This window comes from Nicotiana tomentosiformis, chromosome 2 (assembly GCF_000390325.3).
Source record: "Nicotiana tomentosiformis chromosome 2, ASM39032v3, whole genome shotgun sequence".
Taxonomy (NCBI): Eukaryota; Viridiplantae; Streptophyta; class Magnoliopsida; order Solanales; family Solanaceae; genus Nicotiana; species Nicotiana tomentosiformis.
Window position 1 is genome coordinate 157,744,978 of NC_090813.1, and position 144,179 is coordinate 157,889,156.

A 144,179-nucleotide genomic window follows, 5' to 3' on the forward strand; every position below is an offset into this window, starting at 1 on the left:
ACCACGCCGGGCGGATTGTTTTGCTATGTATGTGACCACACTGGGCAAATAGTATTGTTATACATATGACCTTGCCGGACGGATTATGTTGTTAGGCTTGTGACCACTCCGGGCGAATTGTATTGTTATGCATGTGACCATGTCGGGCTGATAGCACGTTGAATTGGCTTTGCATGCGTGTGGATATGGATCCATCCCCCTGGGGTCACCCTCTCATGTGCCTTCTTGATGGTGTATACGTGGATTGTGAGAAACCGACGCATTTCTGGTTAATGTGAGCTCTAGGAGAGTTGGTTACTAGTTTGGTTTGGTTACTGAGATTCTGATGTAGGCCTAAGAGCCATGATGTGATTTTTATTTGGATCGGGTTGCGTGCCACAACGGATTGATATTTGATTATTGTATTTCTTCTTTACTTGCAATATTCCTTGGTTGTTTACCTGATTTATTAGTATATCTTCCCTATATGCTGGATTGTTCATTAAGCTGAGTATGTGAAGGAAATTGTGTGCACCAAGGTGGTCTTATTTGTAACTTCTGAATTTGTTCAAATTATTGTTATGTACTTGTTGGGATTTATGAACTGTACAAGTGATTGACGAGTATCTTTTATAATTCTTGCTTCTAATACCTCACTGAGGTTAATTATTAAACTTATTGAGTACATTGGATTGGTTGTACTCATACTACACTTCTGCACCTTGCGTGCAAATCTTGGAGATGATGTTGTTGCGTATGGCGGGAGCTGGCATTGAAGATATACTTATTTTTCGGATGTAGCTACCACTTATCCTTGGTAGTTTTTTATTTGTGATCGGTTATGTACATTTCAAATAGATGTTCTATTTATTTCATACCAGCTTTGTAAATCTAAGTCTTAGTGGCTCATGACTTGTGCTACCAATCCTTGGGTTATTATATAGAGATTCAGTTATTTATCTTATTGATTCATATTATCCTCATTTGAATTGTGTTTACTGTTATTTGTCTTACCTAGTGGGGTGGGTTAGGTGCCATCACGATCAGTTGGTTTTTAGGTCGTGACAACTTGGTATCAGAGTCCTAGGTTCATAGGTTCTACGAGTCATGAGCAAGTGTCTAGTAGAGTCTTGCCGGTCGGTATGATGACGTCCATACCTATCTTTGAGAGGCTGCAGGGCATCTAGGAAACTTCCTATTTTTATTTCCTTATCGTTCAACATTGATTCAGCTTGGAGCGTATCTCTTTGGATTCCTTCGACTCACTTGTATGTTATGTGAGCGCTCGCTATCAGCTATGTATCGATGACTTGTGATTCTATGGATGAGGTGCGAGATGTATTTTCTGTATTTTGGTGATGGGCCAGTCTAGAAGACTTAAGGCTGGGTTCAGACCATAGTTTGGGCTCGGTGGTTTCAGTTGAGTGAGTATGTGCTTTTAGACTTATATGTCCGGTGGTGTCCCTGGGAGAGGGATTGATTACTCAGTAAGTGGTTGGATAGCTATATGATAAGTATTAATGACTGAGGTTTGTGCGTAGATGGTTTAGATGTGACGAGAAGGGTTTGCTTAGGGCGTAAAAGACTACGGATGCTTGATTTCTGTCTTGATGTGTGGTGCAGTCTCGAGTTATGAGTGTGTTCAGGGATCTTTCAGGTTGTTCATTGTGGAATGAAGTAGATTCTTGTGTCTTTTGACAAGTTCAGACTCGGGAGTATTGAGTGAATGCATAGTGGTTGTGACCACGATAGGGTCATCGAGAGATGCTAGTTTGAGGCTGCGGGATGCTCTGAAGTTGTGTGATCCCCGTGATATTTCTGTGGAGAGTTTTTCTTCTACCAGTGGGTTATATGTGTTGAAATTGTGTTTGGATAGCTTGAGAGGTTGGTGTGACTATCATAAGAATGAATGTGCATTTAGTAGAATATTTGAGGTATTTTATGATTTGTGCTACATTAGTTGTAAATTATTCGAATGAATTACAGTACGAGATCATGGCAGTTATCGAGTAAGGATATTGTGGGTTACCGGATGTTATGTTCTATGACTTTGAGCCAAGTGGGGGTGCCTGCTATCGACGATCAGATTGCATGGTTATGTGTTATATGGGTTTCGATCTGAGGCATATTTGAGGATAAGTTATGACCTGCAGAGGTTGGTTTTGAGGATGACTTAAGCAAGGAACATTCTAGAAGCATGATGTATTACACCTTATAGTTATATGGGAATCATGGAATGATTCGAGTTGTTATTCGTGGTGGATATAGTGTGCATAGAGTATGGATTCACTTAGTTGCTTAGAGATGTGGGTTGCTTCTTGAGGTGTTTGTGTGCTAATGGAGCACCGGTCATCTGGCTCGTATTGGCGGTACATTGAGATTAAAGCAGAGTGGGTGACTCTCGAGAGGGTTCTAATGAGTTCAAGATTCATAGGTTGTATTTTTGGATTTTCCAGATTTGTATATGGCTAAGATCTAATATTTGCATTGGATGGTTCCGAGACTTGCGGTATTTCTGTATCATTATAGATTCTACATTTTAGTATCACGGAGGTTAAGGAAATAACTTTAGATTTAAATAAGGTCTTTTCAGAGTGGGTATCTCGAATGCGGTATTTTTGAGTGCTTAAGAGGAAATACACTAGCTTATGGGCTTTAGAACGATGTGGTTTCATGCTAGGATCTCTTGTGGTGAGCTTTGGTCAAGGATCGTGGTGTATTGGCGAAGAGAAGTATTTACTCGAAGTCAATTTGGAAAAAGCTCGAAGAAATAGGGCAGCTTGGTAGTAGGTTAGATCAGCATAGTAATGGATATGATCGGTTCTTTTAGCTCTTTTGATATGGTGAGGCTTTACTGGTGTTTGGTGGAAATACTCTTGGGTTTGATGGCCTGCGTGACTTGTTTGAGTTAGAGAGATTCATCTCTCATGGCTTGGTCTTGTGCAAATGGGTTCCACAGAGTTCTCGATGGTGTCAACCATGACTTGAGATGGATGTTTTCGACAGGTATGAGGAGTATGCTGGGTATTGTAATTTTTCTTGGATGGAGGTCAAGTGAAAGGTTTTTGGCTGATGGAATATGTGTCCTACTTGTGCTTCGGTGTTGATAATGGGGTTCTCGTATTTTCGTATGATGGCATGAAAGATGCGGTGTGACGTGTGGGATTAAGGTTTGCATGTAAGAAGTTGTGGTTCCGTGGAAGGGGAGGTCATGATTTCTAAACATCATGGACGGTTTTAGATGTTTAGAAGAATGCTGGCACTATTTGGTATCACCTTAGAAGGGTGCGCATTTCAGAAGGCGCATTGTATTCTGACTTGCGGATACTTGACTGGTATTACGGTAATTGCCTAGTTGTTGACTGCTAATGTTTGAATTTTTCTATGTGGCGCTGAAGATTCATAGAAGTGTTTCTCGTAAGATGATTACGTATGAGAGATGTGTTAGTCATTTGAGTGGTGAAGTTGGGATCAGACATGGAGATTCTTGTATTCTAAGGTGTTGAAGACTTTGAGGGTTCTCAGAAGCATATGGTTCCTTGGTTGTGGAGGTGAAGGTATGTTAAGAGATTGATGTTTGATTGTATATGTTACAGATAGTTTACTGTGGACTTTTTGAAGGTTATCTACCGATTTCGGGAGGACCAGAGCTGGTTTGGGGGACCATCGGTAGGCCTAATGAGGGTGTGTATTCTATACTAGGTTGAATTTGTTTACTCAACATTGCTATTGTTGACGGGTGTGTTATTTGGTTAGAGTTGGGCTTTATTCATGTTCTAATATGTTCAATACGTTACTCTTCTAAGGTACGATGGGTTGTGATCTATTGGTTATTTGCACACATAATGCATTTCTGTTTGGGCCTTGTGGCAAAACTCGACCAAGATGATTCTTGGGTGTTGAATGGTTAATTGCGCCTTGGTGTATTGTGCTGGCCGTTTCTCCATGGTTGTTGTCATGCACTTCGTGTGTTTGTTGTTTATTTGTGCATGGTTGTTAATTTTGAGCATTATGGCTCGAGGTATTTCATGTAGACCGGTGTTTGGAAGGGGTCACGCATCGCAATGGAGTTATGTTGGGATATAATCCTTTGTGTTAATTTTGTGCATTTTGGTTCTCCTTTATGTGATGGATTTATAGCATTGCGCGTGTGGTGGTACTTGTTGAACTTGCGGGACGGTTCTATCTTTGATTCTCTTTCCATTTTTTGGATACATTTGAGTTGTTTCTTGTTGGTGCACGGATTGCACGGTTTGTGGCTTTAGGTAGTATTGGTGTGGCATGTCAGTAGAGCAACTTGTGTTTGACGAGGTGAGGTCATTAGACCAGGAATGAGTGCTATCGGATTTGATTACGGTATGTTTGAGAGAATAATATTGGAAGTCAGATTATAATGTGGCAATGGTTCTTATCGGGCGAGAAAGCCCCGCGATTGGTTGATATGATGAGTGATTAAGAGATTCTGCGTGTCTCTGTCATTATTTGGCAGTATACGAAGGTTTAGAATAAGGTTTTATTTGATATGAGGTTTGTTGCCGATACTAAATTTGTCACTGAGCAGCTATTGTGGCTGAAAATTATTGCTATGAGTATCTGAGTTATGTGGTATATCATGTGATTACATCTTGGGTTATGGTTATAGCTTGATATGGCTTCTTAAGTCTTATATAGTGTATAAACGCTAGAATCGGGTTTTATAATGTATTTCGGATGTTGGAGAGATTCTAAGGCTTATGGATTAAAGTTGAAGTAAGGGTCTTCAGTTATGTTGTGTTGTCAGGCTTATATGGTTTGGGGTGACATGGGATCACCCATGGGTATTTGCATGGTGAGTTGATTCAGTGCTATGATGGCCTTGTTACGACTCTTGGCACATTCGAGGACGAACATAAGTTTAAGTGGGGAAGAATGTAACGATCCGTTCGGTTGTTTTGAGCATTTGCACTTCGTTCGGTGGTTTGAAGTCTTGGATAGCTTCATATGATTTATTATGACTTGTGTGCATCGTCGGTTTTGGTTCTTGAGTGGTTCGGACTTGATTTGGAAGAATGATTCCCAATTTGAAAGTTTTAAGCCGAAAGCGTTGACCAAGGTTTGAATTTTGTATATTTAAACTCGGGTAGGAGTTTTGATGACTCCGATAGGTCCGGATGGTGATTTTCGACTTCGACGTATGCCCGGATTGGCATTTGGATGTTTCTAAAAGGGTTCGGCACTATTTAGCAAAAGTTGGCAATTTGAAAGTTTGGAATGTTCATAAATTTGACCGGGAGTTGACTTTGATGATATCGGATTCGGATTGTTGTTCCGGTAGTTGGAATAGGTTTGTTATGTCATTTGGAACTTGTGTGCAAAATTTGAGGTCATTCTAAGTTGATTTTATATGATTCGGCACGAGTTTTGGAAGTTAAAAGTTCAAAAGTTCATCAAGTTTTATTTGAGGTGCGATTCGTGAATTTCATGTTATTATCTTTGATTTGAGGCCTCGAGTAGGTCCGTGTTATATTTTGGGACTTGTTGAATGTTCGGACTAGGTCCCAAGGGGTTTCGGACCATTTTCCCTTCATAAGTGGTTGTTAGTTTCTACTGGAACTGGTGTTGCACACATGCGGTTGGTTTTCCGCAGGTGCAGTGGTCGCAGAAGCATAGTCATGGTCGCACCTGCAAAAAGGCTGGAGATGGGTTGTATCCGCAGATGTAGCGCAGGGGACGAATCTGCGAGGGCACAAATGCGATTGTGTTGGCGCAGAAGTGAACTTTGTTGGGGCTGAGTGTTGCGCATCTGCTATGTTGGTTCCGCAGATGCGGCCCCGCAAGTACGGGAGAATTTCTGCAGGTACGGAAGGTCGGGCTGTGAGGAAGGTTCGCAAATCCGAGATCTTGACCGCAGAAGCGGTTGTCGCAGATGCGACTTAGGGACCGCAAATGCAATAATGCTGGGGAGAACATGATATAGTTCGAGGGTTTGTTCATTTTATCACATTTTGAGTTTGAGAGCTCGATTTTGGGTGATTCTGAAGAGGATTTTCACCACATAAATTGGGGTAAGTATTTTCTACTCGAATATCATTATATTATATGATTTCATCTTCGATTTTAGCATTTGATTGATTTCAAAAGAGAAATTAAGGATTTTTATTTAAACTTTTCTAAAATGAATTATTGAGTTTGGAACACCGAGTCGGTATCGGATTTGAGTGAAATTAGTATTGGACTCGTATTCGAATGGGTTGTTGGAAGTTGTGAGTTTTGTCGGTTTACGACGTACGTGTCCGGGTTTACTTTTTGGTTGACTTTGAGTATTTGATTAGAGATTCGACCTTTATCGCTTGGGTTTGTTTTCTAAGGCATTATTTGATATTTTTGAGTGTTTTTAGCTAGTTTCGAGATGTTCGGAGGTTGATTCACACGGGATGGCATTTCTAGAGCTTTGTTTGGCTCGCTTGAGGCAAGTATCTTACCTAAACTTGGTTGAGGCACTAGTTGCCTGAGTTATTTGTGATAGCTATATGTTATGGGTGCGTATATGTGTGGGGTTTGAGTCCATGTGCGAACATCGGGATATTTACCATGCTCGGGATAGTGCTTAGGCTATGATATGCCTTGTATTGACCGTTAAGCTTTAAGTTATGATGTTTCTCGTATTTGTAACCTTGTTGTGAACTATTTGATCCATGTTTGGGATTACATAGAGGCTAATTCCCTGAATGAACTTGATAATTGCTATTTCCGTAATGAAATTGCCAATTTGAGCTATGATAGCACACTTTACACATGCTTACACTTTAGTATGTCATTTATACTAGTCCAGGAATATGAGATCTGATATTCATTCATCATATACATGTATTATTGTATATTTGCTTCTATGTGATATGATTTGGGTTGGATGTCTGTGACCACACGGGACAGATTGTGTTGTTATGCTTGTGACCACGTGGGGCGAATTGTGTTGTTATGCCTATGACCACACCGGACGGATTGTGTTGTTATGCTTGTGACCATGTCGGGCGGATTATGTTGCTATGCATGTGACCACGCCGGGCGGATTGTGTTATTATTATTCATGTGACCATACTGGGCGGATTGTGTTATTAGGCATGTGAGCACGCCGGACGGATTGTATTGTTATGCATGTGATCACGCCGGACGGATTATGATATTGAGCCTCTGACCATGTCAGGATGATAGCACGTTGAATTGGACGTGCATGCGTGCGGATATGGATCCATTCCCTTAGGGTCACCCTCTCATGTGCCTTCTTGATGGTGTACACGCGGATTGTGAGAAACCAACAGGTTTCTGGTTGATGTGAGCTCTGGGAGAGCTGGTTACTAGTTTGGTTTGGTTACTCAGATTCTGATGTGGGCCTTAGAGTCGTGATATGATTTCTATTTGGATTGGGTTATGCGTCGCAACAAATTGATATTTGATTATTGCATTTCTTCTTTTCTTGCAATATTCCTCGGCTATTTACCCGGTTTATTTGCATATCTTCCCTATAGGCTAGATTGTTAATTGGTATCAACCCTCCGGAGTCAGGTGATTACTCATGTTACTTTGGGCCCCGAAAGTGTATGTTACTTTGATTGGTATTGATTTGGACACTCTGTTAATATTGGGTATATCTAGATGTGCGGTGAGAATTGATATGAAATCGTGAGCGTGCATTGGTAGCTTAGACTCATGCAGTGACTCTTATTTCACCTGATTGTTATTTGACTCGTATCATGATTGTACAAGGTTTAAAGTATTTGATGTTGTGTGCTATCTTTTGTTTCAAAGCATGTTTACATACTAGCTTTACTGTACTTCTACCGGTAAACTTGATTGATAATCTCATGCTTTTTTTTGTTATGTTGATTATGCCTCTTATGATAATTAAGTTAATAGTAGATCCGACTTTTGACCTCTCGCCACTAGACTTGATACTTATTGAGTACCGTGCTTTATACTCATATTACACTTCTGCATATTTTGTGCAGATTTTGAAAATGCTTTTGGAGGTATTCATCCAGCAGAGTAGGAGTGCTTTTAGGAGACTTTGTGGTGAGCCCCTACTCCTTATATCTGTCTTTGTATTTTTGTTATTTCCGAACAACTTTGTATTAAGTGAGATCTTGTACTCTATTTAGATGCTTGTGACTAGTTATAACACTTAGATTTTGGGAGAGCTGTTGAGACAGTTTGGTCATGTGCAGACCCTGTCTGAGATTTATGCACATTTGATATTTGAGTTATGTCATATCTCGCATTGTCTTTATATTATAAATTAGTTAATGGCTTGATAACTTAATTTTGTTGTTAGGTGCCATCACGGACTTTGGTGAGATTTGGGTCGTGACAGAAATATTGGAGAAAGAAGTCATTGAGTCAAAGAGAAAGTATATAATTTGAAATATAAAGAGATTGGGGAAAAGGAAGACTGACTTGGACAAATCAAGAAAGAGAAGGTAATTTTTTTACACGTTATCTAATGAAGGAGTAAAAATTGTAATAATTCACTTTCAAATCAACTCTAATTAAGAGGTTGGGAAGTCTATTTATACTACCCATTTTCAAGTAAGTCAATTAGTTACATTATTTATAATTTAGAGAGTTTTCTTTTCTTTTATATGAAAAAGTCTATTTTTGTACTAAAAGTACTAAATATTTTTATAAAAAACACCGATAAATCTTTTATTTTTAAAAACTAAAGTCCCTCAAATTTAAGGTCTAAGGCACAAGCCTTATTATAACATTTGAGCCGAGTCCGGATCGTATAAAAGGACAATTTAATCAGTTTAAGAAATGACAGGAGTAATCTTTCTTAAAATTATTAGATTGTCTTCAAATGAGTGAGTGATATTAGTACATAAATAATTGAAGATATTGCTTCCTTTTTCAAAGAATAGATGTTGAAACTTGGGCAATAATTTCAACACGTATTAGAAAAAGATTTAGATAAATAAAAGAAAGTTGCCGTCCAGAATCTACGGTGTAGTTGACTTTTCGTTGACAATAATACAAATTAGTTCGGGTTGGGACAGGACGAGTTCAAGTTTTCTTTTTCCTTCTGGTCCCATAATCCAAATGCTTTTTTTATATTTAAATGTTGACTAGTGCAATTTTAGTTTACTCAGTCACTCTACAACGCATAAATGTGAAACTAAAATTTAAAGTTGATATGTGCTAGATTCCATTGTCATCGTACTCGAGAGTAAATTATAAATTAGTTAATGGCTTTAAATTGCCTAAAAAGTTCTTTATTACCGCAATTATTCAAATAAAGTATTTAAGTAATGAAATCATCATCAAAAAATTGCAATAAGATAATGTCTAATGGGTAGGATATTAGATTTATTACTATTTGCATATGGATAATAGATTAAATATAAAATATAAAAATTTAAATTTTCGGATATCCAAAAATTCGAAGTACCAAATCCAACATCCAATTCGAAATCCAAAAATTTTAAAAATTAAATTCGAAATTCAATCCTTAATCCGAAAAAAAAAAATCCACAAAATTTGAATTTCAGTTTGGATTTGGGGTTTGCCCAAACTATGTCCACACCTACCCGCTACTCATTTTTTATTTCTTTGCACTTTTGATATTTTAACATTTGCAATTAACGTAATTTCTTTGACCCTGTCAACATGAAAGGAAAAGAAAAATCTGAACTCTCTCTCACTCTCCGTTGTGTCTCTCTTCTTCTTTTTCCAAGCACACGTTTTACTAAAATTCAATTATCTTCTTTTACTCTAGATTTGCATAAAAGAGTTTCACTGTAAGGGTAAAGTCTTCCTTCCTTTCAAGTCTGTACTTTTGAGAGAGAAAAAGGGTGATGCAATAATACAAAAGAGAAGATATTTTGAGAAAAATAACAATTAGTTCCTTTTTTAGTTTTTAAATCAAATGGTCCCTTACGTTTGGCATAGGTCCATTTTCATCTGAAATATACTCCGGAGCATATTAATCCTTAGATTTTGCTAAACTTGAGAACTTTTGGTCTTTTGGGAGTTAAGGATACGTTAATTTAAGGCTAACTAAAGATAGAGAAGAAGGTAAAAAATTATCAAAGGTCTGAATTCTTTTTATCTAAACAAATGCCCTTTCAGTGGTTACCATTACTCGAGGAAAAGTATACGCCCAACGTTTGTACGAAACTTTATATTCCAAAATCTTGACACCATTTACGAATTTTAATTTATTTGGTTTCTGGCAGCTAACTAACATGAGAACATTTATTGTATTAACGAGAATTTGACAAAGTGCATTTATTTAATATGTACGAAATAGTTCTAGATGTTTACGAAAATGCAATAATCGTGATATTCTTACAAGCTTTTCTATAACTTTCTTTTTGAAAGAATGATATTAGATAACAATATTTACATTAAATTTTAATTTGCTAGTAAATGTTTTCTCATATATTTTATTATTCATTAATTCCTTCAAATCCGTAACTTAAGGATAGGATGGAGTCAGTTATTAGGGGAGGGGCATAAGCTAAGAAGAGATTTCAAGAGTTAGGTAGGAGAACTGAAAAAGATCTTTCCTGATTTCATTCCTTTTTATCGCAAGTATACCTTATTTGTATACAACTATTCATTGCATTTTTATAGAGCGAGTTTTACCTTTTAATATGAGATTTTTCCGGTTTCAAATAGTATTTCTCAAGTGAGAGAAAAAGGCTCCACAGAGCTGTGGGAAAGCAAGAGCGTAACAGGAAGCAAAAAATCTTTCCTTAACTAGCGCCAGTTCATATTTAGTCATACCACTATACAAATAGTAGAATACCGAGTGAGAAACAAACAAACAGTGAGAAATGGAAGAGCCGCGTACAATTTGAAAGATTTCAAAATCCAAACAAAATTACAATATATTGGAAATTAAATAATTTCCTCATGCAAAGAAGGGGCGCAATCCAATTGTGTGAATAAAAACTTCAAAAAATGATTCCCTTTTAGGAGTATTTATTTTCATCATCATTTCATCGCTATATAAACCCTATAAAACCAATGCTCTTTAGGCCTACAACCCAAAAACAACCAAAACCTAATGAAAAAATCTTCTCAATCATCAACCATGTCTTGTTCTTGTCTTCTTTTCCTTTTTCATTTTCTCCTCCTTTTAAAATTCAGTTCCTTATCCCTTGGAGCCTCAGATTCAGTCTATGACTCGTTTGTCAATTGCTTAACAACGAAATCAATTCCCCAATCAGAAATCTCCAAAATCGTCTACTCCCCAAGCAATGCCTCCTTTAACCCCATTTTACAAGCCTATGTCAGAAACCGCCGGTTTTTCAATTCCTCCACAACTTCCAAACCGGTTATCATCGTTACCCCTACAGAAGAATCCCATGTTTCCAGCGCTGTTCTTTGTACCAAAGAGACTAATTTACAGTTAAACATCCGTAGCGGTGGCCATGATTATGAGGGAATTTCGTATATTTCTGATGTCCCTTTTATTATGCTTGATATGTTCAATCTACGCTCAATTTCCATAAATGTTAATGATAATACTGCTTGGGTTCAAGCTGGTGCTACATTAGGGGAACTTTACTATAACATTTGGACAAAAAGTAACGTTCTTGGTTTTCCTGCAGGTGTTTGTCCTACTGTTGGTGTTGGTGGGCATGTTAGTGGTGGTGGTTATGGGAATATGCTGAGGAAATTTGGTCTAAGTGTAGATCATGTATTGGATGCTCGACTAGTGGATGTTAATGGTAGAATTTTGGACAGGAAAGCTATGGGTGAAGATCTTTTTTGGGCAATTAAAGGAGGTGGGGGTGCTAGTTTTGGTGTCATTTTAGCCTTTCAAATTCAACTCGTTCAAGTCCCACAAACTGTGACTTATTTCAGAGTTGAAAGGTTTTTAAACCAAAATGCTACCGACGCTGTTCTCCAATGGCAGAATGTTGTTAACAAAATTGACAATGATCTCTTCATCAGACTGCTTGTGCAACCCATCACTGTAAAAAACAAAGAGAAGAAAGTGAAGGGGAAGAAGAAGGCTCAACAAAAGTCGATACGAGTAACGTTCATAGCGTTATTCCTTGGTGATTCTAGTCGATTAATATCACTCGTAAGCAACGAACTCCCAGCTTTAGGATTAACAAAACAAGATTGTTTCGAAATGAACTGGATTGATTCGGTGCTTCAATGGGCAAATTTCGACAACACAACAAAACCAATTGCCTTGTTGAACAGAACAGGGGATCCATTGAATTTCTTGAAAAGAAAATCGGATTACGTGCAAGAGCCAATTCCCAGAGGTAGGTTGGAGTCAATTTTCCAGAAGATGATTTCTTTGGGCAAAGCGGGATTAGTGTTCAATCCTTACGGAGGGAGAATGGCTGAAATTCCCGAGGGCGAAACACCATTTCCACACAGAGCAGGGATTCTATTCAAGATGCAGTACTCAGTGAATTGGAACGAAGAAGGAGCAGCTGCAGAAAAAGAGTACCTTACACAGATAAGAGATTTATACAGTTTTATGACCCCATTTGTTTCAAAGAACCCAAGACAAGCCTATTTGAATTACAGGGATCTTGATATTGGTACAAATGATCAAGGACCACATAGCTTGGAAGAAGCAAGGGTATATGGGACCATGTATTTCAAGAACAATTTTGATAGATTGGTGAAAGTGAAATCAGCAGTGGATTCAACGAATTTCTTCAGAAATGAACAGAGTATTCCTACTCAAGGGACAACGAAACCGAGGAAAATGTTCTAGTCTAGCTTTGCCTTTATTCCTTGGTGAATGATTGATCTTGGTGAGCATTATTTTCTAGTTTCTCTCAAGGCTGTAGTGAGTTACTCCATACAACGAGGACTCAGATATTTATTTTATAATAATTCTTTTGGTCTTTTTATCTTTTTGCCTTTTGCATTTCTGTATTCTAGAATCTTTTTCTTCTCGCTTTTTATTTAATTTATCTTTTAGTTTCTTTTTTAATTTGAATGCATTGTATAATGTTACACGGACTTATCATTACTTGACACTATGGGTGTTTAACGGGCGGGCTGGGACGGGCTGGACACAAAAAAAATCAGCCCATCCGTTTAACGTTGCAGGCCGTTAGCGGGCTGAGTTAGCGGGCTGTACTTTTTTGAATTTTTTTTTGTCCGTCCGGGTTCGGGCTTAGCGGGCCGTGGATTTTTATTTTTTTTTAAAGTAAATTTTATTTTTCTTATTCAATGTTATTGATACTTAAGTGTTTGCAAACTTTTAAGGTTTAGAATTAAACTTTGAAGTTTAAAATTTTAAATTTTAAATTTGAATTTTATAATGTTAAAATTAAAATTTTAAAGTAAGTGGCTACAAAAAATTATTTAATAAGACCTATATGTAAGGATCAAGCTCCGAAGACTTTCATTTGATATTTTTATTGAATAATATATAATACTTCAAATTAAGTTGCAAGTTCTTTTTTGATTTTGTTATTTTTGAACTTGCAAATTACAAGTTTACAATAATTATAAAAAATAAATAGTACATCACATGTTTTGCATCATTTTTGTAAGTTCATCCATATCAACATGAGGTTCTTGGTTTCCGGCATTGGTTGAATCAGAACCATAAACCATTATATCTCCAATTTCTTGGTCCTCCGCTTCATCTACCTCGTCACGCCCTTGATTTTGTCATTCTGATCTTATCCAATCTCTGAAGTACACTAGAATTTTCAAAGCGTTGCTACCCAATGAATGACAGGTATCTCATAGTTGCTGCCTTACTTGGCTAAATGCGCTCTCTGATGCGACTGTTGAAATCGGCACATTTAGCACGTCTCGAGCCATGGCCGAAAGAATAGGAAATTGATTTGAGTTGCTCCTCCACCAACCCAGTGGTAGAAATTTCTTTGTGCGGGGCTCTGCTGACTTTTGCAAGTAGAATTGAAGTTCATCAATATTCCTGCTACTGGTTTGTTGATGCTCCCCTACTGTAGACCAAATCAAATAATCTTCAACACCATCATTATCATCCAACGCACTGGTCCCAGATGTTGAAACTGAACTTGAAGGAATATTTGCATCTACAGCAGAAGAAGCATCAACAATGTTAGCATAATAATTATATAATGTTTCTAAATGTTTGTGTAGATCAGAAATACAAGTGTCAATATCAGGAGTTTCAGTTGGTCCAATATCCATAAAAGAATATAAAGGAGTGATTAATTGGCGACAAGTGGTCATTTTGATAGAAGGGTTTAAAATAGCACCAATTAGGTAAATAGGAGGAATTGGGTAAAAATATTTTTTAAACTTATCTAGCATAGATTCAACAACAGAAGTATATCCTTCTGTCTTCTTCAAATTATGTAGTAAAAGAGAAATTTCAGCAATATGAACTAAACCATTTGCAATAGTAGGATAATAAGCTCCAGAAAACTCAAGTGTAGCCACATAAAATTTTTGTAAAAACTTTACAACATCTTCAATGACATCCCAAGTTCTAGATGTTAACAAACGGCTAGCATCGGTACAATGAGAATTAGCAACTTCAGTTATAGGCATTCTATATTTATAACAATATTTTAAGAATAAATAAGTATAATTCCACCTAGTAACTATTTCTTCAGGTATGAATCTTGATTTTAGTCCATAGTGTAGACATTTTTCTTTAAATGCATTTAATCTAGCACATCTATTATTTTCTTGATTTACACCAACAGCTCTTCTAACTAAAGTGATATCATCTCTAAATAATTCAAGGCCACTCTTCATAATCAAATTATAAATATGACATGCACATCTAACATGAAATATTTCAGGAAGTGGTGGGTGTAGATGCAATTTTAATATTGTAATAGCAGCATTGTTGTTAGAAGCATTATCAAATGACACACACAAAACTTTTTCTGCAAGATTATAAAATATAGCAACTTCATGGATAGTATTACTTATAAATGCACTAGTATGACTTTGATCTTCATCATATTTAAAAGCAATAATATATTTTTACATACAAAAATTACCATCTATCCAATGCATGTAACAGCCAAATAATCATTACCATTTATAGCACGACCAATATTAGAAGTAAGAGAAATTCTACAAGAAAGACTGGCGAACAAATAACGTATATATGTCTGATATTGTCCGAAAAGCTTAAAGATATCAGCTCTGCAAGTACTTCTAGGAATACCTTTAAACAAAGGGTTATAAATTCTTTGAATATAAGTAACAAGATATGGTGAAGCAGCAAAACTAAAAGGTAAACAACCTAAAACAATCATTTTAGCTAATTCTTCCCGATCTTTCTTAATATCGTATTTACCCATTAACCCTCCAGTACCCGGGTTAAGTTTTTGTTGCCCATCTTCCTCATCTACTCCCCAATCAAGAGGGTTGTTGTCTACCATGTGCCTACGAAGTTGACCCGTTCCCCCTCCCTTACCGGTCTCATGTTTATAAATATCCTTACAAATTCTACATCTTACATAATTTTTATCTTCTTCTAGTCTGTTAAAAAAATTCCAACACTTACTTCTTAATCTTCGATTCTTCTTAATAGGTAGGGGAAGCCTACTTGTATTACCACGACTTTCACCCCTAATATTTTAAGTTTGACTAGCATTACCAGGTGTAGCTGGTGGTGTTTCAAGATTATCAGGTGATGGAAATAGAATATCATCTAAATCATCATCTATACCATAATTTTCTTGAAGTCCCTCATAATCTACATTTAAATTTTCACGTGAACTTTCAGAAATATGTGTAAAGCTACTAGAAGAACAAGCACCACCTCTTGATCTTTTGGAAGTTTTCTTACTACCACCTCTACTAGTGCACGCTTTTTTGGCTGCTCTAAATATATCCATTATGTAAATTAAATTAATAATTGTAAATAATAAAATAAATGTACACCAAAGAAGAGAAAGATATAGAACGAGTGTACCGGGATTTCGGATGCCGCACTAAATTTGATATCAAAAACCAAACTTCAATTGATAGATCGATACTTGATAGTTGATACTTGATACCACACTTCACTTGAATACTTGATATTTGATAATAATAATTTTGTAATGGCTAAACTAAATATTTGATGAAACTTAAAATAATAAGTAATTGAGAATTTAAGAACAATAATCAATAATATCAAGAGAGAATTAGAGTAGTAAGAGAGTGAATTGTGAGGAAAAATGAAGAAGAAGTGGGGTTATTTATAGTTTTTAAAAGGTTAAAATTGTAATTTATCAAATACTAGGGGTGTGGGGGCTATTTTCTTAAGAGGGTAGGCCGAAATGGCCATTTCTGTAAAAAAAGGCTGTTGGCCAACGGTCATATTTGAATTTGACCGTTGGCAACGGTCAAAAAAAAAATTAAAAAAAAATTTATTTATAAAAAACGTTAAAAATCGGGCTGAACCGGGCTGTAGCCCGTTAACAACCCGTTAACGGGCTTAGCGGGTTCCGGTGCACCGGTATTAAAAAACTGTTCGTTTGAAATTCACTCCCCACCCCACACGCTACAGTACCGGGCTGAACCGGATTGTAAATGGGTCAGCCCGACCCGATTAACAGGTATACTTGAAACTATAGAATTAACGCGAAAATGAGAAGAAAGAAAGGTTCATGTCAAGCGCACACCTGCCGATCAATGATGTCAGATGTGAGTTAAATAATGGAAGATTATAATTCCCTTTAGAGACAAAAAACGTGAAGTACTTTTACTATTAAAAAAAGTGATTTCATGTCATATAAATTAACCCTCCTCGTCCCACAATTGGAGAAGTGTAGTAGGTGATACCTTGCACATTGATTTGAGCTTCAATTTACCCTTTATTGCATGTGAAAATCTTGTTAGGGACTCAAATTCCTTGTTTTCTCCAAAAATCAATTTAGGTATAAAGTCAAAGTCTATCGGCTCCTAAGATTTTGGCTTGTAACACACCATTCATGTGGTCTCCAAATAAGAAATTTTACATCCTATAGCTAGTTATCCTATAGCTAGTTGTTGCACTTTATTTATTATATAAATCAAAACACTTTCAAAATATTATTACTTATAACTATTTTTTATATTTTGTAGCAAAATGCACATTTATTATGTATACTACCGTTAAGACGTGAAATACGACAGTTACATTCTTTCTCTTCCTCATTCCGTTAGAACACAATTCTTCTTTCTCTCTCTAAGGAGATTCTCTAATCAAATTCAACCGCGAATTTCTCTCCATGAATCCAACACTATTTTGCGCCTAAAAATCGTGGTTCCTTACAAATTGATAAAGTTTTGGGTAGTTGTTTCTTACTTCACTGTCATTATTCTTTTTCTCTTTACTCTCCTTTTAATTTTCGCCATTGTTAGGGTTGTCACAAGAAACTTCAAGTTTGGACATTAATGGTTGATTTACACGAGGTATACCCACTAAAGTCCTCAATTTTGATGGGCCATATTTTGATTTGCGCATCACTCAAGAGGAGGTTGTATTTGCAGGTTTTGTAGCAACTATGAAAGCCGAGAGGCGAATCAAACTACGCAATGACGCTATGAAACAAGTTAAAAATGTGAAATCTTTGAAAATAGCCTCAGTTGTTGATGTTTCTAATATTTCGGTACACAATATAAATGTGAAAAAGAGAAGAAAAATTAGCGATATTGCATCTGGAAGCTAGAAAAAATAGGTTGCTAAAGGTAGTAGCTTGAAAACACGAAAGGAAAAGGTGATATATTTTTTTTTTTTTTCGCATACATGTATATTATGTATTTCATAATCTGTCTTTTTTAGATATATAGAAACTTAATTTTTTAATTTTTTTTTTATACATTATACATTTGGAGATATCTAGGTGTTTGTCCTCATACACTGAATTTAGTTCGTATATGATTTTATTTTTTGTGTATATAGTTGTCTTTTATCTGTATTTGTATTTGAAAAATAACTATTTTGAATACACTAACAGTACTGCTATTAATATTCTCATGATTCAAACTTGTATCTTATCTTTAATCTATTTTGAAAACTATGAAAATAATGTATTCAAATATACTTGTATTTATCTGTATGTGTAGTCAGAAATCACATATTTTGAATACACTGAAAGTACTATAATCACCTTGTTGTATTTATCTATATTTCAAGCATGTATTTACTTTTGTCGTATTATGCAGGAAATAAAATTCTTTGTTAAACACCCCCATACTTCATCACCGCATATATGTTCCCACACTTAACACTGACATAATTTCTGACCTCAAAGAAAAGCTTAGTGCACAATAGTACAAACTCTTTGGTCAAACATATTTTGGTATATTCCTCGGTATGAACTATTGTGAAGTCCAAGCACAATTGCTCAGGTGCTTCATGGTGCGAGAGTTGGAAAAAAGTTCTCTTGACGCATTTATCATACATGTAAATGGTACAATATTGTGCTTTTCACTTAGGGAGTTTGCGGTAGTTATCAGACTAAATTGTATTGGTGATGGAGAAGATTTTAAGTTTAATACAAAGAATCCTAACAGGATTGTTGAGACATACTTTGACAGAGTAAAGAATGTAAAGAATTTTGCTTTAATTGCTTTAATGACAAGAATTGGGGCTTTGATAACGATGATGATGCTATGAAAATAGAATTATTGTATTTCATACATACTTTCATATTCTACGGTGAGAAGAATTGCACAACCATTCCAAGACAAAGTTTTGACTTAGTCGAGAGCGGGAGATATTGTGATTACCTATAGGGCAAGGAGGCATTCACTGCCCTTGTCAGATCTATTAGCCGTAAGATGGATTCCCAAAAGAAGTATTACAGGATTGTTGGCATGCCTCTTGCTATGCAAGTATGGTTCTACTAGTGTTGTTCAAAAGTCAACCCCAAAATCGCAATCTGAGTTGATAACCATATTCCTAGAATACTCAATTGGAAGTCCACTAACAACCACCCTCTTTTTGCTTATTTGATGAACGGCATGTTCAACGATGAGGAAAACCTGGCAATTTGTTCTTATTGAATTGACTAATATTACATACAGCATATGTTAATTTAATTAAATACATTGTTATATATAATTACAAATACGTTTAAATACAGTATACAGTTATATAAATGACTGCGCATATACATAAATACAACAACATATATAATACAGTTTCATTTCTAGTTACATATAGTTTTACATTTTGACTCATACATACATGATTATTTTTTATTTTCCAGTTATGTAGACATGATTATATACATGACTGCATATATACATAAACACAACAACATACATAATATAGTTTCATATACACATATATAGTTTTACATTTGACTAATGCATTCATGATTGTTGTCTATTTTCCATACATCTTAACATTGAATGTATTAGTATTTTCAGATGAAATACAATAATATTCAATCGACCGCTAGGGAGCTTGCAGTTATTCAGTTGCAAACTCCTATTCATACAGACCACAATAAGGAGGATTCTGATGACTTTATTCCTACACCCCCTCTTCAGCCGAATAAGAAACATGATGCAAGCGTTGGTCCATCATCATCACCACCTCATAAGAAACGCAAATAGCAGCTAATTGATCCTCCACTTACAAAGAGTCCAATACCAAATGTTGTTGTAAATCCTCATGCCAAGAATTCTCCTCCTGCTAAGATTGGAATCAAGGAACATGTAGTTCATACTAAGAAGCCAGTTTCACCAATGACATCACAACAGGTGGAAAAAAAGACACCACTCTCCGCAATGACGTACCAATTAATACAAAACTTAATGATTTGTCTGTCTTGAGAGAGGATATAAACTCATTCAAGTAGTTTGTAAGTATTGTTATTACATATTCACCTTTACAATATGTGTCTGCAATTTCTTCTATATGCTAACCAATTTGTAATTGGTGGTTTAAATATTAGTTCGAGGGCGAGTTCACATCTCTACGAACAATGATCAATGACAAATTCGAAAATCTTTTTGAAGATATTAAAGCCAATCAAAATTTAAAAAAGGTATATAAAAGAACAGAAATATAGACATCAATAGAATTAAAATACAACTACATATAATTTTCATTTATTTTGTTTACTTAAAGGGTTCTGATAGTGAAGCACCTGCTGGAAGACTTGATGGTTGTATTCAAAGGTCACCCGAGGATAACATGTGTGACCATTCTGGTATTCAAATACAACCTGATACAACTGCCAGGCGAACTTCAGATGTTATATTATTTTTTAGTTGTATTCATATATGTAGTGTAATGAGCTATGATAATCATGCTTCTGCATGTCAGTGACTGAGAAAGTAAATATTGTATCAGTTGTATTCATAATGCCCCATTTGTATTCATGTATTCATAATGTCCTGATTTATGTACTGTATCAGTTGTATTCAAGTATTCATGTAATGTATTCATGTATTGTATTAGTTGTATTCATTTTTTCCTTCCATGAACTGTATATACGATATTCATTAATTCATATTAATAAAAATATCAATTTCGTATTAACATATATTTTTATTTATAGTAAAGTAGTAAGCATGTCCTACTATATTTATTTTCATTCAGCTATTGTATTTACTGAGCAAATATTGTGTATTTTATTTATCAGCTCATGATTTATCTTTTGTATGTATAAAGTTGCAACGACCCAACCGGTCGCTTTGAGCATTTGCATTATGTTCTACTGTTTGAAGTCTTGAATAGCTTCATATGATATATTATGACTTGTGTGAATTGTCAGTTTTAATTTTCAGGTGATTCAAAATTTATTTGAAAGAATGAATCTCATTAGAAGCTTTAAATTGGAAGAGTTGACCAAGTTTGTCTTTTGTATATTTGAGCCCGGATTGGAGTTTTGATAGTTCTGTTAGGTCCGGATGGTGATTTTGGACTTGGGCGTATGCCCGAATTTATATTTAGATGTTCCTAGAAGGTTTTGGCACTATTTGGTGAAAGTTGGTAATTTGAAGCTTTAAAAAGTTCATAGGTTTGACCGGGAGTTGACTTTGATGTTATCGGGTTTGGATTATTGTTTTGAGAGTTGGAAAAGGTTCGATATGTCATTTGAACTTGTATGCAAAATTTGGATTCATTCCGGATTAGTTAGGCTTGAATCGGATGCTTAATTCGAAGTTTGAAATTTATGAACTTAAGAAATTGGTCTTGATCGACGATTCGTGATTTTGATATTATTATGTGTGATTTGAGGCCTCGAGTAGGTTCGTAATATGTTTTGGAACTTGTTGGTATGTTCGGACGAGGTTCCGAGGGGTTCGGGTGAGTTTCGGGGTAGTTTTAGACCATTTCTAGTCCCTTTCTAGTTGCTGGTTTTTTGCTATAGGAGTGTACATCGCGGTCGCGAAGAATTAGTCGCAATCGCGAAGAGTAAAATAAAAAAATTGGACCTTTGAATCGCGTTCGCGAAAAAGAAATTCTATTGTCACTGAGCTGACTTTGGAAGCTTATATCTTCGAATCTATAAAGAATTTGGGGATAATCCAAAAATAAAATTTGTAGCACTTTATGTCTAGTATTCAAAAAGCTAAATTGTTTGTCATTTGGAGTTTTGCATAAAATATTATAGCCATTATACTAGAGGCTGTCTGGAAGAGTTGGGCAAGCTTGTTGAAATTTGTTCATCGCGGTCGCGGGGACATAGCCGCGATCGTGAAGGGTAAAAACTGAGCTGGAATTTTTTTGAATCGCGATCGCGAAGAAGGACCACTGGCAGTGCATTAAAACTTCCAATTTCGGGATTTTAAGTTCATTTTCTCCACCTTTTGAGTTCTTGGAGCACAAGTAAGGCGATTTTGGAGGAGTTAAACACCCAAATCTTGAGAGTAAGTAATTTTATCTTTATTTTAATTATATATTTTATTTTTTCATGGATTATTACACATAAATCAAGGATTATAAAAGGAGAAATTGGGAGTTTTTGTCTAAATCTTCCTAAAATGAATAATTAAATTTTAAACATCGATTCGGAGTTGGATTTTAGTGAAATTAGTATGGTTGAACTTGTAATTGAATGAGTTATCGGATTTTATGAGTTTTTTCTGATTTCGAGATACGGGCCGGGGGTTGACTATTTGGTTGACTTTTAGATTTTAATTAAATATTTGACCTTTATCGTTTGGGTTTGTGATGTGATTCTTCGAGTTAACAAAGAACCAACCGACCAGGATCAAGATCTTGAAACAAAAACGTGGTTTGTGGGTCAATTTCAAGAAACAACGTATCTCAAATTTTAAGACTCGGTATCTGATGATTCAAAAACGAGGTGAAAGATGACGATCTGAACTATAAGAAAGATTATTTACTTGTTCAAAAAAAGTAAATATTGATGTTGCACCAATTCAATGAAAGTTATGATTCTATGATATCAAAAGAATGAATTTAGATCAAGAAACGTGTTCTTGAAAGATCAAGAACTAAACAAGTTCCTAAAGTCACCGCTTGGAATCAATTAACATGATAAAGAAATACCATACGCAATTGAAAACAAGATAAAGACTATTATCACCTTGCTTGGAGCCAAAAACAAGGATAAAGAAGATAAAATAGAGAAAACACTCTATTGCAAATTAGGGTAAACCTCCAAAAATGTGAATTCTACTCTACAAGGCATGAGAACCCTTTATATAGGCCTAGGGTCTCTTCTTTGATGACTATAATTCCTATTCTAATGAGAAAATAAAATATCTAAAGACAAAAATAATAAAATCCTTATTCTACAAGAAGAAAAAAAAACAAGAAATACCACACGCAATTGAAAACAAGATAAAGACTATTATCACCTTGCTTGGAACCAAAAACAAGGATAAAGAAGATAAAATAAAGAAAACACTCTATTGCAAATTAGGGTAAACCTCCAAAAACGTGAATTCTACTCTACAAGACATGAGAACCCTTTATATAGGCCTAGGGTCTCTTCTTTGATGACTATAATTCCTATTCTAATGAGGAAATAAAATATCTAAAGACAAAAATAATAAAATCCTTATTCTACAAGAAAAAAAAAAAGAAATACCACACGCAATTGAAAACAAGATAAAGACTATTATCACCTTGCTTGGAACCAAAAACAAGGATAAAGAAGATAAAATAAAAAAAACACTCTATTGCAAATTAGGGTAAACCTCCAAAAATGTGAATTCTACTCTACAAGGCATGAGAACCCTTTATATAGGCCTAGGGTCTCTTCTTTGATGACTATAATTCCTATTCTAACGAGGAAATAAAATATCTAAAGACAAAAATAATAAAATCCTTATTCTACAAGAAAAAAAAAACTAGAATCCTACTAAAAGAAAAATCCTTATTCTAAAAGGAAGACAACAAATAAAGTCTACACCTGCCAAGAAAAGGAAACAAGAAATATTTACTTATAAAGAAATAATAAATTATATTTTAAGAAGAAAAGAATACTGGCTTCTTGAAATCAATCTTGAGCTTCTTGGGTTCTTGCGCTTTTTGAAAATAAGTCCATATGTTTGTACTTGAGCTCTAAAACATGATCTTGGCCAAAATTAATAAAATTTAACATAGATTCTTCTTTTACATCATTCTCCCCTGGTTGATAAAGACTCGTCCTCGAGTCTAAAGGCTCCACAAATGGCACAAGATTGGCAACTTCCATGATTTGGTTGAACTCATACTCACCTGGCTCTAAGTTGTATTTTTCTAACTTGTCAAAGAGCTTCATTGTATTGTAACAAAGTTTAGCATGTGGCCGAACTAAATCCCACTTTCTCAATAGTAACTTTGTACCAATACTTTTGCAATGAATCCTCTTAAATTAGTTCTTAAACATTAATCCATAATCATAAGTTATTTTCTTTTGATCTTCAAGAATCCTGAACTTCTCCGTGTCAATGTGGTACCTATGAGAGATGCCCAAAAAAGTTGATTTAGTACGACAAAAACCCTTAGAATAATTAAATTCAAGTACCTTTGGATCAAGCTTGGAGATCGAAGTATATATTCTTGAGAATTCTTTAGCAACAACGCTCTCATATTTAACTAGATCATAACCATTGATGGAATTTGTGTTAAGATTTCGTGTTCCTACATATGCTTGAAAATATTCATCCTTTGGAGGCGCTAAAAAAGCGGGAACAAAATCTAAACTCAAATCCTCCATTATAGAATCCTTTTTAAGCAACCTTTCCTCTTGTGTTTGCAAATTTTCATGGACTTTTGGATTAATACAATATGCTGCCGTGTTTGGAAGGATGGAATTAGCAATAAAATTAATATTATGTTGAGCATCTCTATTTATTGGAAAGTTAAGCTCACATATGGTATGCTCCAACGGATCATCATCAAACTTCGGAGGTAAATCCTCAACGTGTGGATCTAGTGCATGCTCCTCTTCCTTGTGCTCTTTCATAGTAATACCAACATTTAAAGACTTTTCTCCATTGATTGGACCAATTATTTTTAATTTAGTAAGAAAAGAATCATCACTGAGCGACAGATTTTTAGCAATCTCTTCTAAATTTAATGGTACTAAAATAATCTTACATCCATCCTCTGTAAAAAAAAAAAATAGATATTAAGGTCTTCATTATATTTAGCACACCTATCATACACCCATGGTCTTCCAAGTAATAATTGACAAGCATCCATCTTCACTACGTCACACCAAATCTGGTCTTTATAGATTTTTACAATAGAAAAAGCTATTAGGCATTGACGAGTTACCTCTAAACTATCACTATCTTGAACTTCGATGCTATAAAGATATGGATGAAGTTTGGTTGACAAGCCGAGTTTAGTAACCATCTCTTCAGAAACGATATTTATATGACTCCCACGATCAATAATCAACGAATATATTTTTCCATGGGAGGTACATCTAGTGCGGAAAAGTGATTTATGTTGTCTTGTTTCTTCATCTTCTTGAACCCAATGACCTTTTATTGCTTGCATATTAGGTTCACCTCCTGTTGCTCTGATACCAAATTGATGTGATTCTTCGAGTTAACAAAGAACCAACCGACCAGGATCATGATCTTGAAACGAAAATGTGGTTTATGGGTCGATTTCAAGAAACAATGTATCTCAAGTTTTAAGACTCGGAATCTGATGATTCAAAAATGAGATGAAAGATTACGATCAGAACTACAAGAAAGACTATTTACTCGTTCAAAACAAGTAAATATTGATGCTTCACCAGTTCAGTGAAAGTTATGATTCTATGACATTAAAAGAACGAATTTTGGTCAAGAAACGTGTTCTTGAAAGATCAAGAACTAAACAAGTTCCTAAAGTCACCACTTGGAATCAATTAATGTGATAAAGAAATACCACATGCAATTGAAAACAAGATAAAGACTATTAGCACCTTGCTTGGAACCAAAAATAAGGATAAAGACTACAAAATAGAGAAAACACTCTATTGCAAATTAGGGTAAACCTCCAAAAATGTGAATTCTACTCTACAAGGCATGAGAACCCTTTATATAGGACTAGGGTCTCTTCTTTGATGACTACAATTCTTATTCTAATAAGGAAATAAAATATCAAAAGACAAAAATAATAAAATCCTTATTCTATAAGGAAATAAAACTAGATTCCTACTAAAAGAAAAATCCTTATTCTAAAAGGAAGACAACAAATAAAGTCTACACCTGCCAAGAAAAGAAAAGAAGAAATCCTTTCTTGTAAAGAAATAATAAATTATATTTTAAGAAGGAAAGAATCTTGGCTTCTTGAAATCAATCTTGAGCTTCTTGGACTTCTTGCGCTTCTTGAAAATAAGTCCATATGTTTGTACTTGAGCTCTAAAACATGATCTTCACCAAAATTAATAAAATTTAACATAGATTCTGCTTTTACATCAGTTTGTTTCCTTTGGCATTATTTTATGATTTTGAGTTGATTTTGCTAGTTTCGAGTCGTTTGGAGGTTGATTTGTGCGGGATAGCATTTCTAGAGTGTTGTTTGGCTTGCTCGTTGTTTGTTTTGGCTTGTTTGAGGTAAGTATCTTATCTAAACTTGGTTGAGGTACTAGTTTCCTTAATTATTTGTGATAGCTACGTACTATGGGTGCGCATATGAGTGGGGTTGATCCCTTGTGCGAGCACCGGAGTATTTATCCATGCTCGGGGTAGTGCTTAGACTATGATATATCTATAGTTGACTGTTAAGCTTTAAGCTATAATATTTCTCATATTGTATCATTTTTGTAAACTATTTGAGCCATGTTTAGGATTACGAAGTGGCTAATTCCCTGAATAAACTTGGTAATTGCTATTTCTGTGATAAAATTGCCGATTTGAGCTATGATGGCATACTTTTCACATGCCTACACTTTAGCATGTTATTATACCAGTTTAGAAGCATGAAATCTGATAATTATCCATCATATACATGTGTTCTCGTATACCTGCTTTTGTGTGCTATGATTTGGACTGGATGCATATGACTGGATTGTGTTGTTATACCTATAACTACGTCGGGCAGATTGTATTGGTATGCATGTGACCATTCCTAGCAGATTGTGTTGATATGCTTGTGACCATACCGGGCGGATTATGTTGATATGTCTGTGACCACGCCGGGCGGATTGTATTGATATGTCTGTGACCATACCGGATGGGTTGTGATATAGCATGTGACCATGCCAGGCGGATCCATCATATTGAGCCTATGACCATGCCGAGCAAATTTTGATATTGAGCCTATGACCACGCCGGGATGGTAGCACGTTGAACTAGTCGTGCTTGCGTATGGATAAGGACCCATCCCCCTAGGGTCACCCTCTCATGTTTCTCTCTTAATTGTGTACACGCGGATTATGAAAAACTAACGGGTTTCTGGTTGATGTGATCTCTGGGAGAGCTGGTTACTGTTATTGGATCGGGTTGCACGCTGCAACAGGCCTTATTAGCTTATTGCTATTTGGATCTGGTTGCGCGCCGCAACGGACTAATATGTGGTTATTGTATTTCATCTTTACTTGCAATTTCCTTAGTTGTTTACCTGATTTACTTGCATATCTTCCTTATATGTTGAATTGTTGACTAAGCAGAATACTTTAAACAAAGAATTGTGAGCACCAAGGTAGTTTTACGTGAGATTTCCTGATTTGATCATATATTTGTTCTATACTTGTTGAAATTATTAACTGTACAGGTGATAACGAGTATCATTTATAGTTCTTTATTATTATACCTCGCCGAGGTTAGTTAGGATACTTATTAAGTACATGGGGTTGGTTCTACTCATACTACACTTCTGCACCTTGCGTGCATATTTTGGGGTTGATGTTATTATGTATGGCGGGAGTTGGCATTGAAGATGTACCTGCGTTCCAGCTATGGCTATCACTTGTCCTTGGTAGCTTTAGATTCGAATTATGTTCATGTACATTCCAAATTAGTGTTCTAAATATTTCATTTCATTTTTATAAATCTAAGTCTTAGTGGCCCATGACTTGTACTACCAGTCCTTGGGTTGTTATATGAAAGTTCAGTTATTTCATCATTTATTTCTCATTAATCTCATTTGTAATATGTTGACTATTAGTTGGCTTACCTAGCGGGTTGGGTTAGGTGTCATCACACCTAATGGATTTTGGATCGTGACAAGTTGGCATCATAGCCCTAGGTTCATAAGTTCTACAAGTGATGAGCAAGTGTTTAGTAGAGTCTTGCGGATAGGTATGATGACGTTCATACCTATCTTCTAGTGGCTACAGGTCATTTAGGATAAACTTCCCATCTTTCTTTCATTATCGTGAGGCATTGATTCAGCTTGAAGCGTATCTCCTTGAACTCATTCCACTCACTCATGTGTTGTGTTGAGCGCTCGGTATTAGTTGTGCATCTACGGCTTGCGATTCCATGGATGAGGTGTGAGATATGTATTCGGTGTTGTGTTTTTGGGCCATTCCAGAGGACTTGAGGTTGGGTTTTGACCGCAGCTTGGGCACGGTGATTTCAGTTGTGTGAGTGTGTGCTTTTGGACGTATATGTCCGATAGTGTCCCTAGGAGTGGGACTGGCGGTTCGGTGAGTGGTTGGATAGCTATATGATGTGTATCATGTGATTGTGGAGTGTGTTCATATGGCTTGTATAGGATGAGAATAGTTCTCTTGGGATATGAAAGAACTATCGGGTGCTTGATTTCTTTCTTGATGTGTGTACAGTACGGAGTTACAAGTGCGTTAGGGATATTTCAGTTGTCCAGTTGTGGAATGAAGCGTATTCTTATATCTTATTGATGAGTTCAGACTCTAGAAGATTTAGTGATTGCATAGTGGTCGTGGCCATAAAAGGATATAGAGATATGCCAGTTTGAGGCTAAGCAGGTGTGCTATCTCCTGCGGGATGTTCTGAGGTTGCGTGATTATTATGATGATTCTGTGGAGAGTTTCCTTCGACCGGTGGGTTATGTGTGTCGCGATTTGAGTTTGGGTCGGTTGAGAAAGTTGACTTGACTATCACAAGGATGAGTGTGAGCTTAGCAGATGAATTGAGGTATTTTATGGTTTGTGTTACATGAGCTTATGAAGGATTCAGTTGAATTTTAGTGCAGGATTATGGCAGTAATAGAGTATGGGTATTGTGAATTATCGGATGCTTTGTTCTATAGTTGTGAACCAAGTGGGCGAGCCTGCTATCGACGATCAGATTGCATAGTTATGTGTTGTATTGGTTTCTGTCTGAGGTATATTTGTGAATCAGTTATGACTTACAAAGGTTGATATCGAGGATGACTCGAGTAAGGACATTTCTGGATATAGGATATATTACACTTTATAGGTATATGGAAATCATGGAATGATTTGAGTTTGTTATTCGCGATAGATGTAGTGTGCATGGAGTAGGGATTTACTCAGTTGCATTAAGATGGGGTTACTTCTTTTGGTGTTAGTGTGATGATGGAGCAGAAGTTGTCCGCTTGTTTGGGCGGTTCATTGAGATTAGAATAGGGTGAATGACTCTTGAAAAGGTTCTAATGGGTTCAAGGTTCATATATGACTTTTGATGAATTTCAGAAATTTGTAAACAAAAGAGCTAAGATATGATATTTACATTGGGTAGTGTGGGGACTGGCGATACAACTATATCATTAGAGGTTCTACATTTCAGTACCAGAGAGGTAAAGGAAACAACGTTTGATTCACATAAGGTCTCTTCAGAGTGGGCATTTTGGTTACGGTACTATTGGATGCTGAAGAGGGAATATAATGGTTTATGGGCTTAGGACGACGTGGTTCCATGCTAGGATTTCGTGTGGCGAGTTTTGGTTGAGGATCGTGGTATTATGGCAAGGAGAAGTGTTAACTTGAAGGCAATTCAAAAGAAACTCAGAGGAAATAGGATAACTTGGTAGTAGTTTGGATCAGTATGGTAATGGTATGATCGGTTCTTTTGGTTCTTATGATGTGGTGAGGCTTTACCGGTGTTTTGTGGAAATACTCTTGGGTTTGGTGACCTGCATGATTTGGTTGAGTTAGAGAGATTCAGTTCTAATGGCTTGGTTATGTGCAAATGGGTTTTGAAGAATTCTCGATGATCTGTCATGGCTTGAGATGGATATTTTTTATAGGCATGGGGAGTTTGTTACGTGTTGTGATTTTCTCCTGGATGGGATCAAGTGGAAGGTTTTCGGCTGATTGGGTGTGTATTCTGCTTGTAACTCAAATTTGATAATAGGATTCTCGTTTTATCATATGATGGCATAATAGATGCAGTGAGACATGTGGAATTGAGAATATTATGTATAAGTTTGTGGTTTAGTTTCAAAGGGAAGGTCATGAGTCCTAGACAACATGGAAGGTTTCATATGATAGAAGAATGTTGGCACTATTTGGTATTACTTGGGAAGAGTGTTCATTTTAGAAAGGTGCATTGTGTTCGAACTTGCAGATATTTGAATGGTATTATTGTAATTGTCTGGTTGATCAACTGCTGATTTACATATTTTTCTATGTGGCACGAAAGAATTATGGAAGTATTTATCGTGGAATGATTGTGTATAAAGGATGTGTTAATCATTCGAGTGATGGAGTTGGGATCGGATATGGTGATTTTTGTATTCTTGTGATTTGGAGACCCGGGGTCTCAAAGGTGGACTATCCCTTGGTTGCGGATAGTAAAGGTATGCTAAGAGGTTGACGGCTAGCGGTATGCATTATGGTTAGGTTATTGTGGACTTTTGGAGGGTTATGTATCTATTTATGGATGACCGAAATTGATTTGGGGCACACTGGTAAGCCTAATGAGGGCGTGTATTATACATTGGGTCAGATTTGTTGATTTAGAACTACTATTATTGAGGAATGTATCAATCGGTTAGAGTTGAGCTTGTTCATGTTCTGATATGTTCTATGTGTTACTCTTTTATGCTACGATGGGTTGTGATCGGTTGGGTATTTGCACACATGGTGCATTCTGTCTGGGTCTTGTGGAAAAATTTGAGCGAGATGGTTATTGGGGTGTTGAATAGTTGATTGCGCCTTGGTTATAGTCTTTCTAGGTTGTGGTATATTGTGTTATTCGCTTCTCTATGGTTATGGTGATGCACTTCGCATATTTGGTGTTGATTTATGTATGGTTGTTGATTTTGAGCATTATGACTCAAGGTATTTCATGTGGACCGGTTGTTAGATTGGGTCATGCGTTGCAGGCGGAGTTATGTGGGGATATGATCCTTTGTGTTGATTTTGTGCATCTTGGTTCTACTATGTATGATGGGTTCATGGCATTGTGCTTGTGGTGGTACCCGTTGAGCTTGCGGAACGGTCCTCTCGTTTGATTCATTTTCCATTTTTGTGTACATTTGAGTCGTTGCTTATGGTTGCACGGATTGCACGGGTTGTGGCTTAGGTAATATTGATGTGGCATGTCAGTAGAGCAGCTTGTAGTGAGATGAGGTCATTGGACCTAGTATGGATCTATCAGATTTGATTACGGTAGGTTTGGAAGAATAATGCCACTAATTATCTTAGAATTTGGCTATGGTTCTAGTCGGACAAGAGAGCTCCATGACTTGTTGATATGATGAGAGATTATGAGATTCTGCGTGTTTCTTTCATCATTGGCAGTGTACGAAGGGTTAGAACAAGGCTTTATTTGATATGAGGTTTGTTACCGGTACCGGATTTGTTATTGAGCAACTATTATGGACGGAAGTTATTGCTATGAGTAACTAAGTTATGTCGTATATCATGTGATCTCATCTTGGGCTATGGTTATGGCTTGATATAGCTTGTTCAGACTTATACAATGTATAAATGTGTGAATCGGGTCTTGTAATGGATTACAGATGTTATAACTTAGATTCCAAGGTTTATGGATTAAGGTTGAAGGGAGAATCTTCGGTTATGTTGAGTTGACGGACTTATATGGATTGGGGTGATGTGGGATCACTCCCCAAGTATGTGCATGGTGAGTTTACATAGTGATTTTATGGCTTTGGAACGACTCTTGGCACGTTCGAGGATGAACGCATGTTTAAGTGGGGGAGAATATAACGACCCAACTGGTTGTTTTAAGCATTTGCATTCCGTTCTGCTGTTTGAAGTCTTGCATAGCTTATATGATGTATTATGACTTGTGTGAATCGTCACTTTTAGTTTTCAGGTGATTCAGAATTTATTTGGAAGAATGAATCTCATGTTAGAAGCTTTAAATTGGAAGAGTTGACCAAGTTTGACTTTTGTGTATTTGAGCCCAGATCGGAGTTTTGATAGTTCTGTTAGGTCCAGATGGTAATTTTGGACTTGGGCGTATGCCCGAATTTGCATTTGGATGTTCCTAAAAGGTTTCAGCGCTATTTGGCTAAAGTTGACAATTTGAAGCTTTAGAAAGTTCATAGGTTTGTCCGGGAGTTGACTTTGATGTTATCGGGTTCGGATTGTTGTTCCGGGAGGTTGAGTGGGTTCGATATGTCATTTGGAACTTGTATGCAAAATTTGGATTCATTCCAGATTGGTTAGGCTTGAATCGGATGCTTGGTTCGAAGTTTGAAGTTTATGAACTTAAGAGATTGATATTGGTCGACGATTCGTAGTTTTGATGTTATTATATGTTATTTTAAGGCCTCGAGTATGTCCGTAATATGTTTTTGGACTTTTTGGTATATTCGGACAGGGTCCCAAGGGGCTCGGGTGTATTTAGGGGTGGTTTCAGACAATGTTTAGGCCATTTTTAGTTGCTGGTTTTTGGCTACAGGGGTGTACATCGTGGTCGTGGAGCATTGGTCGCGATCGCGAAGAGTAAAATGGAAAACCTGGACCTGTGAATCGCGTTCGCGAAGAAGAAATTTTGTTGTCACTAAGCTGAATTTGGAAGCTTATATCTTACAATCTACAAGGAATTTGGAGATGATCCAAAAAATAATTTGTAGCACTTTATATCTAGTATTCAAAAAGTCAAACCGTTTGTCATTTGGAGTTTTGTATAAAACGTTATAGCTATTATACTAGAGGTTGTCTCGAAGAGTTGGGCAAGCTTGTTAGAATTTGTTCATCGCGGTCGTGGGGACATGCTTGCGATCGCAAAGGGTAAAAATTGAGATGGAATTTTTTTGAATCGCAAGGTTGGAGACCGCGATCGCGAAGAAGGACCACTGGCAGTGCATTAAAACTTCCAATTTCGGAATTTTGAGTTTATTTTCTCCTCTTTTTGAGTTCCTGGAGCACAATTAAGGCAATTTTGGAGGAGTTAAACATCCAAATCTTAAGGGTAAGTAATTTTATCTTTATTTTGATTATATATTTTGTTTTTCCATGGATTGTTACACCTAAATTAAGGATTTGAAGAGGAGAAATTGGGGGGTTTTGTTTAAATTTTCCTAGAGAGAATAATTGAGTTTTGAATATAGATTCAGAGTTGGATTTGAGTGAAATTAGTGTGGTTGGACTCGTAATTGAATGGGCTATCGGATTTTATGAGTTTTGTCGAGTTCTGAGGTGCGGGCCCGGGGTTAACGTTTTGGTTGACTTTGAGCTTTTGATTAAAGATTCGACCTTTATTATTTGGGTTTGTTTCCTTTACCATTATTTGATGATTTTGAGTTGATTTTTGCTAGTTTCGAGCCGTTTGGAGGTTGATTTACACGGGATGGCATTTGTAGAGTGTTGTTTGGCTTGCTCGGTATTTGTTTTGGCTTGAATGAGGTAAGTATCTTATCTTAACTTGGTAGTTGCCTGAATTATTTGTGATAGCTACGCACTATGGGTGTGCATATGTGTGGGGTTGAGCCCATGTACGAGCACCGGGGTATTTATCCATACTCGGGATAGTGTTTAGGCTATGATATTCCTAGAGTTGATAGTTAAGCTTTAAGATATTATATTTCTCATATTTGTATCATTGTTGTGAACTATTTGAGCCATGTTTGGTGTTTCGAAGAGGCTAATTTCCTGAATAAACTTGGTAATTGCTATTTCTGTGATAAAATTGCCGATTTGAACTATGATAGCACATTTTGCACATGCATACACTTTAGAATGTTATTATACCACTCCAGAAGCACGAAATCTGATAAATATTCATCATATACATGTGTTCTTGTATACATGCTTCTATGTGATATGATTTGAACTGGATGCATGTGAGCATGTCGGGCGGATTGTGTTGTTATGCTTGTGGCCACGCCGGCAGATAGTATTATTTTGCATGTGACCACGCCGGGAGGATTGTATTGTTATGCATGTGACCACACTGGGCGGATTGTGTTGATATGAATGTGATTATGTCGGGCGGATTGTGTTTATATGCATGTGACCACACCGGGTGGATTGTGTTGATATGCCTGTGACCACGCCGGGTGAATTTTGATATAGCCTGTGACCACGTCGGGTGGATCCATCATATTGAGCATGTGACCATGCCAGACTGGTAGCACGTTGAATTGGTCGTGCTTGCGTGCGGATAAGGATCCATCCCCACAGGGTCACCCTCTCATGTTTCTCTCTTGATGGTGTACATGCGGAGTATGAGAAACTGACAGGTTTCTGGTTGATGTGCGCTCTGGAGAGCTAGTTACTGTTATTAGATAGGGTTGCACGCCGCAACAGACCTTATTGGCTTGTTGTTATTTGGATCGGGTTGCGTGCCGTAACAGACTGATATGTGATTATTGCATTTCATCTTACTTGCAATTTTCTTGATTGTTTATCTGATTTACTTGTGTATCTTCCTTATATGTTGGATTTTTGACTGAGCGGAATACTTTAAAATAAAGATTTGTGAGCACCAAGGTGGTTTTAAGTGAGATTTCTTGATTTGATCATATATCTGTTCTATACTTGTTGAAATTATGAACTGTACAGGTGATAACGAGTATCATTTATAGTTCTTGCTTCTTTTACCTCGCTGAGGTTAGTTAGGATATTTATTGAGTACATGGGGTCGGTTATACTCATACTACACTTCTGCACCTTGCGTGCAGATTTTGGAGTTGATGTTATTGTGTATAGCGGGAGCTGGCATTGAAGATGTACCCGCGTTCCAGTTATGTCTATCACTTGTCCTTGGTAGCTTTAGATTCGAATTTTGTTCATGTACATTCCAAATAGATGTTGTAAATATTTTATTTCAATTTTATAAATCTAAGTCTTAGTGGCTCATGACTTGTACTACCACTCCTCAAGGGTGTTGAAAATAAGTTGCCTGCCGACATTCCTGCTGTTGGAGTTCCCTATAGTAATTTACGTAGAGATACATTAAAGGCCTCTACAGAGGAGATTCTTGATGGTGGTGATGTTAGAAATGGAGGGACTACGGAATCTAAGGTATATTATTTGTTATAAAATTGCAAGTTGTTATTTTTATTGAAGTATATAAGTAATATTTATGTATTAATATTTTTTATTCATTTTAGAATATTGGAGTATACTTCCCTGCTGTGATACCTAACATGGAATCAGATTTGAGATCTGATGATCCTTGTGGAAACATACTGATACAGAGGTACCAAGTGTGATACCACTAAAAACTGCCGAGGATTTATATGATGATCCAAATAGAATACAATCTGATATTTTACCTCTTGCGGCTCAAAAGCCTGTAGAAATACATGTATCTTAATTTGAGTTGGCCGACGAAGACCTTGCAAGTCAGATTCCTAAAACAAGAGTTATGATACATCCTGCATTTAAAGTTGCAGATGCAACATCGCTACCTTAGAATATTGGAGTACACTTCCCTGTTGTGATACCTAACATGGAATCAGATTTGAGATCTGATGATCCTTGTGGAATACATACTGATACAGAGGTACCAAGTGTGATACCACTAAAAATTGCTGAGGATTTATCTGATGATCCAAATAGAATACAATCTGATATTCTACCTCTTGCGGCTCAAAAGCCTGGAGAAATACATGTGTCTTAATTTGAGTTGGCCGACAAAGACCTTCCAAGTTAGATTCCCGAAACAAGAATTATGATACATCCTGCATTTAAAGTTGCGGATGCAAAGTCGTTACCTTTGCAGAGGAATTGGTGTCCTAGTCGATGGAATTTTTCGCCCTACGAGACAAACTTCGGCTCAGTTGGTTTGTACATTTGTATACAAATATATATTCTGATTTTTCTCTGTTATCCAATTAAGTTGTATCAAACTATATTTATATCACTGTAATCACTATATTTAGATGTCCTTATTTTTTACTCTGATGAACTGCAAGTAGTTCAGTGAAGTTGACTCCTATTTTTGACAAACAATATCCTTTTGAAGCTGATTTTATCACGGGGCCACATGATATTTTACTCATTCAAGAATTCTAAAAATGGGTTCGTGATGGTCTGCTTGCTAAACATGATCAAAGGTAAGTTTTATTCGTTTTATAATGTATGGTTTACCTTATATAATGTGATGACTAATGCTACTTTTTTGTAACTTCTTTTAGAAAGGATAAGGATGACTATTACAGGAAACATAGGTCTACACTGCGTAACTCTTTGGATTTTGGAGTTCAGCAAGTCACTGACAAAAATTAATTTTACCTTCTACCATTTGACGGGCAATTATAGAACAACGATGTAAGATATAATCCTTATGTATTCACATTTAGTAACTTGTATTTAACTGTATACATTTATTTGGCCACCATGCTAAATTATTTGTATTTATTTTTTCACAGCATATTGATATCATATTTTACTACTTGGGGAAGAAAGGAAAGTATGATCAAAGTAGCACATACAAATACACCACCATCGACTATATTCAAGACACGGATTGCTGAAATTTTCGACAAGTATGTTGATACAAGTAATGATGCAAGTGTGGCTAAGGAAGAAGATGTTGTATGCATTACATAAGGGGATACAGGTTGCTAGCTAATGTATCACGGCATACAGTCAACAATGTTCTGATACCAGTCAACCTGAAAGAGAGACTTCATTGGATCTTGACAGTTGTATCATTTAAGGACAGATGTATCAATGTATATGACTCCTACCGAGCAGCAGGCCATAATGCATATGTCAGTTCTGAGATAGATAAGCTGGCTAAGCTTATACCTATGTACCTATCCATCAGAGACAAGCAAGGCATAGATTGGTCTCGCGAACTATCATACAATGACAAGGCACAAACTGATGCTTTTAAGGTAGTGTTTGTTCCAAATCTGCCTCAACGGCTATCTGGGAGAATGTATGTATTCAATTCTTTTTTTTTTACTTTTGTAGCATGTATAATAATATCATTCATATTATTTACAATTATCAATCTATGTTTTTGCAGGGATTGTGGGTTGTATGTCGCGACACTTGTGGATAAGTTCCACAAATAGCCTTTAATCCAAATTTATTCCGAAAAAGATATGGTGCACTCCTTTGGGACTATGCTATGCGAAAGTCAAATGCCGAGGCGATAAGCGATAATGAAGCACCGAAAAATATTGTTAGGCAAATCACATAATCGGATACATCTATAAAAATAGTGATTGAATAGTTTTATATTTTGCATATTGTATTTCAACTTATGACTGAATTGTTCGTGGTTTTCCGCAACTTTTATTCTGAATATAGAATATACTTTCTTGGATACAATAAACTTTTATTCTGAATACAACAACTTTTGTCCATTTGTATTCATTTCACTTGCCTTATTTTATTTTATATATTGGTTATATTGAACTTTAAAATGTTTGACTACAGCCAGTGTGTCAGGCAGTATTTAACATATACATACACTGTTTGTACTGAATCAATCTTCTAATGATTCAAACATGTAATTTATCCTTACAGTACATTAAATATTCTAAAATTTTATATGTAGTTCAAGTCTAGTAACAACCTATTTCTGAATACATTGAATGTACAGTAACCAGTTAGTTATATTTAACAACATCCATATACATATAGCATGTATGGATGTATACATATACTTACTATATATATGTATGTCTTGTATCCACTTTATGATACAATAGTTAAGTGCAGGCAGTATGGTGCCAATAAAAATACATATATATACATACACATACAGTCAATGTATACAACCTGGTTTAATGAATTGTCACGATCCCAAATCACATGTGTTTTGATGGCGCCTATCGCGATACTAAGCAAGCCGATAACTCACAAAATACAGACATCTTTAATTCAAAACATACTGAAATAGGTTTAAGTAAATAAATCTCATAAAAATTGGATGAAAACACCGCAACTCGGTACAGAATTTTTCCAAAATTCGAATGTCACTGAGTACATTAGCATCTATACAATAACATGGTTTGACGACTGACACACTATCTAGGAAAGTAGAACAGTACAAATAAAGCTAAAAAATAAAAGCGGAGAGTCAAGGTCTGCGGACGCCCAAGCAGCTACCTCGATAATCTCCGAACTGATAAAGCTCCAAACTCAGCAACCAGCGTGCCCGAAAATACGTGGATCTGCACACGAAGTGCAGAGTATAGTATGAGTACAACCAACTCAATAAGTAACAAGACCAACCTTTGGGCTGAAAGCAGTGACAGGTTCAACCAATACAATACAAATACAGAGTTTAACAACACAGAAATGACAGAAAATATGACAATAATATCTCAGAAAACTCATAATCTATTGGTACACAGTACATAAATATAGACATGCTTCCAGGTTTAACAGTTAATCTCAATATAGATAAAATATGCCAAGTATGACTGATATGAAAAATATTACATCTCTATATCTATATGCCAATGTGCACATCACATGTGATGCAATACAATGAAAACCCCACGTACTCGAATTCTCAGAGTACTCAATCTGGCTGTCTCAATTCTCGCTTATCAGACTCAGTCACTCAGCACTATACGGTACCTGCGCTCACTGCTGGTATGTCAGACTCCGGAGGGGCAGATCCTGCCCAAGCGCTAATAATAAGTCAATCTGGCATGTTGTGGCATGCAGCCCGATCCATATATAAGCCATAAGGCATACTTCGGCGTGCAGACCGATCCACAAATCTCACTCACAACACGGCTCTCAGGCCCCAACTCAGTCATCAATCTCTCCAGTCTCTCGGGCTCAGAAATCGCATGCCAATTAGCCCAAATAATGTTATATAACACAATAATAAATAGTAATAAAGACTGAGATATAATATGCAAATGATGGATGTGATTGAGATCAAAATTCCCATCTAACCAAATAATTCAATAGCAGAAATGACCACAGTGGGTCTCAACAAGATAAGCATATAGCCTAACATGATTTCCAACATGAATCTACAGCTCAATTACTCTAACGCATACAGATCACATGAATGGCTACAAGTTTTGATGACTACACAGTACCATGGAATCGACCGGATCACAATTTCTACGGTGCACTCCCACACGCCTATCACCTCAATACCAACTACATAACACGTAATTCAGGGATTCATACCCTCAGAACCAAGTTTAGAAGTATTACTTATCTCAAATCGTGCAAATCTCTACTCCAATAAGCCCTTGCCTCGCGAATCGGCCTCTAAATATCTTAAATCTAGTCACAAACAACTCGATACAATCAGCACAAGCTATAGGAATCAATTTCATATGATAAAGCTAAGTTCATAATCAAAAGTCAAAAAGTCAACTCAAAAAGTCAACCCTGGGCTCACGTCTCGGAATTCGATAAAAATTATAAAATACGAATATTCATTCAACCATGAGTCCAACCATACCAAAATTACTCAAATCAGACACCAAATCACCACTCAAATCCTCAATTCTTACTCTCCAATCTCTAGTCCAAAACTCCCAAATATTCCACCTTAAAAACACATAAACTAGGTGGGAAATTCAATGGGTAATCAATATTATTGAATAGAAATTATCAAAAAAGGCTTACCTCAAGAATTCTCGTGAAACCCCTCTCAAACTTTGCCTCCAACCGAGCGTGCAAAGTCCAAAAACGGTAAAAATCTTGGAACCTTTCAATTTAAACACTGCCCAGGTATTTTCGCACATGCGAAGCCTGGGCTCGCACCTGCTCTCCCGCTTTTAGGGAGAAAACCTCGCTTCTGCAAATCCCACTAAACAGCCAACCTCGCGCACCTGCGGGATCGCATCTGCGAACCATCCCTCATTTCTGCCACTCCAAAGCCCCCTGCCCAATTCCGCTTCTGCGACCTCCTTTCCGCAGGTGCGGCTCCGCTTCTGTGGATTACCTCCTCGCACCTACGACCACTACCCAACTCTTCCCAGACCGCACCTGCAACCAATCCTTCGTAGGTGCAATGGCACCAGACATCAGTAACCCAGAAATTCTCCTAAGTCCAAATTTCAATTCGATTCCCATCTGAATCATCCTGTCCAAACATACCAACACATCCCAAAACACGATATGAACTTAGTCGAGGCCTCAAATCACATCAAACAATGTCAAAAATACGAATCGCACCCCATTTCAAGCCTAATGAAACTAATGAATTTCAACTTCTATAATCGATGCTGAAACCTATCAAATCAACTCTGATTGACCTCAATTTTTGTACACAAGTCATAAATGACAACTCCGATTGACCTCAAGTTTTTCCAACTTTTGTTATTTCAAGCCAAAATCATCTACGGACCTCCAAATCAATATCCGAACATACTCCTAAGTCAAAAATTACCATACAGAGCTATCAGAATTATCAAAACTTCATTCCGGAGCCATTTACACATAAGTCAATATTCGATCAACTCTTTCAACTTAGGCTTCCAACCTTGGGACTAAGTGTACCAATTCATTCCAAAATATACCGAGAACCAAACCAACCACCTCGGCGAGTCACATAATAACAATTAAGCATAGAATAAGTAGTAAATGGGAGAATGGGACTATAACACTCAAAACGACCGGTCGGGTCGTTACATGAGTACAACAATTGTTTAATGTATCATGAAAATTAACTATATTGTATGTATGCATATAGCTTTAATAAAATCTATGAGGAATAAACAAATACATCAAGAAACCAAGTAGCACAAAAATTACAATCCAAGTATAATTCATCAGTTCAAGTATTGAAATACAAAATCTTTAACACATCGACAACCAGAGATGGGAGGAATTAAATTAGAACATCAACTAATTCTTACGTGGGGCATTTCTACAAGTACACTAGTTATGTCCACCATGCCCACATAACTACACGAATTTTGACTCTTCTTTTGAAGCAATTCACTTAATAGCTTATCGCTCTTCTTCTTTGGCCTTCCAGGAGGTCTCTTCCATTTGGGTGGTAAGACTACTTCCTCTGATATATGTGATGGTATCTTCCATTCATTTCGGTCAGGGAAAGGATACACGGGCACCTAGTATGTCATTACAACAGTCTTTGGTTTGTAATAGTCCAAGTAATAATCGTCCGGCATTAGAAACTTGTTCTTCAAGACAGCCCAAGCATGTGGGCATGGTAGCTCATCCACCGGAACCTCCCACAACTACGAATTTTCTTTTGGATGCAAACGACGTAATACCTTCCTTCATCAAGCACTATGTTCAAGTGTTCAGTCGATGGTATAGCCTACATAACATGGAGTAAATTCACTTTTGGACATTGTATAAAGCATGTATATATCCATGAATACAGGCAGTATGTACGGTATGCATGAATACAGACATCATATATATATATATATATATATATATATATATATATATATATATATATATATATATATATATATATATATAGGCAATAATATTGGTTGTATTCATGTATGCATCCAGACTAATTACAGCATATATTCATATAACTAATGAAACTTACAGTCATATATGTAAACAGCTCCCCATTTAATGTTAGAATCTCATGATATTTGTTCCTAAGCGTTGTGAACGTATGTGAAGTATCTTTTCGATTGCTGCAATTCCAACATCCAAATATCTTCCTAACTTCTAGGAAATCATAGATTGGCAACTCTCTTGCTGATACAAGGGCCGAATTAATTGACTCATCAATATTTGATGCCATAGTCCATCTTCGGTTAACAGGTGCATACAACCTAGCCCACTTTTCGTATCCATCTAATTCCAAGTAATCTTTCACCCGAATATCCACCTTCTCCACCTTTTCAATTATCAAATTCATCATGGGTGTATGTTTTTGCCATTGAAAAGTATAGCTCACTCAACTTCTCATGACTCTTTTTGAATTTCTTGTATATGTTATTCCAGAGATGCAATATATAAGCAAAATGCGGTACGGTAGGATACACTCTAACAACTTTGATGATGCTTTCATTCCTATCAGAAACAATGCACATGTTTTCCCGTTCTCTATAAGCTTTATTGAACTGCTCAAAGAACCACAACCAAGCAGCAGCAATCTCTGAATCAACTATGCCATATGATAGTGGCAAGATATGTCCTGTAAATACAATTGCATACAAATACAAAATATCAGTACTGATGTAATGAATACTTAGAAGAGCAATTTGTATGTTAGTGTATCATGTATGTATTATTTTTGTAGTAAATTGACTTACCTGCACTATCCAACGTGCTAGCCAAAATGAAGGTCCTTGTGTATGCTGATTTGAGGTGGCTGCCATTTACAACGACGATGGGTCTACAATAATCGAATCCCTTTTATAAATACATACAAAGATATATACAAATAAATGGACTCTTTTCAAGCGATTTTTTCATTTTGATATGTGAACCAGGATAAGTTGTATCCAAGGTATATACCCCGGTAATTTATTGTATGAATCAGCTGGTTCCTTCCTCAAGATATTTACTGCCTTTTCTCTAGCGCGCCAGGCCAATATGTAACTAACATCGACACCAAAGTCCAATTTCATATCATCAAATATCCTTCGGCATGTATTTCCTCTTATGATTAGTAAATGTGGATCTAATCATGCCCCAATAAACCTACTTGTTGCTTGATGTTATTCATATACCTTATTCTTCAATGGACATGTATTCTCATCATGGAACTCCTTCACTTTGAACATTTGGGATTTGTTAATACTTGAAGCCTTAAATTTTCATTCATAATTCTCATAAACACATAACAAGGTATAGCTGTAAATACAATTTTAATATATATACAATCAGTTATGTATACAAAACAACATAGAATTAGTTATGTAATAGCAGTCAAACCTGATAGCATTTGAATATTGTATATACAGTTCATAGCAGGAAAGTAATGAATACAGTATATAAATCAGGGCATTATGAATACATGAATACAGATGGGGCATTATGAATACATATGGGGCATTATGAATACAGCTGATATAGTATTTACTTTTCCAACCACTGACATACAATCAGTTATGTATACACAACAACAAACAATCAGTTATGAATACACAAACATACAATGAAATACAGTATATATTGTGTAGTTCTAATATGTAATAGCAGTCAAACCTGATAGTATTTGACCTATCAACCCGGAATTAAAATCTTGTAGCAATTGCATATTGCTCCATCACTGCCTTCAATGTTGCCTTATCCTTGTATACTTGTACAGCCATCGCCTCTTTTTGATTAATATTTGAAATAATCAAATCCCTTTCCGGTTCGAAAACCTCAATTGGTTCACCTGAGCTTAACGATGTCAAAGCAAGTACATTACCTGTATCAACTGTATGCACACCATCTATGGAGTCAAGTTGTATTAGGTCACTTTGAATTACACTTCCTCCTTCTGCAATTTCTTTATTCATTATAGTTATACACAATGGATACATCCCGAATTCCCTGTTCTCCTTTTTCAACTGACATACACCCTGAAATCCATGTCATTGTGTATTTCCATAGGCATATAATTTTCTTCCACTTTGTATTCGATTTTAATTGACTTCGAACTCAAGTCTATATCAAGTTGCTTCGTAATTGAAGCAACTAAATCACTGTACGAAGCATACTCCTTTATCACTATCCCCTCTATTGAATAATCAACATAGCAATTTTCATTGTTCCACTTACGAGAATGACGGATTAACATTGTTAAGCTTGCCATCACGTAAATTCAATTACTAATTCTTCTGTGAATACTTGTATCAATGCCGGAAAGAAATCAATCCTATCAAGGTCGGTCAAATCATTCCTTGAACACACTCAAAATAATAAATCACTGTCTCGCTGAAGCTCTGCAGATTGTGTTTTGTTTACGTTGAATACAATGCTCTGTTTTTTGTTAAACGTCTGAAAAAATCTTCTAATCATGGCATGATAATGAGGCGTATTTGAATTGAGTGTGTTGAGATCGTTTAGGAGTGATACACGATAATTGATTACTCTTTCCGTTATTAAACAGTTGTACTCCCCATTTATTAGGCGAATTCCCTTGCTGTATTTATGAATACAGTAGCGCGAATACATCGAATACAGCCGGATAACAACAAAATATTAGCTATGGAAAATAAATACGTATATTGTAGCTATAGAAAATTAATAGCACTTAACTATAGTAATTTTTGAAAATTCCTCTTTTAGTTTTAAGTCGTGTCTTTTGGCCGAAATCCCTCCCTTTATATCAAACGTAGCTTATTTCATTTCTTTATTGAAAGCCAAGAGAATAGGATTACAAAACTATCATATGAAAGCATGCCATGAATTTCATAATCGACTAGTTATAAGAAACATTTAAATAGTAGGGTCTGTCGCACAAACAACATATGAATAGTTTAAGAGTCGTAAACACTTTTATAGCGTCCAAGGCTTAGCCCTTTAGAAATTTCAACATTTTAATGTAAACCATAGAGCAAATCATACAAGTTTGTCACGCACGTGCATGTAATCTCATTTAGCTCCTTACATGTAATCTCCCTCATTCCATTATTTTTTCAATTTTTCGTTCACATAGACAACTTAAATTGATTGTAAAATGAGTGTCATTATTCTTTCCAAGATTATCATGTGGAATTGTCTCAGCATTTGTGGATTTTATTTCTATGAACTCTAATGTATGTAAGTGTCAGAGAGTTGAAAATGTGAACCTGACCAACTATTGAATTTTTTAATGGAAGGACAGAAGAGCCCCCACTTTCAATGAGATTATGAGGACATTCTAGAAAAATAGAAAATGGAGAAGGTACTAACGTACTACCTGAAGGTAGTATATCTAAAACACAAAAGGGCAGCCCGATGGAATAAGCTCCCGCTATGCGCGGGGTCCGGTGAGAGGCCGGAACCACAAGGATCTATTATACGTATTCTTACCCTGCATTTCTACAAGTAGCTATTTCCCAAGGATCTATTATACGCATCTTTACCCTGCATTTCTACAAGTGGCTGTTTCCACGACTTGAACTCGTGACCTCCAAGTCACATGGCAATAACTTTACCAGTTACGCCAAGACTCCCCTTCAATATATCTAAAACACAACCTAATATATATCTAATGTTTAGTGACAAGGTAATATTAATAACACTTGGAACAAAAATAAGAGCAAAGTTTAGGTATGTGAAAGAACATTCAAGATAGTCTCGTCAATGATCTTTTAAACAAAATAAATTCATCAATGATCAGTCTCGTCAATGATCATTTCTACCAAGAACATCAAGAATTAGTCATCAATGTTCAGTTGTCCCTTCAGGGACATCCGATTAAATAAAAAACTAAAATGTTCAGTTTCGTCTCCCGAAATAGTAATGCACACATTTCTCCCCCTTCCCCTCTCCAAATTCCCACTCCTGGCCGACTGTTATAAGTGATCTGTATGACAAATGTATCTGTGTGTAATATTTTAAAATTGATAGTGCAACGGGATTTTGGTTCACCATTGTCCGTGAAGAAGGATAACTGAATGCCTACCTTCAATCATTAATAAGCCATCAAAGTAAATTAAAGATTTCCACAAGATCCAATTATATATCAGCGGAGACAGTACCACATTACAATCTTTAACATGTTGGCAAGCCAATTAATTTTACAGATAGGTGAAGTAACAGAAATACAAACCGCCTCAACAGTTAATACCAATAATTATCAGAAATAAGCCTCTAAAATAGAAAAGAAACTATAATTTTTTTTTATAATTACACGTACATTTGTTACTTGGCAACATGACAACTGTTCACCTAAGCACTGACTATTTGCCTATCTGCACTAGTAAATAATTTACAATAGCTGAAGCTGGGGAAAAGTTTAAGGCATCCAACACTTCGATCTTGTGTCACCCTGTAAGGGTAGGGTATACCCTAAGATGATGGATACTCTAAGGCGCAACAGATTTCGTGCAGCTTAATATGTCGGCTTGTTACCTTATCTTAAAAGATACACTACAGAGAACATAACTCTGCATAATGCTCCGCTACATATATGTTTCCAACCAATGGGCAATCACTAAGATTTTTCCGCCTGATTTTCCACTCAAGGTATGGCTCCAACTTCTTGTAGGAGCTGTGATCTTCCATCAAAAGTCGAGCATCGCACACGCATTACCTTCCAAAATGGAGGAACAGCCAAAATTTGCTAGCCTTTGCTTGGGTGCTCGTCAATGTCCATGAATTCACCAGTAACCCTGCAAAATAGAGAAGCACACAGCGTCAAATCACAACATTTCACACTTCAAGAAGTTGCTATTCTGAACAGATTCTCTTTCATGAGTTTTCATTCGATGTGAGGGGCAATGAGGAGCTGAGTTTCCAGAATGTTACAGCATAAGGCACCAAGTTCCAAAGATAAGCAAAGGTTGCTTTTATTTGGCAAAAAAAGGTGTTGATTTACACCAATTCCAGCACTCTCAAAAAAACATCCTTCATTTTGTAGTAAAATCAGCAAAAGGAAAATATTTCGCAGAAGTAAATTAGCTATTAGATCACATTAAAAATATAAAGAGATCCGGTTTCATTCTGAGTCCTTAGTACATGGTATGTTGCAAGAAGAAATAATAACATAGACTCCTAATAATGTGTAGGAGTTGGCATTAAAAACCCAAGTACCTGTCATATGACAAGAAGGCATCACCAATTGTTCCACTAACTTTATTCCGCACCTTTCTTACACAGACCTAGAGTTACGTAAATGAACTTTTAGCGATATTCAATATCTAAGGTAAACAAATAATGATCTTAACTAAGCAAATCAAACCTGCACTTGATCCACAGGACCAGCCGAAGAGTCTCTGTTACGGTGAATAACAATACCATTGTCACATTTGTTTATGAAGTGTGCACTTCCGCTAATATCGTACAGATTTGGAGGACCTCCTACCCAATGATGCAACTGGCAAAACATGTTTGATGGTCATTGATATTATTGAATTTTAAAGAAAGGCAGCAAATCAGCAGTAACACAACAATTTAAGTCAACCAACCTGTCTCGGATGTGCAACAAACCAAACATGACAGGAATGGTGTTGCGCAAACCGTTTGATCTTTGTCAGCATCTGGCTGACATACTCTGTTTCAGTCCTGAGAAGGAAATGAAAGGGCTATAACCCAACTCCACAGCAAGGAAAGAGAACATGTTACTATAGATGTAAATTGAGAGGTAATGAAGATGGACCATTGCTACTACAATTTTAATGTTTTAAGCACCAAAAGGACTCATATTGATGTCAAGAGTGATACATAGTATGGAGATGAAACAATAGGTAAGAGAGCCACCTAAGCTTATTATCGTAATAAAGAGTTGGACAAAAACAAGTGGATGGTTCACCAAGCTCAGTATAGGGTGACATATTGTAAAAGGGCTATGACCAAGAATCTTGGACTTTTCAAAATTTCAGCTTTAGTTGACAAGGGTAATCTATACTTCTATTTTTTTTTAATAAATGTAAGATTTATTGATGTAAGACAGCAAAAGCTGGAGAGAGTACATCCAAAAAAGGCTATGTGCATCACAGAGAATGTAATGAACAGATAAAATCCAGCATAGCATCTGGCTCTAACAAATTTGCCGCTACCATGTTGCACCAAAAACTAAGCAAGAATATACAATTGTCTTTAAGCTTGAGAACCGATTCATTCTTGTCTTCAAAAATTCTAGCGTTTCTCCAGTTCCAAATAATCCAGCAAATGATGGCAGGAATGGTGTTCCAAATAGCAATGAGAGGTTTTGGGATTCCTTTCCTACGCAAAGCAAACAGGAATTCCAAAAAGGGTTGAGGCATGCACCATTTGATACCTAGGATGTTGAAAACCAGATTCCAGAGATGACGGGAAACTTTGCAATGAAGGAAGAAGTGATGAACATCTTCCTCATTTTCTTTGCAGAGGATGCATCGGTTACACAACTGGAAGCCACTCTTCTGCAAGTTGTCTAAGGTGAGACAGTTTCCGTTTGCCACTATCCAAGTGAAATATTTCACTTTATATGGGGGCCTTGTTCCTCCAAATTGTTTTCCAAGGCCAGACGATGGGAGAAGCTGAAGAGCTAGAGAAAGAACAGTAGCAGCTATTTACAGCGACGACACCTTTGGAATGCAAGTTCCATTTTAAGTGATCCGGGTTAGAGCCAAAGGGTGGGAGATCATAGAGAAGTTGAAGCATCATTGTATAACTACCAATTTCCCAATCATTAAAGTTCCTTCTGAAAGGGATGCACCAGGCTAGATTTTGCCTGAGATAGCATCAGGAAGAGTGGCGCAAGTGTAGAGGGTTGGGAAATCGAATTACAAAGGGGTATGGCCCAACCAAGACTCTTGCCAAAACCTGATCTTTCTTCCATTTCCTACCTGTAATGTAGCATGTTCCCTAAAAGAGTCCCACAAAGATGTCATATTCTTCCATAAACTTAGGCCAGCAGGAGGTGAGGGTGTTTTAGTTGACCAAGGACTAGCCAGACCATACTTGACACTGACCAGGTTCCTCCAAAGGGCATGTACTTCTGTATTAAACCTCCATAACCATTTGCACAACAGACTTTTGTTATGTGCCCTCAAATTTTTTTTACTCCAAGACCTCCTGCTTGCTTGCGAAGTGTAACAGTTTCCCACTTAACAAGGTTGAAGGATTTTTTTTCTCCTTGTTTCCTTGCCAAAGAAAATCCCTTTGAAGCTTATCAAGCTTTTTAGAAATAGAACATGGCAGAGGAAATAGGGGTAATCTATACTGCTATTTGGTGGAGATGAGTGCTCGAGGTCCAAAAATTAGGAGTTCCCTCTTGAGAGGACGACTTCGAACAGGTAAAACCAACATACATTTTTTTTTAAAACCAACCAACATACACGGTAGGAAAATTGGTGCTTGAGATACAAGGAATTCAAAATTCCTATAGACAGCAGGACAAATCTATCGAACAAATTTGAAAAGCGAGAATTCTATATATTACTGTATCCAACAGTTGCAAGTGCCAAGGGGTCAGTTGATAGCCAAGTGCAGAACAAGGTCAGGCCCAGGGTATTGTAAATCATTCTCTATTTGGTTATGAAATGAAGCCACGGGATTGGATTAGCCAATCGAATGTGGAGGTTGGAATTGTCACCCAATCCAACTGGACAAGGGGGTTTCTTTCATACCCCCCCCCCCTTCCTTACCTCTCTACTACTGCCACCTCCTATAACATTTCCTGTGTAATTCTTGTTCAAATTCTTTTTGCTCTTTTTTCTTCATTTATGCAGAGATAACTTTTGATTATTGATTTTATAACTCCACACCCAACTATTGACGACATTTAGATTTTGAATATTATTCTTAAATTTTTGGGACATAAAAGATTCATGTCCAACTCTAATCTTGCCCTTACATTCATGAATCAAAATCAGGATACAAGAGAGTGGTCCAAATCCCAGTCCATCAGGCCTTCACTAGCAATCCCTTCGATTTAGTTCACTCATCCCCTTTGATTCAGTAACTGCCATAAATCAAAGTCTATAAATTATAAGAAAAGCCCCCAACTTTGGTAATAGGTATTGAGAAAGAAACTGGGAAAATAGGTTTTCCATGAATTGCACAGCTTGATTGTTCCCTCAAGGCATTGGGATTTAAATAGTGTGCGCAAGAACACTACATTTCTCCTAATCACAAAGTTACAGTGAATAGACCTTTCTGGATCTAACGAGAATCTGCCATTTACACTCTCAATAATATGAGAGGAAAGATTCCCTTCTTCCACTTGCAGCCATGTGATTCTCTCCTGCATTTCAAAATTCAAAGAAACCATTATCTGATTTTTGAAGCGCAGCAAGACAAGGATCCATGAACTTCTTAGAATTTCACCTTTCCTTCTTGGAACTCTGTTAGACAAGACCCTTCAGCAGAATGAAGGACTAATTAAAGATTGCTTCTAAATGCAGCATCAGATGGAAGCACTATGAGAAAAAGAATAATAGTAGCAAAAGAATATAGCAGAGGGAAAATGCAGAGAGAAGGTAGAAATTCACCCAATGCATCTTAAAGTTGAGCTACACATTTTGTTGTCCTGATATTATCATGAGATTAAAAGTTAATATGCATTCACCAACTATGAGAAATGCATAAAAGGTTACTCACTGGCTTGAAGGACGTTGATGATCAAGCTCATTGTATGGATCAATTACGAGTCCATTCACCCCATGTCTTAAAACTGCAGCTTTTGCAAGTGACAGAACCCAGTCAATATTCGGTAGGCAATCATTCTCACACCTGTTCAATTATCCTACTTCTTTTGTTAGTGAAGGAAAAAGAGATTCAACAAATAAAAAAGAAAAAGAGCTCAAGAACTAAAAGCTTTTTCAGAATATACCTAACACAATGTGATTAAATAAAAACATATCTATGAAGATTTCTGGAAGTTGAACAATATTGACGTAATAGTATTGACATACAGCGAGCTGATTGTATATTTGTATTAGCAAGAAACCAGCACATAGCTTAATTAAGGAATAGCCACAGCTAGTAAATCTTTTTAAAAGGTAAAAGTCATGCAATTTGCTATGGCAAGCTGATTGTATTAGCAAGAAACCAGAACATAGCTTAATTAAGGAATCACCACAGCCAGTAAATCATTTTAACAGATAAAAAGTCATACAATATACTACGGCAAATAAAGGAGAACCTTGCATGCAAAGACAAAAGATGAGAATGTGTATTATAGGGAACAAGAGGTTGCTTGTGTCCTACACATTACAAATGAGGAACCCAGCACTGCCTTACAGATACACACAGCTATGAAAGATAATCTTCAAGCGTCTCATTTCTACAATGATATGATTTTTTTTTGAATTGATAACGTTAGTATATATTAATAAAGTCAGTACATAGGTTGTACTGGGAATCATATTTACAAGTAAATGCTAGCTGGATGTGCTAGTGTGCAGTCCTAGCAAGATCCTAGTATGTCTAGGATTGACAGTGTATCTTCTGTGTAAATCTGTTTACACCAAAAACAAAAAAGAAGAATACAATTGAATTTGATCTTCTGCACTGAGTTGCTTCTGTCTTCAAAACATCTAGCATTCCTTTCTTTCCAAACTGTCCACCAGATGCATGCTGAAACAGTCCTCTATCTCTGTTAGTTGCTTCAGCTCCAGCTTCTTCCCAACTAAAAAGAACTTCTTTAATCCTGCAGGGCATTGTCCATGAAATACCCCCTTAGACTAATAAAAAATTTCCATAGTTGGTCTGTTATCTTGCAGTGTATAAATAGATGGCTAACTGTCTCCGCATTTTCCCCACATAGAAAGCATTTTGAACACAAAGAGATTCCTCTCTTTATGAGATTATCCTGGGTTAAGACAGCCTCCTTTGCTAGTAGCCAAGTGAAACAAGTTACCTTATAGGGAATCTTGGTTCTCCATATATGCTTCCATGGCCAATCATTTATCTGTAGATCACTTTGAATCAAAATCTTATATGCTGCCTTCACCTGATAGACCCCTCTATTGTGCCCCTGCCACCAAAGTGAGTCCACCCCTTCCTGTATTCCTTTGAATGCTTCCAGCTTGCTGTAGAGGTCGGTTAATCTTGCTATCTCCCAATCATATAACAGTCTTCTAAGGGTGAGTTCCCATCCTTGAGAAGTCCACATTTCAGCTACTGTCTTCTGTTGGTTTTGTGCCAAACCAAACATATCAGGGTAAAGTTTCTTTAGGCATCTATGTCCCAACCAGTTATCATTCCAGAATGATGTTTTCCTTCCATTATTCACTCTAATGAAAGTGTGATTCTTCATTGTAGGCCAAAGTGCCCAGATGGATTTCCACACACCAACTCCATATGATGTGCTGACTTTCTTTGACACCCAGTTATTTTCCTCACCATACTTAGCTTTGATCACTTTGCTCCATAAGTTTTGGGATTCTTGAGAATATCTCCATAGCCATTTCATTTTGAGAGCCTTGCTTTGATTCTTCAAGTTTCTGATTCCCAGACCACCTTGCCTTTTCGCCACTGTGAGGGATTTCCATTTGACCAAATGGAAGACCTTTTTTTCCTTATTCCCCTGCCAAAGGAATGATCTTCTGAGTTTGTCTAATCTCTGTATAACTCCGGCTGGAATTGGGAACAAAGACATCATGTAAGTTGGAAGTGAGTCTAATACTGAGTTGATTAAGACTAGCCTTCCCCTAATTGATAGATATTGTGCTTTCCACCTTGACAGCTTCTTCTCGCATTTTTCAATAACTGAGTTCCAAATCTCTTTGGATTTAGATCTTGCACCCAACGGCATCCCAAGGTATATAGTAGGTAGAGACCCTACTTCTCCTCCCAGTACAAATGTCAGTTGCTCCATATTATAAACTTCATTAATGGGATAAATATGGCTCTTTCTCCAGTTGATGTGGAGTCCTGAGATTCCCTCAAACAGAACCAAGATAATCCTCAGAAACCTCAGTTGCTCCTCTTCAGCATCACAAAAGACTAGAGTATCATCAGCATATTGGAGATGTGTGATCTCTAGACTGTTTGATCCATTCCTGTCAACCTCAAAACCTTTAACCCATAAATTGACTTTAGCTGCCTTAATCATGTTGTTCAGGCCTTCCATGGCTATAATGAAAAGGAAGGGAGATAAGGGATCACCTTATCTTAGACATAAGCAGGAAAGAAGCCTTCAGGAGATCCATTTATGAGAATGGAGAATCTGACAGTAGAGATACAGAATTTCATCCAATTGACCCATTTCTGTCCAAAACCCCTTTGTTCTAACATTTTCAGCAGAAATCTCCAGTTGACATGATCATAAGCCTTCTCAATATCTAGTTTACATAGAATTCCTGATTTTTTCTGTTTGATTCTTGAGTCCACAGCTTCATTAGCAATCAACACTGCATCCATTATTTGTCTTCCTTTGATAAAAGCCATTTGTTGAGCATCTACTAGTTTGCCTACCACTCTCTTAAGTCTTTCAGTCAAGACTTTTGAGAGCAGCTTGTAGAAACTCCCTATCAGACTGATTGGCCTGAAATCTCTCAATTCTTTGGCCCCCGTCTTCTTTGGAATCAGAGCTATGTATGTTGCATTGAAGCTTTTCTCAAACATCTCCTGGGAATGAAAGTTTTTGAAAGCCTCCATGATGTCCTGCTTCAAAATATCCTAGTACTTAATGAAAAAGCCCATTGTGTATCCATCAGGACCTGGGGCCTTATCACTTGCACACATCTTCAGGCAGCTCAGGACCTCTTGCTCTTCAAATTTGCTTTGTAGAGACTCCTTCTCTAATTCTGAAATTATGGGACAATTGTCGAAATTGGCTGCAGGTCTCCACTCTTCAGGTTCTGTGTATAACTTCTTGTAGAATTCAATGATCTCATTCTTTATTCTGTTTGGCTCCTCCACTATTTCATCTTGAATCACTAGTTGGTCAATATTGTTGCATCTCTTGTGTGCATTGGCAGTGCGATGGAAAAACTTTGTATTTCTATCCCCTTCTTTGAGCCCTTGATTTCTGTCTCCATGCACTTTCTTCATTCTTGAGGTGATCCTCAAATTCCATGAGGATAGCTACCTTCCTCACTGATTCCTCCTCTGTCAGAGCTCTTGATTGTTGTGTTGCATCAAAACCTGTCAATTGACTCAGCAGTTTTGATTTTTGCATTCCCAGATTTCCCTTACAACTTCTGCTCCATTCTTTTAACTTACCTTTGAGAGCTTTTAGTTTGCAAGCTAAAATATAGTCTGGTCTTCCTGAAAATTCAAAAGAAGACCACCAATTCCTGATTCTGTCATCAAAACCTTCGGAATTCAGCCATCAATTTTCAAACTTAAAGTATGATTTATCTTGCTCCCAAGCACCACAACGTAGGGCCACAGGGGTATGGTCAGAAATCAGCCTTTGTTGGATAGTTTGCTTGATATTTCTGAAGCTATCATCTCATTCTTCTGAAATTAGAAATCTGTCAATTCTAGAAGCAGTGGTATGATTATCCCCTTTGAACCAAGTGTAGGAGCCTCCCTCGAGTTGAAGATCTATCAACTCCATGCCTTCTATAAAATTTGAGAATTCCACCATCTCACTGGACATCCTCGAGCAGTCCCGTTTTTCAGAGGGGTACCTTGTGACATTAAAGTCACCACAAACTGCCCAAGGGCTTTTTCCATCAGGCCCCTCACTGCACCAATTTCCCTCCATACTGTTCTTCTTTCTATGCTGCAATTAGGAGCATATACCCCGGTTATATGACATTGGAAGTTCTGTAAAAGAGCCTCGAACTTGCATGTCAAAGTATATGCACCAATCTGTAACATCTCCCCTTTCCATACTCTGCAGTCCCATAGTAACAAAATTCCCCCTCTCGTGCCACTAGCTTCTAAACATGCATACCTCACCCATCTCCCACCCCAAATTTGACTGACAATTTCCTTGATTTCCCCCTCCAATTTATTGTCTGCCTTCCAATTGAGTACTTGACTCTTTATGATCTCCCTTTTCTTCTTGTCATTTAATCCCCTTACATTACATGTTATTAAATTGATCTTCATATTGCAATAATAGACAGATCTTTTCCCTTATTTCTTTTCCCATCACTCTTAAATTTGACATCAAAAGAGGCCAAACCTTTTAGTTCCAGTGAGCCTTTGAACCTTTGTTCTTCACCTCCACCTCTGTCTCCAATCTTCTGACTTGTCTACAGCTGTCAATTTGCATGAGTAACTCCAGTGCTTCTTCTTCATGGCCTTGAAAATCTACTCCGAACATTTTTCCCAATTTAATCATATTCTGATATACCCACAGTGTCGCATCCATCTCTTTTTCCATTACTGAATTGTAGTGTTGTACTGAGAGAGGAGTAACCTCCTCCACCTCCCAATTTTGATCAGAATTGAGGTGACATAACTGTTGTTGGTGCTCCAATCTGGTATCAACTTGATCTTCCCCCATTTTCATGCATATAGTATCCTCCCCTGCCTTCTGTCCCGATTTTCTTGTCTCTGCTACACATTCTGGCTGGTCGCAATTCATGTGTGGTATTGCATGTGCCATAATTTCGAGGTTTGCAGTGGGAATTGGATCCCCTGCGTTGGTTTCTTGAATTTTCGAGCAAGAGGCGCTGCCCAGTTCCTCAATAAAAGACGTCATTCTTTTTTCTTCAGTGGGCTCATGTAAAAGGTCATTAAAAATGACCTGGGCTGCAGAATCAGGCCCATTTAATTTCAACTCAGTATTTGGATCATTAAGGCCCAGACCAATTGTATTAAAACTTGGACCTTGCATGTGTTGCACACGTGCCTTTCCCTTATTTTTAATTTGCAATACAGTACACCCCATGTTCTCGACCATCATGTCTACAGCTGTTTGACTGCCTTTATCCATTAGTTGCTTATAGGGTTCCTTTGTCCACTGGTCTCTTGTGAGTTTCGTTTCATTATCTTCTCCGACGTTGTCTAGGTTTTCCGACGACTTAAGTTCAAATCTTGCCTGTTTTTCAGCCCATATTGGAATGAAAAATCTGATCCCTTCTCTTTCAATCACGATCTCATTAGGTATCTTTCTGCCATCACCAGCAATTTGAACTCTAGCCCACTTGAGATGGTTTTTGAGATCAGTTTCTTCTTCAGTAGCTATCCATCCCCCCAGAGATCTCCTATTTCTTTGAAGATCTTTTGTGACCACAGATGTAGGGGAATCCCCATGGCTCTAATCCAGCAGTTTTTCACAATTTGAGAGTTTGGTATGCAGCCAACAGTGTAGTTCCACCATTCCAGATGAAACTTGAACTTTTTCCATCTCCATTCTCCTTGAAGAATCTGCTCAGCCGTGTATCTATTCGGAAATTCGAATAGAAACATGTTACCAGTCATCTCATACATGTTGACCCCAAAGGCTTTGTTCCATGAAGCAGTAGCCCATCGCCGTATGTCTGCTAATGAGGGTCTCTCAGTGATTTCCTTCCCAAAGTACCCAATAATGCATCTTTTCAGTAAACCAATGTCCTCAATTCCGGGTGGTTCCAAAATAGAGATATCTCCTTTTTTTGTACTGACATCTGCCTCTCGGAGAGTATTGGATTGCCATTTAATCTCCTTAACTGCTTTGACATAAGGGTAGTTATCCACCGTGTTTCTGGGTGGTACTGTGACATTCAGCTTGGGGGCATAATAAATGAATCTTTCTATCTTAAATGCTATGTCTTTCCAGCCTGCATTCGAGGCCAACTCTGGGATAATAATGACTGATCTTCCTTCTCCCTTTAATGACAAAATACTCATATACCTTCCATGGGCATTGAATTTCCTAGAACAGAAATATTCTGTCAGTTGGTCCTTATTTTTCCATCTCTTTACTTAATTCTTGTGATCTTTCGATGCTTCCATTGTCTTTCTGCCCATGGATGAGCGTCTCATCATATTGCGACTTCTCTCCACCCATTCAAACCATATGTCTTTGTTGGAATTCCATCTGGTGATATCGAAAGATTTGACGCCGGCATTGAAGTATATCTTGTTTTCTCCCATATTAGTGCTAACTTCTGCTTAGGTTATGTGAAAAAAGGAGGTTTGGTAGTAATCACAGTGGGTGAATACTGATTTAGAAGAAAGAAATGTTAGATTCCGTCGGAATCTGATGTTTAATGGCCGGAAAAAGAAAGAGACATCGGAATTTGGTGAAACCGAAACAGGAAGGCTCGGAAAATCCTCGAGAGGAGGCTGTCTGAAGAAAAAAGTTTGAAAAGTCGCCGGAAAAAGCCACACGCGCCGGCGCGTGGCTGAGATCTCGCCGGAAAAGCACGCGAGTTGTCCGCGCGTGAGGGCGCATGAGGGCTCGTTTGCCGGTTAACTTCACTGGGGTTTGGACGCGGGAAGCTTGGCTCTTGGTGGGGTGGTGTAGTCTTAGGAAGAGAAGGGAGAGAAGAGTCTCGGGAAGCGTGCCTGGGAGCATCCTCCTTCTCTAAGTAGAAGAAAGACTTTTTACAAGTGCATCCTCTTGAAATCTTCACTCAACAATGATATGATTAAAAAGCATAAATACTCAGTGCACTTGATTTATTTCTCTGCAAAATTGTTGGAGAAGCGATAAAGGCTGGTGTAGTCAGTCTAATTACAAAACTTGTTTTCAAAAGCATAAAGTGAAAGCAAATGACAAGATTATGGGACTTTAAGCATGAAATGAAGCACACGCGCTTCTTCAAAGTAAGCGCACTCGCTTCTTTGAAATAAAGGGGACAATAAAAATACGACATTTACCTAACATGTGCAAATTTAGTATCAAGTGCAATTAATATTACTAGTTACAGTATTCATTTATAATAATGACATCATCAATCCCAGTAGCTAAAATTAAATATCAATTAAATGTAACTTCAACAAGCCCACCAGAAAATATCAATGGAAAAATTGATTTTCAGTTTCTTTTTACTTAATTAGCCATTAAAAGAAAAAATTAAAAAAAATTAATGTGCAACACTCGATTTCATATTTAATTGTTTAGTACTACAATTGTAATTAGTTTCAACTATAAGAGTCAGTTTTTTTCCATTATTCAGCCTCTATGACAAAAATTGGAAAATAGAAAATCACATAAAGAACCAGTGCTTTTAAAGGTTCGTTTGAAGCGCGCTTAAGCGTTGAAACTCAGTTGAAGCCATGTTGTGCCCTTCGCCTTGCTTAAGTGGCGCTTTGTGTAGGCGCAAACGTGCTAAGGCATGCGGCTTATCACCAGTGGCAAAGCCAGAAATTTCCCCAAGGGTGTTCAAACTTGAAAGAAGTGAAAAAAAATCCCCGACAAGGGGTGGGCGTTAAATATATGTTATATACCTCCAAAATATTTTACCTATATACGCAGTGTAATTTTTCGACGGAGGGTGGGCTCTATCTTTAAGAAAGCACTACTAAACAACAAATATAGTTAGTAAACAGACAGTTTAATTGCTAAAAATGCGTTATTAAAAAACTTTTAGTAATTATGAATGATAAATTAAATTTTAGTACTATTAGAAAGCTAGCTCCACAAAATTATAAATTGCTAAAAAGAAGCTAGAATGAAATGTTTAGTGATTATGAATAAAAACTTAAATTTTAATATAGGAAAGTTACCTCAAAAAAACATAAATTATATATTTTCATCTAAATAAAAAATTTAAAATAGTTTTAAACTTGATTGACATGATTGTTACTTCAATTCTTTGTCCAAATTGTTGTTTTTTGTATTTGCGGTGATTTTTCCTCGTCACGCATATTATTTTTTCTTCATTAGTGCCTTTCTTTGCTAAAGCTTATGCTTCTGCACTTAAAGCTCCAAATAGACTTCGGCACATTTCTTGCTTTTCGCTTTTATCTACTCCGTAAAAAATAGACAAGAAAAGTTAACAAGGGAATCATTGAGACATTTAGAAAAGCAGAAGAGAAGTCCAGTACCAACAAGATGATGACTTGCACACCATAACAACAAGAAAGTCTCTAAATTCTAACTAGGTTGAACAGAGACGACGAAAAAAAGATTACTGAAGCACGGCCATAGTTTCCTCTTTCTCTCTTTTCTTTTTCCAGTTTCAAAGTTAGACGCATAGAAGCAACCCTTTCCCGCTTGAGTCACTTAAGGCCTCACTATTTGAAATGCGCTCTTCTTCAAAATTGCATCACCTCAACCATTAAAAGCAATAATCCCTCCTTCACAGCATTTCGTTGCTTGATCACCATAAAGAAAGATGGATTTTAGGTCTAACTCAACCCTAACGCTAGCTAATGAGATGAGGATTATCCAAGATAACATTTCATGCACTCAACCAATGTGGCCTCTAACATACCCCTCGCATGCCAGGGTTGGACATATATTGCCTAGGGTTGGAAACACATTGCGTGGACAACATAAGATGGAGCCCTAACATTAGGTAAACCAAGAAATAAGGATGGGTCTGACTCTTCTACCATGTAAAGAAAATGCACTTTGGGCCTATCGCGACCCGAACCGCTAGCTTATGAGATGAGGATTGCCTAAATTATCATATAAGGAGACAAACAGCTCATTCTCTCAATTGATGTGGACATTCTAACAAAAAATAAAACTGATTGATAGTATCTCGAATATTACCTATTCAAAACTTTATTTAAGTAAAGATTCCAAAAAACAAAACCAAACTGATTGACATCCTTAATTTGGATCCACAATCAGTCGATCCGGAACTTATCATCAAAACAAACTTTGAAACATGGAGAGTAAGCTTGCAGATCAGATGTCAGTTCCAAATAGAACTAAGTTAGAATCATAAGGCAAGAAGTCAAGATTCATAACTGCCACTATCACCTTATGAGGAAAAAAGTATCACTGAGCCATTGCTTTCCCTCTTCAAACTCCTGAGCACTCATCCGTTGAACAGATTCCCCATATCTGCATAGCCAATGATCAAAAGGTTACCATACAAATTCACAAAGAACAAAAGATAAATGAATGCACACCAAAAATGCATAAGATGAGTAAGAGAGTCCTTCTGTGCATCAGAAAGTTAGGTTCTTCTTAACCGGGAAAAAAAACTAGAAAGAGAAGAACAAAAATTTTATAATAAGCTACGGTAGCAGGATATGACAATCCCCATCATGGACCAACACAGCATAGAAGTTATAGCAGGTTGATATACTAGAAAAATTAAAACCAAAAAAAAAAGGCTGTCTGTGGCCGTGCATACTGCAAGCTAGTCTTACCAACTACGCTTGCCAAGAATGAAGGCTTGAAACATACGACACGCATTTGCAAGAACGGGAAGCAATCTGTTTGACACCTAAATACTTCTCAAACACAAACATGTGTGCACCTCTCGGCAAATATAAATTACAAAATGAAGTTCTACTAAATTAGTCCTGCCCACAGCCCATATAGAGAATGCTTGTAATAGGGTCACAACCATATAATAAGCCAACATAATGGGACAAGTAAACAGTGATAATGATGAAGTTATATGCACAAATATTTTCATCCATAATTTATACAAGTAACCCAATCACACAGTGGATAGTAGCTTTTGCCCATTGTAATGCTCAAAAAGTTTGTAATGGTGGTATTATTTTCTACAGTGAACTTATCCCCTCTTTTCTGGGATAGGTTCTAGCATTTAAGAATTCTACCACGCGCTTACCCATATAATAGCCACTGATATTGCCACTCTTGCGTCTCTTGAGGGGCCTTGGTATAGTGCACTCAACTGAGAGTCAATGGAGGCTTTTTGCAGAAGAATCCAATCAGAAACAAGTTGTTCTAACAGTAACACTTTGAAGTATAACTTTTAGTTTGCGTAGTTTGAATTAATGTGTTTCTTTCTCTTAAAATATTTAACTTGCTACCAAATATAACATTTCTATCGGGACAAATCAATGTAGTAATCATTTCAAACCCTATATCCAGCTGATGTTATATGGGGTAAATCCAGTTTCATGAATGTTTTCTCATTGTGAAAAACTAATAATTAACTATCTATCTGCTTTTTTGCAAGAAATGGTGAACTCGTCAGTACTGCACCAAGATGGTAATACGATTAATTAATTAAGAAGTCACAAAATCCATTACGGATTCCAAAAGACTGCCCAGCTAGCTAGCTATCAAACATATAGAGAAATCCATTTAACACGACGAATTTTTTTATAAGGCAAATAATTTTATTAATAACGGAAACACCTCCCGTATACAAGTATTATACCAAGTAGTAGAAAATCTACTAACATAATATGATTCTCTAAGAACGACACCCAATGTTCTGTACAAAAAAGGAATGTCATGGATGCACCACAAATGAACTAGAAATGAGAGGTTATTTCTCAAATATACATAGTCCATTTTACACGAAGAATACAAAAGCAACAACAGACTCTTGACCGCCGTCGTTGTCGAACTCTCCTTCCCCCAAAAGTCCCCTTATTTCTTTCCCTTCTAATAAATTGTAGAATTGTATGAACATCTCATTTAAAAGCTTAAGCTGTTAGAGAAAGCACACTTTTATTTACTTAATTAGTTATATCTTCAACATGTCCCTTCACGTGGAGGGGCCTGATTCTTTTTCATGGATCAAGCAAGTGAAAATTCTTTTTGATTATGGGTGGCAGTAAAACTCAAATTCGAGACATTTGCTTGCTCCAATACCATATTTAATTGTGCGACCATCTCATCTAAAAGTTTATATTGTTAGAGAAAGCACATTTTTATTTACAATATAAACACTTCCTTCTATCTTATTTAACCACATAATAACCAAAAGATATAAAATAAGATAGTCCTACACATCTTCTTCTTGCTTCCTCCATTTTATTTATCCACATACTTTCCATTGTTTCTACCATAGAGTTTGGTAGCACCCAGTGATAAGGAATTGTAGTTGCAAGATTCAATGAAGAAGCCACTCGTAGATGCGTCTTCTTACTCGCATGATTCCTAATAAACTCATTATATTTTGCCTCAGTTAAAGAGAAAATTGAACTGCTTGGATTACCTGAGGAATCAATCTAAGCAAACATGATCATGATCGATCTTACGATAATAATTGCACTTAGGTAAGCACTACCTTCATTCCCAACAACCTTGAATGCTAGGGCAAAAGAACTTGCTTTGGCGATGAGATCGTTGTGTGCCAACGTGGTGCAAGTGGCAGTGCAGTAGGTTCGTAGCAAAATGTAGTAAACAAGAGAACAGGTAATCTACTATAGGGACAGTAGACTAGCCAAAATTTAGTAATGCATCAGAATCAAAATAAGACAAAAGCTTAACAAGTATAAGAACTAAAAAATATTTTGATGTTGCTCCGGTTGTTTCTCAATGTTGTATCTCAATACTATCCACAACAAGGCATCAACTCATCAAATTCCTACATAACTAACTTGTCCAAGAAGAGTAGATATGTCCAATTTCTGCTTTTTTAAGGTTAATCATTCGAGAACCAAATTATAAGAGCTAGAAATACTATTCGCCAAGGTACGACAATTATTCCAAGCCAAATAACGATTTTGGAATAAAAGAAACAAATGCATCAACTTAGGATCTATTAATTTGCACAGATATTATGATAAGAAATGGACCTTGGGCCTAACTTAATCTCAAAAGCTAGCTCATGAGGTGAGGATTGTCCAAGACCATATAAGGAGACCAAATACGGCATTTGTAGCTGATGTGGGAAACTCAACATCCACAATAGGCTACCACTTAAAGATCAGTCTACTTAACCGATTTTCTCATCAATATCCTTAGCTTGTTGCTCAGTTAGGTGACCTTGCACGTCTTGTCCTTTGAATCATAAATAAACAATAGAAGACAAAGGTTTTAAGTGTTTCTCCTATAAGAATACAGTTGTCATTTGTCAAACAGCTTCTTATCAAAAAAACCAATTGTCAAACAGCTCCTAAACATACACAGCACTCTCACTTCTTGGTCTATTCAAGATTTATATAGAATTGGTCTATTAAACATGCATATGCATCTCTCTTTTTTTTGAGAAGTTAAGAGATCTGATTGTAAAAAGATAGTCCTTCGCATAAAGACTGTGCTAAGGAGTAAAAACAGTGTTACAAGACCCAAAAAGTGGGGGGAAAATTTTTGTAACAGCTACAAGGAACCAATGAGATCTACTAGAGATTCTAAATCTTGTACAAGGGATTCTTTGCACCAAAAGTAGATTAAAATATACATCTTGATAGTTTGTTCAGAGTTAAGCCAAATCTTCAAAGCATCTTGAGTTTCTTTCCCTCCAAATTGTCCGTCAAATACATGCCGGGACAATGTTCCACCACCTCCTATGTACCATACCTGCAACTATGTCATGCCAATAGACCACCAACTCATCAGTTTTCCTGGGCATTGTCCAAACTAGGCCTTCCATGCTCATGAACAGCTGCCATAGCCTACTTGTTACCTGGCAATGGATGAAAAGATGGCTAAGAGTTTCAATTCATTGCCATACAAAAAACATTTTGAGCATAAAGACAATCCTTGTTTCATCAGGTTGTCATTCATCAGAACAGCTTGTTTCACCACCAACCAGCAGAATACAGTCACCTTGAATGGTATTTTCATCTTCCATAAGTGTTTCCAATGCCAGAGGCCATAGTGTTGACCACTTCTATTTAGGGTCCCATATGCTTATTTTACCAAGAAAATCCCATCATTGTTACTGTTCCAAGCTAGCATGTCCTCTTATTCATCAGTTTCCCTGAAATTGTGTAGCAACCTGAAGAAATCAGTAATTATAATCACCTCTAAATCATTTAAGAATCTTCTAAAGGTGAGATTCCAGCCCTGCCCTGTTGACTCCAGATTTCAGCTAAAGTTGCTAAGGTTGTTGAACTAAGCTAAAAATATCAGGAAAGGCTTCTTTGAGAGGACCATTCCCAATCCAATCATCATTCTAAAGGAATTCATTCCATTTCCAACTTTAATGTTGATGTTACTTGCAAAATCTTGCCAAAGGGTTCTTATTGATTTCCATACACTCGCACCATAAGAACTGGTAACAGAACTTGTACACCATTGCCCTTATGTCCCATATTTGTCATTTATGTCCCATATTTGTCATTTATAACCCTTCTCCGTAGATCTTGATCTTCCGGAGGAAAATCTCCATAACCATTTCATCAATACTCTTGTTATGCTTTCTCAGATTCCTAATTCCCAATCCCCCTTCTTTCTTGCTGCATGTAAGAGTATTCCATTTGACTAGATCATAACTTCTGTTCTCCTTATTTCCTTGCCAAATAAACTTCCTCCTCAATGCATCAATTCTCTTCTCAATTTTCACAGGCATGGGAAAAAGAGACATCATATGTTTAGGGAGTGCATCTAAAACACTGTTGACCAGGACAAACCTTCCCCTAGAGATAAATAATTGTTATTCCAACTGGACAGTTTCTTCTCACACCTCTCTATTATCCCGTTCCCTATCTGATGGGACTTGTTTTTAGCCCCTTAGGGTAACCCCAAGTATATAGTTGGCAAAACCCATACCTCATAGCCTAAAGAGCCTGCGAGTCTCTGAACGTTTGGGACATCATTCGCTGTGAATAAACGAGATTTCCTACGGTTGACATGAAGGCTTGAAATAGCTTCAAACACAATCAAGATCAATCCCAAATATGTAACTTGCTCCACTTTAGCATCACAAAAGATCAATGAATCATCAACATACAGAAGATGTGTAATCTCCAAATTATTTTTGTCATTGTTCAAGCACCCTGAATCCCCTTAGCCAGCCCTCAGTATTAAGCTTTCTTAAGCAGGTTGTTCAACCCTTCCATGGTAATAATGAAAAGGAAAGGTGAAAGTGGATCTCACTGCCTTAGCCTTCTCTGACAAGGAAAGAAACCCTCTAGAGATCCATTCACACAAATGGAAAACTGACATCACTGATGTAAAATTGTATCCACCTTATCCATTTCTCCCAAATCCCATACCCTTAAATATATTTAGGAGATAATTCCAATTTAGATGATCAAAGGCGTTTTCAATATCTAGTTTGCACAACACCCCTGGATCTTTCCCCCTTATTCAAGAATCAACACATTCATCAGCAATTAGAGTTGCATGCATAATCTGCCTTTGATGAAAGCTATTTGTTAAGTATCTACAAATTTATAGATCACCTTCTTCAGTCTTTCTGTCAACACCTTGGATAAATTCTTATAGGCACTCCCAATAAGACTAATAGGTCTGTAATCCCTCAGTTCTGTTGCACAACGTTCTTAGGAATTAAAGCTATGTAAGTGGCATTAAGACTCTTCCCAAAATATTCCTGAGAATGAAAATTTTGAAAAGTGTTTACCAGATCTTCCTTAAGAAGATCCCAACAATGTAAAAATAAGCCCATAGTATAACCATCAGGACCAGGGGCCTTATCAGCTAGCACAAACCTTGAGGCCTTCCAAAATTTCCAGCTCATCAAATTCCCTTTGCATCCATTATTCTTCTATAGCATTGATTTGAGGGCATTGCTGATAGCTGAACTCAGGTCTCCATTCCTCAGGTTCATTATACAGTTGCTGGTAAAAGGCTTAAATCTCTCCCTCAATCTATGTTAAGTTCTCCACCTAAACCCCCTTGACATTGAGCTTGCCTATTGTATTAAACCTCCTATGAGCATTAGCCACCTTGTGAAAGAATTTTGTATTTCTGTTCCCCCGTTGTAACCATTGGACTGTTGATTTCTGTCTCCAAGAGATCTCATTTTTTGCAATTTCTTCCAGGTCCATATCTAGGCTTGCCATCTGAATTGTTTCATCTTCAGTAAGATCTCTCGTCTCCTGTGCAACTTACAGTTCGATGATTCTGTTTAAACATTCAGTCTTCCTCATTTCCAGGTTCCTTCCGAGAGAGAAGCTCTATTTCTCAGCTTTCCTTTTAAAAGCTTGAGTTTCTGTGCCAAAATGAAATCTTTAAAACCATCAGCACCAAGCCACCAATTCTAGAACTTGAAATAAGATTTTGTGCTTTCCCAATCACCACAATTGAGAAGAATAAGGGTGTGGTTTGAAGAAACTTTAGGAAGCACTGCTTGCTTTATGTTCCTAAAGCTTTCATCCCACTCAGAGAAAAATAAAAATCCATCCAGCCTAGAGGCAATATGAGAATTAATTCTTCTGGCCCATGTATACAATTCCCCTAATAGTGGAGGGTCAAGAAGCTCAGTCCTCAATAAACTTAGAGAAGTCATAGCTCTTGAAATAGTGTTGCTATCTCTTTTTTCCTCCATATATCTGGTACCATTAAAATCTCCACGGACTACCCATTGTCCAACAACGACTCCCTGGAGGTAACTGTTTCCCACCACACATTCTTCGCTCAACCCTCTGAGAAACAAATTTAAAAGTGATGGTATAATTAACTACATTAACCACCTCCCCCTTCCATATTCTACTGTCCCATAGAACCAAAATACCCCATCTATGGCCCCTAATCTGATTCACACACGATTGGACATCACCTTCTAATGCGGATTCTTGCAGACAGTATATATCAGCCTTCCATTTCTTAATTAATGACTTCACAATTGATCTTTTATCCCTTCTATTCAATCCCCAAACATTCCAGGAAATAATATTACCTTCACTAAAAACAGTTGTTGGTAGATTCCCCCCTGCTTCTAGTATTGGTTATGAGAAGTTCATGTTGAACACCACATTTTGTACCTTCATGATCCCTTTTTTCTTTTTCGAAGTCGAAACTGCCCTTAACGTTGCTTCTTCTCTCCTCTAGTCTGCGCCTGTCGATTTTCATAAATAGTTATGGAGCTTCTTCTTGCTCTGTAAGTCTTGCGCCATAAGTCTTGCTCATCTTCAACACATTTTTATGCACCCATAGGGAAGCATTCATATCAGCTTCAAGGAAATGGGAATCAAGAGGTCCAAATGCATCTACTAACCAAGATTCAAGATCTTTGCAATCTATCAATTGATGGGCATTCAAAGGAAGAGGTGAGAAAGGGACAATTTCTCCACTCAAAGGGGTTAAATCTTCCTCATCATACCCAACATGCAAAGCCAACTCTTCTTTTACGACTGTTTCTCAAGAGTGTGTCGCTACCAGAGAAGGTAGCAGAAAGTTCAAGGGCCCTTGAAGTAACGTTGGCATCAATTCGAGCCCCTTGACTTTAATTCGAGCCCATTTCAAAAGGTTCCTTAGGATAGCTTCTTCCTCAGTTTCAGTCCATCCCCCACATATATCTCCGATTTGCTTGAAAATTTTCTGAGACCAGAGATGGAGAGGAATCCCCAGTAGCCTCACCCACACCCAATCAAGTTTGGTCGCTCCCGGAAAATACCCGACTGTGGGCGACCACTAATCAAGGATCATCAATTTATTACTCCACCTCCATTCCCCCATTTGGATGTGATCTGCCATTTTCCTTGAAGGAATTTCGAACAGAAATTTTGCTCCATGCATCTCGTACATCTAAATACCTGGGATTGTGCTCCATTTGCTACTGACCCATCTAAATCCCACCAGGCAGACTAAGAACATCATTATCAGAGATTTCAGGGCCATGAGCAATAACCCGTTGAGCAGTGGAGGTAAAGGATGCTGATGTGAAAGCCCCTTTAGCCTCCCATTTATCAGATATGATGTATGAATGGTCCACTACTGGATTTGTGAACCTCTGCACAGCTGGGACAGTCACATACTCACATTAATGAAATTCTTTATCTTTAAAGCAACATCTCTCAACCCAATAGTGAATGTTGCTTCTGAAAGGATTATGAAAGCTCTGCGTTCCCCCTACACTGCAACTACACTAATATATCTGCCATAACCATTGTATTTCTTTGTACAATAGAAGTTATGCACGTGATCTCTGGTCTTCGATCTCCTGAGTTCACTCGCCATCTTTCGAATGAGAAATCAGGAGTTCACATACCCATAGCATGACTTTCCGACTGAGTCATTTTCCTCATGAAGTTCCTCTTGCATTCCACCCATTCGTACCAGACATCTGCAGTATCTTTGACTTCAGTAATCTCATAAGACTTATCACCAATATTAAAATAAATTCTGTTAACCGTGATTATGAGAATAAAAGAGAAACTAAGTTTTTGAGCCTATCACCAAGACATGATTGATTAAAAAAACTCAGAAAACTGCAAGGAAGAATCACCGGAAAGTGACTAGGAACCATCGGAGAAAGTTGTTAGACTCTCTCGGGTCTTGTGCCGGGAGCATTTCTCTCTCCTCACATCTATCAATTCTTGCAAAATTTCTTTCTTACATATGCAACCTTATCAACATCTAATTTCTCAATGCTACCGAATATGTAATTTAAATTTGTAATGACAACAATTATATTGCTAGGCATCTTGCCTAAATGTAGCAATACTAAAAAGAAAAATGATAAAGAGACTTAAGAGGTATAGGTTGTTTCCTACTTGCCTCACATCAAAGAAAGGTTTCTTTATGTGTTTCTCCAAAAGTTTCCTAGCATGGTCCCGTACCTACAGATCAGTAAATAGATAGATAGTAAGTAAAACCAAGAAAAACGAGCAAACACAAATGGGCAAGGGTGAATGTGCTGAAGGGTAAATAGTTCTTCACTGTGGTGAAGGCCTAGCCGTAAACAGCTGTCTGACAGATTTTAAGAGCTGACATTTAGCATGGAAGAAAGACAAGAGATTGTTGACTATGATAGAACTCAAGAAAATGAATGGGGAAGTGTTGTAACAATAGTTGAACTTTTAGGCATTTGGTTTAGCAACACAACAGCAAAAGCATTAACATAGGTCCAAGATGAAATTATATGAGTTGAAATATTATTTACTACATGTTTATTTTTTTCGCTAGAATTCTAGAAGTAGGATTTACTTGGTTTGACCGTATAAATTGAATCTGATTATATTATTGTAATAAGTCAATTGAATAATCGATTTGAACTAAATTTTCATTGGTATACTTGTCCTCAAAGCTCGACTTTGTAACATAATATTCAAGCAACAATGAAAATAGCGTGATTGATACAGCACCACCTGGGCCTCAATCACAACCAGTTGAGTTCGGCTATATGAATTCTCTATATCTATTTTGCTCCATTTGAACTTTTTTTTGTAAGGTAAATTTTATTGATAAAGGTACCAAATGGTACAGAGAATTACATAAAAGGTGCCAACATCCTCTACAGCAGCCTCCCAAAAAAATATCCGATATACCATTTGAACTTGTTCATTATAACACTCAATATTTTGTCTAACATAGAAAGCTCTCTACATTTACACTTATTTCAATATTGACATACAAATCTTTTAACACACTGAAATGACTCCTCCCAAACAACTCACGTGAATACAGCACGGGAAATGCTTAATTCTAGTTACTTGATATCGCTTATATAAATCTTTCTCTTTATCATGTTCTACTCTCCGCTCACTTTTCGAGAGATTGAAGTTCTTTCTTTTTTTTGTGATAATGTAAGTTGCTTCGTTGAAAGGCATCAAGCAGATGCAGTGATTACAAAAATAGAGATGTTGGCTCCATTACAAGATGTTATGATATGATATGGAGCTAGCCAATAACAAAATATATACCTCAAAGAGGCTAGTCTAGAGTAAGGGAGCTAAAAAAATCCAAAAAGACAGTAGAACTATTTACATAGGACTGTTTGGCCCAACAAAAAAGACTAAGCAGACATCTGGCTTTCAGCAAGTGGAGATTGGAGTTGAGACTCCATCAAAACATCTGAGATTGAAGTTCTTCTGAGACAATTTTCTTCCAAGTGATTTGTATCCTTATAATACTTTCCATCACCATAAAATCTCACTTATAGACCTGTGCTTTTGAATATCAACATAAGACATGGTCAAATGTGAACTCCTCTCATTTTGTCCCTTTATGATACTTGTACCTTTTGTTGGATGTAATTATTTCCAATCTTGTCTAATGTTGTACGACACATCCAACTTAATATCTATATTTCTACGACATACATCTTATAGATATGTTTGACTGTAGTGGTTCAACCATCACCCCTATCACCAATTCTTTTTACTTCTACAGCTTTACCCTAAAATACTAGCTCTACAATAATTCTCACTCCATTCATATTTTTATTTATCTGATCATACAATGATATTTATTGTAATAACTAATGTACGGTTCAACTTGCACGAAATATCAACTTTGTTCCTCTCTAAGGTATCCAATAATTCTATTTATTTCTTTATCAACGAACCAGTGTTTTAAAAAGCGATCGCTTCGTCGCTTTAAGCGACGCGAAGCAATGGCTGCTCGCTTTTCCATGCCTGAGGCGACTCAACCAGACGAAGCGCTCGCTTCAGTCGAAGAAGCGCGAAGCGACCTTGAAGCGAGAAGCACAGAATCGCTCGCTTCTGTTCAGAGGCGTCAGTTTTTAAAAAAAAAAGTTTGGGTCTGTTTTTTTATTATACAAAACAGACCCCTAAGGCCAAAGTGAAGACCATTTCTCTCTTCTTCCCAAAATCAATTGTTGTTGAGTGCTGCTAGGGTTCAAGTCGCCAGAGACCTACTCCGGTCCTCCAGGTAATTTTTCTTCTTTTTTTCTTCTTTCTTCTTTCTTCTCATTTCTTCTTCTCCTTTTTTTCTTTCTTCTTCTTGTTCCCGTCCAGGCGTCTGCTCACAGCTAGGGCAGGCGTGATTCTTTTTTCCTTTTATTCTTCTTATTTAGTATTTTAGCCTTTATTTATTAATTTGTATGTGTATTTCAATTTATAAAGATTATTTTCAGTTTATTTGATTATGTTTTTTCTTATATCTTAATACCGATTTAAAAATGTCCCAAAGTTCGAAAGAGAATGACTCGGCTTGGCGATATGGCGATAAAGTTAATGAGAAGAATAGTACAAATGTTGTATGCAAGTTTTGTAACAAGATTACAACGGAGGGAATTTATCACTTTAAATTCCATCTTATCGGTGGCGATAGAAACATCACAAGTTGTCTGAAATGCCCACCGGAGGTGAGGGAGGAAATAAAGAATTTTGTTGAGAAGAAGGAGCAAAATAATCAAATGAGCCATCAACCATTTGTGACCAATCTTGATAATGATGATGATGATGATATGGAAGAAGGTGAAGGTTTGTCATTTCCAACAAAACGGGGAAGAGATGCAATCTCTTCAAGCCATGGATGACGGGTACGAGTAGGACTAAAGGTCTTATAGATTCTATTTCCCAAAGAAGCCAGAAGCAAAGAGCGGTGGAAAAGATGTGCAAAAAAATGCTAAGGACATTTTGAGGGATCGTGCAGTTAAAGTTTTTGCACGATGGGTCTATATGATGCTGGGCTCCCCTTCAATTGTGTCAACTATACTGACACTTTTGGAGACTTTATTGAGGTCGTTGGTTAATATGGACCTGGAATGAAGCCTCCCACTAATCATGAAATCAGAGGTCCTTATCTAAGGCCTCATTTGTTTGCACTTAATGGAGGTCTGAATCCTAATCACTCAGATCTCAGACATTAAGTGCGTTTGTTTTTTAAGTCTGGATCTTTATTATTCAGATCTTAATCATTAAGTGTGTTTGTTTTTTTAACTTAACAACCACTTAATGGGTCTGAATAGGTCTGTATGATTAAGATCTATAACAGAGACTTAGGCCTCATTTGTTTGCACTTAATGGAGGTATGAATCTTAATCATTCAGATCTCAGATATTAAGTGTGTTTATTTTTAAAGTCTGGATCTTTATCATTCAGATCTTAATCATTAAGCGTGTTTGTTTTTTAACTTAACAACCATTTAATGGGTCTGAATAGGTCTGTATGATTAAGATCTATAACAGAGACTTAATTTCATTAAGATGTTATCATTCATATTCATTATTAACTGCCAACACCACTACCATACTCAACCACCATCACCACCACCATCCTCAATCATAGCCGCCACTATTATCGACTACCATCACCCAGCATCCCCATCACTCCCACCACCATCATTCTCAACCACAACCAACACTCATTCACCTCAACTACCACACCACCTCATCACCATCAACAGCCATAGCCGGCACTGCCCATCATTATAAACTACCAATACCCACTACCACTTTCCTCAATCATAACTACCATCACCATCTATCATTATTAACTATCACCACCCACCACCACCATACTCAATCATAATCGCCACAACTACCAATCACCATTAGCTACTACCCTACAGTGTTATCAAAAGCAAAAAGCGCAAAAAAAGCTCTAAGGTCTGTTGGGGCTTTAAACGCAAAGCGCAAATAAAGCGTGGGCTTTAATGAAGAAAGGCGCAAATGGAGAAAAACTACAAATATGTATGTGTAGTCAAAGAGTAATATCTATAAGTATGAATACCAAATATATGGACAAAGAAATTGAAGAAAATTTACGATAAAGTGAAATATCAATTGTTTAATATCGCGTCTTCCGGATTACGCTCGTTAGCTAAGAAAAGTATGCCTTAGAGCCTTGATGACAACACTGAAGCGCCTGTTAAGTGAGGCAAAGCGCTCAACATATTTTGAGCCTCGCTTCAGGGCTTAAGCGCGCTTTAAGCGCGCCTTTGATAACACTGCTACCCTAAACCACCACCATCGACCAAATCTACCACCAACCACCGCCTCTAGTCGGCATTCACAAGCACTACCGCTAGTCATCACCACCAGCAACTATCATATTTTAAAAAATTATATATTTTATTGTTAGAATATTAGATTAATTAGTATTTTATTTGAATTTTATGTTTATTAATTTTTAAATAAAGATAAATTTTATACATTCAGATGTTAAAAATCAAACAGTCTTAATCATTTAGTATTTAGATCTTAATACACATCTTGATATTCAGATATGTATTCCGATTCAGACGTCATAATCTTTAAAAAAAAACAAATGAGGCCTAAATAAGGAAGTGGAGGAGACCAATAAATTTGTGGAGGAAGATAAAGTTGTGTGGAACAAGTATAGATGCTCCATTATGATGGATAAGTGGACGGCAAGAACTGGGATAATGATTATTGATGTGTTGGTGAATTCTCCCAAGGGAAGTTTGTTTCTTGAGTCGATTGATGCTAGCGACTCGTCCACTGACCACATCAAAATGTTCACCTTGTTTCAGAACACCATTGAAAAGATTGGCCCAAGCAAATTTGTTCAAATGGTCACTGATAATGCGAATGAAAATGTTAAAGCGGGTCTATTGGACTCCATGTGCGGCTCATTGTATCAACTTAACATTCGGGGACATTTTCAAGGAAAAACCCTTCTCTACAGTTTTTGGCCAGTGCGTTAGGGTACATTCTTATATTGCTCAGCTGCCCTTATTATTGAATATGATGAGAAGATTCACCGGACAAAAAAATTTGGTGAAATCGGGCAAGACAAGGTTCGCTACTGCTTTCTTGACTTTGCATAGTATCCACTTGCAAAAGGCCAATTTGAGAAAGTTGTTCATTTCAGAGGAATGAAACAAGAGTAAATTTGCAAAGGAAACTGGGAGGGAAAGATGTTGCACGCATTATCTTTCTTATTCTTTTTGGAATAATGTCCTTCACGCTCTTAAAATTGGTGGCCCTTTGATTAAAGAGCTCTGTTTGGTGGATGGGGAGTAAAAACCACCAATGGGCTACCTCTATGAAGCTATGGATAGGGCCAAGGAGGCTATTCAAGCATCATTCACAAATGAGCAGAAATATGCAAAGGTCTTTCAGATCATTGATTCAAGATGGACGGAGCAACTTCATCGATATTTGCATGCAGCTGGACTTATTCTGAACCCGTCACTCTTTTATGAACAGTATGAGAATAATTCACTGGCTAGAGAAGTGTGGACGGGATTCCATGGGTGTGTTATTAAGTTGACCTCAGATGAAGACTTGCAAGAAAAGATAGTAGATCAGTTTGCTACTTACAGGGCAGGTAAAGGACTTTCTAAGCTGTGACTGGCTATTAATCAAAGAAAGACGAAGTCGCCAGGTGATCGAGTGCTTCTATATTTTATAGCTCTAACTCTTAATGTATGTTTACACTTATTAACTCTTGAATATTTTTTTTTCACTTCTATAGTTGAATGGTGGGACCAATATGGTGCACACACTTCGGATTTACAGACTTTCGCCATCAAAGTTCTAAGTTTAGCTTGTAGTTCATCCGTATGTGAAAGGAACTGGTGCATTTTTGAACACGTGACAACTAAAAGAATGATTTCGTGTTTTGAGATAAAGTAAATTATATCTCAATTGTCCTAACTCCTACTAATTAGTTGACACATCTTGTTTGCAGATTCATACAAAGAAAAGGAATCGACTAACCTTGAAGCGCCTCCATAATCTAGTGTTCATAAAATACAATAGAGCATTGAGGCGTCGCTACAACCACCGCAATCTAATTGATCCAATTCTTTTGGACAATATTGATAAGGCTAATGAGTGGCTAACCGAAGTCCCCGAAAATTGTAAAAATGAAGAAGTATTTGAAGGCGGCTCTAATTTCACTTTTAGGGTGATGTTGCGGATGCTAGTGGAGTTGGGGAGAACCCTTATGGTTTAAGGGGGAATACTTCAAGTTCAAGCTCGATTAGGAAGGAAAAAAGTGTGGCTACTACAAGTCGATCTTTATCCCTAATTGATGAAGATGAAAGTGATCATGAAGAGGAAGAGGAAAAAGAGGGGGAAGAAGAAGATGACGAACAATATGAAGATAATACAGGATCTCAAGATTTTGACAATCTTGAAGAAGAACAAGAAGAGTAGAAGAATAAGATGTTGATTCTAGTAATTTAGTAGTTTTGATTTTGCTTGTCCTATAGTCTATGGAGGATTTTGTGATACCTTCTTTTAAGTTTTTAAATTGAACTTTTTGATTATTTATACTGTGTCTTTGCAAGGTTTACATTATGTTTTTTAAGAATTGCGCTTCACTTCAATGAAGTGTGCGCTTCGCTTTTGAAGCGAGGCGAGCCCCTGTCGCTTTTTTGCGCTTCTCGCTCTCAAAAACACTGCAACGAACCAATGTTTGAATTCTCTATAGCCTCTTTCTCGTCCACTTAGCCTCTTCTAGACACGCAATGACGCAATATCAACTCACCTCCTCTTAATGGTATCCACTAATTCTATTAACTTCCCTTTCAGCGAGCCAATGCTCCAACTAACCTATATGAATATGACTCTCTTGTAATAGCTTATTTACCATCATCGTCCATTACGATGCAGGAATCCGTTTGAGTCTAACACCATCCAGCACCAATGTGGGGAAAATGAACTTCTTTAGGCTAGAGATCGGCAATAAAAACTCACTTATGAATGTAAAACTCACTCATGAATAGTTTATTAATGGTGTTGATCCAATTAAAATCAAAGCAGCTCACGAAAACAGGTCAATTAATCCAAACCAAAGACAAGTAGGACAGATGACGGTCTTTATCAAAAAAAAGTATGACAGATGATGGTTTGACTTGATTATTCTCTCAACTCATAGTTACTCATAGTTAGTACACTACGAGTAAAACATCAGTTATGCTTATCCAAGTTGCAGTATGATTTAGGAATCTAGGCATTCTTCAAACGAGAACCAGGGCACAAAAGCAAATCACTTAATACATTTTTTTTTCAGAAACACCCCATAGAACTTTGAGGAATCTAATACTTGTGCAGGTTATATTACACTTGGAATTCCGATATATAAATTAAATAGAAGATCCAGATAATGCAGAGATTATGTTGTCCACTGCATGATATCCTGCTATATTACTATACTATCAATAAATCATTCTAGAGGGAGTTAACGGTTAAGAATCTTCTTAGGATGCATTTAGCACAAGCCTCATCTAGGAAATGGTGGTGGCAAAACCAACTTGGCATCCAATTTCTAATGAATTTAATCGCTCACTTATCCCAGTTTGATATGACAAGAAGCAGCTTCAACAGTGCCTACCTTATTTTCCATAGAGCAAAGTGCAAATTTCCAGCCAACACTGTGATTGAGATTGCACAAAAGAGCATCAATCCATTCACTCTTCCCCGAATTCGGGACTCCTGTAACAATAGTCAACTCTCCAGGCACAACCTGTGCAGAATAAAGAAAGAAGGGGGGAACAAATCAGCCACTGTAGATTTTCATATTTTGTTTTCATGCTGATATGCCAATAATGAGCCTCAATCCAAAGTAATAATAACTGTCCATGGGTAATATGCATCCAAAGTAATCATTTCCCTGAGAGGCTAGAGACATAGCTCGGTTCCTAAATAAGAGCCTACTCACATTGTATAGTTGATTTAAAGACCTCCATCCAGTTGAAACCCCAAGCTCGTAGCCAATTGTTTGGTGATAATATGCATCAATCTCAGTGAAGTAATCTTTAAAGTTGAATAACCCTTGTATTGGGTATAGCTCTGCACCTTCAATAACCTCCCTCAGTGCACCAGGCCCCAGATACATAAGTACCTATTAATGTCCAGTGCAGAAATATTTAACTTGAGGTTACTGGAGAATAATGGTGAAATCAGGTGAAACGAGCATCTTAGATGCACTAAAATGAGTAAGACAACAAGAAAAGCATTATCAGTTGGTAAATGGAAACTCATAATGGCTGGCAATAGGTTACAAAGGATGCTGTATTTAATATAAAACTATTTCATTTTTTTATAAAGATAAAACTATTTGCACTAAGCAGTTGGAACACAGACCCAGGCCATGCTAAATCATGAGCATACATGACCTCCTGTCCATGTTTATCAAAAAGAAGAAAGATCCCATTTTGCCTCAGGAAGGACGTTATTGAGGAGACGATATAAAACCGACTATAGAATTACATAACTGTGTGACAGTAACTGCTAGTATAATTTCATTGAGAGAGCTACAAATCAGGTATGCAACCAATATTTGCAAGCAAATGATACTTTGAGAACCAAGCTAAACGTCGTTCAAAACAACTCTCATTTTACTAGTGCTTAAAACTACAGCAGGCTTAACAAGACTGCAATTAACTGTAGACTTGCAGTTCATATCAAATCTCAAAACACATAAAATTTAATAGAACAAATTCCAACGAGGGACCTGGAGGAAGTACACAACTACCAATCACAAATCAGCAGGCTCCTAGAGTATGACAAAAGATCTGATTCATGAATTTTTCTTTTTTCTCCTACAAACAAATAGGTAAGAAAATTTCATGCATGAAGAACCTCATTTGCATCTTTGAAACGGTCTATAGTGCTCTTTTTCGGCCATGTGACTCGCCAGCACCTACATAGCCAAAGAGAAAAGGTTGAGAGGGCTCATTATTAAGCTAGAACACGATTTCTACCATCATTTGCACTGAGATTAAATATACTAGACCTTTCTCGCCCCAAGCGGCGGGCAAGTTCTTCAGCTAAAGCTTGACCAGGAGAATCCCCATCAGTTGCCAGTATTATGCGAGATGCCTATAAATGGTAAAAGAACAAAATTTTCTTGTTACATGATCGATGCATATAATAAACATAGGAGAATAAAAGCAAAGAGGAGTCTGCAAACCTTTTCTAAATACTCTTTGCAGTTCCAAAGATACTGATACTTCGCGTCCTAGCTTCACAAAATGCACAAAAAGGGGCATTAGGTCCAGCATATGTGAAGATGCTAGCTAATCATACCAATATAAGGAGCACAGCTCCTCTGCACTCTAATAAAGGATGGAGCAAAAGCAGCAGAAAGTGGATGAGGATACATGATAAATACATGCATGAATCAGAAAAAGGTGTAGGGTTGTAATACAATTAGAGGATGCACTAGTCGAGATAAGTGTCATATTACAAATAGAGGGGGAAGAAACAAAAAGAACAAGAAACAAATTAGAATTTGCAACTCTAGCCCGAAACCATAAAAGTCTTGATGAAAAAACAAAGAAAGTGTGCATATGTTTTATTATGCATGAGAAGTGAGCAAGCTATGACATCCATATAAACAAAAGTTAGGTACTAGATCCATATACACAGAAGTTATGACGATAAAGCTTTTACTTAAAAATCCATTTTTTAGGACAAATTATAGAGAAGAAACCTTATCTACAGGTGGCAACTCTTTATCTGAAATAACTGGAGGTGCCCCATCGGGAACGCTCACACAGTTCCGAAAGCCAGCTTCTTCCATAGCAAGCTTGTCCATCTCACCCTCAACCTAACATAAGAGAAGTAGGCAATATATAATATCAGAAATGAATTAGTCTACTTCTTCAAGGATGGAATGATGAGTGAATCAGACGTTACAATGATGATATCACTTGCTCCTTTTATATCATCTAGACCATAAAATATCTTTAATGTATCAGCTTCCTGCAAATCAACAGTGAAATGATAAGGTTCAAAACAAGTGCGGGATACAGTTACTTCAACTAATAGCATATTAGAAGCAAGAGTTAGGAGCAAAACTTTAGTACATAAACAGATAATTTAGAAGTATGAAATTGTAATATTATTCGTACTTCAAAAACTTAATAGAAGACGCTCAACCATTCGATTGATCAGAAAAGGAAGATGAGATTCAATCAAGAAGCAAATCCCCATATCCTAATCAGGACATCATCACTATTCCAGCTTTCCCAATAGGGATGGGCGTTCATAACAGACCAAAACAACCAATGTTAAACTGATTGTAGAAAAAGGATCAGTTTAACAAATTGGTTCTTTTGATTCTTCTTTTTTTTTTTGGGTTTGCAAACTATTTAATAATTGATCTTTGAAGTCATAATATCTAAAGAGAAAAAATAACTCAAGTATACTGCTAAATTAAGCAAAACCAACACCAGACTGGTGGAATATCTCTCTTCAGACAGAAGAAACCATTTTGACTAATAAGCCAAGCAACAGAATATGTAGCCTACCGTAAAATGTAAAATGGGGCAAATTGATGTTCTGAACAAGGAGATTATTTAGTGTGTTTAAGGATTTGAATGTCGCTAAATGTAACAAACCTCTAATGTTAGAGAATCCCTATTTTGTCTTAAAAGACAAATTACTGAGTATTCGAATGACGTGTCCAAATGGAGTCAATAATATTGAGGATCCAGTTAGCCAACCGAACTAGTTGGGTTGAGGCATAGTAAGTACACAGTCAGGGGTCACAGTGGCATCATCTAGTGGGAATGGAAAAAGGGAAAGAGGAAGGAAAAAGGAATAAGAAAGGAATACTTAGAAAAAGAGAACAATGGAGGGTGCCAGGTAACGATTTAATAAGTATAAACCTGCCGCTTCAGAGCTTGACGCATTAGCAATTAAAGGACTCAGTTCTTTGGATTACTGAATCAAAAGTTCCATACCAAGTACTGAACCAAATGTCAAGCAGTGTTCGACTATGAAACCCAAAAAAATCGAGAAAAAAAGGCAAAACTGAAAGAAAAATATGGTTAAGAAACTCGGGCTTTTAATTTGGATTGAAGTTCCGCACACCCTTATTACCACGGAAATTTACATAAGGTTTTTAGATTTGCCTCTGTTAAGCACATGACTTTATAGATGAGATTGAAGCCTCAACTAAAATTATTTGGAAACAAGTGCTCCATGGTATCTTTACCTTTAACTGAAGTAAATATAATATGTTAAGTAGCAAATAAAGAACATTGACACTAACCTGCCAAAACTTTTTGGTGATGTCCCGGTACTTGCAGCTTACAAGTGCTCCATCCCTCCGATATGTAAATGCAATAACAATCTGAAAACAAATTTACATTAATGCTAGAACAGTCAAGAAGTGACTTTGTTACTGCAAGGATGAGTTATTGCAGCCCCTTGAGCAGGGAAAGTAACAATATTGCTTCATTTGGCTCTCTCTTTAGCCCTACATCTCTTATCCCTGGGAGGTGTCCTTCCACTAGCAGTATTCTTGGAAATCGCAATGTATTCTGGTGTGGATGGCTGGCAAGCCTAAATTTCTTGGTTTTTTGGATACAATAAAGTCAGAAGATATGTTTCAAAATTCAAACAAAAGTAACATTGAATAAATCAAAAAAAGGCAAAAACATTTTCGTCAGATTTTGTTTAATGGAAAAGGAAATTTTAAATAAGAAAAAGTGGCTGGTCACAACTTTCCTCAGATAATTTTTAAGTTTGATCAAATACTTAACTATCCTTGGATGATCTAACAAGTTTTGCAGAATTTAATCGAAAATCATCCTTGTGAGGAAGCCTTTGTGGATTTCATAGAAAAGGGATTATTCTCTTGCTTTATAGTTTCAGGAATTACAGCTAGGCTGAGAATAGGTCTCAACCTTCCTGGAAAATGGGAGCTAACTAGGAAATGGTAAGGACTAACAAGATAATGATGAAACAGATTTAAAATCTTGATTTCTCTAACTAGTCAAACATTATTTAATAGGACTTCTAAAAACCAAACCCTACTATCAACCCTCTCCTTGAAGTTGGTGCATAGATCTCTATCATGCCATACCTACTAACCAAAAACTCAAATTTCTGCTATAAGAGTCCCTTCGTTAGAATATCTGCAATTTTCAGTGTGGTAGAAACAGTATACAAACAACACCTTCAAGCGTCTCCTCCATTAAGGGCTCGGTATGGTCAATTTGTTCGATCCTGTATTATTGAACATGGTTGTGTGTTTGGTTGGTCTTTTAAGCTCCTCAAGAACTCTTACAAGCTAATTGAGAGGGTTTATTTTATTTTAAGCAAACACAGAGAAATTTACGACAAGAAATTTTCCCAATGCTAAGTCCAATTAACCAAGCATACTAATGTATCTCATAATATTTCTGTTACTCGAGGATGAATCATTCTTCATTCAAGGATGTATCATCATGAAATATTCGATTGTAAATCAAATGCAAGGGTAGGGATTTATGGCCTGTTTGGCCAAGCTTTTTTTTGGGCCAAAAGTGCTTTTTTTGGCCAAAAGCACTTTTGGCCAAAAATTGAGGTGTTTGGCCAAGCTTTTGGAAGGAAAAAAAGTGTTTTTGAGGAGAAGCAGAAGCAGTTTTTGAGAAGCAGAAAAAAATAGCTTCTCTCCAAAAGCACTTTTCTGAGAAGCACTTTTGAGAAAAATACACTTAGAAGCAGTTTTCAAAAGCTTGGCCAAACACTAATTACTGCTCAAAAGTGCTTTTCAAATTAATTAGCCAAACACAAATTGCTTCTCACCAAAAGCACTTTTTTAAAAAGTACTTTTGAGAAAAGCACTTCTCAAAATAAGCTGATTTTAGAAGCTTGGCCAAACAGGCTATTAATCAGTTTCCTTGTTTTTTTTGATAAGGTAATTAATCAGTTTCCTTGTTACCAAGTGGAAGCACATAACTCACCTAGTCAACCAGTATATCATCATATTGAGAGAATAATAAACTGAATAAATAATTCAGAGGTACATCTTTGTCTTAAGGGTGCTAGCATACAGGCAAAAGGTGATCAAGTCTATGGGCGTAGGGTAGCTACTGACAGAAACTGATCAAGTAATATGTCAGAAAATGACAGGATGTCAAACCTGATCACCGTATCTCCGTTGCATAACCGCATTTCTCCGCAATGTTTCTCTCGATATCATTCGCTCAGAAAAGTATGAGAGTAACTGAAGAGCAGCAAGAAGAAAATCAACTAATCAAAAGCTCATAAATTCAGTTCAAATAAAACATAATCAATAAGCAATATATTGAGGAACAAAGAAGACAACCACATAATGCATCTGCAATTTATTTTGGGGGTGGAGAGTGACTGAAAACCGTAGATAGGACCTCACAATGGCAATTGCCATCTATTTTGGAACATAGCAATAATATCGCAGAGGCACAAATTGTACTGCACGTTATAAACTGCTACATTGCAAATAAACATAGAGATGCATACTAGAAGTTGACTCTATGTTGCTTCTCAACATAAGGTAGGGCCATGGAAATTTGAGGTAAATGCAGAAGAGATGAAGGAAAATCTGGGCAAATAAAGGTCTGAAATGCAGCACCGCCACAGGGAGGGCAACAAAGTGGAGGACAGTCTTGCAGCTGGATGCAAAGACACCAAAAGGATAGTCTTATGAAAATTAGAAAGCTACCTTAAAGCCTTAAACAGACAAGAACACTGCTGATACCAGATGGAACACAGTGGGCATCCTTCATATTTCAACCAGAAGAAAAAAAAATTAAGACCGAAATGATGAAGAGAAAAATATTTCAAGTCTTTTGTGTCTGTTTTTTTAATATTTCACAATGTAAAAATAGTACAAAGCAGGGATCTTCCTAACTACCTTAGACTCCATGACTACTGTAGAAGCCTTTTGGGAAATCTTAAAATCGATTATAATTGTAGAGCCCTAACAAAAAACAAAGGAAGCATTTCAAGAAAGAATTTCAAAAATGACCAAAATGTGAGCATTTGTTTAAACTAGATTAGGAGTTGCAGCGGGTGCCCAGTGGAATTGGAATACAAGCAAGCCTAAATTTGAAACACTAAAACCACATTCCAATGTCATAAAAAATAAAATTATAAAAATGAAAACAAAATATTCACAAAACTCTTAGTAATAAAATAGTTTATACCTAGAGGTTAGAATTTGTATACATATAGTCAGTGCGGTCGGTTTCGTTTCAACATTTTTTGGTTAATACAAAACCAAAGCAAATACTGTCGGTCTTTTAGATTTAACACCAAAACAAAGCAAATGTGTCATTTTTTAAGTCGACTTGATTCAATTTTTATCTTGAAGACCCCAAAATTGAAATGGAAATCCAGCGGAATGGATTCCGTGCACTGTTGCAGTTGTGGTGGGCTAGACTGAGAATAGGGCGATGACATTAGTACCACCTAAAATGAAACATTCATCATAAGAAAGGAGACTGGGTGTGTAGAACTATTCACTGTTAACAGCAATGCTAGCAAGATGTAGAAGAATAGCAAACAGCAGCAGAGAGGAAGCAAGAGGGCAGTACAGGTAGAAAATAAGGAAAGAGAAAGAGAAGAACAACGAGAGTTAACACTTCACAAAGTTCGACCCAGTGCGATCTATCAAAAGACTCAACAGCCATATTTATCCATATTTCATTCAAGAAAGCTATGAACAACTCAACGCATGCTGATGGCAAAATCAAGTGTCTTGGACACTAACCAAGTTTTGCAGGATGCACGAATAAATAATAGGTGACTTAACCTCAAAACAACCCATGCCCAACAGCTATTAAGCGAACAAGTATTACTACATGCAGATGAAAATATTATTGAAATCCAACTTGGTAATGTAAGTAAAATAAAAAGACAGATCAACATACCACATCACATAAAGGTTCCAGCCCCAAACTCTCCTCAGTTATCTGTCTGTACTTCTTAGTCACTTTTCCAATCCTTTTCATATCTGCAAAAGCTGTCTTCACATCTGCAAAAGCCTGAAACAGCATGAAAAAAGAGAGTTTAAAAAGTTGACAAAGAAAATGCAAGATAAAAAGATTAATGAGCTCATCAAAACATGTTTACCCGGGTACCACCTCTCCACCCACATTTAGCTCGAAAGCATGTCCATGTAGCTGCATGCCTAGGTATCACTCACATGCTTTAGAAATATATTGCTAGAGGGGAAAGAAAATATACCTTAAACACGATGTGCAAAACAAATAATTAGTTACCCATCCTGAGTAATGAAGAGAGATAAGCTCTTTTCATTTGAATCCCCACCTGTGCACTACAAAGCAAAAACATTGCACTAACTGTCAATATAGGACATTCTAAGCATCTTACAGATGCAATAATGCTAAAGAATTTCTAAAATTTTAAACTCATGAACACCTATTAGTACCATGTCTAGTTTAACTCTCAGCCTTCGTACCAACATGTGGAAGATATGAACCACGATTTTCTTCTAAGCAAAATTTTCAACTACCAGACGGAGCATCTGTAAGTGTGATTTTTTATTTTATTTTTTTATAAGAAGCATTTGTAAGTATGATAATTTTTGGTTCTCTCTTTTTTGTTTTTCTGATAACCGAGATTCGGTGGATAACGGATCCGCCACTCTACCCTCCTCAACTTAAATACCAGGTTTTTTTCTATAACAAGGTTCGAACCTCTGATGTGCATCAAACCCACACATCACGAGCTGCACTCTTACCACTAGACCAAAGGCCTTGGGCAGGAGCATCTGTAATTATGATTCTTCTCTTTTCTTTTTTATGATTTTTTTCTTTTGTTCTATTTCGTACAGCAAGTCTTTCTTTTTATTCCTTTTTTAAACTTCATTTCTTTATCATTCTACTTGACAAGGAAATAGCTCCATTCACTTTTAAACATTGATAGGGTTGTAAGCATTTATCATTCAGATCTTATGTGTTCACCTTTCAAACTCTATTCAGTTTCGAATCAAATCTGCAATAATTTGTCACTCAAACAAAGTATCATGCATGCATGCATTGAAATCTCATTTTTTCTACCATCAAGAGACTCAGTAACCGTAGCTTGAATTATTATCTACAACATACTGACAGAAAATATAGTAAAACCAACAACGGCTACTGTAGGGATACCTACTGCAACTTGGCAAATGAAAGCTATTAATCAATCAATTGTTCAATTATGCCACAATTCTAGACTAGTTGGTTTGCATGTATGGATTCTCACTGACCATTCCGCTCTATCCAGCCCCATTTCGTTCCAATAATAATTTCCTTTTTAAGATAAATTAGAGGTTTTTAAACTTTACTTAAGTAGGCGCCTAATTAAACAAGGGTTGTGATAGGTAGACGATCAATGCAAAGATAATCATAATATAAATATTTTTTATTTTTATTTTTTTGAATAGTCATAATATAATGACTATATTATGTGGGATTATACTGGGTATGTTGTTGTTGTTTGTTGTTGTTGTTGTAGTCATAATATAATGAATCCTCTAAACACATAACATGCATATGCACTTGAACTTTCTAAGTCGCTTTACTTCGACACCAAGCTCATTGAAGGAAATCATGAATATGTCCTCTAATGCAGATGCAACACGACTCTTTCAACCCTGATTAAACATGTAGTGTTAAAACTTGGTAAATTGGACAACCATAGAGTTAATCTTTTAAGGGTAAATGGAGAACCACTATCGAAAAATTATTATTGCCAAGTCATTCATACACAAGATATTCATACACTCATTAACATACAACAACAGCCCAGTGAAATCCCACAAGTGGGGTCTGGGGAGGGTAGTGTGTACGCAAACCTTACCCTTACTCCAGAGGAGTAGAGACGTTGTTTCCGATAGACATACACTCATTAACATATTAACAAAAAAACTGCAAAACTTAAACACACTAAAATATTTGCCCATTCAAAATTTTGAAAAACTTCTTAGTGAATAGATAAAACCTTTCAAACAACTGTTCTATAATGTTTTTTTAAAATTTAATTATTCAATAATTGCTCCGAAGTCCATATAATCCTACTTTAATTTTTATGTTCTCCTACAATTCGTCTAAAATGCTGAAAATACAAAAGAACCGATAAAAGAACCCAAGTTGAAAGTGAATTGGAAGGATCTAGCACTGTGAAAGATAGAATGAATATGCATATGAAAGATGAAGCATCTTTATTTAAATCCATTTGATGGTTTGCACTTCAATATAAGAGAGTTCATTTTCTAGTTAAACAATAAAGACCATGCTCTTGAACACCCTTGCTTACATACAAAACATTCTTAAAGAGAAGGTTCGCAAAGACCTCTTAGTAACTCACCATTGGACAAAGCAAACCAGAGTATTGCCCTGGTCCACAAGAACCAATATCTATGCCAATCTGGCTTAATTTCTCCTTCAGTGCCTTCACATGTTCTGACTCCGCAATTCCCTCCACTGGGTCTTCCAGTACTACTCCAGAAACTGAAATCATATAAACAATACAACAATTACTCAATAGTCCCAAACAAGTTGGAGTCGGCTGTATGAATTCTCATTGATCATGTTCCCCATTAAATTGGTCAAAATCATATAAACAATGGTTTTCAATAATTAAAGGTGGCGTTTATTTGTGGAAACTTTTTATAAAATTTTGCAAATCTTTTAAGTTTTTCCAAGTTGTTTTGGAGAAAACTTTTGGTTAACACACATGCCACGGGATCGAGACCACAGCCGCAAACAGAAGTCTGGTACTTTATCCACCGAGTTTCGTACTGACCCTTGAGGATTTCTCATCTATCAAAAATAAATTTCAAAAACATGCTTATAAAGAAGTGGTTTTAGGATTAAAAGAATTCTTCTTCTACTCATTTTCTCTTTGCACAAGCTTTGTTTAAAAATGGTTTTTTTTTACGGCTCCTAAATAACACTTGAAGAATATTACAAAGTTTATACAAGAATACTTGAGGTTCAGTAATTAATCCCATGACAAAAAGAACTGCAAAACATAGTACCTGGTGGGGGAATACGTTGGGGCCTGTAAGACAAGTTTGAAGTTCCACGAATTGGGGAGATGGGTTTTGAAGCAAATGTTGAAAAGATGAGTCTTTGGTTTTGAAAAAGGTGGGTTTTTGAAGAAAGGACAGGAATAATAGTCTTGTGTATGGTAACGGATGGCTTGTGGAGAAAATATTTGGAGCCCATGGCAAAGTTGTTAGAGTTGTTTAGTACAAGTCTGCGATAAGGTAGAAGAATCATCCTGCTATTTTACAATGTAGAATTTGCAGTCATGGTGTGTGAGAGTGTGTTTTTTGTAAGAAACTTCGGAATGCGTGGGGTTAAGGAAGGGTTTTGTAGTACTCCGTTGTGAATTATGTGGGCTTATATGCTGCCCGGCTATTTTGGTTTGGACCCGAATCAGCAGGGATCCGACTCAGATGGTCCCAATGTTCTCATCTAGAGATGATTTAGCATTTATTTTGTGAAATGTAAAATTTAAAATCTTAACTTCAGCCGAATTTAAGTTATTTTTATCCCGAAAAATTATATTGAAAAATTGATATTCATGACACACTGATTAATTCCTAAACAGTAGTACTTTAGAGTGACTATCTGGATATAAATGCACTTATGAAATAAAATAAGACATAATTATCGTTGTTGTCCTAAAACTATGAAGGTATAGACGAAATCAATCAAAATTCTTATGTCATTGAACACCATAGACCGTGAACCACCGTAAATTTGTATGGATGGTATCTAAGTGAAGAAAGGTGTATTGGGAGTTGTGCAAAATAAAAACTATAAAGAAAATATTTGGAGGTTTTTTTTTGCTAATAAAAATATTTGGAAATCCTATTTTATATTACGTGTCAACTTTATGTTTAGCTTTTTTCTTTTACATATTTAATCTCTTCCACTCCATTTTATATTTATCGTTTACTAAAAGAAATTATTTTATATATCATATCATCATACTTAGAACTCGTTTGGATTGACTTATTTTAAGTACTTTTAAGCCAAAATAGCTTTTAAGTTATTTTGTAGTGTTTGGATAAAGAGTCCGTTTGAATTGGCTTAAAAAAAGTAATTTTTTCGCAGAAATAGCTTTTAAACCCAACTTATTGATTTTGGCTTGTTTTAAGCAATTTTAACTTATTTTAAGCACTTTTTTTACTTTGCAAAACACTGAAAAAGCTAAAAAGAGCTTAAAAGCTAATTTGACCAGCTTAAAAGCCAATCCAAACATCCTCAAAGTAAAAAAGTGCTTTTAAGCACTTATTTTTAAGCTAAAATGACCAAAAAAAAGTCAAAAGCCAAAAGCTAGAATTCCTAATTTATGGTTTATGCTTAAAAGTCACTTAAAATAAGCTCATCCAAACGGGCTCTACGTTATAAGCGGGAACACCTCAAGTGAAAAGCTAAAATACTAAAATACCCTTATAAAGCTAAACGACACTATTAATCATATATTAAATACTATTGTAAGTAATATTTTTGGACAAATATGTAAATATTCATTATAATAAATACTATATTCGATATAAATGCAATAGAATGAATGTGATACTAAATTACTAACAGACCTCCTAATTAAGATTGGCTCTTGATATTCTGGCATTGTGTCGTTAGATCAGTCTTGCTATTTTATTGCTATTGATTGCTTCATGTTATTGATTTCCTTTCAAGTTTGAAGATATTCATGAGATTTTTTTATTCACCTAGGTAATTTTTTATAATGTTACAACTAATTTTTTTAGGAATATTGTCACGACCCCAATTCCTCTCCGTAGGATGTCGTTACGGAACTTAGTCTCTACGACTAGGTAAGCCTAAAACAATCAATAATAACTGAACAGATATAATTAACAAGTTACTGAAAACAACTGAATAATTGATAAAAACCTTCCGAAGACAAAATCTCACAATACACACCCCAAAACCGGTGGAACTGAGTCATAAGCTCTACAGAATCTAACAAAAGTAACTACTACATCACTGTCCGAAAGTAAAAATAACAGTAAATGAGGGTAAGGGAAGGTGACTACGAGGCCTGCGGACGCCGAGCACGCATACCTTGAAGTCTCCGATAAAGCAGCTAGCAGGAATCCCTATCTACCGGCACGAGCAAACGTACCTGGATCTGAACAAAATGTGCAGAAGCGTAGTATATGTCACAACCCATTTTCTGAACAAGCCGTGACCGGCACCCGGTCACTAAATTTGACCGAGCGAACCATCTGCGTTTATCAACACTATTATAACCTCAAACTTTATATGCAACAAGGCAATACTTTAACTAAATACTTTTAATTAATTTAAATATCTAAATTAAACCAACTCTAAAACTTTATTCGTAATAACTACTAAAATGCTGCAAAGTTATTATCAAAAACACCTGAATCTTAAAGCACCGACTGTCTTTATGAAGCCTCTACTGATAAACTGACACACTGCTCAGGACATGAGGTTCCCTGGCCAATTCTCCAAATAAACAAAGAAATAGCTAAATAATGACGTCTCAAAGGAGTACTCCACGAATAAAAGCGGAGCTCACCACTAGCACTGAAAGTGAGGGAAGTTCTAACCCGTAGCTTGCTCGCCTGCAAAATCGGTTCCTACATTGTACCGTAGACCAACGTAGGTTCCCAAAAGAGAACGTCGGTACCATCCATTGTACTCAGTGAGTCTCAACGACAGGGGACGAAACTTTAATTAAATATACATTACAAGCAAAGATTCTAAATGAATGAAAAACATAAAGCTTCTGAGAACAATTATAAAATAATTGCATAGCAACAGTTTATGAGTATTCTAAAAGAAATTCTTTTCTTTTTCTTTCTTATCTAAAAAAAGTACTTCACTTTATGCTTCGGGAGTTCCAACTATCCTAACTTATTTATGTCTTAGTCACCGTGTGATCGGCCCGGGTTCGATCCCAACATGATCGAATATGCCCAATCCGCGAGGTGCCCCTCGCTTCATGGTTCTTAGCGCCCATGTATCATACCTTAGTCTGGCTAAGTAAAGACCCTCGGCTCGTGTGCTCCCTACTTTGGCACAAGTAGTTTCAGGAAGTCAATGCCTTGATCAGGACCCTCGAACTGGACGATGACCCCTTCTTAGAATAGAGGATACTCCCAAAAATACTTTAATAATAAATTATTCTGTGTGACCTCGCTAGGATCTAAATTAACTTCTCAACTTTCTTGACAATTCAAGTCTAAATCTTTTCTGGAACAACCTATACATACTCATACTGGTATCCTTAAATGTAAAGCATGGCAAAAGCATGAAATAAACATTCAAAGTATTTCTAGAGATTCTTGCTTCTTCGTGAATTTTCAACATGAAAATGGCATATAAGAATAACAAAAAAGTTTGAAAATTTATGCACATGTATCAGAATAAGTCATCTAAACTTTAGCTAGAACAATTTTAAGTTAATAGGTACTCGCTCGCTTCAATTAAGTACATGTTAACTCTTTTAAGCAATTCATCAAACACCTTGTATATGTGCTTTTGTGAGTTAAACTACTTTAGTAAAGGGTTATATCAACTCACCTCAAAACTACTCGAGCCAATACGTAGGCCCCAGTCCAATTTAACGTAGTGTATTTTAATTAATTTTAAAGTTTCACACCTAAACATGGAATTTACTGTTGATACAGAGAAATAAGGGAATTAACAATTCAATTCTTACCTACTACTACTGTAGGATAATTGACAATAGAAAATTTTATATACCTGTGTTCAAGAACTAATTATTTGTAAAGAAGCCTAGAATTTTTGTTGTCTGCGTGAATAGTTCGTTGCCTCTATTTCTTGAGCAAACAGAATGTTAATTCTGTTTTTCTTATAAGGCTCTTTACGCCTCTTGCCTTCCAACAACCCTTTATGGGCTTTAGGCTTGTCACGTGGTCTCTTTTTTGTTTTCTCTTCTTTTCTTTTTTTTTTAATTTTGATTTAACTAGTATTTAATTATACCCACTGTTAATAATTAATAATAGTAAAATTATTAATATTTCCCTAATTGTATATCCAATTATTTATAAATAGAGAAGTAGCTCAAAAGTCAATCACAAGGGTTTAAATCCGTAATATAAGTAAAAAATTTATGCACTCAAGGCAAGATTAAAAAAATTAAATTCTATATTTAGCGTGTCTTGAAACTTTTATAGATTTGAGGAGTGTTACAATCCCCCATCCTTATAAACATTTGTCCTCGAATGTTGCTAGGGCCTTATTCTTAAGCTAACAATCATTCTTTAAGTCATTGAACTTCTTAAGTTTTCTTAGCACTACTCACTTTCCCAAGGGACTCAAGATTTTGGCTAACTTCCTGAATTTTTAAAAGTTTCGGCAGAGTCTCCTCTGTAAATTGGACTATCCAAAAAAATATCCTTGTTACTAATACCACAACTACACCACCAAAAACTAAATATACCATAACAGGCCATTCATAAGCACCATACACAGCTTATAAACTAATTACTCACACTCCGGCAAGGAGGTACCACAATAACCAACCAAAATCTAAAGCATAACACTTCAGCAAAAGCAAATCACTTTAATGAATTAAATGTACTCTGCATGGTACTAAATTATTTAATAACTAGATATACTCTGACATAAACTAAATTACTTCAACAACTAAGTATAATCTAGTTAGGACATAAACACTTACTAACTTGTATTTAATAAATAAAATATAAATGTCATGCCAAAACTAGGTTCACATAACTTGTTCCTCAAATAAATAAGGATACTTCTTCCTCATATCTTCCTCGACCTTCCACGCAGCCTCTTTTGAATCATGATTACTCCACAAAACTTTTACCGATGCTATATCTTTTGTTCTCAACTTTCTTACTTGCCTATCGAGAATTTCTATAGTTACCTCTTCATAAGTCAAGCCTTCTTTAATTTTTATGGTATCGGTGTTGATACCCAATTTTGCCCTCATATTTTTATAAATGTCATGTATACTTACAAAATATCTTTTTGTATTATTACCTATTTTATAGGGGCCATATAAATATTTTCTATGATTTGTCATAATTTTTAAAGCTTTAAAATTAATTTTCTTGCATTTAAATTACTTGAATATGTATTAATTATCCCTTTAAATTATTTTATGATGACTTAATGATCCAAATTTATTATTTGTATCCATATATATATTTCATAATATTTTTACTTCATTTAATATAATTATATTTGTATTTTTAAGCTATTCACATAATTTTGCAATAATAGCCCATATGCTATGCATAATTATAATTATTACATTATTTATGCTAAAATAATATTTTTATATTTTTTATAATGTTAATTTATTATTTTCAATCATTTTATAGCATAAGTAATATTTATTATTTATTTATTTATTTTATTTAAATAATTTCGTGTATTTAATTGTTAGCCCAATTTTAGGCTAATTTCGGACCAAACAAGGCCCAAAACAGCTGGCCCATCTCCATTAAACCCTTCAGTAGCCCAAACTAAACAACCACTTTAAAAATCCGATTACGACCCATTTTAAACAACCCACCCCACCCTTTCTTCTATCTCGGCCGTTGATCTCAGAGATCAACGGCCCACAGACCCCCTCTTATCCTTAATTAACCAAACCCAAACCCTAAAGACCCATTCCCCCATCTCCGCCGCCCACAAATGCTCTCTTCTCCTCTCACACTAAACCCTAGCCGCCTCACCCCAAATCCTAGCCTGTACCTAGGAGAATATGGAGATCTTCCATATTTCCTTTCCTTTTTCTATACTCACAGTGTTTCTTTCCCGTTTTCTTGACATTATTCATCTAGCAATGAGTTATATAAGGAAGTCGGTTATTTGGGAGGTTTCTCTGGCTCAGATTCTCGATGGTTACCATGTTCTTGACTTGATACACTCACTATCAGACCATATGGGTCCAATTCAGCGAGATTTTCAACTATTTGTGTTCTCCTTTTGAACTAGGGTTTGCCTGATTTTTCTCCTAAATTGATTCTAAATCGATTTCCCATGCTTTTCTTTCTTTATTTGTGTTTAATCGACTGTTTTTCTTTATTTGGGTATTTAATTTTGCTACTATATAAACACTTCCCCTGATTCCCTTAGGACATACCTTAATCACTGAAATTACTACTATTATCTTATTCTCACTTGTCTTATACTACTCTGAGGCTTAATCTCTTGGATGGCTGAAAGCCAAGGCCACCAGAATTCGATTATCGGACTTTTCTTAGTGTGAGCACTACCCGAGGTTTATTCGAAACCCTTGGGAACTCTGATGCACTGAGATTCCTGGGTTCTACTGTTCGTTTTTGCTATTGACATTGGAGTGTTGCTGAAATTATTCCTCTTGTTTACTTGTTCATTAATCTGTAACTGGTAAGTACCTGTGACCCTTGTAATTTCATTCTCTCTTCGTTTAAGTTCCTGCTCAGCATATATATGTCTCTGAGATTGTTTTTATGACCCAACATGCTATTATATGCTTTGAAGCTCTTATCGAGGCTCTATACCTTCTAGTAATCGAACTTGCCTATTTGTTGCCTTGATTCTGTTTTTCTTAAGCATGTTTGCTCTAATGTATGTGTTCGAATGCTTATTATTGTTGCTTATTCTGAGTTTAGCTTCTTGCATTGTCCTGTATCTTTGTGATAAATCAATGCATGTGTTCCAGACCTTGTTGAGTCATTCCTGACCAACCTGCTAATTTCCTGAGGTTGTACTGATTAGCTAAGGCATGTTCCCATGCTATTTAAGTTCTAGTGTATGTTTGACTTGGCAATCCTGTGCTCTTCATTATTGTTTGAGACCTTAGGATAAACCCCATGCTTGGCGTTTTCTCCCATGTGTGGCCAACTAGTACAAAGTTTGATGCTAGCTTGTCTTGTTAATCTGAAACTCACATGTTGCTTGTTTACCATAAATGCTCCTGTATTGAATGATACTTAGCATGTTAAAGTTATCTCACATTCAATTAAGTATTTGCTCATGAACCTATTCTGCTATGCTACTCTCACTAGGCTCTCAGGTTAGACATTCTATTGTATCCCACTTGTTCTTGTCTATGACTCTGCCATGTTCTCATGTTAAGTCTCTTAGTTAAACTCTCCTTAACTAATTCTAGATCATGTCTTAAGCTTGATTTCTGAAACTTGGCATTGTATGTGTTCACCCTAAATAAATATGCCTATGAGGTTTTTCTAGTGTTTGACTGTGTTCAGCATGTTACTCCCATTCTTTTGTTGAATAATTGCTGACGCATGAACTTATGTTGTCTTCTGTGTAAAAACCCCTTGTTGAAGATTAAGCCCCATTGATTCTCCTAGTTTTAATGTTCTCTGCCTAATCAATTCGGTCACTCTTTCTTTCTGAAATGCCAATGTGTTTAGGTGAATCTTGCTAAGTGTCATATAATCCTATCTTTATGAGGCATTGCTTCAGGGCTGTTTAATTGATTTTCATGTGTGGTTCATTAATTGGTTTAAATGGTCAATCCGTAATTGTTGGGCCTGACATGAGTTCATGTATGGCCTTCGGTTGTGCAAAATGGACACACTATCTTGTTTGAGATGCGTTTGGATTTGGGCCTGTTATTCGTGTGAAATAAAACTTGTCAAAGACCCAGTACGTACTGGGTTACTTGGTTTGGGCATATTCCCAGGCCTACAGTTGTTCCTTTATGTAATGTTTGTACTTGTACTCATTATTTGAGCTTGTAATAATTTGTAATAATGAATAATGGGGAGATTAATGAAAAGGGGCTGGGGTATTCTAATATTTTGCATGAAAGGGTAGAAAACGTGCCTATAGGGTCTATGTGCTTTATGTGCTATTTTGTTTAACTTGCTTTATTTCTGCACATCAATAGAAATCATGTCTATAGGAATCACGCACACACTTCAACAAACTTGTCAAAATATGTCAACTCAAGTAATCGCTACATTGTTTCCATGTCTATTATTCAACACCTAGACAGCATGTCTATAGGATGAATAATACATGTTTGTTACTTCCCATCTAGATACCATGTCTATAGGTTTTCAATTAATCGATCAATCAGTTATTTCTATTGCTTTTAGCGCACTGCTCCTTAAGATATCATGACTATAATATTCTAATCAATTAATCAGTCGCTTTGTTATTATCATACTTAGATGACATGCCTTTAGGGATAATTATATAAAATATATTTCAACTATTAGAAACCATGACTATAGGGCATTGACGCCCGCCTAAGAAGCATGCTTATAAAATCAGCACTAGTAATCTGGTAACTCGTATCGCTTCACTGCCTCATCACGTAAACATTTAGAAATCATGCTTATAGGATTAGTAACGTTCTAATTTGCCCAAAATAACTTTCCACAAAGATGAGCTACCGCCAGAAGGGTTGAGTCACAACAAGGCGTTACACATCACAGTGCAATTTGAGGACAAGTTCATTGCAAGGGTCGAGATAGATGAAGGTTTGACTCTGAACATATGCCCACTCACCACTCTGAAAAGATTAGGTAAGGGCTTGCACGAAATATGAATCAAAAGCATGAATGTGGAAGCATTTAACGGATCTCAGAGAGCCACTATCGGGGAAATCAACCTTGATCTATAAATGGGTCTGACTTGATTTGATGTTGATTTCTAAGTGCTAGATATATCTGCTACTTACAACCTATTGTTGGGATGACCATGGATACATGCAGCTGGGGAGATGCTTCCACTCTGCACCAGGTTGTGAAGTTTGAGTGGAATCATCAAGAAGTGATCATTCATGGAGATGGAAGCAACCTAATCTACACTAACCAGACCGTTCCAGTCATCGAAAACAGGAGGAAGTTGGGCGGAGAAACATATCACCGCATTGAGCGGGTTAACGCAATTGAAAAGGATCGATGATGGAGCAATAAGATAGAAAGCATATTGTTGTGGACGGGATATGAACCAGGCAAGGGTCTTGGTAAAAAGCTTCAAGGGATCACTAAACCCATACAACTACGGAATCATGGCATGACCTTTGGACTCGGGTATGAATACACCGTACAAGAACATCAGGATTGGATACCTCCTTGTGTCCACTAGTAAAGCAGAAGCTCAGAAAGTTCAAAACCAGATATGAGTCTGAAGATAAAAGAGGAAGTCACCAAGCAAATCAAAGCCAAGGTTCTTTGAATGGTCGAATACCCGACCTGGTTAGCCAACATTGTGCCGGTTCCGAAGAAGGATAGGAAAGTTAGAGTATATGTCGATTACCGAGATCTGAATAGAGAAAGTCCTAAGGATGATTTCCCGCTGCCTAACATACACATACTGATTGACAATTATGCAAAGCATGAACTCCAATCCTTTGTGGATTGCTTCGCAGGATGTCATCAGATTTGGATGGATGAAGAGGATGCCGAAAAGACCGCTTTATCACACCATGGGGAATATATTGTTACAAAATGATGTTGTTTGGTTTGAAGAATACTGGGACCACCTACATGAGGGCCATGACAACTATCTTCCATGACATGATACATAAGGAAATAAAAGTGTACGTGGATGATGTTATCATCAAATCTAAAAGGAGTTCGGATCGCATAGCAGACCTGAAGAAATTTTTCGATCGACTTCGTAAATACAACTTTAAGTTAAACCTTGCAAAATGTGCCTTCGGAGTCCCTGCTACAAAGTTGCTAGGTTTCATCGTAAGTCGTCGAGGTATTGAGTTAGACCCGTCAATAATCAAAGTTATATAGGACTTGCCACCGCCAAAGAATAAGAAGGATGTGATGAGCTTTCTAGGTCGCCTCAATTATATCAGCCACTTTATAGCTCAATCAATGGTAATATGTGAGCGGATCCTCAAGATGCTGAGGAAAGATGCTGCAACAAGCTGGACTGAAGAATGCCAGAAAGCCTTCGACAAAATCAAGGAGTATTTATCTAAACCGCCCGTGTTGGTCCCGCCAGAACCAGGAAGACCTCTGTTGCTTTATCTGTCCATGTTGGATGGAGCCTTTGGATACGTTCTGGGGCAACATAAAGAAACTGGGAAGAAAGAGCAGGCGATATATTATCTGAGCAAGAAGTTTACACCTTGCGAGGCCCGGTATTCTCTGTTGGAACGCACCTGCTGTGCTTTGACATGGACAGCCCAGAAGTTGAGATATTATTTATGTGCATATATTACATATCTCATATCAAGGATGGATCCACTAAAATACATCTTCCAGAAACCCATGCCTACGGGTAAATTAGCAAAGAGGCAGATATTGCTGAGTGAGTTCGACATCATCTATGTAACTCAGAAGGCAATCAAGGGGCAAGCATTGGCTGATCACTTAGCGGAGAATCCCGTAAACGGAACATACGAGCCATTGAAGACGTATTTTCCCGACGAGGAGGTGTCGTTTGTAGGTGAAGATATTATCGAAGCATATGACGGTTGGAGGATGTTGCAAAACTCAGGTTCCCGTGCACCAACAATATGACAGAATTTGAGGCCTGCATCTTGAGACTCAGGTTGTCTGTCGACATGAATGTTCAGGAGTTACTGGTAATCAGAGCTTCTGATATATTGGTACACCAGGTACTAGGAGAATGGGCTACTAAGAACACCAAAATATTGCCATACTTGCATTGTATACATGAGTTTATCAAGAGGTTCACAAGGATAGAATTCAAACATGTTCCAAGGATCCAGAATGAGTTTGCAGATGTATTAGCCATCCTGTCTTCCATGATAATACATCCAAACAAGAATTTCTTCGACCCTATCCCAATAGAAATTCATAAGCAGCCAGCTTATTGTGCTCATGTTGAAGAAGAGTTCGACAGAAATCCATGGTTCCACGATATCAAAGAATACTTGGAAAATGGAAAATATCACACACACTCAAAAGCGCACGCTTCGAAGATTGGCCAACCGTTTCTTTCAAAGCGGCGGAATTATGTATAGAAGGACTACTAATTTGGGATTACTGCGATATGTCGATGCCAAGAAGGCATCTAGATAGCCTGAAGAAATACATGTCGGAACTTGCGGGCCTCATATGAACAGTTTTGTTTTGGCCAAGAAGATATTAAGAGCATGTTATTTTTGGATGACTATGGAAACAAACTATATCAAATATGTTCAAAAGTGTCACCAATGCCAGATACATGCTGATATGATACGGGTACCGCCCAACGAACTAAATGCAACGATTTCGCCCTGACCTTTCTCTGCTTTGGGCATGGATGTCATCAAACTAATTGAACCCGCTGCTTTAAATAGACACAGGTTCATTTTGGTGGCTATAGATTACTTCACAAAATGGGTTGAAGTCGTATCCTATAAGGTTGTAACTAAGAAGATCGTAACAGATTTTGTCTTGGACCGCATTGTTTGCCGATTTGGAGTACTTGAGTCAATCATTACTGAGAATGCCGCCAATCTCAACAGTGACTTGATGAAAGCTATGTGTGAAACATTCAAGATCAAGCATCGAAACTCTACAACATACAGGCCGCAAATGAACGGAGCCACAGAAACCGCCAACAAGAACATCAAGAAGATATTGAGGAAAACGGTGGACAACTATAAACAATGGCATGAGAAGCTACCGTTTGCTTTGCTCGGGTATCGATTCGCACGAAAACTGGGGCAACCCTTACCTACTGGTCTATGGTACCGAAGTCATTATCCCTGCCGAAGTGGAGATTCCTTCCTTAAGGATCATACAAGAGGCCGAGCTCAGCGACGCGGAATGGGTACAATATTGGTATGAACAACTAGATCTCATTGATGGTAAAAAAATGAATGAAGTGTGTCACGGTCAACTCTACCAGAACAGAATGGCAAGAGCTTTTAATAAAAAAGTTAGGTCTAGGCAATTCACACTGGGGAAATTGGTGTTGAAACGAATCTTCCCACATCAAGATGAAGCAAAGGGGAAATTCTCACCCAACTGGCAAGGCCCTTACATGGTTCATCGAGTACTAACAGGAGGAGCGCTTATACTAGCAAAAATGGATGGAGAGATTTGGCCAAAACCTATCATTTCAGACGCAGTCAAGAGATACTATGTTTAAGACTATGTTCGCACTTTCTATTTGATATAACCTGAAGTACGCTTGACCTGATTCCCATTTATGAGGGGATACATAGGCAGCCCTATGGGTTCGGTCACATCATAATAAAATCTTCATTCCCCCTACGGTCAGAAACTGGGGTAAGATCTCGAGTTTGCCCGATCTCATCGTATTTAGAATCGCCAAGGAATGTATCTCCAGAAGTATACATTTAAACTGGGGCAGAACTTTTAGGAGGATCCTCAAAATTCCGAGTTAAAGAGGTTGCAATGTCTCAAAAGCGTGTCACAGTCACCAAATCGACAAAATTATTTGCTTTCATGCATTATTACATATTTCAAACAGCTACATTTTTATATAAACGATTTATCACAAATGCATGTTTTTCAAAAATTTCATTTTTATGGTAGCCAGACGTTACCCGGGGTGACTCAAACATGACCTCGATATAGGAGCAAAGGCAAAGCAAGGAATCAAGAGCACGAACCAACCTCCCCCTTCAAACTCACAATTTTTCTTTGGATACAGGCACCATGGACATAACAAGAACGTCCACAAATATACACATACAACAAGATCACTATCTTCACACCGATAGAAGTCGCCAAACACAAATGCGCCAAGCTAAGAATCACTTTTCCTCCTCATATTTAATCATTGCTGTTCCTGCATAGGGTTAAACATTGCACTCACCATTGCATAAGGCTAAGAATTGCCTCTCCTTGCATGAGACTGAGCATTGTTTCCATTCCTTGCATGAGGCTAAGCACTGCTTTCCTGCATGAGACTAAGCATTGTCTCCACTCCTTGCATAGGACTAAACACTGCCCTCACTAAGCACTGCCTCCATTATTGCATAAGGCCAAGCACTGCCTTTCCTGCATGAGACTAAGTACTGTCTCTACTCCTGGCATGGGCTAAACACTGCCCTCACCATGGCATGAGGCTAAGCACTGCCTCCATTATTGCATAAGGTTAAGCACTGCCTTTCCTTGCATGAGACTAAGCACTGTCTCCATTCCTTGCATGAGGCTAAGCACTGCTTCCATTATTGTATAAGGCTAAGTATTGCCTTTCCTTGCATGAGACTAAGCACTGTCTTCATTCTTTGCATGAGGCTAAGCACTACCTCCATTATTTCATAAGGCCAAACACTGCCTTTCTTTACATGAGACTAAGTATTATCTCCATTCCTTGTATGAGGCTAAGCACTGCCTCCATTATTGCATAAGGCTAAGCACCACCTTTCTTTGCATGAGACTAAGCATCGTCTCCATTCTCTACATAAGGCTAAACATTGCCTCCATACTGCATAAGGCTAATCACTACCTCACCATTGCATAAGGCTAAGCACTACCTTTCTTTGCATGAGACTAAGCATTGTCTCCACTCTTTGCATCGATCTAAGCACTACTCTCATCCCATACAAGACTAAGCCTTGTCTTGTCCCATTCTCGCATATGACTAAGCATTACCTGTTTCCTCTATCAAACGATCGATATCACTGCATCTTTGTATTGCATGGGCTAAAACATCGCCACATTGTCCGAAGGCGTTGAAGGCACCATCCTCATAGCCTGAAGACATCAAGCCATGGCCGAAGGATCTCTCGAAATTGCATATCATTATTCAAAGGCGTCATAGTCCAGAGGCACCATCCTCATGGCCCGAGGACACCATTTCATGGCCTGTGAATCCCTTATCATACGCTTCATGGCCCAGGACATCATAGTCTAAGGACATCATCCTCATCGTCCAAGACAACTCTCACGGTCCAATGGGAATCTGCATCAAGTTTAAATTTTCGCAATAACCCCATATATATTCGCATGCATCGTGTTTTAAGTTTTGCAGGTAACTTGGGAGGTAACTGTTCTAGAAGTAGGAGCAATTCTCGCTCCAGTTTCCGTTCACAACATTCATATCCTTCGATCACCTCAAATGTAACCGCTGATTAGCAATCGATTACCCTTTGTTCTATAACCGTTCAAATATCTGCCTTATACATCCATAACGTTCAAATTCGCATTCATATCTCCACTTGAAATCACTCAATACTCACGACACTATCATATCCAAAAGATTTTTTTTCGAAATACACAACTACTCTTATAACAACTCCATCAGTTTTGTTCATCGTTGGATCCAAAACTATACATGGCCTGATTCCCGTAACACTAGGGATATGTAGGCAACTTAAGAACCAGGGTTCGGCCCCCATTTTTTCAAAGCACATCATTCTCCACTCACTTCGGACAAATTTGGTCATCATTTTCTTTACCCGACAACTCTTTTCATCATTCCAGGGTAAAGTTAGGCAGCTGTTGATACCCAATTGTGTCCTCATATTTTTATAAATATCATGTATAATTTCAAAATATCTTTTTGCATTATTACCTCATTTACAGGGTCCATATAAGTATTTTCTATGATTTTTCATAATTTTTAAGACTTTAAAATTGATTTTCTTGCATTTAAATTACTTGAATATGTATTAATTACCATAATAATATTTCCATAACAATAGCCCATGGTTGTACCACAACGTAGATAAAAATATCAACAACAACAATGAATGAAAAATGCTCAATAAGATAGACGTTTCAATAATAACCAATATCGCCTCAACGTATTAACGACTTTCAGACCTTCAACACCAAATAAGTCAACAAAAATATAAATAATGTATAATCACGATATTAGATAAGGCAAACTCACAATAACATGGATAACATTTAACAATGAGTCTCAAATAATGGAAGTCAACAAGGAAAGGGATAACATGAACAATTACTTCAACTAACAAAGATTAACAATGAAGAGATAACTTGTAACAATAAAGAAGGCAACAAGTTCGACTAAAGCATGGGAGCAATTTAGCAAGTAGGATATAGAACAAGTAAACGAATCATTTAAAACATGTAAGGATGCTTTAACACAATTAAGGATAAATTGACTATGAGAATTGATATGACATTTCAATTTAAGCATGAAAATAGTCTAAGTAGCCTAAACCGGACAAATACCATGTACAACCCCTGTACCCACTCGTCACCTTGCATACACGGATTTCACTTAGAACAATTGAAGCAACAATACAAATCCTAAGGGGTAGTTTCCCCACACAAAATTAGGCAAGACACTCGAAAATAGCTTTTTCCTTAAAACCGCCTCCACACGGCTCAAACCTAACCAAAATCGATTCAATAACATCAAACAATGCTAGGGAATTCAATTGCAATAGATAAAGTTAAGATCTTTACATTTTTCCAAAAAGTCAACACAAGTCAACCCGGGGTTCTCCTGGTAAAAAATCGAGTCCAATGGTGGATTCCGTCTACCCATGACCCCACGAATTCATATATGCGATTAGTTTTAAAATCCGAGTCCAAATCGATTGTCAAAACTCAATTTTTTATTTTTTAAAAACTTGGCAAAATTTCACAAATTTCTACTTTGATTCATATGAATTTGATGTTAAAATCTAAGATATGTTGATGGAATATGATTAGAAATAGATTAGAATCACGTACCCAAGGTTTGTAGGTGAAAATTCCCCTTTCCAAATCGCCTCGTACCGAGTGTAGGATTCAAAAATGTGAGAATGAGTTCAAAAATCCCGCCTCTCAACCCTTTAACCAGCTGCAGATGTCGCATTTGCGACACCGGGTTTGCATTTGTGAACCCTCACAATTGCGAACCACGGCTCGCATTTGCGAACCCTCGCAATTTCTAACCAGGCCTTGCATTTGCAAACCATGACAGACTCAACATATATCACAATTGCCTTCGCAATTGCGAACTGGGGAAACATCGCGAATGCGGACTATTGTTCGCAATTGCGAACTTTGTATAATTCCTACTAGCTTCGCAAATGCGAAGATGGGGTCGCATTTGCGACAATCACCCCTTACCTGCCACCTTCGCAATTGCGACTTTGGTGTCGCAATTGCGACACCAGAGCACCAAACACCAGGTTTTGTGATAATCGGCTTAATGTATGCATATTTTGATATATACCGCCTCATATTTTGCTCATGTCTAGATGATTTGAGATGTTTAATATGATTATTTGTGCTAAATTTTGGTATTTCTATGTGTAGGGATCATTCGGATGCAATTTGGGATGAAAGGGCACGAATTGGAGCGAAATCGGGACAAAAGGCAAAAAGTGAAATTTGTGGGCCACAACCAGCATGGGGTGCTGGCTGTGGCGCAATTTACAGCAGCTAAAATATTTGAGCGCCAAGGCCAGCGCCCCACGCTGCCCTGGACGCTCAAAAACGTGAACATGTCCTATTTCGACTGGGACTCAGTTATTTCGACTCCAAGACGCCCCAACTCATATAAAAGCCAACCTAAACCTATTTTAAAAGGAAGATGACATTTTCGAGAGAAAAATACAAGCACAGAGCCGCCGTGGAGGCCAAAATTTATCAAGTTCCATCTTTCTCCCACCAAACTTAGTAATTTTTATGTTTCTTTGTATGATTTGTTGTTTGGCTACCATATCTATGTGGAGCTAAACTTCACGTTCTAGGGTTGTGGTTCTTTCATGACGATTGTTATTCGGATATTGATTTTGCCTTCTTGATTTATCATATTGGTTTATTTATTCAATCTTACGCTTAATTATTTAATTGCTTGATCACCAATTGAATACTATCTACGAATCTAGAATTGAACTCGAAAGTAGAAATTCTAGATTGCATATAGGATTGAGTATAGCAAGTTCTTGAACTCGGGCATCGGGGAACAAATTCGTGGTTAGGATAGACATATACTTAATTGCCTTGCTTGGTTGATTTACAGGAATTATAAATGCGTTCTTGTTGATTCTAACTCCATAGACATATAGGCGTTAGGTTAGCTTGAATAGGCAAGTAAGAACTCGACAGATTCTTATGAGCGATATTAACCCTGTCAACCAATAAGCTAGATAAATTAGTCGGTCAATTCAATTGAAGAATATAATAGGATTGTTAGATAGCCCATAACCCTAGATCTTTTTTATTACATTGATATCATAAAAATCTGCTCTTTCTCTGTTGAAAGTTCATTATTTATATTTTTTTATTTAATTAGTTTAGAATCAAATATTTTTAGGTTTAATTCTTGTTTAGATAATTAGGATAGTCTAATTTGGTTAATAGTTAATCATAAGTCCTTGTGGGTTTGACATCCGACTTTTAGTCACTTTATTACTTGACGACCGCGTATACTTGTGTGTGCGTTTGGCCGCAACAAATTTTTGGCGTCGTTGATGGGGACTTAGAAATTAACTATTTTTCTACATTAGGCTTTTACTTTTATCTTTACAAGTTTTTTTTCCTTCTCTTTTTGTAAATATTTTATTTTTATAACTATTTGATTTTTCTCTTAGTGTGTTTCTAGTTCTTTCACCATGACATTTGGGGATGAAATATATGGAGGTAAGGTTATTGATGAAGACTCTTGGTTGACAGAAGACTTATATGGCCCGTCATTTTGGGCTTGTCATGACCTGAACTCTTGGAAATCTGAATTTGAATATGGGAGTAAGGGTTGGTATTGGGACGAATATTCTCGATTAAGGGAATATACGGAACGACGTTGTCTTCTGACAACGTTGGTGAATGATTGGTCTAAGGAGAGAGATGATCTTACACATAAAATTGATAATTTTGGCTTGAATGTGCATAACTTGGATGCAAATTTAAATGAAAAGGTTGATGCGTGTAATGGCCAACAATTTAATGATGAGTTGTGTGAAGCTAAAAAAAATCTTCTAGACCAAATTGAGGAGCTAAAACGAGAATACCAATCATTAGACCATGTTTTTCTTGAGGATGCCAATGTTGAGAAGAATGCTCTAAAGTCATATGAGGGAATAGATAATATTACTTTGGGAGACTTGAGTGTGTGTATATATGGGGATGTAGATAGTAGTACAATTCATGAGTTAGGGCGCATTAGACCTCATTCCAATCATTTTTTCACATTGTGTTTAGATAGTAAGATAATAATCGAGTCATCTGAGCCAATGAGGGGGTCAAAGGGTGAGGATGAGAGTGCCTATATTCTGGAATTTGTTGTGCCAAAAAGCAAAAATTACATTCCTCATCTAAAGGCCGAGAAGTGTAGAGTGAAAAATTTATTACTTGGCCTGGTTATCGTTGTAGTCCCACCACTGGAGCATAGCCGCAGACTGGATGCCATGTTAGAGGTTCAATTCATAAGTTCGAGGTGGAGGCAAAAAGCGGTTCACGTCGTGCCGCTACATTAAATTAGGCACTTGTTGGGAGGCAACCCATCCTTACTGCTTTATTTATTTTTGTTTATTTTATTATTTTTGTAGTGTTGTTTTGTTTTGTAGGATTATGAGCATAGGAAGAAAAGTTACTGGAAGCGTGCAAAAGCGAGCCAAATGGTTGGAACTAGTGTGAGGTACCCGCACAAAGGACCATTCATGGGAAAAGTTTGAGTATCCCGTGAGCTGCTATTGCTTCGGCCTTTTGTCTTTCAGGGAGTTTCTTGTCCACCCTTGTTATTTTTACTTTATTTGTGCATTGAGGACACTGCACTCTTTTAAGTGTGGGGTGGAAGATTCTCTATTCTTTCTATAGTATTATATTAGTATATTGTTAGTTTCTTATCTTTTTATTGTTAGCTAGCTTCTTATTTTTAATAGCATAGTTAGTAGAATTAACGGTGTAGTATAGTAGTAGTAGTAATTAAAAAAAGAAAAGAAAAAATAGAAAAAAATTGAGAAAAAATTGAAATTTTGTTTTTGGACTTTTTCCGACGATGGATCTGTTAGACAATTTTCTTGAAGGATTAAAGTCCGATTAAAAATACCAAAAAGATTTCCTTTTGTTTTTTAGGTAGTGTCCTTTGGGTTTTCTTTCGACATCGGTTCTTTTCCAAGGGTGTAGCTCGAACCGGAAAATTTAGTTTAGTTTTTTTTTTAAAGTAGGATAAGGGAGAAAACGAAGATTGCTCTGAGGTACCTGTTGACATGTTTGGTGTTGGCAAGTTAAGTTAGGGCATGCACTCTGTCTTCCTTCATATATGATTTGAATTGTAATGCCCAAGTAAATTAAGTAGCCTACTCTTTGACGCCTTTTTCTCAGTTGATTGACTTGTATGCCACATAGTGCAGTGTTGCTTAAAACATTCTCAACTTGATATGCTTGCTTGACCTGAGAGTCACACAGAACCGTCTTGAGTGAGTCAAGTGCCATGTGTGTGTAAGGATTGTTGATATTCTGTGCTATCTTGTATAGTCTAGAAGTTGCCCTGTATGTTAATCAATGCGAAATTATTAAGTTGTGCTAGTCTAGGAGATGACGTAGGCGTTTCTTGCTTGACCATAAAGGTGTTTGTCACTGACAAATAGAATTTTCCCATTGCTATCCCTTTTGAGCCTATAGACTGTTTCCTTGGCACTCACATTACAAGCTGTACTCCTACTTTATTCTTAATGTGAGATTGTTGAACCTTTACCTCCTAAGGCACTTAGTCGCTAGAAGAAGTAAGGTGAGAGAATGGGAAGTGGCTTTCGAGTGGAACCATGGAAGGGCCCTTAAGGTGCACTAAATTGTGAATAAAGGTCACTAGCTTATGAACTTCAACGTATGGAGTGTGAGAAAAAAAAAAGAGAAATTTTTTTGCAAGAAAGAGCAAACAAAAGTTCAATTAATGTAGAAAGACACACCTCCTAATCCTTCTCACTCGTGCTAGTGAAACCATAGAGGTGCTTGATGGAAAAGAGGGCTATGTTAGTTATGGTGTATGACAAGTGAATGGGTTGCGAAGCAATTGCGCTTGAATTGTGAGTGTAGTGAATTAAAGTACTTAGGAGGTTTAGTCACTATTCCTAAATGTATCCTACCCGTCCCTTAGCCTATATTACAACCTTAAAGTCCTAATTGATCATAGATTTAGCTAGCTTAGATTAGTAGAGATGTACACTACGGGAAAGCTTATGATACGACTATGGGATGCACATGAATTCTTTGTGAGAGTGAGTGAATGTTGTTCAATTATGTGATGTCCTTAATTTATGTTCAATGACATATTTAAATTTGTGGACTACTTTGATATTCACTCTTTTGCTTGTGGTGAGGGCACTTGATCTCCTGACGGATTGGTGATATTGTACACTTTCTTGTGTTGGGTGAGTGCGTGAGTTGAGGATGCTTAGTGGTAACGAGTCGTCTCTTAAGGTAAGGTGGTTGTGGAGATGTTGCTTGAGTTGATTGAGTTGGTTGAAAAACATTGAGTATACTTGGGCTATTTAAAAACGAAAATAATGTGAAATTTGTGTGTTCATGCTTAATTGCCGACATCGATCATAGTCAAAAGGTAGGGTGTTTGATTGAGTTAATTGTGAGGTCCTCTTTCATAGTGCTAAGTACATTTTGGGGGTGCTAATATAGTTCCATTGCTCGAGGACGAGCAAGAGTCTAAGTGTGGGGTGTTGATAATCGGCTTAATGTATGCATATTTTGATATATACTGCCTCACATTTTGCTCATGTCTCGACGATTTGAGATGTTTAATATGATTATTTGTGCTAAATTTTGGTATTTCTATGTGTAGGGATCATTCTGATGCAATTTGGGATGAAAGGGCGCGAATTGGAGCGAAATCGGGACAAAAAGGCAAAAAGTGAAATTTGAGGGCCACAACCAGCATGGGGCGCTGGCTGTGGCGCAATTTACAGCAGCTAAAATATTTGAGCGCCAGGGCCAGCGCCCCACGCTGCCCTGGACGTTTAAAAACGTGAACATGTCCTATTTCGACCGGGACTCGGTTATTTCGACCCCAAGATGCCCCCAACTCATATAAAAGCCAACCTAAACCTATTTTAAAAGGAAGAGGACGTTTTCGAGAGAAAAATACAAGCACAGAGCCGCCGTGGAGGCCGGAATTCATCAAGTTCCATCTTTCTCCCACCAAAACTTCACGTTCTAGGGTTGTGGTTCTTTCATGACTATTGTTATTCGGATATTGATTTTGCCTTCTTGATTTATCATATTGGTTTATTTATTCAATCTTGCGCTTAATTATTTAATTGCTTGATCACCAATTGAATACTATCTATGAATCTAGAATTGAACTCGAAAGTGAGAATTCTAGATTGCATATAGGATTGAGTAGAGCAAGTTCTTGAACTCGGGCATCGGGGAACAAATTCGTGGTTAGGATAGACATATACTTAATTGCCTTGCTTGGTTGATTTACAGGAATTATAAATGCGTTCTTGTTGATTCTAACTCCATAGACATATAGGCGTTAGGTTAGCTTGAATAGGCAAGTAAGAACTCGACAGATTCTTATGAGCAATATTAACCATGTCAACCAATAAGCTAGATAAATTAGTCGGTCAATTCAATTGAAGAATACAATAGGATTGTTAGATAGCCCATAACCCTAGATCTTTTTCATTACATTGATATCATAAAAATCTGCTCTTTCTCTGTTGAAAGTTCATTATTTATATTTAATTAGTTTAGAATCAAATATTTTTAGGTTTAATTCTTGTTTAGATAATTAGGATAGTCTAATTTGGTTAATAGTTAATTACAAGTCCTCGTGGGTTCGACATCCGACTTTTAGTCACTTTATTACTTGACGACCGCGTATACTTGCATGTGTGTTTGGCCGCAACATTTTGCCATTTTCATCCCAAATTACTTTCGGAACGTGTCTGCAACTCATCCGAGCCCTCAGAGCTCCAAATCAAACATCTACACAAGTTTAAAAATATCATACGAACTCGCTCGCAAATAACAACTAAAATTACGAATTGAACTCTAAAATGCATGAAATTCAAAGAAATTGTCAAGAACTTCTAGAATTACAAATAAGTGTCCGAATCCTATCAAATCAACTCCAAAAGACACCAAATTTTGCAGACATGTTCTAAATACCATAACAGACCTATTTCAAGTCCCAAAATTAAATTTCGAGCTCGATAGCTAAAATTCAACCTACGCTCAAACTTTTCAACTTTAAATTGCTAAATTCCGGCAAATCAACATAAATCAACCTACGGCCTTCCAAAATCAATTTCGGGCATATGCCCAAGTCCGAAATCACGATACAAAGCTATCGGAGTCATAAAAACACAGTTCCGGGGTCGTTTTCGCACAAGTCAAAGTTTGATCAACATTTTTAAATTAAAACTTCTAAGTCATGTATCAAGGGTCCAAATCAACCCGAAAGTTTTCTAGAACGAAACTAACTAACTCCGCAAGTCATAAAAGTATAAACACACATGTTTCAACGGGGCACAATTACACAAAACAACCGATCGAATCGTTACAAATATACGTGCAAAGCAATAGGAAGGCTCAAACTAAAAATTTAATATCAAAATACTAGGTTGAACGATATTTTTACCTTTTAAAGATACTTTACCACCTTAAGATTGATGTATAAAAATGTAATATTACTAAATAATATAGAAAGTATAGGGGCAAAATCAACTTCGTATGCTTTAGTTATCAAATCAAATTTGCTGTAAGAAAGAGTCCTGACTCATGTATCAATATCAAGCATATTCCATTTGACATTTTCTATTAATTTTAAAAACTTTATTTAAAGATAAAATAATGAATGTTGTATGTACTTTCAAAATTTATTTCCTTGGTATACAATTTTGTCATGGCGTCTTTCTTTGTTGTGTGAACTAAATAAGACCCCGATATTCATCATTTTTAAAGAATTCACATTTTCATTAATTTTTATTTAATAATTCACTCAAATATCCTTTAAAAATTAAATGACCAAATTATCCTCTAAATTTACCCTTTAAAATATCTCCCTTTCGTAATCTGTATGTACTAAATTTAATGGGCTAGTGATTAAAAAAATGGATCAGTGGTTATGAGTTGCTATTTTCTTATTGATTCAGCCGGGCAAATGCACAATGAATTTAGGCTAATTAATTTTTCATCCTATTAAATGATAAATGATGACTACAAAGGTTGCTGTTTTCTTATTAATTCAACTTCCCCAGATAAATGCACAATGAATTTGAGTAATTAATTTGGATACGATTAAATGGTAAATGTCTAAATGATAGCTACAAAACATGGGAAATGGAATTCGTATGGTAAACCTTTACATAATAAAAAAAACTTATAAAATTCTTACATGTACGTTATGTGTAGCATTTCCTCAAAAGTTATCTTTTTATGATTGTCATTTTCATCTTCTCCCGTCCTCCTTTATGTTTTCTCCAACATGAATTTTGAATTTCTTGCTAATTTATAAACGTTCTTCTATGTTTATAGGTACAATTGCTTCACAAATTTTTCTTGTGAATTGTCAATTGTATGTGTTGCAATTTTTAGAAATTATAAATGACGATGTTCAAATAGAAAGAGTAAATACAACAACAATAACCCAGTATAATCCCACTAGTGGGGTTTGGGGAGGGTAGTGTGTATGCAGATCTTAACCCTACCCTGAGGTAGAGAGGCTGTTTCCGATAGACCCTCGGCTACCTACCTTCAAGAATTTTCCACCTTGCTCTGAAAGAGTAAGTAAAAACCTGAAATGGTCATACAACAAGTCCAGTTTTTTTTTTCTTTTGTTTATTTCTGTTTCCTCTGTTTTCTTTTGTTTTTCCTTCTCTTGATTTCCTTTTTCCTACTCCATTTGTGATTTATCATACCTATTCGCCATTTTCCATGCACGAAATCATTCTTTACTTGTCAAATCAGGTAAACTATTACTTTTTTGTTAATGCACTTTTATGAGTGTCTTACTTATTCTATACCTGATCTTTTACTTAAATATATTTTCATAGCTATACTTTGACCAGGTGTTGTAGACTCCGATGGTCGGTAAAAACCTCACAAGGAACATCGTACAAATAATGCCGCCAGATCTTAAATGCATGAATAATGACTGTCAATTCTAGGTCATGGACTGAATAATTCTTCTCATGGGTCTTCAACTGTCAAAACGCGTAGGCAATCACCCTACCATTTTGCATCAACACCAATCCAAGGCCAACATGTAACGCATCATAATACACAGTATAAAACCCCAAACCCGTAGGCAACACCAACACTGGGGCTGTAGTCAAAGCAGTCTTGAGTTTTTGAAAGCTCACCTCACCCTCTTCGGTTCATCGGAAAGGAGCACCCTTCTGGGTCAATTTGGTCATAGGTGCAACAATAGATGAGAAACCCTCTACGAAACGACGATAATACCCGACAAACCAAGGAAACTCCGGATCTCAGTAGCTGAAAACGGTCTGGGCCAACTCTGCACCGCCTCAATCTTCTTCGAATCTACCTTTATTCCCTCACTTGACACCACATGACCCAAAAATGCCACCAAGTCAAGCCAGAACTCACACTTTCAAAATTTTGCATATAATTTCTTCTCTCTCAAGGTCTGGAGCACGATCCTCAAGTGCTGCTCATGATCTTCCTGGCTGTGGGAGTACACCAAGATGTCGTCAATAAGCACAATTACGAATGAATCAAGATAAGGCTAGAATACACTGTTCATTAGGTACATAAATATTGCTGGGGCATTGGTCAGCCCAAATGACATTAAGAGGAAGTCGTAGTGACCATACCGAGTCCTAAAGGCAGTCTTCGGAATATCTGGATCCCGAATCTTCAGATGATGATAACCTGTCCGCAAATCAATATTTGAGAACACTTTACGCCCTGTAGCTAATCAAATAAGTCATCAATGCGTGACAATGGATACATGTTCTTCACTGTAACCTTGTTCAACTGATGATAGTCAATACACATGCACATAGAACCATCCTTCTTCTTCACAAAAAAGACCGGAGTACCCCACGGCGACACACTCAGCCGAATGAATCCCTCAAGACTCTTGCAACTGCTCCTTTAAATCCTTCAGCTCCGTTGGGGCCATATGATATTGTGGAATAGAAATGGGCTGAGTGTCCGGCAACAAGTCAATACCGCAATCGATATCCCTGTCGGGCAGCATATCCGGAAGATCTGCTGGAAATATATCTGGAAAGTCTCTCACTACCGGAAGTGACTCGACGGTAGGAGTATCAATACTGACATCCGTCACAAAGGCTAGATAAGCCTCACACCCCTTCTCAACCATCCGATGAGCATTTAGAAATGATATCACTCTGCTAGGAACATGATCAAATGCACCTCTCCACTCCAACTGTGGTAAACATGGCATAGCCAGTGTCACAGTCTTGCCGTGACAATCAAGAATAACATGATAGGATGACAACTAGTCTATACCAAGATAACATCAAAGTCTACCATACTAAGTAACAATAAATCAACTCTGGTCTCAAAACCACCAATAACAACTAAACACGACCGATACACACAGTCCACAACAATAGAATCTCCCACAGGCGTGGACACATAAACATGAAAACTCAAAGAATTACGAGATATATCCAAATACGGGGCAAAGTAAGATGACACATATGAATAAGTGGATCCCGGATCAAATAAGACTGATGTATCTCTATGGAAAATCGGAACCATACCTGTGATGACTGAGTCTGAATCAAATGCCTCCGTCGTACTTGGTAAAACATATAATCTGGCCTGCCCACCCCCTCTAGGGCGACCTCTACCCGCCCATCCCCCACCCCTAGCTGGCTATGCGGGTGAGGCAGTATGAATGGCCTGAGAAGTTTGCGGACCTGACTGAATCCGTGGAGCCTGAGTAGTCTGGGAAGGTGCACCCCTTCTGAGTCTGGGGAAGTCTCTAACCATGTGGCGGGTATCGCCAAACTCAAAGCAAGCTCTTGGTGGGCATGGCGGCTGGGACTGGCTCAGGCCTGGTCGACTGGACTGTCCGCTGAAGGCACCCCGTGTAGGAGGTACGCTTGAAGGTGGCTGAGAAAAGTGTGCAGCCTGAGATTTTGAAATACCCAAAGCACCACTAGAAGCTGGAAGTGTCGAATGAACTGGACGGCTCACATAGCCCATACCATGTCGAGTTGTAGCTGCAGCGTGACCACCACTAAATCTGCTTGTACCACGAGGCCTCTTGGCCTCCCTCTCATCTGTCTCGCGATCTTGCATACCCTCCAACCTCCATACAATCTCAACCACGTGCTGATACAAAGTATCTGACTCGAACTTCCTAGCCATGCTGAATCTAAAACCATGGTTGAGCCCCTCGATGAATCGACAGACTCTCTCTCTGACTGTAGCAACCAAGGCAGGTGCTTGCCTAGACAAATCTCTGAATCGGATAACATACTCTGACATTGTCATAGTACCCTGGCGAAGCTACTTAAACTTCGCATGCCAAGCATCCCGAAGGGTTTGAGGAACAAACTCTCTCAAGAAGAACTCTGAAAACCGATCCCAGGTAAATGAAGCTGCCTCCATTGGGCTACCCACCTCGTACGCTCGCCACTACTAATATGCCGCTCCTTTTAGATGGAACGTAGTAAAATCAACCCCACTCATCTCCACAATACCAATAATGCGATGGCACTCCTCAAGAAAACCATGTGCGTCATCTGAAGCCAAATTACTAAAAGTAAGAGGGTGGTACTTCTTGAACCTCTCGAGCTTAAGCTGCTCCTCTTCAGGTGTTGTTTCCCTAACCAAGGGCTGAACTGGAGCAATAGGTTGTACCAGTATAACCTCTGGGACCTGATCAACTGGACCCGCTGCTCTGGGGTACGGACCGTGGGAGTTTGTACTCCTCCCCCAGCCTAAGATGTGGCTGGTGCAAGCGGGATCAACCCCGCCTGAGCTAAGGTACCGAACATGCTTAGGAACTGTGCAAGGGTCTCTGAAGTGTTGTGGTGGCAATAGGCTCCTCGGGTATCTGTCCCCCGACTGGAGCTACTGGTAACTCCTCTGTCACTGCTCGGGTAGGTGCTCTGGCTGCACCACATGCCCGTCATCGCCCTTTACCCCATCCCCTACCTCAGCCTCTCGCAGCTCTAGCAGGGGGCGTGAGTGTCAGATCGTCTGATCCAACAGTGTGTGTCCTCACCATCTGTGAGAGAATAGAAAGTCAAAAATTTAGTTTTCGAAATCAACCAATTCGCACGATAAGAAATCAAAGAAGTAAAGTTTTCCTAACAGTTCCGTAGCCTCTTGAAGATAAGTACAGACGTCTCCATACCGATCTGCAAGACTCTACTAAACCTGCTTATGACTCGTAACACCTATGAACCTAAAGCTCTGATACCAACTTGTCATGACCCCAATTTCCATCCGTAGAATGTCTTGATGGTACCTAGTCTCTACGACTAGGTAAGACTAACAATTAATAATAAATGAACAGATATAATTAACAAATTACTGAAAACAAATGAATAATTGATAAAAACCTTTTGAAGACAGAATCTCACAATATACACCCAAAACCGGTGGAACCGAGTCATAATGTCACGGGCCCGAATCCTTATATTAGGTAGCGATACCTGCTCGCCCGTGCGGCGCCTGCAGTTCCCTTCGCTGCAGGCCAGCCTTCTTCCTTTCCCAGGATTTCTCAAGCACGATCCTGTGCCTGTCGGTGGGACTTGCCCGTAGGCTCGCCCCAACTTGTGCCGCCCGTAAGATGCCTAGGCCCTTGGCCTTAGACATATCGTGGCGCTTCATCTTAGGATCACAATCCATGCGCGCCCTGGGGGATTGGCTTAGGACATGTCTTGTCCTTAGCCCAAGGCTGAGCATCGCTCCTGCGTGCACAGCCCAATCCTCAAGCTTACACTCGTCTAGTGCATCCGCGACTAGCTCGTGCCTCGCCCGAGTTAGGCAACCTTTAGCCCTTGGCCATTGTCATGCGCCTCTTTCGTGCCATGCCCATACATAGCCCTCTTGCAGCACGCTTCCATTCCGAAGTAGTGCAGTGTCGCCCACACCTGCACCTTTAGGCTAACGGACCCTTGCTTGCATGGCTGAACCAAAGCCATGCTCACAAGTCGACACATGATGCCCCTATGACAGGTGCGTCAAGTATCTAATCAGCGTGGAGGTCTCTTTCCAACATTCGGCAGTCCGCGGGGCTGGCCGTCCCACACTAGCAGCCTCCACTGCCCTTTTGATGCCTAATGCAGGCCCTAAGGCGTTGCGCAGCCCATACGAGTTCCCAAAATCGCGTGGATACCTTTGACACTCCCTTGAGTCATCTAGGCAGGCCCTTGGGGTTCGCCCCCAAGGCAGCTCGTTCTATACGGCTCGGTGGCAGCGCATATGGGGGAGGCAGGTCGGAGCTTTCATCACCTATACCCCTCTTATATATGCTTAAAATTAAAAAGCCCAAGTTGCCCGAGTAGACTGCTCTACGTCAGATCATCAGAAGGCCTTTTCTCTCCAGTTCTTGGCCGAAATTACAACCACAAAGTGCGGGTTGTAACATCCTCCCACACTCATAATGTCATCGCCCCGATGACATATCATGGCTTAAGACATCCCGGAGTCTGCCCCCTCAGGTATGCCCATTTAAGCTCCCTTTGTCCTGTGGGTTGGACTTCCTCAAAGTCCTTTCTCAAAAGGAGTCGTGCCCCATGCACTTCTCCCCCAAGTATCTTCCAAGCGTGCCTCTGCACTTCACCTCCATTCGGTGTTCCCTTGGAAAGTGCCTCCGCACTTGCACCCTCTGGTGTCTAACTTTGTGATTGACCCACACTAGTCAAATCACACCATGACCCTCACGGCCTTCATGTCCGTCTGAAGCTTTCCTTCACAGGTTAGCACATCATGTGCTCTTTTGACGTCGCTCCCGTAGCTTATCGCTCCCGTAGACTTTAGATGCCCTCTTTGGCATAGCTCCCGTAGCCTTCCGCTCCCGTAGCCTTAAGATGCCCTTGGCATGGTTCCCGTAGCCTTTCGCTCCCGTAGCATTAAGACGCCCTCTTGGCATAGCTCACGTAGCATTCCGCTCCCGCAGCTCTCTTTGCCCACTACCTTGAAGATGTGTTCGCTTCTAGACCCACGACTTCGCCCTTATGCCTCTTGCATAGGCGGGATCCTCCCACACTCAATATAGAGGATACATCTTAGCGCTGTCGTCCCACTTGGCATTCGGCCAGCACTTGGGACGACCTTTGGTGAGTACTACATTCCCAAAGTCATAGCATCGCCGCCTTTCCGAACAAAGCTCTTTGTTTTCCAGTTGTCACTTCCTCAGCAAGTAGCTAATGCTCCCGGTAGTACTTTAATACTCGCCCTATAGACAGGTACTCTCTTGGTCCTGCTAGCACGGTTTCCCGGTTCGGTGTGCCTCGCACCTGGACACTCTCGGTCCCCGATCATTCGACATACCCCTTTCCAGAATGATGATACCTTCTAACTTGGAAACTCGCCCCATTTCGAAGCTTCGCTATACCTTCGAATCTGTCTCCTCACCTTGGCAATGCCCTCAGGCAACCCAAAGTCTTCTCCCGAAGGAAAGACACTAAGCTTGATGCGTTGCACGCATCCTTGGCAAGATCTCCGCTATGACCATGCCCAAGTTTATAGTCTATGGCTCCCACTCTTTCGCAATATGGTTGCACGACCTGGCAAACATGGCATTCTCTTGGCCACCCGACTCATCGGCATATCATCTCATTCAGTAGCACCTTAGACTCACGAAAGACAATGGAATCACCCATTTCTTTCGTCGACCATCAGTATCTGGTTCTAGATCTTTGGTGGCATATGAACATCAATCTCTGCTTTGACGTGATCTCGGCACTGACATCCAAAATGCACTCGCCATATCCACCCTTTGCCTTGACGTTGTGCCATGGCATAGTATGGCCTTAATCAGCTCTGATACCAAGTGTCACGGGCCCGAATCCTTACATTGGGTAGCGGCACCTGCAGTTCCCCTCGCTGCAGGCCAGCCTTCTTCCTTTCCCAGGATTTCTCAAGCACGATCCTGTGCTTGTCGGTGGGACTCGCCCGTAGGCTCACCCCAACTTGTGCCGCCCGTAAGATGCCTAGGCCCTTGGCCCTAGACATGTCGTGGTGCTTCATCTTAGAATCACAATCCATGCGCGCCCTGGGGGATTGGCTTAGGACATGTCTTGTCCTTAGCCCAAGGCTGAGCATCGCTCCCGCATGCACAGCCCAATCCTCAAGCTTACACTCGTCTAGTGCATCCGCGACTAGCTCGTGCCTCGCCCAGTTAGGCAACCTTTAGCCCTTGGCCATTGTCATGCGCCTCTTTCGTGCCACGCCCATACATAGCCCTCTTGCAGCACGCTTCCATTCCGAAGTAGTGCAGTGTCGCCCACACCTGCACCTTTAGGCCAACGGACCCTTGCTTGCATGGCTGAACCAAAGCCATGCTCACAAGTTGACACATGATGCCCCTATGACAGGTGCGTCAAGTATCCAATCGGCGTGGAGGTCTCTTTCCAATATTCGGCAGCCCGCGGGGCTGGCCGTCCCACACTAGCAGCCTCCACTGCCCTTTTGATGCCCAACGCAGGCCCTAAGGCGTTGCGCAGCCCATACGAGTTCCCAAACTCGTATGGATACCTTTGACACTCCCTTGAGTCATCTAGGCAGGCCCTTGGGGTTCGCCCCCAAGGCAGCTCATTCTATACGGCTCGGTGGCAGCGCGTATGGGGGAGGCAGGTCGGAGGTTTCATCACCTATACCCCCTTATATATGCTTAAAATTAAAAAGCCCAAGTTGCCCGAGTAGACTGCTCTACGTCAGATCATCAGAAGGCCTTTTCTCACCAGTTCTTGGCCGAAATTACAACCCCAAAGTGCGGGTTGTAACACATAAGCTCTGCAAAATCTAACAAGAGTAACTACTACACCATTGTCCGAAAGTAAATACAACAGTAAATGAGGATAAGGGAAGGTGACTCCGAGGCATGCGGACACCGAGGAGACATACCTTGAAGTCTCTGATAAAGCAACTAGCAGGAATCTCTATCTACCAGTACGAGCAGACGTACCTGGATCTGAATAAAATGTGCAGAACTGTAGTATGAGTACACCACAACGGTACCGAGTAAGTATCGAGCCTAACCTCAATAAAGTAGTGACGAGGCCAGGTCAAGACACCTACTAGGATATAAATAAACAGTATAAAACCACTAATGATAAATAAGGGAAAGCATGAAATAGCTTATACGAAACAAGATAATAACCAGAACAGATACCGAAATTTAACATGGGAACGCGTAAAAGGAACAACGGAAGAAAACTCAAAGGGTCCTATGCGGACAACATCTCCTAGAATAAATAAGAATAAAGCAACAAGAAATATTTCCACCAAACTCTTTGCAACATGAAATCAAGAGCAAGAATCACAACGAGATACCGCCTTGTATTCACATTTCTATATTTCAATCACAATCTTTCCTTATACCGCCGCGTGAGCCTTACTTTTGAATATAGGTTTCGGAAAACAGTTTTTTCGAAATAGCTACATGCTCTTTAGCCCACCTTATGATGTCGCGTGGCTTCACGTAGTTCCCCTACAAGCAACACTCACATAAGTCCCACCTTATACCGCCGCATGCATATTAACCCCAATCCTTATACCGCCGCATGCACGTCAATATCACAACACAATAATATTTCGCATCACGAATGCCCATATATCACAACTTGCCAACAACAACAATATCAATATTTCCATAACAATAGCCCATGGTTCCACCACATCGTAGGTAAGAATATCAACAACAAAAATGAATGAAAAATGCTCAATAATATAGATGTTTCAACATAACTAATATCTCCTCAACGTATTAACGAATTTCACAACTTCAACACCAAATAACTCAACAACAAGAGAAATAATGTATAATCACGATATTAGATAAGGCAAACTCACAATAAAAGGGATAGCATTTAACAATGAGTGTCAAATAATGGAAGTCAACAAGAAAAGGGATAACATGAACAATTACTTCAAGTAACGAAGATTAACAATGAAGAGATAGCTTCTAACATTAAAGGAGGCAACGAGTTCAACTAAATCATGAGAGCAATTTAACAAGTAGGATGTAGAACAAGTACTAAACAAATTATTTAAAACATGTAAGGATGGTCTAACACAAATAAGGATAAATTGACTATGAGAATTTAGAACATGATATGGCATTTCAATTTAAGCATGAAAATAGTCTAAGTAGTCTAAATCAGACAAATACCACGTATAACCCGTGTACCCAATTGTCACCTTGCGTACACGGATTACACTTAACATAATTGACGCAACAATACTAATCCTAAGGGGTAGTTCCCTCATACGAAATTAGGTAAGACACTTACCTCAATTAGGCCAATTCAATACTCAAAAAGAGCTTTTTCCTTAAAATCCGCCTCCACACGGCTCAAATCTAACCAAAATCTATGCAATAACATCAAACAATGCTAGGGAATTCAATTGCAATAGATAAAGTTAAGATCTTTATACTTTTTCCAAAAAGTCAATAAAAGTCAACCTAGGGCCCGTCTGGTCAAAACCCGGATCCAATGATAGATTCCGTCTACCCATGACCCCACGAATTCATATATGCGATTAGTTTCAAAATCCGAGTCCAAATCGACTCTCAAAACTCAATTTCTTATTTTTTAAAAACTTGGCAAAGTTTCAGAAATTTTTACTTTGATTCACATGATTTTGATATTAAAATCTAAGATATGTTGATGGAATATGATTAGAAATAGATTAGAATCTCTTACCCAAGGTTTGTAGGTGAAAATTTCCCTCTCCAAATCGCCTCGTACCGAGTCTACGGTTCAAAAATATGAGAATGATTTAAAATATTTCGTCTCCCAACCCTTTAACCAGCTGCAAGTGTTGCATTTGCGACACATGATTCACATTTGGGAACCTTCACAATTGCGAACCAGGGCTTGTATTTGCGAACCCTGACAAACTCAGCATATATAACAATTGTTGTAACGACCCGACCAGTCATTTTGAATATTATGACCCCGTTCCCTCATTTATAACTCAATTTATGTCTTGTAATTGATTTATGACTTATCGGGTTAGTTGGTTCGGATCCGGAAGAAACTCGGAGTGAAATGAGCCACTTAGTCTCATAATTGAAAATTTAAGTTAGAAAAGTGGACCGGATATGGACCTATATAAAAATGACCTCGTATTTGAATTTTGATGATTTCAATAGCTCCGTATGGTAATTTTGGACTTAGGAGCGTGTCCGGAATATTATTTGGAAGTCCGTAGAGGAATTAGGCTTGAAATGCCGAAAGTTTAATTTTGAGAAGTTTGACCGGGGGGTTGACTTTTTGATATCGGGGTCGGAATCCGATTCTGAAAATTGGAATACCTCTGTTATGTCATTTATGACTTGTATGCAAAATTTGAGGTCAATCGGACGTGATTTGATAGGTTCCAGAGTCGTTTGTAAAAATTAGAAATTTTAAAGTTCATTATGCTTGAATTTGGATGTAATTCATGGTTTTTGCGTTGTTTGAGGTGATTTGAGGGTTCGACTAAGTTCGTATGATATTTTAGGATTTGTTGGTATATTTGGTTGAGGTCCCGAGGGGCTCGGGTGAGTTTCGGATGGTTAACGAGTTGGATTTTGGACTTGGAACTCTGCTGGAATTTCTCTGATGCACCATCTGGTTTCCTTTATCGCGTTCGCGAGTGGAGCCTCGCGTTCGCGAAGAGGGACTGGGAGGCTGGCAATATTTGCTTTTTGCGTTCGCGAAGGGAAGCACGCGTTCGCGAAGGGTGGACTGGGTGTGCATCGCGAACGCGAGAGGTGTTACGCATTCGCGAAGTAGAGAAGAAGCAGCTGAGGACCCCAGGCAATTGGTCTATGCATTCGCGTAGGGGGTGTTGCGTGCGCATAGTGAGGGGGAACAAAGCATCGCGTTCGCGATGGGTTGAACGCGTTTGCGTAGAAGGCATTGAGGCAGAGGCATTTTGTGCTTCGCGAACGCGAGGGCGATGTCGCGTTCGCAAAGGAGGAATTTGGACGGGAGCTATTTTGTGCTTCGTGAACGCGTGGCACTGACCGCGTTCGCGAAGAAGAAAAGCCTGGGCAGTGAGTTTAAGTTCTGTAAATGGGACTTCGTCCCTTTTTCAGTTTTTGACGGTTTGGAGATCGAATTTGAGGCAATTTTGGGTGATTTTCAGAGGAAACAACGGGGTAAGTATTCTTAACTCAATATTGGTTAAATTACCCAAATCCATAGTTGTTTTTATCATTTAATTGGTGAATTGAGTTGGAAAAATTTGAAAACCCTCTTGGTTTATATTAAAGATTTGAGGGTCTAGTTGGGGTCGGATTTTGGTAAAATTGGTATGGTTAAACTCGTGGTGGAATGTGCTTCCAGATTTTGTAACTTTTGTCGAGTTCCGAGATGTGGGCCCCACAGGCGATTTTTTTGAGCTAATTTTCAGATTTTTATGGAAAATCATTATTTTCTTATGGAATTAATTCCAATGAATTTTATTGACTGAAACGAATTATTTATGACCAGATTCGAGGCGTTTGGAGACTAATTCACGAGGAAAGGACATTGCAAAATAAGAATTTCATGGCCTGATGTAAGTAACAGTTTTAAATTTAGTTCTGAGGGTATTAAACCCCAGATTTGGGTATCATGTGATTATTTTGGAGGTGACGCACATGCTAGGTGACGGGCGTGTGGGCGTGCACCAAGGGGATTGTGACTTGGTCCGTCCCGGGAAACTGTAAAGTTGAATAATTTATTGTTAGCTATATGCTCTCTATGTGTTGACAAAATTTGACTGTAAATCATGTTAGAAATCATGCTTAGGCTATGTGATAGTACTGTTGGGACCCACAAAGGGTCCGTACTTGTTGAATTGCCTGCTAAATGCTATATGTACTCACTCTCAGTTTTTACTTGCACATTTTATCTCAGTCTCTGTTATTATTATTGATATATCATATCATTGTTGTTTGGGCTGATTTCATGATTATTGAGAGCCCGGAAAACTGGAGAGATTTATGACTGAGTGAGGCCGAGGGCCTGATTGTGAGATATTGATACTATAGCACGTGAGTAGGCCGTGCAGATCCTTATATTATACTATAGCACGTGAGTTGGCCGTGCGGATCCTTATATTATACTATAGCACGTGAGTTGGCCGTGCGGATCCAGATATTTATATTGTGGCACGTGAGTTGGCCATGCAGATCTAGATATTTATATTGTGGCACGTGAGTTGGCCGTACGGATCCAGGTATTTATATTTTGGCACGTGAGTTGTCCGTGCAGCACGTGAGTTGTCCGTGCAGATTATAGCGCTTGGGTTGTAGGAGCCCTTTCGGAGTCTGTACACCCCCAGTGAGCGAGGGAACCCATTGAGTGAGTGGTGAGGGCTGGGAGCCCAGTGAGTGATGAGGGCTGAGAGCCCAGTGTGTGATTGTTGTCATGAGAGGTTGTACTTGATTTTCATTTGTTGTTGCACTTAGTTGCTATCTGTCATTGTTGTGAAATTTCTGAAAGATTGTTGATATACGGATTACATGAATAGGAACTATATAAAAATTGATTTGATATTAATCTGCCAGATTTGATAGCATGTCTATTCTTTGTTGGGATTACTGGAAATGAACCATAACTGTGTAGCTCGTTACTATCTTCAGTTCTTTATTTATTATTATTACTTGCTGAGTTGGTTGTACTCATACTACACCCTGCACTTCGTGTGCAGATCCAGGTATTCCCGGATATAGCGGGTGTTGATCCTTTCGAGTGGTTGATTTTCAGGAGATTTTGAGGTAGCTGCCGTATTCCGAAGACCTTGTCTCTCCTTCTCTATCTCTTTGTTTACGGTATTTGGTCTCAGACTATTATAGACTATATTTTTCAGACTTGTATTCATATTAGATGCTCATGTACTAAGTGACACTAGGTTTTGGGGAGTGTTTATATTGTATTTAAATATTATATTTTCAAACTTGAGAGAAATTATGGTTTATTGAGATTTTCGGCTTGCCTAGTATTGAGATAGGCGCCATCACGACGGGTGAGATTTTGGGTTGTGACAATTGCGAACTAGGGAAACATCGCAAATGCGGACTATTGTTCATAATTGCGAACTTTGTACAATTCCTACTAGCTTCGCAAATGCGAAGAAGAGGTAGCATTTGCGACAATCTCCCCTCACTTGTCACCTTCACAATTGCGACTCTGGTATCGCAATTGCGACACCAGAGCTCTAGACACCGGGTTTTTCTATTTTCAGCCCAAATCACTTTCGGAACGTGTTCGAAACTCATCCGAGCCCTCGGGGTTCCAAACCAAACATCCACACAAGTCTAAAAATATCATACGAACTCGCTCGCTCGATCAAAAGAAAAAAATAACATCTAAAGCTACGAATTGAATTCTAAAATGTATGAAATTCAAAGAAAATTTGAAGAACTTCTAGAATTACAACTAAGCGTCGGAATCTATCAAATCAACTCCAAATGACACCAAATTTTGCAAATAAGTTCTAAATATCATAACAGACCTATTTCAAGTCCCAAAATTAAATTCTGAGCTCGAGCTAAAAGTCAACCTACAGTCAAACTTTTCAACTTTAAATTGCCAAATTCCGGCAAATCAACATAAATCAACTTACGGACTTTCAAAATCAATTTCGGGCAAACGCCCATGTCCAAAATTACGATACGAAGCTATCAGAATCATAAAAATACAGTTCCAAGGTCGTTTTCACACAAGTCAATGTTTGGTCAACATTTTCAAATTAAAGCTTCTAAGTCAAGTATCAAGGGTCCAAATCAACCCGGAAGCTTTCCGGAATAAAACTAACCAACCCCGCAAGTCATAAAAGCTTAAACACACATGAGTGAAGCAATAAAAAGGATAACGGGGCATAAGTACACAAAACGACCATTCGGGTCGTTACAAATATATGTGCAGAGCAATAGGAAGGCTCAAATTAAAATTTAAGATCAAAATACCTAGTTGAACGATATTTTTACCTTTTAAAGATAGTTTACCACCTTAAGATTGATGTATAAAAATGTAAAATTACTAAATAATATAAAAAGTATAGGGGCTAAATCAACTTCGTATGCTTTAGTTATCAAATCAAATTTGCTGTAAGAAAGAGTCCTGCCTCATGTATCAATATCAAGCATAATCCATTTGACATTTTCTACTAATTTTAAAAAACTTTATTTAAAGATAAAATAATGAATGTTGTATGTACTTTCAAAATTTATTTCCTTGGTATACAATTTTGTCATGGCGTCTTTCTTTGTTGTGTGAACTAAATAAGATCCCAATACTCATCATTTTTAAAGAATTCACATTTTTCATTAATTTTTATTTAATAATTCACTCAAATATCCTTTAAAAATTAAATGACCAAATTATTCTCTAAATTTACTCTTTAAAATATCTCCCTTTCGTAATCTGTATGTACTAAATTTAATGGGCTAGTGATTAAAAAAATGGATCAGTGATTATGAGTTACTATTTTCCTATTGATTCAGCTGGGCAAATGCACAATGAATTTAGGCTAATTAATTTTCCATCCTATTAAATGATAAATGATGACTACAAAGTGTGGGTTGCTGTTTTCTTATTGATTGGGCTTCCCCAGATAAATGCACAATGAATTTGAGTAATTAATTTGGATACGATTAAATGGTAAATGATAGCTACAAAATATGGGAATTGGAATTAGTATGGTAAACCTTTACATAATAAAAAAACTTATAAAATTCTTACACGTACGTTATGTGTAGCATTTCCTCAGAAGTTGTCTTTTTTATGATTGTCATTTTCATCTTCTCCTGTCCTTCTTTATGTTTTCTCCAACATGAATTTTGAATTTCTTGCTAATTTGTAAACGTTCTTCTTTGTTTATAGGTACAATTGCTTCACAAATTTTTCTTGTGAATTGTCAATTGTCTGTGTTGCAATCTTTAGAAATTATAAATGACGATGTTCAAATAAAAAGAGTAAGTAAAAAACTTGAAATGGTCATACAACACGTCCAGTTTTTTTCTTTTTCTTTTGTTTATTTCTGTTTCCTCCGTTTTCTTTTGTTTTTCCTTCTCTTGATTTTCTTTTTACTACTCCATTTGTGATTTATCATACCTATTCGCCATTTGCCATGCACGAAATCATTCTTTGCTTGTCAAATGAGGTAAACTATTACTTTTTTGTTAATGCACTTTTATGAGTGTCTTACTTATTCTATAGCTGATCTTTTACTTAAATATATTTTCATAGCTATACTTTGTCTATGCAAATTTTGGCTGGGAAATAATCCTTATTGTTTTTAGTTGGAAGTAGTGCTCTCTTTTTTACTGTTTTTCTATTATTGCAATCATAAATTAATTTCATTACTGGGAGGCAAAGTAAAAAATAACAAGAAAGTGAATTTTCTAACTCTGTATTTTCTACCACTCTTAATCTTCTTGCTTAAGCAATGACTTAAAAGAGAAGCAAAATGAATTAAGATTAATTGATCTTTCAGTCGAGAGTTTGACCATATATTCAAAATTTATTGAATTTCATGGTTTTTGAGTCCTACTTCGATCTGGAATTTAAATCATCTCTCATGAATTCAAGAAGCTTGAATTTTCGTCAGAACTAATAATTTATCATCTAGGTTAAGTTATGTCGCGTACTCGCAACATGTGCAACAACAATGATATTTATTTTTTGTGTAGCTATGACTGTCACGACCCCAATTTTTCTCCGTAGGATGTCGTGATGACACCTAGTCTCTAAGACTAGGTAAGCCTAACACATACTGATTAAATAACAAAATTAAACTATTTAATCATTTATCATAAATCATTAAATGACATACATAGTCGCAAGCGGCCAATAGTTATACATTTCCCAAAACTGGTAGTACGGAGTCACAAGCACTACTAAAACACACTAGAATTTTTAAACATAATACTGTTTTGAATTACAATTTAACAGTAGTATAATGAAGTAAGATGGTAACTCTAAGGCCTGCGAACGTCAATCAGGTATACCTTGAAGTCTCTCGCCGCGCAAACGCAACTCTCAACAACACAATCAGAATAACTGGATCTGCACAAAAATGTGCAGAAGCGTAGTAGAGTACACCACAACGGTACCTAGTAAGTATCAAGCCTAACCTCGGTAGAGTAGTGACGAGGCCAGGTCAAGACACCTACTAGACATAGAAACTTGTTCAAGATATACATAAGTTAACAATGGAAAGAACATCAATGTAAGACCAACGGCGAAAAAATTATTAATTTACAATCAATAATGAAGTAATAGAAACATAAATGGCAGAAAATAGTAAACGAGTAATAAAGAAACAACATAATCAGAACACCGATGAGATGTAAATGAACTCAAATAAGGAAAAAACGGATGACAACTCAAATAATCAAATCGCACCCAACACATGGACTTACAACAGGAATTACCTCGAGCCACCATACCTCATAAACCACAAGTCATGAACCACAATTTCCAAATCTTACACATATGGTACCTCGTGCCCACAATAACAATCACTTTCGCACGGCAAAGCCCACGTGCTGCTATGTACTTTGCAACCATAATAAATATTAATTTAGATGAACGAAATATATATTTAGACACCGTAAAACATAATAACAATCTTGAATAAAGTAAGGTGTCAAATAAAAATAATGAGTTTATTTTAGAAATCAAGTAAAATAAAATAATATATAATTTGTACGAAACAGAGTATAAGATGGGTTTAGTTTAGAAATCAATACAATTGAGTAAAAGTATCATTTTTTAAACAAAGCAAAATATAAGTTAAATTAATGAATTAAATATAGAATTTGTTAAAGAAAAATATGATAATAATTTTAAGTAAGGTAAATATCTAATAGGGTGATGAGTATAATTTAAGAACCCAATTATAGTGAAAGTGCGATAACCATTTAGAATAATAAGGCACCGAGTGAGATAACGAGTTCTATCTTAATAGACACATAGAATAATGCATGTTAATAATTCTTTTATTTAAACCATTATGTTTATGTTACCAACAACTCAACCGAATATGATATAGTGACTCCACACAATTATATTTACATTTACAATCAATTCACCAAGTTATAACGGAGGCACAAATTGATATGTTAAAATAACACAATAAATCACGTAGAATGCATGACTCATACAAGAAATCACAATCGTTCTAACACCAAGATAACAACGAATAATCAAACACAATCAAAATGCGGATGAATAATTGAAAGAATAATAATGACCGTTCAAATCAACAAGTTGTTCCAACATGGAATGTACAATAAAAATCACAACCGAGATACCGCCTCGTATTCACATTTCACAATTTCAATTACAATCTTTCCTTATATCACCGCATGAGCCTTAAATTTTAGTTTTGAAAATTATTTTTTCCGAAATAGATACACGCGTTTTAGCCCGCCTTATCTCACCGCATGGCTTCAAGTAGTTCCCCTACTAGCAACACACATATCAAGCCCACCTTATCTCACCGCATGCGTATCAACCCCTAGCCTTATACCATCGCATGCATATCAATATCACAATACAATCACAACTCGCACCACAAGTGTCCATATGCCACAATTTGCCACAAAGTCAACAACACTAATATTTCCACAATAAATAGCCCACGGCTCAATCATAATGTGTACACGAATTTCAACAATAACAAAATAAATGAGAATGCTCAACAAGGAAAGATATCTCAACAATTAACAACTTTGCCTTAATGTGATAACGACTACTACAACTTTAACACCAATAACTCAACAAGATGATATTACACGAAATAACAACTTCAATTAAAAGTGATTCAACAATTAAGAGGTAACAAGACAATTAGGAAGGCAATAACTTTAACTAAAGAATATAAGAGCAAAATAACAAGTAAGAGGTAGAACAAGTGCTAACAACGTCAAATAGAGCATGTAAGAGTAGATTAACAATGAGAGATATAACATGCTATGACAATTTAATTAAAGGCATGTAAAGAGTCTAGATAATCTAAATCGATCAAATACCACATATAGCCTGTGTACCCACTCGTCACCTTGCGTACACGACTTTCACATAACACAAATAGCACAATCAACACAAATCCTAAGGGGTAGTTACCCCCCCCCCCCCACAAAGTTCGGCAAAATACTTACCTCAACTAGGCCAACTCAACCCTGCAAAATAGCTTTCCCCCTAAATTTCGCCTCCACACAACTCATATCTAACAAAAAATGATATAATAACATCAAACAATGCAAGAGAAACCAATTACAATAAATAAAACTATGGTCTTTATATTTTCTCCCAAAAAGTCAAAAAAAGTCAATGTTGGGACCACCTTGGATTCCAAATCCAAGCTTATCCGAGCAAAGCCCGAACCAATACAAGCTCACACGAACAAAAATCGACTCAATCGGAGTCCGATAGCTCAACTAATTTGCCAAAACATCGCTCTTGGGTGTTCATAACCCAAGAGTATTGTCACGACCCCAAATTTCCTCCGCAGGATGTCGTGACGGCACCTAGTCTCTAAGACTAGATAATCCTAACAGCATGCGGAATAACTGAAATAATAATTCAGAGTCTAAAAACTTCAGCAATTACATAAATAAAATCTGTAACTCAATATGTACAACTCCCAAAACCTAGTGAAATATAAGTCACAAGCTCTAAGTAAGAGTGCTGAACAAATCCTATACATCACTGTCTATAATAGGATAAAGATACCGGTTCGTAGTTCCAAATCATAAAAGTAACTCACAGTCTTTCCTTATATTACAGCGGGAGCCTTTACATTTAGTTTTGAAAATTATTATTTTTTCCGAAATAGCACCCCGCGTTTTACCCCACCTTATCACACCGCATGGCTTCTAGTAGTTCCCCAACTAGCCACGCATATCAAGCACACCTTATCTCACCGCATGCGTTTCAATATCCAGACCTTATATCATCGCATGCGTATCAATATCACAATGTATCACAATTCGTACCTCAAGTGTCCAATATCACAACTTGCTAGAAAAAGCCAACAGTAACAAAATTTCACAATAAGGAGCCCACGGTTCAACCATAATGTACACAAAGCCTCAACAACAACAACCGGAGAGTAACTCAATAAAATGATATTTCATAACTTACACTTTGCCTCAATAGAAACCATGGCCTTGCAACTCAATACCAACTCAACAACAAGATATTCCAAGAATAGCAATTTCAAGTAAAGAATCCAATAGTTAAATAATGAATACAGAATAAAAGGAAGTAAGTAATTCAACTAAACATGTAGGACAAGTTGCAAATAAGAGGTAAGACAAGTAGACATGTAAAATTAGACTAAATATGGTGATTATAACATGTTAAAGTAACTCAATTAAAGCATGAAAGGAAACTACGTAACTATAAACCAGAATTTCAATATTTAGCCCGTGTACACACTCGTCACCTTGCGTACACGGCCTTCTTATATCACAGTTATCATAACAATACCAAATCTTAAGGGGAATTTTTCCCAAACAAGGTTAGGCAAGTCACTTACCTCAAACCACGCTAAATCAATCAACTAGAAGGCCTTTCCCTCGATTTTTCAACTCCGAACGGCTCGAATCTAGCCAAAACAATTTCATACTATAAATATAACTATAGGAAACTAATTTAAATAATGAAATTACCATATTTGCAAAGAATTGAAAAATCGTCCCAAAAGGTCAACCTGAGCCCGCATCTTGGAACCCAACCAAAATTATAAAATCCGAATCCCCATTCGATATCGAGTCTAACCATACAAAAATTATCCAAATCCGACCTCATTTTGCCTTTCCAAACCCAAAAGCTTAGTCTAAGAAGTTCTACCACTTTTTTCCAATTTTTCCAACTCCAATCCTTAATTACATGATAAAATAATGATAAATTAGTATAATTTAACCAAAATCGAGTTAAGAATTCTTACCCCAACAATTCCTTTGAAAAACCATAGAAATTTCGTCTCCAACAGGGCTCCCAAAATCCCAAAAGGAAATATGAAATCAAACCCTCGAATTTTTCCCTTTTCTGCCCAGCTAAAACGCTTCTGCGAGGCCTTGTCCGCATCTGCGGAATTCCCATCATAGGTGCGGCCGTCACTTAGGCCCCTGAAAACTCGCTTATGTAGACACCCTAAGTGAACCTGCATTTGCGCTTCTGCGGAAGACCATCCGCATTTGCGCATCCGCTTCTGTGAATCGCATCAAACAATGCAAATTCTATGAATCGCATCCCAAATTCAAGCATAAGAAATTATGAACTTCCCAATTCCGAAACCAACGTTGATTCATACCAAAATAACTATGATTGACCTTAAATTTTGCACACAAGTTATAATTGACATTACAGACCTATTCCAACTTCCGGAATCGGGATTCGACCCCGATATCAATAAAGTCCACTCCCGATCAAACTTCCAAAATTCCTCCAATTTTCAACTTTTTGCCAAATCACGCCGAAACGACCTACGGACCTCCAAATTAACATCCGGACATGCTCCTAAGACCAAAATCACCATTCGGAGCTATCGGGACCGTAAAAACTCCATTTTGGAGTCGCCTTCATACAAGTAAAACTACGGTCAACTCCTACAACTTAAACTTCCAACTTAAGGACTATGTGTCCCATTTAACTCCGAAACTCTCCCGAACTCGACACCAAGCACCCCGTCAAGTCACATAACCATCATATAACATAGAGGGAGTATTAATTAGGGGATCGAGGCTAAAATACTCAAAACGACCGGCTGGGTCGTTATATTCTCCCCCTCTTAAAACAAGCGTTCGTCCTCGAACGAGTATAGAGACAAACCTGAAATGGTGAAATGATGAGGATAACGGCTACACATATCATGCTAGGTCTCCCAAGTCGCCTCCTCAACTGGCTGACCCCTCCACTGAACCTTAACTGAAGCAATGTTCTTCGACCTTAACTTTCGCACCTGCCTGTCCAAAATGGCCACTGGTTCCTCAACATAAGATAGATCTTTGTCCAATAGGACTGAGCTGAAGTCTAACACTTGAGACGGATCGTCGTGATACTTCCGGAGCATAAAAACATGGAATATTGGATGAACTACAACTAGACTAAGTGGTAGTGCAAGCCTGTAGGCCACCTCTCCAATCCTCTCAAGTATCTCAAATGGTTTGATATACCTAGGGCTTAACTTTTCCTTCTTCCCGAACCTCATAACACCCTTCATGGGCGAAAATCGGAGCAAGACCCGCTCCCTAACCATGAATGCAACGTCGCGAACCTTTCGATCCGCATAACTATTTTGTCTAGATTGGGCTATACGAAGTCAATCCTGAATCAATTTAACCTTTTCCAAAGCATCCTGAACCAAATCTGTACCCAATAGCCTAGCCTCGTCCAGCCCAAACCAACCCATCGGAGACCGACACTGTCTACCATACAAACCCTCATACGGGGCCATCTGAATGCTTGACTAGCAGGCAAAACTCCACAAGAGGAAATAACTGATCCCAAGAACCCCCAAACTCCGTCACACATGCACAAAGCATATCTTCCAATATCTGAATAGTGCGCTCGGAATGCCCGTCTGTCTGAGGGTGAAATATTGTGCTAAACTCAACATACGTACCTAGCTCATGTTGTACGGCTCTCGAGAACCGCGATGTCAACTATGTACCCCTGTCAGAGATGATGGATACCGGCACGCCATGAAGCCTGATAATCTCGTGAATATAAACTCGAGCCAGCTGCTCCGAAGAATAAGTAGTCACCACTGAAATAAAATGAGCCGACTTGGTCAACCTATCCACTATCACCCAAACTGCATCAAACTTTTTCTGAGTCCATGGGAGCCCAACAACAAAATCCATAGTAATCCGCTCCCATTTCCACTCCGGAATCTCTAGCTTCTAAAGCAATCCACCTGGCCGCTGGTGCTCATACTTCACCTGCTGACAATATTGGCACCGAGCTACATACTCCACTTTGTCCTTTTTCATTCTCATCCACTAATAATGCTGCCTCAGGTCCTGATACATCTTCACGGCACCTGGATGCATGGATTACCACGAACTGTGAGCCTCTTGGAGAATCAACTCACACAAACCATCTATATTAGGCATACATAGCCTGGCCTGTATCTGTAATACATCGTCTTCTCCAATAGTGACCTCCTTGGCATTGCCATGCTGAACCGTGTTCTTAAGGACAAGCAGATGGGGGTAGTCATAATGACGCTCCCTGATATGATCATGAATAGAAGACCAAGAAACCACACAAGCCAAAATCTGACTCGGCTCAGAAACATCCAGTCTAACAAACTGGTAGGTTAAGGCCTGAACATCTAATTCTAATGGCCTCTTCGCTGCTGGTAGATATGCTAAACTGCCAAATCTCTCCGCCTTACGACTCAAGGCATCGGACACCACATTGGCCTTCCCGGGGTGATATAAAATGGTGATATTATAGTTCTTAATCAACTCTAACCACCTCCGCTGACACAAGTTAAGATCCTTCTATTTGAATAGATGTTGCGGACTCTGGTGGTCGGTATAGATCTCACAAGGGACACTGTACAAATAGTGCCGCCAAATCTTCAAGACATGAACAATAGCTGCTAACTCAAGGTCGTGGACATGATAGTTATTCTCATGCACCTTCAGCTATCTAGATGCATAGGCAATCACCCTACCGTCCTGCATCAATACCGTGCCGAGACCAATATGCGACGCATCACAAAACACAGTATAAGACCCCGAACCTGTAGGCAATACCAACACCGGGATGTAGTTAAAGCAGTCTTGAGCTTTTGAAAGCTCTCCCCACACTCCTCGGTCCACCTGAACGGAGCACCCTTCTGGGTCAATCTGGTCATGGGTGTTGCAATAGATGAGAAGCCCTCTATAAATCGACGATAATACCCCGCCAAACCAAGAAAACTCCAGATCTCTGTAGCTGAAGATGGTCTGGGCCAACTCTGTACTGCTTCAATCTTCTTCGGATCTACCTTGATCCCCTCACTCGACACTACATGGCCCAAAAATGCTATCGAATCAAGACAGAGTCCACACTTTGAAAATTTTGTTTTCTCTCAAGGTCTGGAGCACGGCCCTCAAGTGCTGCTCATGATCCTTCTGGCTCCAGGAGTACACCAGAACGTCGTCAATGAATACAATGATGAATGAGTCAAGATAGGGTTGAAATACACTGTTCATCAAGTGCATGAATGTTGTTGTGGCGTTGATCAGTCCAAAAGACATCACAAGGAACTCATAATGACCATATCGAGTCCTGAAGGCTATCTTCGGAATATCTGGATCCCGAATCTTCAACTGATGATAGCCTGAACGCAAGTCAATCTTGGAGAACACTCTGGCACCCTGTAGCTAATCAAATAGGTCATCAATACGTGGCAATAGATACATGTTCTTCACTGTAACCTTGTTCAACTGGCGATAATCAATACACATGTGCATAGAACCATCCTTCTTATTTACAAACAAGACTGGAGCACCCCAAGGCGACATACTGAGCCGAATGAAACCCTTATTAAGCAATTCTTGTAAATGTTCCTTTAATTCTTTCAAATATGCTGAGGCCATACGATAAGGTGGAATAGAAATGGGTTGAGTGTCTGGTAATAAATCAATGCCAAAATCGACATCATTGTCGGGCGGCATGCCCGAAAGATCCGTCAGAAATACATCTAGATAATCCCTCACTACCGGAACTGACTCCAGGGTAGGAGTATCAACACTGACATCCCTCACGAAGGCTAGGTAAGCATTATACCCCTTCTTAACCATATGCCGAGCCTTTAAAAATGAGATAACCTTGCTAGGAACATAATCTAAGGCACCTTTCCTCTCTAACCGTGGTAATCCTAGCATAACAAGCATCACTGTCTTGGCGTGACAATAAAGAATAGCATGATAGGGCGACAACCAGTCCATGCCTAAAATAACATCAAAATCTACCATACTAAGTAACAATAAATCGGCTCTGGTCTCAAAACCACTAAGAAAAACCAAACACGACCGATACACACAGTCAACAATAATAGAATCTCCCACAGTTGTGGATACATAAATAGGAGAACTCAAAGAATCATGGGATACCCCCAAATATGGAGCAAAATAAGATGACACATAGGAATAAGTGGAGTCTGGATCAAATAAGACTGATGCATCTCTATGACAGACCGGAACATTACGTGTGATGACTGAGTCAGATGAAACTGCCTCCGTCCTAGCAGGAAGAGCATAATATTTGGCCTGGACTCCCCCTCTAGGGCGACCTCTACATGCCCGACCCCTACCTCTGGCTGGCTATGCAGGTGGAGTAGTAGCTGGTGCGGTAACCATGGCCTTAGGAACCGATGGAATATGTGGAGCCTGAGTAGTCTGTGGAGGTGCACCCCTCTTGAGTCTGGGAAAATCCCTCACCATATGACGAGTATCACCTCACTCAAAACAGGCTCTCGGTGGACGTGGCTGTTGTGGCTAGCTCGGGCCTGATCGGCTAGACTGACCACTGAAAGCACCGTGCAGGAGGTGCACTAGACAATGTTAGTGCATAACATGGAGCCTGATGCCTGGGAGTGGTTGGAATACTGCTGGAGGCTGGAAGTGCTGAATGAACAAGGGGACTCACATAGCCTCTACCATGACGAGCTGAAACTAGGGCACGGGTACCACTATATGTGCCAGAATCTCAAGTCTTCTTGTCCTTCCTTTCCTCTCTCTCCCGAGTCCACATATCCTCCAATTTCCTAGTGATCCCAACTACCTGATGGTATGCGATGTCCATCTCCAACTCTCGGGCCATGCTAAATATGATACCGGGGTTGAGCCCCTCGATAAATCGATGAACTCGCTCTCTAACAGTAGCAACCAAGGCCAGTGCATGCCTAGCCAAATCAATGAAATGGACCGCATACTCCGACACGGTCATAAAACCCTGGCGCAACTACTCAAACTCTGCGTGCCATGCATCTCTGAGACTCTAGGGAATTAACTCCCTCAAGAACATATCTGAGAACTGAGCCCAAGTGAGTGAAGCTGCCTCGGCCGGACTACCTAACTCATATGCTCGCCACCACTGATAAGCTGCTCCCTAAAGCTGGAGTGTAGTGAAAGCAACCCCACTAGACTCCACAATACCCATAGTACAGAGGATACAGTGGCACTCATCAAGAAAATCTTGGGCATCCTCTGACGCCAACCCGCTAAAAGTAGGAGGGTGGTACTTTTTGTACCTCTCGAGCCTAAGCTGCTCCCCCTCAGAAACTGCTGCCCTAACCTCGGGTTGAACTGGGGCGACCGGCTGTATTGGTACAACCTATGGGACCTGGTCAACCTGGACCCGCTGCTCTGGGGTACGGGCAGTGGGAGTCTGTGCTCCTCCCCCGGCCTCAGATGTGGCAGGAGAAAATGATATCAACCCTGCCTGAGCTAAATAGCCGAACATGTTTAGAAACTAGGCGAGAGTCTCCTGGAGTGCTGGTGTAATAACAGGCATCTCAGGTGCCTGCTCTCCAACTGGAGCTACTAGTGGCTCATCTGTAGCAGCTCGTGCAGTTGATCTGGCTGCACCACGCTGACGTCCTCGGCCTCTACCCCGGCCCCGGCCTCTTGCGGCCCTAGCAGGGGCGCGGGTGTCTGGTCATCCGATCTAGCTGTACGTGTCCTCACTATCTGTGAGAGAATAGAAAGACAGAAATTTAGAATCCCCAAGTCAATAATTTCACACAATAAGGAATCAAAGAAGTGAAGCTTTTCCTAATAGTTCCATAGCCTCTCGAAGATAAGTACAAACATCTTCGTACCGATCCGCGAGACTTTACTAAACCTGCTTGTGACTCATAAGACCTATGAACCTAGAGCTCTGATACCAACTTGTCACAACCCCAAATTCCCTCCATAGGATGTCGTGACGGCACCTAGTCTCTAAGACTAGGTAAGCCTAACAACATGCGGAATAATTGAAATAATAATTTAGAGTCTAAAAACATCAGCAATCACATAAATAAAATATGTAACTCAATATGTACAACTCCCAAAACCTGGTGGAATATAAGTCACAAGCTCTAAGTAATAGTGCTAAACAAATCCTATACATCACTGGCTATAATAGGATAAAGAAATAAGGAAAACAGTATAGAAAGGGACTCTGAGGCTTGCGGACGCGGGAATGTATACCTTGAAGTCTCCAAAGCAAACACAGGTCACTAGTGTTGGGACTGATAGGAAGTACCCGGATCTGCACAAAAGGATGTGCAGAATCGTAGCATGAGTACACTACAACAGTACCTAGTAAGTAACAAGCCTAACCTCGGTAGAGTAGTGACGAGGTCAGGTCAAGACCCTACTAGAGATAATAAGAAACAAGATGAAAGATGTAACGATATAATGATAATGACATTGGAAATGAAACAATAAGGAATTACCAAAGAGTTAACAACACAAGGCAGTTAATATAACACGGAAGGAAATAAGGATTAAAATGTTAAGGAAAACAAACAACCAAGACAAATACAACAAATAGAGAAAGATCAACAAGGGCCACTACCGAGGTACCGCCTCGTAGTCCCAAATCATAAAAGTAACTCAGTCTTTCCTTATATCACCGCGGGAGCCTTTACATTTAGTTTTGAAAATCATTTTGTTCCCGAAATAGCACCTCACGTTTTAGCCCACTTTATCACACCACGTGGTTTCTAGTAGTTCCCCTACTAGCCATGTGTATCAATCCCACCTTATCTCACCGCATGTATTTCAACATCCAGACCTTATACCACCGCATGCGTATCAATATCACAACGTATCATAATTCACACCTCAAGTGTCCAATATCACAACTTGCCAAAAAAAGCCAACAATAACAAAATTTCATAATACGGAGCCCACGACTCAACCACAATGTACACAAAGCCTCAACAACAACAACCGGAGAGTAACTTAATAAAATGATATTTCGCAACTTACACTTTGCCTCAATAGAAACCACGGCCTTGCAACTCAATACCAACTCAACAACAAGATATTCCAAGAATAGCAATTTCAAGTAAAGAATCCAACAGTTAAATAATGAATACAGAATAAAAGGAAGCAAGTAATTCAACTAAACATGTAGGACAAGTTGCAAATAAGAGGTAAGACAAGTAGACATGTGAAATTAGACTAAATATGGTGACTATAACATGTTAAAGTAACTCAATTAAAGCATGAAAGGAAACTATGTAGCTAAACACTAGAATTTCAACATTTAGCCCATGTACACACTCGTCACCTTGCGTACACGGCCTTCTTATATCACAGTTATCACAACAATACCAAATCCTAAGGGGAATTTCCCCCACACAAGGTTAGACAAGTCACTTACTTTAAACCACGCTAAATCAATCAACTAGAAGGCATTTCCCTCAATTTTCCAACTCTGAACGGCTCGAATCTAGCCAAAACAATTTCATACTATAAATATAACTATAAGAAACTAATTTAAATAATGAAATTACCATATTTGCAAAGAATTGAAAAATCGCCCCAAAAAGTTAACCCGGGCCCCGGTCTTGGAACCCGACCAAAATTATAAAATCCGAACCTCCATTCGATATCGAGTCCAACCATACAAGAATTATCAAAATCCGACCTCATTTTGCCTTTCAAAACCCAAAAACTTAGTCTAAGAAGTTCACCATTTTTTCCCAATTTTTCCAACTCCAATCCTTATTTACCCTGAAATTTAACCAAAATCGAGTTAAGAATTCTTACCCCAACAATTTCTCTGAAAAACCCTCAAAATTTTGTCTCCCACCGAATTCCCAAAATCCCAAAATGAAATATGAAATCAAACCCTTGAATTTTTCCCTTTTCTGCCGAGCTAAAATGCTTCTGCGAGACCTTAGCCGCATCTGCGGAATTCCCATCATAGGTGCGGCCCTCACTTAGGCCCCTGAAAACTTACTTCTGCGGACACCCTAAGCGCACATGCGCTTGCGCTTCTGCGGAAGACCATCCGCATTTGCGCATCCACTTCTGTGCGCCACTGACCGTACCTGCGAACCTAGTTGCACTAACTCACTTTTGCTTCTGCGGCTCGAGGGCCGCTTCTACGGTGCCGCACTTGCGTCCCAAAGTGCGCAGGTGCGATTGCACCAGACACAACAATGGTTCAACAATCATACAAGGCCCAAAATGATCCGATTTCGATCTGATTCACACCCGGCCCCCTGTCCGAATATACCATTAAGTTCCAAAACACATAATGAACCTACTCGAGGCCTAAAATCACATTAAACAATGCAAATTCTACGAATCGCAACCCAAATTCAAGCCTAAGAAATTATGAACTTTCGAATTTCGAAACCAATGCCGATTCATACCAAAATAACTCTGATTGACCTCAAATTTTGTACACAAGTCATAATTGATATTACGGACTATTCCAACTTTCAGAATCGAGATCCGACCTCGATATCAATAAAGTCCACTCCTGGTCAAACTTCCCAAATTCCTCAAATTTCCAACCTTTCGCCATATCACGTCGAAATGACCTACGGACCTCCAAATTAACATCCGAACACTCTCCTAAGATCAAAATCACTATACGGAGCTATCGTGACCGTCAAAACTCCATTCCGGAGTTGCCTTCACCCAAGTCAAACTATGGTCAACTCCTACAACTTAAACTTCTAACTTAGGGACTATGTGTCCTATTCCACTCCGAAACTCTCCCGAACCCGACACCAAGCACTCCGGCAAGTCACGTAACCACAATATAACATAGAAGGAGCATAAATTAGGGGATCGGGGCTAAAATACTCAAAACGTCTGGCCAGGTCGTTACAAGTCCAACCCATATTAGTTGGGTCCCATATCTCCCTAAATACTCCTCCAAAAGGAATCGGGAAAAAATGCCTCTAACTCATTTTCAAGTTTTAAAATTTAGGACATAACCCTAGGTCTTGATTTAAAGAATTAAATGGGTTTTCAATTAAGAAATTATGGATTAAAGCTTAAACTAAGGGAATGAATCAAAGAAAAATACTTAGGTTATGGTTTAGACCTTAACCCATAGAAGAAAGTTGAAGAACATCCTTGAATTATCCCAATCTTAAACTTTCAAGATGAGAAAAACTCCAACAACATTAATAGCAAAAAACGCCCAGTTGTTCTGTCTCGTTTCTTATGCCAAAAAGATCCCAAAACTCGCTTTTGATGCCTCCAATGGTTTCCTTGTGCTATTTCAGTTAAGTTAGACTTTTGAATCACTCCATTTGACCTTATAATGAAGGATATATGTTGGTTTCAATATTTAAAAATAGTGCATATTTTTAAATACGGATTCAGTGGCAATTTCATAATTAATCTGACAAATCTGGCAACCCAATTCTTAGTAAAATGACCATAAATTCCTTATACGATGTCGAAACTTGATGATTTCAGTTGCTATCATTCCAAAATTACGATACGGATATAATGGTCGAAACAGAATCAAAGGCCATTTGCTCAATATGGTAACCTTTATGCTCAAATCAACGTTGAAACCGAAAAAAATCACCATACAACCCAAACTTATCCAAAACTCACCGAAATTTAACCAAATTATGTGGACATGTCCAAAATTATCATACAAACTTATTGGAATAATTAAAATCCGATTCTGAGTCAGTTTACCTAAAAGTTAAATCTTGGTTAACTCTTCCAACTTAAACCTTCTAAAATGAGAATCCTTCTTCCAAATCAATCCTGAACCGCTCGAAAATCGAAACCAACCATACACACAAGTTATAATACATAATATGAAGTTACTCAAATTCTCAAACTACTGAATGAAATGCTAAAGCTCAAAACAACCGGTCGGGTCGTTACAATGGCAAAGGGATTTACTCACTTTGACAAAAAGAAGCTTGCCATTTATTTCAGTATCTTATCCATATAATAGAGAGGGCAGAAGAATTATTACTTACCTCAAAATATAATGCATCATTGGCAAGAAAATATCATTGTATCCTATTTTTATAAAAAATAAATAAATACATAACATATATGTCAAAATTACAATAAGGTATTGGGGACCTATGTTGAGCATGATTTCTTTTTTATTTATTTATTGAGCTAACGAAATAGGATTATCGTTCATAAATTTTCGAACTTAATTCTTTTTAATTTCTATTTTAACTCAAACACATTGTTCAATAATATTTGTAATATTTTTAAAAATTATTTACTTATTGATAGGAGTACACGTGTGAATACATATTTGTGTGACCACAAATCATCTCGTTAAGAGTAAGTAGAAAGTTTAAAATTAAATTATTTTTAAATAAGAATGTATGATATTCTTTTTGGAATAGGCTAAAAAGGAAAGTATGACACATAAATTGTGATAGAGGAAGTAGTACATTATTTAGGCGAAGGAGATTGGAAATAGTATATTATGAATACTATAATTACAATCATAGTATACTATGATTATCGGTATTTTTTAAATGATATTCACAACATACAAGTAATGTACTGGTATATTATATAGTATACAATGTATAATGTTGAATTATGGTATAATATGATTAAATGGTATACTTAATATTCTTGATTGTCACGGCCCAAAATCTCATCTAGTCGTGATGGCACCTAACCCCAACATGCTAGGTAAGCCAAGCATAAATAACATAACTCGAATGAAATATCATCAATAATCAATAAATAAAATGGCAGAAAATCCATACAACTATCCTAAGGATTAGTAGTATAAGTCATGCGCCACTAAAATTTAGATTTACAACGTTAGTACAAAGAAAATATAATATATGTTTGAATATACATAAACAAAAGTTTAAATCCTAAACTACCATGAACAAGGTAGTAGCTTGTAGTTGGAACGCGAGTACATCCTCGTTGCAAGCCTTCAACATCCACATCAACTCAACTCTGAAATCTGCATGCAAGGTGCAGAAGTATAGTATGAGTACAACCGACCCCATGTACTCAGTAAGTATCTTGACTAACTTCGATGAAGTAGTAGCGAGGTTTTTAAGTCAAAAGATACTTACAAATATAACTTGTGCAATTAGTAATCAAGAGAAAAGATAAATAGAAGTGAAAGAGTCAAATAAGAGAAATAACGAGCTGATCAAACATAACTATCACGACCTCAGTTTCCCTCCGTAGGATGTCATGATGGCACCTAGTCTTCAAGACTAGGTAAACCTAATACTTACTAAATTAATGGCAAAATCATCCAACAACTATTAAATATGAAACATAAATTTCTATACAATGTCAACAATCCCAAAACCGGCAGTACAAGTCAGAAGCTCTACTGACTTCACTATAGAAAATCTCTAAGTACAACAGTTTGGGAATATAAATTAATTGTACAAAAATAACTTTCGAAGGTGACTTTGAGGCCTGCGACGGCAGATATACCTTGAAGTCTCCGCAGCGATATCTGGTTCGCTATCTAATAATCAACAGACTCTAAGTACTTGGATCTGCACAAAAATATGTAGAAGTATAGTATGAGTATACCACAATCAGTACCCAGTAAGTATTAAGAATAACCTCGGTGGAGTAGTGACGCGGTACAAGTCAAGACACTCACTAGACAAGATGATTTGTGCAGTATAGAGGTATAAAGCTAATAACAGAAGGCAGAAATCAGTAGATGGAAACAAAATCAACATGTAATATAAACAGTAAGGCAACAAGAGCACCGTGAAATATCATTGAACCCAAATAAGGAACACAGAGAACAATCAATTAATCAAGTCGTTATAACACACGATTCACAACAAAATCACCCTGTGATACCTCATCTCATAATCACAACTCACGGGTCTCAACCCACATCATTATGTACTCACGGCACTTCATGCCCACATTTCGAATCACAACTGCGCGGACAACTCATGTGCCAATATCTCAATCTGCCTGGCATGATCACAGGCTCACAATCACAATCCGCTCGGCATGATCACATGCTCACAATCACAATCTGCCCGTCATGGTCACAGGCTCACAATCCGCCCGTCATGGTCACAAGCTCACAATCCGCCCGGCATGATCACAGGCTCACAATCACAATCTGCCCGACATAGTCACAGACTCACAATCACAATCTGCCCGACATAGTCACAGGCTCACAATCACAATCTGCCCAGCATGGTCACATGCTCAATATCAACATGGAGAAAAATAATACAAGAACACATGGGCATGTGCAATAAATGTCAAGTTTCATACTCCTAAGCTAGTATAAAAGGCATTCTATGGTGTATGCTTGTGCGAGTGTACTACTGCAGCCCAAGTCAATAAGTAATATCAAAGACATTGAATAGCTCATCGAAACAACAAAACAAGTCATGCAAGGTGTATGAAAAATACAAGGAAAAGCACACCATCACACGAAAATCACCAACACAATGTTTCCAAATCATCACACATGATCCCTGACATTGCCACCCTTATCTCTCCGATAGCCACCCGTATCACTCCGCCCTGACAATATCATTAGCCACCCTTATCTCTCCTATAGCCACCTGTATCACTCCGTATAATAGCCACCCATATTCACTCTGTGTAATAGCCACCCTTATCACTCTGTGCAATAGCCACCCTTATCACTCCGCATAACAACAACGGTGAAATGCCACCCTTATACTCCGCATAACAACAACGGTGAAATATCACTCTTAAACTCCGCATAACAACAACCAAACCACACAACAATTCACATGTGCTATCATCACAACATATCAACTCGTATCACAAGTACCTATAGGCCACAACCTTTTCAAAGACTCAACGATATCAATAATTTCACAACAAATAGCCCACGGCTCAACACAACATATATAGAATCTCAATAACAATAACATGTATGGAAAAGTAACTCAACAATGAACAACACCTCCTTTAAACACAACTTCAAGTAAAATAGATTAATGACTCTCGATAACTTCAATTCCAATTAATTATTTAAGGATAAACTCAATAGTGAAAGTATCTCCATGAAATGACAAATCTGGATTCTAATGTGTAAATTAAGCTAACAATGAAAGAGATGATAGGAGCTAGTACTTCGTCTAAAGGCATGAGAATAAACCGGCAACAAGGGATATCATGTATGATGTAACAATAATCTCAACGAAGAGCAACTCAACGCTAAAAGAAATCACGTAATGGTAAATGTGGTAACAAATCCAAATAAAGCATTTAAGAGAAAACTCGGCAAGTAAATAATGTGACATGTAACGACAACTTCAAATAAAGAATATGATAGTAGACATGACGAATAAAGGATATAACATGCGCTAACAATTCCAAATAAGTACATAAAAGATGTCTAAGAGTTTAGACCGGCCAATTTCCATATATAAGCCCGAGTACGTACTCGTCACCTTGCGTACACGGCTTTCACATGACACAAATAGCACAAACGACCCAAATCCTAGGGGGTAGTTCCCCCCACAAAGGTAGATAAGATACTTACCTCAAAGAAGCTAGACTGATACTCTAAAATGACCTTCTCGTGTGAAACAACCTCCAGACGACTCAAATCTAGCCAAAATAACTTCATAATATAAATAAAACCCATAGAAAATAATTCCGGATAATAAAGCTTTGATATTTAATTACAACTAAAAAGTCAACCCAAAAAGTCAAACACGGGCATGCACCTCAGAACCCGATAAAATTCACAAAATCAGAACACCCATTCCGATACGAGTTCAACCATACAGACATTATCCAATTTCGATATCAAATTATCCTTCAAATCCTCATTTTACATTTTTGAAAGATTTTACAAAATTTCTATTTTCTCTCATTCAATTCACTAATTTAATGATAAAAATAATTATGGAATCATGAAATATAATCAAATCCGGGTAAAGAACACTTACCCCAAACCAACACGTGAGGAACCCCTCCAAAATCGCCAAAATTTGAAGTCTACAACATAAGATATGATAAAAATGGCCAAACCCTAGAATATATGCTTCTGCTAGACCTTTTCGCATTTGCGAAACATTAGCCGCTTCTCCGGCGTCGCTTTTGCGACCCAAAACTCGCTTCTACGAAAAACCACTAAAGCCCTACCATCGCACCTGCGTAAAACATCTCCGCTTCTACGACATCGCATGCATGATAAACCTTCCGATTCTGCGAGACTGCCTCGCTTCTACGCCTCACAAATCAGCTCCTGCGCTTCCGCATATGCGACCTATTCTCCGCATCTGCGGACTTACCTGGCCTGCCCAAAATGCACTTTTGCGCCAACTCTACCGCTTTCGCGACTCCGCACCTACGCCTAAAGTTCCGCAGGTGTGACCACACCAGATCCTGCTAACAACAACTTCACTCAACATGATCGAAACGATCTGAAACCCGTTCGAAAGACACCCAGGGTCCCCGGGACCCCGTCAAAGTATACCAAAAAGTTTCATAACATAACACGGACCTTTTCGAGATCTCAAATCATATCAAACAACGTCAAAACCATGAATCACGCCTCAAATCGAACTTAATGAACTTATAAACTTTCAACTTCTACAACTCGCGTCGAATTATATCAAATCAGCCCGGAATGGCGTCAAATTTTGTATGCAAGTTCCAAATGATGTAAAGGATCTATACCAACTCCCGGAATCGAAAGCTGAATCCGATATCAACAAAATCATCTCTCGGTTAAACCTTTCAACCTTCCAAATCTTCAACTTCCCAATTTTTGCCAAAATGCATCAAATTATCTTTCAGAACTCCAAATCCAAATTTGTACACATGCCTAAATTCAAAATCACTATACAAAGCTATTGGAATCATCAAAACACCATTCCGGAGTCGTCTACACAAAAGTCAAACTCCAGTCATGTGATAACCCGATAGGTCAGCTAGAGTTTTAAACCTTAATTCTGTGTTTTGAAGACTCCAATAGCTCCTTTTAGCCTTCCTTGATTTGCATGCGCAGTCCGTGGATTTTTCTAGAAGGCTTTTATGTGAAAAATTGATTAAAATATGAAACTTTGCCTTAAAATCTATTTGAGTTAATTTTGGTCAATTTTTTGAGCAAACTGACTCGGATATGTATTTTGATGGTCCCAGAGGGTTTGTATCATGATTTAGGACTTGGGCGTATGCCCAAAATCAAATTCGGAGGTCCCTAGCTCGAGTTATCACATTTTTGTCGAACATTTAAAGTTTAAAGGTTTAAAGAATTTAAAGATTTGACCAAGGTTTGACTTTATTACTACCAGGTCCGAATTTTGCTTTCGGAGCTTGGTATAGGTCCATTACTATATTTACAACTTGTCTGCAAAATTTGGTGCAAAACAAAGTTGATTTGACGTGATTCGGACGTCCGGTTGTTAAAATAAAAATTCTTAAGTTTCATTTAATTTGGTGTCTGATTCGTGGTTCTAGTTGTTATTTTTGTGTTTTGATCACGCGAGCAAATTCATATGAGGTTTTTGGACTTGTGTGCATATTTGATTTGGAGCCCTGAGGGCTCAGGTGAGTTTCAGATAGGCTACGGGATGGATTTGGACTTAGAATCATAGCTGATGCTTTTGTGCTTCTGGTTCTATCCCAGATCTCGCATTTGCGAACATGGCTTCACATTTGTGAGCCTGGGCAGACTGGGGGATCCTCACATTTGCAAGGTAAAGTTCGCATTTGCGAACTTGCCATTTTCGCTTTTGCGAAGGCAGAGTCGCTATTGCGACTCAGCATATTCTTGGTAATCTTCGCAATTGTGAAGTATAGGTCCGCATTTGCGAGAGTTGATGGGTTCG

At 37.8% G+C, this 144,179-nt stretch overlaps 3 protein-coding genes across 8 annotated transcripts; 2 read left to right on the forward strand and 1 right to left on the reverse strand.

Annotated features, from left to right (window-relative positions):
- The first annotated feature begins 10,774 nt into the window (after positions 1-10,774).
- Positions 10,775-12,842, forward strand: LOC104120080 (berberine bridge enzyme-like 21). Its single transcript, XM_009631767.4, has one exon. The coding sequence runs from the start codon at positions 11,024-11,026 to the stop codon at positions 12,701-12,703; it is 1,680 nt and encodes a 559-aa protein (XP_009630062.1). The 5' UTR covers positions 10,775-11,023; the 3' UTR covers positions 12,704-12,842.
- A 32,375-nt stretch (positions 12,843-45,217) lies between these two features.
- Positions 45,218-85,765, reverse strand: LOC104089091 (twinkle homolog protein, chloroplastic/mitochondrial). Of its 6 annotated transcripts, XM_070196275.1 has the most exons (22): positions 85,416-85,765; positions 84,743-84,885; positions 82,651-82,706; positions 82,502-82,559; positions 82,300-82,413; positions 80,529-80,612; positions 78,672-78,752; positions 77,312-77,377; positions 77,106-77,222; positions 76,584-76,631; positions 76,407-76,492; positions 76,253-76,313; positions 75,330-75,512; positions 75,003-75,134; positions 67,507-67,568; positions 58,924-59,007; positions 49,755-49,886; positions 49,307-49,513; positions 46,637-46,733; positions 46,411-46,545; positions 46,263-46,330; positions 45,218-45,841 (listed from the first exon to the last, which is right to left on the reverse strand). In XM_070196275.1, exons 1-22 carry the CDS (start codon positions 85,657-85,659, stop codon positions 45,793-45,795), a joined length of 2,307 nt encoding a protein of 768 aa, XP_070052376.1. In that variant the 5' UTR covers positions 85,660-85,765; the 3' UTR covers positions 45,218-45,792. The 6 variants fall into 6 exon arrangements, with proteins under 6 accessions (XP_070052376.1, XP_070052377.1, XP_070052378.1 ...); XM_070196276.1 differs by lacking the exon at positions 49,307-49,513 and having other exon boundaries at positions 85,416-85,764; XM_070196277.1 differs by lacking the exons at positions 49,307-49,513; positions 49,755-49,886 and having other exon boundaries at positions 85,416-85,764.
- Positions 85,766-95,881: 10,116 nt separating this feature from the next.
- On the forward strand, positions 95,882-96,352 carry LOC138905927 (uncharacterized). The gene has a single exon (XM_070194440.1). The coding sequence runs from the start codon at positions 95,882-95,884 to the stop codon at positions 96,350-96,352; it is 471 nt and encodes a 156-aa protein (XP_070050541.1).
- The last annotated feature ends 47,827 nt before the right edge of the window (positions 96,353-144,179 follow it).

Coding starts and splice junctions, on each gene's coding strand:
- LOC104120080 (XM_009631767.4), top strand. CDS start 11,024: ATGAAAAAATCTTCTCAATCATCAACCATGTCTTGTTCTTGTCTTCTT.
- LOC104089091 (XM_070196275.1), bottom strand. CDS start 85,659: ATGATTCTTCTACCTTATCGCAGACTTGTACTAAACAACTCTAACAAC. Junction 76,493..76,583: donor GCAAAGAGTATTTAGAAAAG/GTTTGCAGACTC, acceptor TACCATTTATAG/GCATCTCGCATAATACTGGC. Junction 46,734..49,306: donor TTCTCGTTAGATCCAGAAAG/GTCTATTCACTG, acceptor TTTCCTTCTCAG/GACTGAAACAGAGTATGTCA.
- LOC138905927 (XM_070194440.1), top strand. CDS start 95,882: ATGACAGAATTTGAGGCCTGCATCTTGAGACTCAGGTTGTCTGTCGAC.